The 144,179-nt window shown below is 32.9% G+C and overlaps 1 pseudogene; it reads right to left on the reverse strand.

Annotated features, from left to right (window-relative positions):
- Positions 1-3,649: 3,649 nt before the first annotated feature.
- On the reverse strand, positions 3,650-97,717 carry LOC149542387 (cyclin-dependent kinase B1-2-like; annotated as a pseudogene).
- Between the last annotated feature and the right edge of the window lie 46,462 nt (positions 97,718-144,179).

The following is a 144,179-nucleotide window of genomic DNA, read 5'->3' on the forward strand; positions in this document are numbered from 1 at the left end:
GCTTTTGTAGGAGACCTATTAATTAGGTAAACTATTGTTGCCATAGCCTCTCCCCAAAATTCAGTTGGGAGACCTTTCTCTTTCATCATGCTTCTTGCCATTTTAACAATGGTCTTGTTCTTTCTTTCAACCACTCCATTCTACTATGGTGTATAGCTGGTTGTGAGCTCTTTCTTTATGTCATGTTTCATGAAAAAATTTACAAAAGAATTGGAGGTATACTCCCCTCCTCTATTTGATCTTAGGACCTTGATATAACATCCACATTCTCTTTCAGCCTGGGCTTTAAATTCTACAAATTTATCAAATGCTTCAGATTTATTCTTTAAGAAATAGACCCATGTCCTACGATTGAAATCATCAATAAATTTTATGGAATAAGTACTCCCCTAATGGAAGTGACTTGCATAGGACCGACTAGGTTAGTATGCACTAACTATAATGGATATCTAGCCCTCCTAGAATTTCCAGAATTAAAGGGAAGCCTATGTTTCTTACCCAAAATACAAGCCTCACACTTGTCACATGAATTTCCTATGTGTGGAAAACCTTCTACCATTCTTTTATTTGACAATAAAGTTAAACCAGCATAGCCAAGATGACTATACCTGAGGTGCCATAGCCATGAGGGGTCTTCAATCACACTCCTTAGAGCTGATTGTGTGGGAGGTGCAACACTAACTTGAGATGAGAAACATGTCTCAATCCTCAAGGGAAACATTCTGTTCTTTGTCATTTGAACTGCTGCAAGTAAGTTCTTGCTTCCATCCTTTTTTTAAATGACACACATGTCATTCTCCATCATCACTTTGTATCCATTTTGAATGAGCTGACCAATGCTCATCAAATTGTGCTTCATACCAAGGGCAAAATACAGATTTTGTATTTCCTTCTTCTCACCTTTCTTGGTGCGAACCATAATAGATCCTTTGCCAACAACTTGTAGGGTTCCATTGTTACCCATCTTAATTTCCGATTTGAAACTCTTGTCAATAAATGAAAACAAGGTTTCATTGCCACTCATGTGGTTCCTATATCTACTGTTGAGGTACCAAACCTCAGGGCTTCCTTCTTCACCAAAATTGCACATGATGAAGGCAGTGGCATTGTTTCCACTTCCCATTTTCACATCAGCCACATTTTCTTGTCCTAACTGATCATTTTGCTTCTTCCAGCATTCACTTGCATAATACCCATATTTATGATAGTAGTAGCATTCTACATTACTTCTATTTGAGTTATAGTTTTTCTTACCTCCTCTTGAAGTATTTTGTGAGCTAGTTGCTCCATCTGCTCTTCTTGAGCCTTCTGCTACAGCATTCCTTTGTCCTCCATTACCTTAACCTTTGCCTCTAGAGTTTCTGGCTAAGCCATTTCTTCCTCTCCCCCTACTTCTTGGACTTGACTGAGCCTTGAATGCTTGCTGTTGGGAAGAAGAATATGTAGATCTGTTGATCCTATGCTCATGGGTTTGAAGAGTACCCATCAATTCATCCATTGTCAAAATAGTGAGGTCTTTTGCCTCTTCTATGGTCATGACCAAATTGTCATATTTATGAGGTAAGATCCTCAATATCTTTTCCACTATCCTCTGCTCTTGATAGTCTTCTCCATTTGACTTCAATTGGTTAATCACATTGGAGGTCCTTGAACTAAAATCTGCAACTGATTCATTTTCCTTCATCTGAAGGTTCTCAAACTCCCTCCTTATATTCTATAGCTTTACTATACGGACTTTATTAGTCCCCTTGAAGTTCATCTCAAGGATATCCCATGCTTCCTTTGCATAATTTTCTACTGCAATCTTTGGAAAAATTGCCTCTGTCATTGCTGCTTCAATAAGACTTAATGTCTTTGCATCTTTCCTCCTTGACTCTTTCAAATGAGTCTTCTGTGCATTTGTGAGGGTAGCATAATGAGTTGGATCAGTCACATCATTGAATCCATTAACTACAAACTCTCACAAATGATTTACAACCATTATGTTCTTCATCTTCTTTGCCCATGTATCATAATTTTTTCCATTAAAGGATGGTGGTTGCTGCCATATCTTTCCTGCATCTCCTACCATGTCAAATATCCCAAGAAAAAAAATGCCCTAACTCACTGTGGATTTGGGGCCTCAAAGCTCTAATACCATATGAGAAATATAAATTAAAATCAACACTCACAACCCTAAACCTAAAAAAATTTCTCGGCACTTAAAAACTACTTGGCACATGAAGGTGCCAAGTCACAAATTGCTCGACACTTGAAGGTGTCGAGTGATAGAAAATAGGTGCCAACTGACAAGATGCTTGGCACTTGAAGAAGGATGTGGTAGGTGTTGAGTTAGCTCGACACACAAAGTAAAAGCTTGGCAATAATAGATGCCAAGTGAGCTCAGCTCCAACTGAGAAAGAGGATGTTGAGTGTTTTGTTTCAAACTGAATAAATATAACTTAAAGAATATTTCAACATGAATGCTTTCACCATTAAAACCAGAGAACCAAAACTTTAAGCTTCAAAAAACAAAATTGTCAAATGCAACATTCAAGGGAAGAGTAATGGATTCAAGTATGCCTGCTTGCTTTACTATTCAACTTGATTAAACCATTACAAAATTTGGGAGCATTCGGCTTCAACCAGAAAACCCTAAAATAACCCTAAACTAATAATACTTCAAACTTCAATAAAATTTTAAACTTGTAGCTCTAATGGCTGCATACAAAGGTGCCTAGAGAAATCACTACTTCAACAGGACAAAACAAAACAACAACCAACTCACAGAATGAACAGAGGAGTCACATGCAACTGGAGACACTGAACATACTTCCTTCTGTCTTTGCAACAAGTGGATTTGCTAACCACTTTCTTCTTCTTCCTTTTCTCTACTCTGTTGAACTGAATCTCTAAATAATCTGACTGAATTAAAATGAATGTAGAAACATTCCCTTTTCTCACATTCCATTTTCCCCCTCATTTTTTATTTCAAAAATATCACCCACCATATTTCTGTTTCTATCTATTCTATATGTCAGAGGTGGTAGGTGAGCATTTGGCTCTAGGGAGAAACGGCTATTGCATTTAATTTTCCAACAAATATTATGGAATGTTTAAAATATTTCAGAACATAACTCCAATTATTTGTTTTAAAAACTTTATGTTGCATACCTTTTGTATATATGCACTAATAACACTAAATTTAGATTTCAGCTAACCATAAATTTATTTTCGTTTTATTGTATAATATACTTGTTAAAATGTAAGTGTTTGTAAAAGCTGGAGAAACTAAACAATGGAATCTATGGCTAACTGTACTTATAATTAGAATGCTTGGGAGTTGTTTTTACACTTTCTTGCAACACCCTTTGGCACATTTCAAATCATGCATAGGTGTAAAAGAACATTCTTTGCAATCATAAACTGATAGATAGTTCATAGAAATAGAGATTGCTTGATATTGGCATTTTATAGAATATCAGTTACAAATAGAGAAATTCTCTTTATCCCAAACTCACAATTGGAATACCCATAAAAGAAAAGCATATTGTGGTCAAGAAGCCCTATCTTACAAATTGACATAACCATTTATTGTTGTTAAGAATTAGTAGCAAGAAGTCTCGTAGCCTACAGAACTAGCTTCCCATTAGTGTTGCACTCCAAGAAATTAAAAAGCATGGAAATAGGAGAAATAAGGATGTTGAAGGCACTATTTTTCCATTAATCTTTTTCTAGGATCCACCTCCAACATCTTCAAGAGGAGGTCCATGCCTATTGAGCATCCCATCTTTTCAGCTGTACTTTCAAACTAATTCTACAAACTAGACCTCCAGCCGCCACATCCCAAAATATTGCTCAATAGCTACACATAGATTTCTTTGTAGTTTAGATCTGATAAAACAGCCCAGTATTTGTCCATCATCTCCCAGGCAGAACCTCCCACGTGCTAAAATACAATACTTAGTTGCTCCTCTAGAGACTCGCCACAAAACAGGGGTTCTCCAATCACCATCTCTGGAAAAATGCATCCCAGTGCCCAGATGTCGATTGCAAAGCAATTGTATTCTTTTTGTTGAAGCAATAACTTAGAAGCTCTAGACCACAAAGACACATATTCTTTCCTATTTCTTTCTATCATACCATTCTTTTTATCCTTCACCATCCTTGCCAATCCAAAGTCGACAAGCTTAATTCTGATGCCCCCTGCCATGTTAATGGAGAGGAGACAATTATTGGGCTTGAGATCTCTGTGTGCAATGCCCATGTCATGGCAGTAGGCCACTCCACAACACAACTCCCACATAAGCCCTTTCACCAAGCTAGCCCTATTAATGTTCCTAAAATATAACCAGTTATGCTCATCATGATATGGATATACTAATGATCCTCAATGAATAGTTTTCTTGATGAATGACAGGAGGTCTATATCCATCAACTCCATGGCAATATAAGAAATCTCATTTGCATGAGCAACACCTGAATCATCACCATTATTGTGGATGGTGGTTACACTCAAAAAACAACCGTGCACTATTTCTTCCATACCACGTCCAAGAATCTGCACCATATATGGACTCGAAGATAAAAAAATTAGTATCTCGCTCTCCTCAAAAGTGACATCAACGCACAAAGATGTTTTGATGGCCACGGTATTTCCCTTGTTGAAATCCAGAGCCTTTGCTACAACTCCATAAGCAACATGGCCTAAATAGTTCCCCAACCTGTATCTGGTCCTTAGTAGATAACTAATGCTTCAAAATGCCCCTTCAATTTATTTTCTCCAGCCAATTTGATACATGGTGCTTTTTAACACTTGGTCTAAATCTAAATTAAGATTATTGTTTTTTGGTTTTTTTTTTTCAAAATACTGTGCATGTTCTAATAATAGAATCCTATCTAAATATAATTCAGATGATAAAAATAGAAATTGTAATATTCGAATTTTAATTTTTTTGAAAAGATTAATAAATTATTTTTATTTTTATTTTTATTAAAATTGATGTTATTATAAATTTATTATTATTTTTATTGATAAGCTATTTTTAAAAATATTTATTTCAAATGATTTTAACTAAAGTTATGCAGAGTTGAGTGAGAGCAGCAAGTTAAAAGAGTTAGAATATAGACATGTCTATAGATAATTGTGAACTTTGGTCATGCACTCATGCATGTAAAAATATCTTTTTAGCTAAAAATTAGTCATTTATGTGAAATGATATTTTTTAAGTTAAAATATTTTTTCAATTTAAAATATTTAGTATAAATTAATAATGATTTTGATATAATTAGTTTTACAATTTAATGATTATATTTTTGTTTCAGATATTCCTTTTTATTAACGTTCTCTTTTATTTATTTGTTTATTTGATATTTTATGTTTAAATTTTATAATTGTAAAAGTAATATTTTTAGTTTAATCAATATATCTAAATTATTATTTGTTGTACAATAGAGATAATTGTGTAGCATAAGATTGAATTGGAATAAATTATTATATAATATAAATAATTTTAAGCTATACTCTTTTTTTTCCTATTGAATGGTCATTTTCTATTAATATACTTGTTACAAATTCATAATTCATTTTTTGATGAATAGTCATTTTGTTAAATAATGTCATGAATTCATTTTTCAGATTTAATAAAAGGTTTTGCAGATGTTTGAAGTATCAAATGAATATAGTTTCAAATTTAACGCTAGGTAGCATCTATTCAACCGGCTGAATTTCCTTGAATAAATCATTTTTAATGATTACAATAAAGATAAATCCATCAGTTAGTTAGCAACTGGCCATACCCACATTATCAAATATGGAAGCATTTGTAGTGCATCTATAGTAATAATCGAAATAGACTTGTGGATCAAAATAAATAACATACAGATTGGAATGCCTTATGAAATGGGATGATTGCATTAGGTGGCACCAACAAGCGAAGTATAGATATATGTTGAAATATAATTAATATAGGGGTTATTTGTATTTTTATTTTTATTTAATAATATTTTGTTATAATTATAAATTAATTTTTATTTTCATTGATAAGTTATTTTTAAAATTATTTATTTCATATAATTTTAATTTTAATTAAAGTTTTGAAAAGTTGAATAAGAGGAGCAAGTAAGTTTAAGAATATATCCATGCAAAAAGATAATGGTGAGTTCAAATCATGTACGTAAAATTTAATTTTCTCATGTATGTGAAATAGTCTTTTTTTAAGCTGAAATAGTGACTATAAATTAGTGATGATATTGATATAAATATTTATATAATTTGATCGTCATATTTTGATGTCAAAATATTTCTATTTATTAAAATTATATTTTATTTAGCTATTTATTTTATAATTAGTAAACTCAATTTTTTAGTTTAAACAATGCTTTTAATTATTTAGTATAAAAACTTTAACCATTATCCTATTATTATGTTTCTTTTATTTGGGAACTTTAATTCCTTGAGTGGTTATTGGACAAGTAAATTTGGCTTCTAAGGTCCAGGTCCCCTCCTCAATATTAGCTCCATGTGCTCTCCTAGTATTCCCATGCCTCCATGGTTTTAAGATTTTGAAGGAACAAGATTCTTGAAATTAAGGTCCATGTTCCTAGTTCTTTTGCACCACAATCTCCCATCCTTATTTCATCCCCATTAATCCATGAACTTGCAATTGCGGTTAGATACAACCTTATTCTACCTCAACTCGCATGACCTAGTATTGTTTCCTAATCCTAATTTTCTTTGTATTCATATATTTGTCATGGGTAAATCTGTACCTAACCACATGTGGCCAAAAGGTGGTAATGTGATATTTTTTGTTTTTCATCTTCCTAAAAATGCAAATCTTGTGTTGACTTTTTAGTAAGCCTATGTTTCAGTGCACTTGGAAAAAGGGAAAATACCTAGATACATATGGGATATATGAAAAAGTTTAAACAATAATATATTAGTATATATGGGTAATAATTGTTAGGATTAAACCACGGATAGAAAATAACAATTACATGCAAATATAACCAGTAACAGAAAATAATAGATCACACGGAAAAGAACACAAGGCACCAAGATTTAACATGGTTCACCCAATCCCTAGGCTACATCCACCAAATAACAAGTCCGATATTATTACAATCCAGTGATTATAACCTGATTACAATCTATAACCCCTTATAGCTCAATACTGCCGCAAGAACCAATTTTGCATCACAACTATGAAACAATCCCTAATCCTAAGCTCTTTTATACAAGTATTTTTACCACTTTAGAGTTATAATTAATAATTACACGTCAACCCAAAATATTGATAAAATAGGGCCCCAAATTTTTTTTCAGCCGATGCCCCAAGCCCCAAAGAATTTATGAAGTATGTATAGTATTTTCCTAATCAATCACCACAATCTAACAATCTCCCACTTGGGGACTGATCAAGCTCCACATTAGACAACAATCTCCCACTTGGAGACTAATCTTGTAGCAATACTGCTACCACATGGAGCTCCCACTAGATCAAACCACCCTAGACTCAGTTGTTCTTTTATTCATAGTTAGTCTAGAAGACCAAGCGAAGCTAAAGAGGAGTTCAACTTCTCCCTAGTCACTACCTTTGTAAATATATCGGCTGGATTGTCATCTATATGTATCTTGTCCAGCTTTCATTATCCATCCTCCACTACTGACCGAATGAAATGGTACCGCAACTATATGTGTTTGGTCTTTAAATGCAGAGCTGAATTCTTTGCAAGATGAATGACACTTTGACTATATGTAAACAAATAATTATCCTTTTGCGGGTGTTCCAATTATTCCAAGAAGAATTGAAGCCATATAATCTCCTTGGCTACCTCTGTAGTAGCTACATACTCTACCTTTGTAGTGGATAAAACATTAACCTTCGATAACCTAGAAACCCAACTCATGGCTGCCCCACCAATAGTAAAGACATATCCTGTAGTACTCTAGCTAGTATCAATATCCCCTGCCAAAGCTGAGTCAACATAGCCTTGTAAATCATTAGTAGAGCCCCCAAAGTGTAAACACTTATTAGATGTTCCTCTCAAATATCTAAGAATCCATTTGACGACATTCCAATGCTCAATTCTTGGATGACTCATATACCTGCTAATGACTCCCACTACATGTGCAATATCTAGCTTGATACATACATAACATACATCGAGCTTCCTATAGCTAAAGCATAGGTTACCTTGGACATCTTATCTTCTTCTTGCTATGTCTTAGGACACATCTCCTTAGTCAACTTCAAATGACCAGGTGAAGGTGTGTTGATAGCTTTAACATTCTCCATAGAGAGACATTGCAACACCTTCTCAATATAATCAACTTGAGATAGCATTAATATCTTGTTCTCCCTGTCTTTACAAATCTTCATATCAAGAATTTGTTTTGTTGCCTCCAAATCTTTCATAGCAAATGCATGTGCTAATTGGTGTTTCAACCCCTTAATGTGATCCATGTTAGACACAGCTACAAGCATATCATTAATGTATAAACATAAAATAATGTAGTTTTCATCAACCAACATCTTAAAATAAACACAATGATCTATATGACACATATTGTATCCATGCTCATGCATAAAACTCCCAAATTTCAGATACGGGTATAAGCAGGATCATAGTGTGCCAAAAAGTGGCAATCTAAAAAATCTATAGTTTTGAAATATTTCAAACCATTTCAAAATCTATTCCAACTTTTTTCCACCCACACTGATACTAAATGAAAATAATTAATATCTTTATAAGGTCTACTATATCTTTTGATACAAAACATATATAGTCAACTTTAAAAACATCCTTAAAATGTGCTTTTGGCCTATTTTTATGTGATTTTTACTTCAAACATGTAGCTGATGACTTTTTTTTCACCAAAATTTGATGAAATGAAAAGGGTTTCTTAAGAATTTTCTTATCTTTCCATAAATGTAAAGTTTGTCAAATTATGATTTTAGTAAGTAATTATTACTTATTTTCTAATAGAGTTACGTATAAAGTGTTGATTGACACACTACTTGAAAAACAACTATAACTTTCAAATGGTACAACATTTTTTAAATCCAAAAGATGCATCACATTCTATGTTTCTTCTACTATAAGGAAAAAAATGAAAAATTGAATTTTTAAGAGTTTTGAATTAGTTAAGGTTGTCAAACACGAGAGTTTTTTTATTCCAAATATACTAAAGTCAAAAATTTATTATTTATTATTTATTTAGAACAAAAATACCCAAATATATGTGTTACATCTAGGCATGAGTCTACTACTTATATCTAGAATATTATTAAAAAATATTATCATTTGATTTTGATTAAGGTGGTCAAACATACATCTACTTCTTATTTTTGTTCTAAATTTTTTGTAATATTGCATTGAAATTCAAAATTTTAACCAATCTATTTTTATTTTTTTGAGATAAGTCCTAGTAGTTTAGAAAGTAGATTCAATTTTCTAGAGATTCTTTTCTCTCAAATTTTTGATATAAAGTTAATAATAAGTAGACAATTGCACGTCAAGTTGACATAACCCTAACTTTCTAATTTTTTATTGCCACTTAAGAGAAGAGTTTGGTTGACCATGATCCTGCACATACCCATACCATTGCCGAGGTGCTTACTTCAAGCCATATAAAATTTTCTTCAATTTTTACACTAAGATCTACTTACTTTTGACCGCAAATCCCTATCGTTGAGCCATATATATCTCTTCATCTAAATCACCATGAAGAAAGGTTGTTTTAACATCAAGCTGTTGTAAATGCAAATCTTCAATAGCCAAAAGACTTAAAATAGTATGGATAGAAGTCATCTTAACAATAGGAAAAAATATCTTATCAAAATCAATGCCCTTTTTCTATGCAAATCCTTTCACAACTAACCTGGCTTTAAATCTTTTCTTACCTCCTTCCTCTTCTTTCAACCTATAAACCCACTTATTCTGTAAAGCTCTTACTTGCAAGCAACTTGCATAAATTTTATTTCTTATTCTTCAGCAAAGAGTCCATTTCATCTTTCATTGTAGACTCCCACTGAATCTTAGTATCCACCTACATAGCTTCATCATAACATTCAAGTTCAGCAACATTAGTAAGTAAAATTAATACAAAGAGGGAGAGAATCTTTCTGGAGGTCTAATTTTTCTTGTTGACCGTCTAACATTCATTGATGTGTGTGCTATTTTTTGTTGCAATTGTTGTACATCATGAAGAATGGTTGAAACACCATTTTTTGGAGTATCATCCAGCACTACATAATCATCTTCTTTCTTCTCATGGTGCTACAACAAATCTTTGTACAACACTTTCTCATTGAATATAACATCCCTACTTCTTAAAATTTTATGATTTTCAAAATTCCAAAGCCTATAACCAAATTCATTAATGCCATATCCAAAAAATACACATTTCTTTGACTTAACTTCCAGCTTAGTTCTATTTTCAGAATCTATGTGAGCAAATGCTTCATAGCCAAAGGTTTTCAGAAAATAATAACTCACCTTCTTACTAATCCATGCTTCCTTTGGGATCCCCTAGCCCAAAGGAGTAGAGGGACCTCTATTAATCAAATATATAGTAGTATTGATAGCCTCCACCCACATGTGTAAGGGCAACCCATCATGCAACCTTGTGCTCCTTGCACGCTCCATTATAGTCTTATTCATGCATTCAGCCACTCCATTTTCTTGTGGAGTCCTTGGAATAATTTTTTGTCTATGAATACCATTAGTGGAGCAATAATCTTCAAATTCACAACTAAAATACTCATCACCATTATCAGATCTAAGATATTTTAATTTCTTACCAATCTCATTTTCAACCAAGCATTTCCATTTTATAAAAGTTTGAAATACATTAGATTTTTGTCTAAGGAAATAAACCCATACTTTTCTAGTTGCATCATCAATAAATGTAACATAATAATGAGAGCCACCAAGGAAAGATACTTGAGTCAGTCCCCATACATTTGTATGCACAAGCTCGAATTTCTCCTTTTTTTTTCCTTCCTAGTCTTTACAAAACTCACTCTCTTTTATTTTCCATATACACAACTTTCACAGAATTCCATATTAACACATTTCAGACCTGGTAAAACTTTCTTTGAATGAAGTACTTTCATACTTCTCTCACTCATGTGCCCAAGTCTATTATGCCACAATGTTGTATCAGAATTTACAGTAGCTATTTGTTCTCCATGCTCAATTGTAGCAATTGTTCCCAAACATTCATTTTTCTCTAAAACAAGTAAAGTAGAAGGCACAATATGACCTGTACAAAGATATAAAGTTCATACTTTGACACCTTTTTCTACTACAATGGAACCTTTTGAAACCTTCCAATTTTTATCATTAAAAGTATTTACACAACCCTCATCACCGAGTTGCCCTACTAAAATTAAATTCTTACTTTGTCTTGAAAAATGTCTTAACTCATGTAGTAGCCAATGATTCCCATTCTACAACTTAATCTTGATTTTTCCCTTTCTAATAAGCTAACAGGGTTCATTATCCCCAAAATAAATATGCCCAAAATCCCCTTGGACATAATTAATGAAATAACCTCTATGAGGTGTAGCATGAAATGAGACACTAGAATCTAAAACCCATGACTCATCAACACTATCTAAAGATAGAAGTAAAGCTTCCTCTTTGGATTTGTTACTTACCACATTTGCCTCCTTGTCTCCATCTAGTTTATCTCCTTCATTTTTCTTTTGATTTCAACAATCTTTCCTTTTATGACCTGGTTTCCTATAGTACTAGTAGTCATTCGGTCCTCTCGATTGCTTAACCTCCTCCCGTTTGACTTTCCTCTTGATTTCACATGATTTCTAGAATTACTTCCTCTTTCATTCATTCTGCCCCTACTTTGTGCATTCAAAGAACTTCCTAATGTAGATCCACCTGAAGATTTCCTACCAGTTTCCTCACTCAAAATAACACTAATTACATCATCATATTTTAGGGTACTAGATCTAGGAAAAACATTACTCACAGCCATTACCAAGCCATTCTAGCTTTCAAGAAAAGAACACAAAATCAAGAGAGCCTTAATTTTCTCCTCAAAATTGATACCCACAGAAGATAACTAACTAGGAATAGTATTAAACTCATTTAAATGATCTACAATAGATCCACCTTTTTCCATTTTCATATTAAATAAATGCTTCATGAGAAATACCTTGTTTGAAGCAGAGGGCTTTTCATATAGTTTCACTAGGGGTTGCATCAATTCTTCTATTGTCTTTACTTTTGTAATATTAAATGCCACCAATGGTGCCAGGCATAACTAAATCCTTCCAAGTGCTTTTATTTCTAAAATATCTCATTCATCATTTGACATAGACCCTTGATTCTTGGCTTTATCTTCCAATGGCTTCCATAAATCCTTTTGATAAAGATAGTCTTCCATTTGCATCTTTCATAATTGGAAGTTTAGCCCATTAAACTTATCAACTCTCAGCTTACCCTTTTCTACCATTATTCCCACATAACTGTGAGACTCCCACTCAACTATGAGACTTTCTTGCAGAGGATAACTAAAAAAACAACCCCACTCTGATACCACTTGTTAGGATTAAACCACAGACAAAAAATTACAATTACATGAAAATATAACCAATAATAAAAAATAATAGATCACATAGAAAAGAATACAAGGCACCAAGATTTAATGTGGTTCACCCAACCCCTGGGCTATGTCCACCAAACAAAAAGTCTAATACTATTATGATCCACTGATTATAACCTGATTACAATTTGTAACCCCTTATAACTCAATACCACCACAAGAACCAATTTTGCATCACAACTATGAAAAAATCCCTAACCCTAAGCTCTTTTATACAAGTATTTCTACTACTTTAGGGTTATAATTATTAATTACATGTTTTCCCAAAATCTTGATAAATTAGGGCTCCAAAATTTGATTGTGTTGGGTATCTCATCAGGCCATTTTTCCAAGACCCATTTATGCTTTCAGCATTGTAGTTGCTATTGGAGTTAATGAAAGATCAACCCCATAAGTCCCAAGAATCACCTACATGAAAACACTTGTCACAAAAAGAGAGAAGCAAAGTCTATGGAGGTTGGAATTGCTGGATCCATAGATGAGACATTATTCATGAGAAAAACAAGAAATTGCTATTATCAAAATTGAATCTATCAGTTTAATTACAAAGAGAGATCATCCTTATAAAGGAGATCAAAACCCTAAAAATATCTAACCTAGGTTGCATAATAATAATTAATAAAATAAAATAATTATTACATACCTAAATTTTAGCTTAAGTGAAATAGAGTTATTTAGGAAATATCTAATTACTCTAACACCCAGACCCCTTTAAGATAAACTTAGGGAGTAGCTAAAAACCTAGAAACTACTATAGAAAGTAGATTTGTGTCCCAAAAAAAAAGCCTGATGAGGTACCCAAGCACAACCAAATCTCTAAAAAGAGGAGAAATAAAAAAAACTACATGGGCAAAACCTAGCTACTCCAAAAAGAGATGGAAAACATCTAAAAGAAACTAGTGAAAGGTTGAAGAAGCCTCCAAACTAGTGAATGTTCTAGAAGATAGGAAGAAAAAATGATCATGAAGAACACGTAGAAGCTATAAAGCTCTATCAAAGGTAACTTTTGATCCAAATAACTTTCACTGAAATAGAACCTGACCAGGTAGAGATGAAATGGGCACCCCTGGATGTCCCAAAAAACTAAACCAAATTGTTGTAAGGAATTATGTCAAACAGTTTGCATTCAACTTCTTAAAACCCCTTATAACTCTGGAAATTAAACGTTTATTTGTTTGTTGTGTTTCATGCATGGAATTGGTATCATACAACATAAAAAAGAAAGAAACTACAATAATATGCAAAGTGGAAATGAACGGCTGCTAATAAAATGTTATTTTCAGAATTCATAAAACCAAATACATGGCAGATTTATCAACTCACTAATTACTTCAGCAATATTGTCATAATACTCCAGCCCATGCTTACGAACTTGCTGCTACAATACTTTGTCCTCCAATCGGTCCACTACCTTCATAATACCATTCCCTCCAAGCGGCATAAGCGTCGAACAAGTAGTGAAGAAGATATGAGCAAAATATCAAATCTGCCTGTAGCCGGAAATACAACTAAACTGCCTAATAATGAAGCCAATAAGAAAGAATTCCAAAGGCTAAACCCCAAGGGAATGATGTCTAGAATGTTACAAGAGAGGATAGACATCCTCAAATGCCAAGAACAAAGCTGCAACTCACACACCAATTTCTTCTCTTATTCAACCCTGTCTAATGAAGCCACAAATGCTTCCTTTTATTCTATTCCCACGGGTCCGCTCAACTCATATGGGCAATGTGGGATAAAAGATGTGTAATATAAAACATATATTAAAATACCCTTTATGTCTCCCTTGGGTACACATCACCATAAAATAAATATTAAAGTAACACTTTAATATTTTACAATTAAATTAGATGTTACTTTAATAAAACTTCAGGCATTAAAATGTATTATTAATCGGACTCCGAATAATGCGAGTGATAGCTCATCAAAAAGCTCTCACCGAGGAGTATCGAATCCAATCACCAAAATTGACCTGCACTGTGTCCTGCTGACTTACTAAAAATAGTAAGTATGCCTGAAACTGAGTAAATCAACTTCGTTTTGGCCCAAACTGGAAATGACTAGGCCAAAACACTCCAAGATCCCATTAAACCCTTTGTTAGCCCTCGGGACCATGTAGAACAAGGCTAATGTACACACACTTGGTCAACTGCTAAAATGGGGACATTACAGTCCGCCCCCGTTGAAATTGCTTATCCTCAAGCAATCTCAGTCCAGCCTGCTGAATAGCCTGCTCACTCTCCCATGTAGAATCTTCCTTTGGCAGGCCTTTCCATCTGACCAAATACTCCTTCACTATCCTGTTTCTAAGCTTCCTCTCTCTGGTATCCAGAATAGCCTCAGGTACTAACACAAGCTTCCCCTCCTCATCCAAAGGGGATAAATCTGCAGAAGGCACTACACTCTGACCAATGGATTTCTTAAGCCTAGACACATGAAACACATTGTGCACTCGATTGCCCTCTGGAAGCTCAAGCTCATAGGTGACTTTGCCCACTTTGCGAATCACCCTGTAGGGACCATAAAATCTAGGTTTCAACTTTTCAGCTCCACTCTTCTTGAGCGATGACTTTCTATATGGTTGTAGTCTCAAGTAAACCATATCCCCTACCTCGAAGCTACGCTCTATTCGGTGCTGATCAACATACAATTTCTATTGATTCTGGGCCTGTTGTATATTCTCTTTGAGCACTTTCAGGATGTCCTGACTATCCTGCAATAAGTTTTTGGCTTTGGGCACTCTACTGTCCCCCAAAACTAAATCCATGAACCTAGGTGCTTCATAACCATAGAGTGCCATGAAAGGAGTCATCTTGATGGACATATGATAAGTGGTGTTATAACAATACTCTCCCATATGCAACCATCTGATCCAAGCCTTTTGTTGTGTAGTTACATAGTTCCTCAAATATCCTTCCGCCCATTTATTCACAATCTCTATTTGCCCATTTGTTTGTGGATGATAACTAGTGCTAGATGTAAGATCTGTACCACACAACCTAAACAACTCTTGCCAAAAAACATTCATAAACTTACTATCCTGGTCACTGACAATGAATCTGGGCAGCCCATGTAACTTGAATATCTCTTTAAAGAAAAGATCTGCCACCTATGCTGTTGTGTAAGTGGATGGAATAGCAAAGAAGTGAGCAAACTTCGTCAAGCGGTCCACCACCACATAGATGCAATCCCTTCCCTGCACTCGTGGTAAACCAGTGATGAAGTCCATCGAAATACTTTCCCATTTCCTATTAGGAATGGGAAAGGGCTGTAATAAACCTACAAGAAATGTGTGCTCTCCCTTATTCTGTTGACAAACCACACACTCCCTGACATACCTCTGAACATCATCCTTGAACCCTTTCCATGAAAACCACTCTCGGATCTTCCTGTAGGTCTTGAAGACCCCCTGATGTCTAGCTGTGGGTACATCATGAAATGCCTTCAGTATCACCTCTCTCAAATGTGATGAAGGAATCAAATAAACCTTGTCCTGAACTCTGATCAATCCATCTATCACCTCATAGCGACCATCCTGTATGGTACTTGAAATCAATCCAGAAGCCCAAGCATCTTTGACATACTCTGCTATAATCCGATCTCTCCAATCTCCTGAAATCTCTGCCAGAGCACATAAGTGAGGTCTCTGAGATAAGGCATCAGCCACCACATTTTTCTTACCTTTGAAAAACTCTATGTCAAAGTCATAAGCCTGCAATTTAGTTACCCATTTTTGTTGCCGGTCATTAAGATCACGCTGGCTCATGAAGTATTTAATACTGTTGTGATCAATCTTGATCACAAAATGTCCACTTGCCAGATATGATCAAAATTTGGCCAATGCATGCATTATGGCCAACATCTCCCGGTCATAGATAGAATAACTTTTCTCAACTCCTCAGAGCTTCCTACTCTCGAATGCAATGGGATGCTTCTCCTGCATCAATACTGATCCAGTCCCATCACCTAATGCATCACAATGAAGCTCAAAAGGCTTCGTAAAATCTGGTAGAGCTAGAACTGGACATGAAGACATTACCTGCTTGAAATACTCAAAACACCTCTGTGCTGCCCCTGTCCACACGAAGGCTCCTTTCCAGGTAAGATCTATCAAGGGTGTAGCAATCTGTGAGAATCCCTTAACAAACCTCCTATAAAAACCACATAAACCAAAGAATCCCTTAAGCTGTGTAAGGTTTGTGGGAGTAGGCCACTCTACAATAGCTCTAATATTTTTAGGATCAACCCGAATGCCATCTGCACTAATGATATGCCCCAGGCAAAGGAGCTCAGTTATGCCAAACTCACATTTAGATTCCTTGGCATACAATGACTCTCTCTCCAGAATAGATAACACCTCCTCCAGATGATGTAAGTGTTCCTCCCAGGTCTTACTGAAGACCAAGATGTCATCAAAGAAGATCAAGAAAAATCTCCTCAACTGCTTCCTGAATACCTGGTTCATACAACTTTGAAATGTAGCAGGTGCATTGGTTAGACCAAATGGCATAACCATGAACTCAAAGTGGCCATAGTGACATTGGAAGGCTATTTTTTCAATGTCCTTTGCTCTCATCCTGATCTGATGGTATCTGGATCGCAAATCAATTTTGGTGAAGAAGCATGCCCCATGCAACTCATCAATCCTAGGAATGGGATACCTGTTTTTAATTGTTTTCTTATTCAGTGCCCTGTAATCAATGCACATGCACATCGTCCCATCCTTCTTCTTTACCAATACTACTGCTGAAGCAAAGAGGCTCTTACTAGGCCTGATATGCCCCATCTCCAACAAATCCTTAATCGCCTTCTCTATCTCATCCTTGTGTTTCTTAGGATGATGATAGGGAGTAATCATAACTGGTTTGGCTCCCTCCTCGAGCTCAATAACATGTTCCATCCCTCTATCAAGAGGAACCCCATGAGGAATATCACTAAATACTTTAGCATGTCTATCAAGTATCTTCTGGACATCTAGTGGATGACTCTTTTCTTGTGGCTCTGGTGAAGTTGGCATAATGTGGCACTCTGTCGCCCACTCTATGTCATCATGATGAAAAAGTCTCTGCATTCTCCTCAAGGACACTACTCTGCAACCTCTATTTGAAAGCCCTCTAAGTACCAAAGTTTTTCCCTCATGCTAGAATCTCATCTCCAATTTTGCTAGATTGAGTGTGAACTCAACTAGTGAAGCCATCCATGTCATGCTGAGGATTACATCATAATCTCCCATGTCCACAACATAGAACTCATCCTCCAACTCGTAGCCATCTCCAAACCTGATGCAAAGATTAGATATCTTTCGAGTGTATAATAACTTATCATCGTTAGCCACCATGACTCTAAACCCATCATGCTCCTCTGTCTGTAACCCTCTCCTAGCTACCAACTGTGCATCTATGAAGTTATGTGTAACCCCAGTGTCAATAAGAGATATCACTTTCTACCCCTGGATAGTACCCCTAACCTTAAATGTGATTGCCTTTTGGGCCCCTGTCAAGCGTGCCAATGATCTATCATCCTTAGGAATGTTGCTCTCCTCTATAGTGTTACCCTCATTTAAATCGGAGTGCTGATCCTCCCCTTCTGACTCTGACTCTTCTGCTAAAAAATATTCCATTTGATTTGCCTTAACCTTGAGAGAACATTTATGAGATAAGTCCCAAGGCTCTCTACAATGGAAGCACAACTTCTTCTTTTGAAGTTCATTCAAGGTTTCATTGTCTAGTCCTTTTGATCCTTCTTTGGGTTTGCTATACTCTTTTTGAAACAATTTTTTGTCTTTGTCCTTGCGGTAGGAAGAATCTGTTGAATGGTTTTTTCCTTTGTATACCGAAGGGGCTAAATCTCGTGCCTTTTTAGTTGCTTTAGCTAACATGAGTGGATCATGTCCCTTCACCCAACCTCGTAATGGATCAGCAAGACCATCACAAAATAACACCACCAATCTCCTAGGAGAGATATCAGTAACAAGTACAGACAAGCGCTGAAACTCGACAATGTAAGCATCCACAGAACCTGACTGTTTTAACTATGCTAGCTCCTTGAAATGTAACTCAGGATCCTTAGTGTCAAATCTCCCAATCAATGTTTCAGTGAATTCCTCATAGGATGTAATCTGATTATGCCCCAAAGTCACCATGCCATGATGCCACCATTCATGTGCAATGCCATCCAAGTGCATAGCCGCATACTTGATAGCCTCCTCCTCAGGAATAGGATTTAGCTGCAAGTATGTATCTACCTTCTGCACCCAAGCTCGTGCAGTCATCTTCCCTGAAGCATCATAATGAGGTAAAGAAACTTTTCCAACTTTCTTCCTCAGCTCAGAGTTTTGATTCCTCCCTCCTGCTTTAGGCATGTGTCTCATCCTCAAGTCCATATAATCTCTAAGAGAAATATCTGCCTAAAACTTTGGTCCACTAGCCTCCCAGTCCCTCCTGAATTGATCCTGTAACTCGGTAATCTGCGATTCATTTATTGGTTGAACTGGATCTCTGGGTGGGAAAGTGGGTAGAAGAGGTCTCGAGCTCGCAGTTTGTGCTGGGCATGCAACGTGTCTAAAGTTATCAGCCTCATTCCCATTGTTGCCATGATCATTATTACCATTAATGTTATTCTCAGGACCATTGTTGTTGCCTTGGCCTTCATGGTTATTGTTTCCCCCTATTGTTATTGTTTCCCTCCTTGTTATCGTTTCTGTTGTTGGCATCACCTGGATTAATATTGACACCCATCTGTCTAGCCATGAGCTGCAACATCATGTCCATTCACCTATTCTACTCCTGCTACATATGATGCCCCTGCTCTAATGTATCCAATAACTATCAGAACAGTACCTCCCCCTGATCTGGACCAACATTTTTGCCTTTGCCTAATCCTGTATTCCTATCATCTCGATCACCCATATTATTGTCCTGATCACAGAATATCTCCTCTGTGTCTGTACGATTGGATTCAATGTCCCCCTGTACGGATGTACTAGACTATTTTCTTTGCAAGTCTGAAATCCTATTTTGTCTTGCTCTGGTATCGCGAAAATTATAAGACCCCTGCCGCATGCTCAAGCATAAATGCTTAGCCTGTGTTTTTTATTTATTTCTGATTTTAGTGTTTTGACATTTTGTCAAACACTTTTTCCCTCTATCCATCTGTTCCAAATTCCCTATAAGACCTCCACAGGATGGCAGGACTTATAGCTCTGATACCACTGAAATGGGCACCCCTGGATGTCACAAAAAACTAAACCAAATTGCTGAAAGGAATTATGTCAAACAGTTTTCATTCAACTTCTTAAAACCTCTTATAACTCCGAAAATCAAACGTTTATTTGTCTATTGTGTTTCGTGCATGGAATTGGTATCATACAACATAAACAAGAAAGAAACTACAATAATATGCAAAGTGGAAATGAACGGCTGCTAATAAAATGTTATTTTTAGAATTCATAAAACCAAATACATGGTAGATTTATCAACTTACTAATTACTTCAGCAATATTTTCATAATACTCCAGCCCATGCTTACGAACTTGCTGCTACAATACTTTGTCCTCCAATCAGTCCAAGCGGCATAAGCATCGGACAAGTAGTGAAGAAGATATGAGAAAAATATCAAATCTGCCTGTAGCCGGAAATGCAACTAAATTGCCTGATAATGAAGCCAATAAGAAAGAATTCCAAAGGCCAAACCCCAAGGGAATGACATCTAGAATGTTACAAGAGAGGATAGACATCCTCAAATGCCAAGAACAAAGCTGCAACTCACACACCAATTTCTTCTCTTATTCAACCTTGTCTAATGAAGCCACAAATGCTTCCTTTTATTCTATTCCCACGGGTCTGCTCAACTCATATGGGCAATGTGGGATAAAACATGTGTAATATAAAACATATATTAAAATACCCCTTATGTCTCCCTTGGGTACACATCACCATAAAATAAATATTAAAGTAACACTTTAATATTTTACAATTAAATTAGACGTTACTTTAATAAAACTTCAGGCATTAAAATGTATTATCAATCGGACTCCGAATAATGTGAGTGATAGCTCATCGGAAAGCTCTCACCAAGGAGTATCAAATCCAATCACTAAAATTGACCTGCACTATGTCCTGCCGACTTACTAAAAATAGTAAGTATGCCTGAAACTGAGTAAATCAACTTCATTTTGGCCCAAACTGGAAATGACTAGGCCAAAAAACTCCAAGATCCCATTAAACCCTTCGTTAGCCCTCGGGACCATGTAGAACAAGGCTAATGCACACACACTTGGTCAACTGCTAAACTGGGGACATTACAAGAGAATACTATAACTTGCATTGAATCAAGAGGCACATAAAGGCAAACAACTGAACTCAAAGATACAAATGGTATGAAACACCAAAGCTTGAAGATTTGATCAATCAAACCAAGGAAGCATGAGAAATAATAGAAGAATCCCCCTAATGTAGACAAGGGTGAGGTGATAAGCAACTAGAAAAGTGGGCCAAAAGAATTGCATGTCAAGGAACCATGATCAAGATGCACAAAAGAGTACATATGTGTGTGTTGAGGTGATCAATCTCAAATATGTCATGAGGCTAATTTTATGGAAGGGATACTCTCTGGATGATATTGAAATCAAAGGCAAAAAAAATTTGTACCTAGGTCACTTTAACTGGGCATGCAAATTGAAGCAATGATTGGACTTGAAAATTGAGACTGTAGAAAAGCTTTTTTGATGAAAGATCAACCCCACAACTCCCAAGAATCATCTACATGCAAACACCTATCACAAAAAGAGAGAAGCAAAATGTATGGAGGTTGGAATTTTCAGATCCATAGATGAGACATTCTTGATGAGCAAAAAAAGAAATTGCTATTATCAAAAGTGAATCAATTGGTTTAATTACCAAGAGATATTTGTTGGATACAATTGATTAATTGTATGTTTTTTTTTATCTTATACAAATGTCATATCAGTTGACAATTAGTGCATGCCCAACTCACTTGGTCAGTGAAGATAGTTTTCCTTGTCTACCAAGCTTTCCCGAGTCTGCTCCATACAAAAGGTAGTATCTACCAAGCTCACTTGGGCATCAAAGAAATTTATGCAAAAAAGAGTGTTAACTAAGCTCACTCAATTAATAAAGGAAAATTGAATAGAGCCAGTATTAACCATGTTCACTCAATTACCAAAGGAATTTCATAAGTTCACAGTTTTAATCGAGCTCCTGTTGGTTAACATAGGAAATCACTTCAGAATTAGTTTCTACTGAGCTAGGTCAGCTACCAAATGATTTTCTTATTTTCTGCACATAAAGCTTAATTATTTTACCTAGTGATTCCATATAACTATGGTAATGAATATTGGTTACTCTAATTTACATTTGAGCCAACTTGACAATTTGGAAGGTATAAGTAAAAGGTCAATTTGTGATTTCAAATTATGTAAGTGGAATGATTTAAAAAGAGATAAGAAGAGAGGAAGCAAACTTGAAGGATAAGTAGGTATCCTAGTGAAGTAGAAAAGAGTTATTTGATTAGGAAAGATCACGTATAAGCTTAAATAGAGATTTGTAATCAACAATTTAGTTTCATCTCAGTCATGTCATTTCATTGTTACTCTCTAACCATTGTAGCAGTCATCTAAAATCTCTTAATAGAGTTGGTTTAATAGGCATTTGTAAATCCTCTAACAAGGTAGAAAATTCCATTGAATTGTTTCAAGACCTCTTACAAGGCCACTCCTAATAGGGTGATCAAATACTTTAATAAGGTTGCATTTAACAATGTGTTTTGTAACCTTTAATAGGTTTGGCTCCTAACAGAGCTCACTTCAAAAGAGTAAAAAATAGTAACTAGTTACATTTGGTGTTTTTTCCCAAATTAGGTTTCTACGTTAAATCCTAGTGTCATGTGTGTTTATGTTATTTATTTCATGCTTGCAAGTAAATTATTGACATTATCTTAAGATCTACTAAGTTAAACAGATTCTACATTTATCGAGTTACATCAATTTTTGTATGCTTACCGAGTATCAGTAGTAATCATTTTTTTTAGTCTAAATTTTATATTTAATATCTAAAAGATCTCAGATTTATTTTAGTAGTAACTGATTCACCCCTCCCCTCTTAGTTACTCCTCTTATATTTTCAACAATTGGTGTCAGAGCTTTTGGTGCTTGCAGAGAAGGTTTCAAAGACGTAAGCTAAAGATTAGGATGTCTTACAAAAGAGAGATTCCAAAGTTGAACAAAGACAACTTTGTAGCATGGCAAGGACTTATGAGGCTTCATCTAGATACCATCAATGATTTAGGCTACAAATATCTTGATGAAGAATACTAAACTCCCACTAGAACATTATCAATTGAAGATATTGTTGAGAAAAAGAACCATAATGTCATGATGATTGATATTACATCTGCTCTTAGTTATGCTGAATTTGATGAGGTCAAAAGCTATAAAACTACTTTTGATATGTGGAACAAACTGAAAGAAATCTATGGAGGAGATGACAATATAATAAGAGCTAAAGTAGAAAGCCTTAGATAAAAATTTGATCAAATGAAAATGAGAGAAGATAAAAATATTACAAAATATGTGGAAAGAATTAAGGCCAATGTTAGTGCAATTAGAGCATCTAGAGGAGAAATCAAAGAAGAAATTGTTGTAAGAAAAATACTCAAAAATCTGCTTCCCATCTATGCAATCAAAGTGTCTACTATTCAAGAAAAGAGATGTGATCCAAATAACAAGAAAGGCTTAGATTTTCTAGTAGCAAGATTCACAGCTTTAAAACTAGACAACTTTGACAACTACATTCTTGTTTCCAAAATTATTGAATCTACATTTGATGCTAAATTCTCACTCAAAGAAAAGGGCAAGAAAATAAAAGATAATCAATTAGGAAGTGAAGAAGAAACAAAAGAAAGTTATGATAGTGGTCTTGAAATTTCTGAAGCCCTACTTGCAAAGAAATATTCCAAGAGCTAAGGGAAGTACAAAGGTAAAATTCCCCTAGTTTTTTTTTCTTGTAAAGAAATTGGTCATATTGTTGCTAGGTGTCCAAACAAAGAAAGCAAGGAAGAGAAGAAAAGCCACAAGTACAAAGGCAAGAAGGAATTCAAAGGTCACAAATCTTACAAAGACAAAGGTAAGAAAACTTTTTTTATGGCTAAAGATTCTGATAAAAATGAAGATGTAATAGTGTATATTGTTGTAAAAGATGAATCTAATGAAGAAGAAGATAAGATGGCACTTGTCTTTCACGTTAGTAAAAATGATACTTGGATCATAGATAGTGGATGTTCTCACCATATGAGTAGAGATAAATCTAAGTTTGAACATTTTGAACACTATGATAGAGGTAGTGTAAGGTTTGGAAACAATGAACCTTGTTGCTTAAAAAGAAAATGTCATATCTCATTAACCAATGAACTTGTATGTGATAATGTCTATTGGGTTGAAGGACTAAAACATAATTTACTAAGTGTGGCATAGTTAAACAACATTGGATTCAAGGTAGAGTTCATGAATGGCAAGGAAAATTACTGGATAACAAAAGAAATCTGATTGGATCAGGCAAGCAAAAAAAAGGTAACCTATTTTATCTTGATCTTGGTGATTGCTCATGTTTTATTGCTCAAGTAGAATAAATCTAGTTATGGCATAGAAGACTATGTCATGCAAACTTTGATAGTATGGTCAAGATAAGAAAACTCAGAAAAGTAAGAGGTATCTCTAGTTTGATGAAACTTGATGTTTGATTATGCAAAAATTGCTAAATTGGTAAAATGGGAAAGACTAGTTTTAAGAGAAAAAACTATTAGTCAAAAGATGTCTTAAAAATTGTGCATACTAATTTATGTGGACCCATTGGAATAGAAAATTATAGTGGAGAAAAAAAAATTCATTCTTTTTGTTGATGACTATTCTAGAATGATGACTATTATGTATCTAAAAGAAAAATCATAAGCTTTTGAGAAATTCAAATGGTATCTGGCTAGAGTAGAAAACTAAACTAGAAAAAGATTAAAATGCTTAAGATCAAATAGAGGTGGTGAATTCATCTCAAATGAATTCCACAATTTCTACATTGAAAGAGGAATCAAAAGACAAGTATCAACCCCTAGTACTCTTGAGAAAAATGGAATAGCTAAAAGAAGAAACAAATCCATCAGTTAAAAAAGGACTCAAACAAAACCCCCTTTGAACTATGGTATGGCTACAAACCCAATGTAAGTTACTTGAAATTATTTGGCAGAAAATGTTATATCTTGAAGGAATCTAGAAAAGGAAAATTTGATGTAAAAGGTGATGAAGGTATATTTCTAGGATAATTCTACAGAAGTAAAGTATACAAATGTATGAATTTCTCCACTCACAAAATCATAGAAAGTGCACATGTGAGAATTGATGAGTTTGCAAAAAAGAGTGAAGAAAAAAGCAAAAAGGAGCCAAAATATTATAGAAGATTTGTTTACTTTGAACTTGATACATTACCAAACATATTTGACAAAAAGGAGACTTCATCTCCCGAGCTCTCGAACTCTCCAACAGTTACCAAGTTGCAAGAAGTGCAAACTGAGTCACAAGGACCTAAGTCACATTCAGAGCATGCCGAGTTAGTGCATACCGAGTCTGAAGGACTCGAGCCATAGATAGAAGGACTCAAGCCTAAAGTTGAGATTCAAAATGAAGATAGTACAATTCATTCAAAATTCAAAGAACCTGTATTGGCTAAATATGTCAAAAGGCATCATGCACTTAATTAGATCATTGGAGACAAATCAGATGAAACAATAACAAGAAGTAAACTAAAAGGTACATGTTTACTTGTTGAATTTGAACCTAGAAGTTTTAGGGATGCATTGGAAAATAAAAGTTGGATTGAGGCTATGAATGAAGAAATAGAATAGGTAGAAAAGTATAAAACTTGGACTCTTGTTCCTAGACCCAAAGATAAAAATGTGATTGGTACAAAATGGGTATTCAAAAATAAGCTGAATGAAGATGGAAATTGTTAAGAGACAAAGCAAGGTTGGTATGTAAAGGCTATTCTCAAGAAGAAGGTATTGATTAAAGTGAGACTTTTTCCCCTATTGCAAGATTAGAAAGTGTAAGGAATTTACTGACATATGCAACTCATAGAGGATTCCAAGTATATTAGATGGATGTTAAATCTGCATTCTTGAATGGAATACTTGATGAGAAAGTCTTCATTGAACAACCAAAAGGTTTTGTTGATCCTAACAAATGGGACATAGTCTACAAATTACACAAAGCACTATATGGTCTAAAACAAGCCCCTAGATCCTAGTATGAAAGATTACATAACTATTTGATATAGATTGGTTTTCAAAGAATAAATGATGACAATAGTCTGTATATCAAGGAAGAACCATATAAGAAGATTGTGTTTGCAAAAATATTTGTGGATGATACTCTATTTACAGGAAATGATTACTTATGCAAAGCATTTTCAGAACAAATGAATAAAGAATTTTAGATGTCCATGTTTGGAGAAATAAAATTATGTCTTAGATTGTAGATACAATATAACAAAAATGGTATCTATATCATTCAATCTAAGTATATCAAAGAGATACTCAAGAAATTTGGAATGAAGGATTCAAAACCAGTTGGAACCCCCATGTGTACTAGAATTAAGCTTACCAAAGATGGTGACTCCAAAGAAGTAGATCAGACCTTATATAAATCAATGATTGAAAAATTATAGTATGTAGTACATACAAGGCCTAATATTGCCTTAGTAGTTGGGATAGTAGCAAGATTCTCAGCCAAACCTAGATAAACCACATGATGGCAATAAAAAGAACCTTGAGATATATGAAAGGTATTGAAGACTATGGCTTATGGTACAAACTTGGAGGCAATCTTGACTTAAAAGTATTTAATTATGCTGATTGGGTAGGAAATCTTGATGATAGAAAAAGAATTAGAGGTGGAGAATTCTTTCTTGGTAAAAGGTTGGTATCTTGGACAAGAAAGAAGCAAAACTACACATCTCAATCCATAGTAGAAGTAGAATATGTGGCTGCAATAGTAAATTGCTATAACATTGTTTGGTTCAAACAATTGTTGAAAGGAATGAATGTTGAAATCAAAGAGCCAATAGTCATGTATTGTGGTAACACTAGTGCAATCAACATATCAAAGAATTCAGTGATGTATTCCAAAACAAAGCACATTGCTATAAAATATCACTTTGTAAGAGAATTAGTAAAAGACAAAAAAATTAGATTGGAATATGTACATACAAAAGAACAAATTGTAGATATATTCACCAAGCCATTATCTAAGGATGCTTTTTTGTATCTAAAAGATAATCTAGGGGTCATTCCCCTATCCAAAGCTCACTAAATAAAGTTTAGTGATGCATCAATAGGAACTAAGTTGAAGATGAATCAGTTGATGCAGTATTGACAAGGACATATTGCAGATGAATCTTTACTCAAGATACATTGACACTAATCAAAATTGTCTTTGGCATGTGTTGCCAAAGAGGGAGAAGTTTTCTATCATATCTTTCTAAAATTTTGTAATTCCAAGAAGGAGAAGTTAAGTAATTCCTTTAAAGAGGGAGAATATTATAGAAGAAGTTTTCTATGTAAAATCAAAGAGGGAATTTTTTTTTGACAAAGGGAGTCTTGTTCTCAAAATTTTATTGTGCTATGACATGTTGTGTTGCCATCAATGCCAAAGAGGGAGATTGTTGGATATAATTGATTAATTATGTGTTGTCTTCGATGTTAAAAAAATGTCATATTAGTTGACAGTCAGTGAATGCCAAGCTCACTTGGTTAGCGAAGACATTTTTCCTTGTCTACCAAGTGTTCTTTTGTCTTCTCTATATAGAAGGCAGTATCTACTGAGCTCACTTGGGCATTGAAGGAATTTATGCAGAAAAGAGTCTTAACCGAGCTCACTTAGTTAACAAAGGAAAATTGAATAGAGCTAGTATTAACCAAGTTCACTAGGTTACCATAGGAATTTTGTAGGTTCACAATGTTAACTAATCTCCTATTGGTTAACATAGGAAATCGATTCAAAATTAGTTTACCAAGCTAGGTCAGTTACCAAAAGATTTTCTTATTTTGGCATGTAAAGCTTAATTATTTTACCTAGTGATTCTAGCTGACTATGGTAATGAATATTGGTTACTCTCATTTGTATTTGAGCCCACTTGACAATTTGGAAGGTATAAGTAAAACATTAATTTGTGATTTCAAATTATGCAAGTGGAATGATTTAAAAAGAGATAAGAAGAGAGGAAGTGAACTTGAAGGATAAGTAGGTATCCTTGTGGAGCATAAAAGTGTTGTTCAATAAGAAAGGACCAAGTATAAGCTTAAACAAAGATTTGTAATCAACAATTCAATTGCATCTCAATCAGTTCATTTCATTGTTTCTCTCTAACCATTGTAGTAGTGATCTAAAATCTCTTAATAGAATTGGTTTAATAGCCATTTGTAAATCCTCTAACAAGGTAGCAATTTCATTGAATTGTTTCAAGACCTCTTACATGGCCACTCCTAATAGGGTGATCAAATCCTTTAATAGGGTCACACCTAACAATGTGTTTTGTAACCATTAATAGGGTTGGCTCCTAATAGGGCTCACTTTAGAAGAGTGAAAAATAGTAACTAGTTACATTTGGTGCTTTCTCCCAAATTAGGTTTCCATGATAAATCTTGGTGTCATATGTGTTCATCTTATTTCTTTCATACTTGTAAGTAAATTACTAACATTATCTTAAGATCTACTAAGTTAAACACATTCTACACTTACCAAGTTACAACAATTTTTGTATGCTTATCGAGTATCAGTAGTAATCAGTTTTATCAATCTAAATTTTATATTTGGCATCTAAGGGATCTAAGATTTATTTTAGTAGTAACTAATTCACCCCTCCCCTCTCAATTACTCCTCTTATATTTCCAACAATATCATCCTTATAAAGGAGATCAAAACCCTTAAAAGGTCAAATTTAGGTTGCATAATAATAATTAATAAAATTAATTAATTATTATATGCCTAAAGTTTAGCTTAAGTGAAATAGAGTTAATTAGGAAATATGTAATTACTCTAATAGTTTCCTTGCTTTTTATGCATTGTTTCTCATCTTAAGGGGGTGTTAGAGTAAATGATTAATTTAATTTAATTTATTGAATTACCTCTACTCCCTTCTTATGATTTCACTTTATGCGCATGGATTTTCATTTAATAATTAAATATTAATTATTAAATATCATTTACCTTTTAGGGTTTCCCTATATAGTTTTATGATCTCCTTTATTAGGATTGATCCATTGTACTTTAATTTATTATTTTCAATCTCATAATATATTCTTCCATATTTTCAGAGCCAAAACCTTTCCTCCTCTTTTATTTTTCTCTACAACAGGTTCTTATATGCAAGTGTTCTATTAGATCTGTGGATTTTTTCTCATTAATTCCTTCAAAAAATATATTAAAAAATTATCTTTATAGGTGAATGCACCAAGTTGTGGTGCCAAAAACATGACATCTTTTTTTTCTTCAAAATTTTTATTATTGTGCATGCACTATAGTTCATACGCACTATGGCCTGGGCATAGGCTTGTGGAGCCTAAGCCATAGTACATGCATGCTATGGGATTCTCTATAGTGTGTACATAGTATGGCCTATGCTTAAGCTTGTGGAGCTTAGGCCATAGTGCATGAACATTATGGGATTCTCTATAGCACTATTAGAAATCACATAAAATACTCTTTCTCTCCCCACCCCATCTCTCTCTTTCTCCCTCCCTCCCTCTCTCTCTTTCTCTCTGTCTCTCTCTCCCCCTACCCCATCCTCTCTCTCTTTCTTTACATCCTATGTCATATGCTTCCTATATCCCCCCTCTCTCTCTCTACATCCTATCCCATACTCTTTCCCCAATCCTCTCTTTCTCTCTCCCATTTGCTACTCTATGTCCATCTCTCTTTTTATATGCATCTTATCCCATATACTCTTTGAACCCCCATCCACTACTCCCTATCACTTTCTCCCTCTCTCTCCTATCCCCTACTCTCTCTCTAACCCCTAATCCCTAACCCCTCTTTTTCTATCTCATACCCTCCCTCCCTAACCCCTCTTTCTCTTTATCTCTTCTCATCCCTCCCTAAACCCCCTCTTTCTCTACCTCTTCTTAGGCCTCCCTATTCCCTCCCTATCCTCCCCTTCCACCCTAACCCCCACCCCCCCCCCCCCCTCTCTCTCTCTCTCTCAATTCCCTAACCTACCTCTATGTGTCCTCTCTAACCCCTAACCCCAATCCCTCAGTCTATAACCCCTAATCCCTAACGCCTATCCTCTCTCTCTCTCTCTCTCTCTCTCTCTCTCTCTCTCTCTCTCTCTCTCTCTCTCTCTAATGCCCCATTGAGGAACCCAAGAGAAATTAACCTATAATGTCACTAATTTTTCTCAACATTTTTTTGAAATATTAAAACAATCAAGAGATAACATAGTAGAAGAAATAATTCACATACATACAAAGAAATAAAATAATAGTTACATCTCTAGAGTATTCTATAATGTTGAATCACACAGTAGTTTAATTAATATTATTCTTTATAAGTAAACAAATTCCATGTCATAGAAAAACCATATGTACAAAATCATAGGAAAGAATATACAAGAACATAAGATGCCACATGGTTTAACTAGAATGCATAATCATCCTCTACATAAGTCATAAGATATCAAATGATAACAGAATATACATCATGATAAGATAAAACATTTTGTAACATCTCAAATAACCAAAGTACAAATACCAAAATGTGAACATAGAACATAATCACAAGATAAGAAGGATAGAATAATTGCACAAGGTACATCTAGCTTTGGCATCGAGCTATTAGATCTGAGTGGTATAAGAAACACTACCACTCAACCTCATGGAACCCAAATGGCTTGCTCCCACCATGTTGAGGAGATAATCTCATGTCCCAAATGGATAATAATGCAAAAGTCATAACAATAATCTAGGTCAAGGAATCCTTCTAGCAATCTATCTCAAGGTACCTAGTATATAAGCGACATTTAATTCCAAAGGCATCAAAGACACATAGGAAACATAATATTTATGTGGAAAAGTGTCATCACATAAGTCAAATCTAAGGTTACCATAGCAGTCTCTCTGGACTCTAGCCCCCTAGTGACCCTATGTGGCATCATTATCCTTTATTATACACAATGCATACTAACAAGGAAAGGTTGCAACTAGGTATCCTCTCTACTCCCATCCTAGGCTATACTAGCACTCAAGGCATGGGCAAGGTAATATACTAACTTTTGTTAATTGATTTTAACCCAATTAATGACAATATTATCACATTTTATTAATATAACTTAGAAACGGGTTACCCAAGAAACCTCTTTAGGGCTCTAGCCTCCATTACAAGCCACTTCCCATCATACATATAGATAACCTACCTTAAGCTCATAAAAGTGTATCTCATGAATCACAATAATCACATTAGTCTTATAAAATCAACTGGAAAGCACCAATAGATAGTTGATTGAAACCTCATAGTTTACACCAAGAAAATAACAACACATGAGCTTACAAAGAAGAAATCGATCTCATCATAGAAACACATAAATATATAACATTGGTTGGGAATTAAACAATCATGATAGAACAATATCACATAATAACACTTTTAGAATGTCCACTTCCCAACCCTCTAGTAAACATTCCTAATTGGCCAAACTAATTGGTTTTCCCAAACCTCATCATGAGATAAAACACAACATCTCAACATGCATTTAAAACAAACTTAGTTATTCAGTCATTTTAGTTTTTGATATATTTTCGTAAATCTTGATTTGAGTAAAAGATCAAGTTTCATTTGAAAATGTTTTCCCATCATATGTGTTTTCCATGTTTAGTTCACCATAATATAATTCCTTATTTTTGTAGTTTAAAAGAGCCCATCTCTAGTAAAACCTATGTTTTTATTTAATTCCTATTATGATTATTTAAATAAAAACTAAACTATGTTTTTATTTAACTATCTTTTTAAAAAAGAAGTATTATTCCTAAATAACATTAGTTAATATAAAAATATAAATATAAATAATTTATATAACATATTATATTAATAAATTTTTTTCAAAGAAAAAACTTTAAAAAAATTAATCCCTAAAGAGGGGATGATAGTTGACAACATGTCCAAGGTAGCTACAACATTGCCAAGGTAATTGTTGTTGCCCTTGTGCAGTCTTGGTCTGCAAGCTATGGGGTACAGAGGGAGGCATGCATGTGGTGGCCCCTACCCTCACTTCAAATATAATTTTTATTATTAATTTTTTAAATAATTTTTTTATAATAGGCCCCCCTCTTCTAAACACAAACCCCAAAAACTTTACTTATTACAATAAATAAAATAAGTATATATATATATATATATACATATATATATATATACATATATATATATACATACATATATATATATATATACATACATATATATATATATACATATATATATATATACATATATATATATATATGTATGTATATATATATGTATATATATATATATGTATGTATATATATATATATGTATGTATATATATATATATGTATGTATATATATATATATATATATACATACATATATATACATATATATATATATATATATATATATATATATATATATATATATATATATATATAAGGGTATGTGCAGGATCATGGTGTGCCAAAAAGTGGTGATGTAAAAAAAGTGGACTTTGAAAATGTCTAAAAGCATTTCAAAATTTGCTTTGACTTTTTTTCCACCCATCCTGATACCAAGGCTAAAATGTTTGGACCAAGCCTTTTTAGGTATTTGATCGATAATCAGGTATCCAACTTAATATTGGATACTCGATATTATATCAGGTATCTGATATGAAATTAGATACCTGAAACCTATTACATAGAATTTTAAAAAAAATTGAGAGCTCTTTTTACATTGATTTTTTTCTTTTATTGTTGAGTTCCATTCAGTTATTGGATTTCTGAATGCGTATAAGATAAAGTTAAGTTTTTTTTTTCATTTTTTAATGTTTTGAATAAATATTATTATAAATTAGTTATTTTAAATTGAATTTGTTAAAAAAAAAAAAATTTAATAGAAATTGTTGAAATTTAGGTTATTTTAAATATAAATTTTATGTTTTTCAAATTAATAGGTATGGCTGACCCAAATGATGATACTAACATAGGAAATAATGTTCCTTGTAACCCTCCACCAAACAATCTAGAACCCCCTCAAAATTGTCCACCAAATGATCCCCTACCCGCTCAAAACCCTCCTCAAATTGAAGATTTGATAGTTGAAAATCTCGTCAAACTGAGTGTTTGCGAACCACATATAAAACTATACCCACATTGGCTCCCATGTTATCCATGTTAAACACCATACTAGATAATATTGAAATACTTACCAATGAAAAAAATGTTGCTCTTCACTGGCATGAGAAAATGCATGCCATGTTTGATGATGGGTTGGACTATGATGAGGTTGCAGCCCTAAATATAACTAAAGATGATATAGTTAGCCTTTTTGTGGACCCAAAAACTGGTAAAAAAGTAGAATGCACAAAGCCCAAACTATCAATTAAATGGTGCACAAATGAGGCTATGCATGCAAACTTTTGGGATCATTGGTGGATGATTTTTGACATCCCTCCACACAATATTTAAAGGTGCCATTCCATTTCATTAAAAAATAATATGCCAAATTTGTGTTGCACCTCAAAGTGAACTATTGGAACATGAGGCCCAACATGGGTGGAGGAGGAGCTCCTCATAATAGACCCTTTTTCTAGTGGAAGAAAGTTGGCACTTTTTTCCCCCCTACTAATGTCTCCCCCCTCCTCTAGTACAACATCCTGATATTATTGTAGAGGCTAGCTCTTAGACTACTAGAGTCATCCATAGATTGAGTAGCCTATTGATATCCCAAGATAGGTCAGTGTTGCCTCATATTGATGATGTTGGTACGAGTTCATCATCAGCAAGCTCATCACATGTTTGTGTGCCCCATACTTGCATAATTTGCAAGAATATTGGTCTAGGTCCCATAGGTGATCTTTCTAAATATCAATTTGAATTTTAGGAGGATACACCAGATGCATGTACAGAGGCTACACACCTTGATGTGGGAGAGGAGGGGCATGCAAAGGCATGGAATCCTTCTATGTCAGTATGTGTATACAATTTTTTGTTACAAGATATGCAATTTAAAGCTAATCTTTATAATAGAGTAATTTTAATTTTTAACCCATACTGACCTATACATGTATGTGATCTTCATTTATGTTTAGTTAATGACTGAGGAGGAGCTCAGATAGGTTGGTAATGTCACACTCTCAGCTATTTCATTTGACCTTGAGACATCTATGGTACATTATGTTGTGTTCTCATTATATTTTCTATTTTCTATTGGAACATGAATGATTTCTAATCTTTCTTTTCTCTTACAAGTATCACCTATTAGTGGGGGGTAGAGTGTAGGTGATGAGGCACAACCCATTGACAAGGGATCGGTAATTAGGTGCTTTTGAAGTGGTTAAATATCGATATATTCTTGTAAAATGTTTGTGGAAATAAAATTTAATTATATTCTTTATTGTATAGGATGTGGCTACTGGTGATGAGTCTAGGCAGATTCCATGTCACAGACCCTCTGGTGTTTCCATTTGTAGTGAGAGCCCCATCGTATATATAAGTATCATTTATTTTTATTTCTTCCTTATTTTCATTAATAAATTCAAAACTAATTTCTATGATATTAACAACTAGTATTTTGTATCTCATAGGAAACACCTAATGCATAGGAGGTTGGATGCCTGAGTTTTGTATGTTTGCTAATGAAGCCATTATATCTAGAAGGGGAGTCAAAGAATGTAAGTTATAGTTTGAATTCTTGATTATATGTTATGAATTTAGAACTTTATGAATTATAATGTTATATTTTAAGTTGTAGATTCATTTGACAAACATACTTGAACATACATAGGCCATAATCAATGAGGTTCAAGAATTTTTGAGGACATATGAGAGGACTCCTGACTAATGCAGGAGGTCGATGAGAGAGATATTTATGATGAAATTTTAATACTATAAATCTTCATTAAAAAGGGATCATTATGCATTTGAGTAATTCAATATTAGATACATAGAATCATATAAATTTAATAGTCTAAGTTTGGGTTTTCCATTTTTGTTTATGTAGGAGGCATCTGATCCACCAAATGCAGTGAAGAGGCTACATTTTGATCATCCACCAATAGTATAGGATAGTATAGTTGTCATAGGATGCATCATGAGACATTTTGAGATGGCATATGCCACACTGTATACAGAAACATTGATATTATACACATTTTGATGGCATGTTAGCCATATTTTGTATATGGATCTATGTATTTTGATATATACTTACATAATTTATCTATGGATACATGAAATTTGATATATATCTGTATAATTTATCTATGGATATATGTATTTTGATATATACTTTTGTCATTTATGTGCACAATGATATACATATTAATTTAGTATAGTATTATTCAATTGTGAATCATCTGTATTGTTCATGTTTACGGAATATCACTCATTTTTATCATTTTTTTTATATTCAATTCAAATACAATAATTTGTGAATAACATTTTAACAATCTTTATTATCAAATTTTTGATGCAATGTTTAATTTGAAATGCTATTGTATATGTTTAATTGAAATGATCTCTGCAACCCCTTAAGATGTCACTATGGTTCACCCACCCAAACACACTTAGAGCACCTTGGAAATGAGATAGATTATTGTAGGTTTTAGCATGACCATCCTGTAGCATTTAATATTTCATCAATAGCCCCTGTGAGCTCCACGTTACTATCCTCAGAAGATCAACCTCAAAACCACTTATAGCACCTTGGAGACTCTTCAATACAGGGTGGCTATGAATGATAAAGGCTCTTAGCAACCAGAATGAGAGTGGCACTAGGGTTCACCCACCCATATGGAGCTAATGGTTTTGATGATTTGATTCCAAGATTAATGGTTTTAAAGTTATGTTGTGATGCACCTATGAATTGAGGCACAGTGTGAGTTTTTGCATTGAGCAAGATCATTGTGCCAAATCCAAATAGAATGTGATCTCTAAAAAATGAGATAGGTTATTTTAGGCCTCAACATGATTGTCTTGTAGTATTCAACATTTCATCAATAGCCTCCATGAGCTATGAGTTACGAGCCTTAGAAGTTCAACCTTGAAATGCACTTAGAGCACCTTGGAGAATCTTTAGTATGGGGTGGTTGTGAATGATGGAGGCTCTTTGTAGTAAAAACAAGAGTATCACTATAGTTCACCTACCTATCCAGAGCTAATGGAACTGATGATTTGATGCAAAGATTAGCAGTTTCAAAGTTATGTTGTGATGCACCTATGAATTGAGGTACACTCTTTTGGCATTGAGTGAGATTGTTGTGTTGAATCCAAAGGGAATGTGATATTTCAAAAATGTGATAGGTTTGTAGGCCTCAGCATGAACATCTTATAGCATTTTACATTTCATTAATAGCCTCTATGAGCTTAGTGTTATGACCCTCGAAAGATCAACCTCAAAATGCACTTAGAGCACCTTTGAGACTCTTCAATATGGGGTGGCAGTGAACGATGGAGGCTCTTTGTGACCAAAAAAAGGGTGTCACTATGGTTAACTCACCCATCTAGATATAATTAAACTAATGATTCAATGCCAAAATTAGTGGTTTCAGAGTTGCATTGTGATGCACCTATGAACTGAGGTACACTGTGAGTTTTGGCATCAAGCGAGATCACTGTGCTGAATCCAAATGGAATGTGATATCTCAAAAATGAGATAGGTTATTGTAGGCCTTGGTATAAATTTCCTCTATCATTTGAAATTTCATTGATATCTCCCATGAGCTTTGAGTTATGACCCTTGAAAGATCGACCTTAAAACACACTTAGAGCACCTTGGAGACTCTTTGGTATGGGGTGGCCGCAAATGATAGAGGATATCCATAGTTGGAACAAGGGTTTCATGAGGGTTCACCCACTCATATAGAGCTAATGGCACTAATGATTTGATGCCAAGATCAGCAGTTTTAAAGTTATGCTATGATGCACCTATGAACTGAGGCACACTGCGAGTTTTGGCATTGAGTGAGATCATTGTGCCAAATCCAAAGGGAATGTGATATATTAAAAATGAGATAGGTTATTAAAAAATTTGACATGACCATCCTATAGCATTAAAATTTTCATTGATAGCTCCCATGAGCTTTGAGTTATGACCCTCAGAAGATCAAACTTGAAATGCACTTAGAGAACCTTGGAGATTCTTTGGTACAGGGTGACTGCAAACAATGGATTCTCTCCATGACAAGAAAAAGGGTGTCAATAGAGTTTAGCCACCCATCTAGAGCTAATGGAACTAACAATTTGATGCCAAGATTAGCAGTTTCAAAGTTATATTGTGATGCACCTATGAACTGAGACACACTTTGAGTTTTGGCATTGAGTGATATCACTATGTCAAGTCCAAATGAAATGTGATCTCTCAAAAATGAGATAGGTTATTTTATGCCTTTTCATAACCATCCTATAGAATTTGAAATTTTATTGATTGCCCCCATGATCTTTGAGTTATGACCCTCAAAAGATCGACCGCAAAATGCACTTAGAGCACCTTGGAGGCTCTTTGGTATGAGGTGGACATGAATGATGTAGGATCTCCATGGCTATAATAATGGTGTTAATAGGGTTTACCTACCATCTAAAGCTAAAGTAACTAACGATTTGATACCAAGATCAACGGTTTCAAAGTTATGCTGTGATGCACCTATGAACTGAGGCACCCTACCAGTTTTGGCATTGAGAAAGATCATTGTGTTGAATCCAAATAGAATGTAATCTCTCAAAAATGAGATAGCTTATTTTAGGCCTCAACATGATTGTCCTATAGAATTCAACATTTCACGACAAGCCCCCATGAGCTCTAAGTTATGATCCTCAGAAGATCAACCTTGAAACACACTTAGAGCACCTTGGAGACTTTTTGGTATGGGGTGGCTATGAACAATAGAGGCTCTCAATAGCTAGAACAAGGGAGTCACTAGGATTTACCCATCCATCCATAGCTAATGGCATTAATGGTTCATTTCCAAGATCAATGCTTTCAAAGTTATGTTGTGATGTACCTATGCATTGAGGCACACTACGAGTTTTGGCATCGAGTGAGATCATTGTGTCAAATCCGAATGGAATTTGATCTCTAAAAAATGAGATATATTATTTTAGGCCTTGGAATTATCATAATATAGCATTAAATGTTTCATTGATAGGCCCCATTATCTTTGAGTTACAACCCTTAGAAGATTAATCTCGAAATGCACTTAGAGCACCTTGGAGACTCTTTGGTACGGGGTGGCCACGAATGATGGAAAATCTCTATGGATGGAACAAGGGTGTCACTAAAGTTAGTATTAAGTAAAAAGATTATTTTTAACCTCTCTCAAGTTTTTTTTGTTGGGCACAGTGCAAGTTTGGTGTTAGTATGTATTATAATCATCATTTTTTAGGTCCCTCCACATAAATTGTATTAAGTAAAATCATCTTTGTTTCTTACATTAAATCAAAAAGTTTAAATTTACAATACATCAAGTGTTTCATCATTATTACATCAATACACAACTATCAAAAATCAAAGTGTCAAAAATAGTAGTGTCAAAAATCATAGTGTCGAAACTAGTAGTGTCAAAAATTGTAGTGTCAAAAATAGAATAGATTTTTCTTCATTCTACTACTTATTTAGTTTTTATCTTCATGCATGGCTACTCTTCATGATGTACCTACATTTCAATATCATAAAAAATTTAGTAACTTATTGTATTAAAGAATATAATCATGAGTTCACTGAATCATTGTGAACAAAAGAACATAAGAAGTAAATATACCTAGTCGAGTGTTCCATTAGGGTTCTCTCTCTATTTTAGGGTCTCCAGTATAGATTCATGATCAACATTAGTAATAGTAAAAATTTCTTTTACTTTTGGTCTTCCTTGATGCTTCAAAAACTTCACATTTGTTTCTATAATAAGATGTGAATACATGAGAATTATTTTGTGCTTCTGAAATTGCGACCAAGATCCCTTTCAACCATCATCAAAATTGTGACCAAGGCCCTTTAATTTTCTATGGTGGTACCATACATCTTGGTCAAATAGAAAACTAAACCTATAATCAATCTTTTTTAGTTATTTTTTCATCATAGTAATTAAGCATCAAAATTTTGACTCAAAAAAGGTTGACTTACCAATGTGAGTTTCATCGATTTCCTTAGTTCATCTTGAACTCTTATTTCCTCATTTGTGTCCATTGCTGGTTGAAATTTCAATGTACACCCCTTGAATTTTTTGATAGTAAAGCCAAATGTTTGACAATAAAAAAGACCAATCATCATCAAAATTGCGACCAAGATTCCTTTCAACCATCATCAAAATTGTGACCAAGGCCCTTTAATTTTCTACAGTGGTACCATACATCTGATGACAAAGGGAAGACATTTTGGTCAAAATTGAGACCAATGCTTGGTAGAAATTTAGACAAGCTATGCCAATTATTGGAAAAGCTTTGCTCTTATAGGAGCCTTCGAAATTGCACAAAATTGGATTCTAAAGCATAATTGCTCAGTGTGAGACTCAAGGTATTGTGCACATTTCTACCTCCACACCATTGTTTGATTCATATCACATGGTTTATTTCATACAAAACAATGGGAAAGATGAAGAAATTTGCACAATATTCTGAGTCTCCATCAAGAAATTATGCTTTAGAATCAAATTTTGTGCAGTCTAAAAGGCTCTTGTGAGAGCAAAGCCTTTGCAATAATTGGCATAGCCCATCTAAATTTTGGTTCTTGAGACACCATTTCTTGTGAAGACTGTAGGGAAAAATAAAATTAGGAAATAATTATTTATCAAGAATGTAAGCTAATAACACTAACTAATCTCTATTTTTCAAACAGATAAATGTGACAAAAAAACTTACAATCCCAATCACATCATCATAAGAGCACATATATAACTATAACCCCTTATTTGGCTACTTGTTGATCAATTCCTTGGCAAGAGCATCCAGGACATAATATTAAAACACAATCAATCACTAAGCCTATTTCTAGCAATTGATCTATACTATAGAAACAAAAATTGCCTTAAAATTGACACCTCACCAGTTGTAGTTCATTTGCATTCGTAATGGCTTCACAAAAGTTGAAATCTTACCATTTGTCAAGAACACAAAAGGCACTCGTAGTTTAGCTACATCAATAAAAGTAAAGTTATTTGAATGTTAAAAAAATGTGAAACTTCCACTTAATAGCTAGAAAAGCCATAATTCCTCAGTATACATCATCTTTGATGGAATGTTCATAAGTGAATGATTTTCTCTAAAAGTTGAAACTTATGCACAAAGAAGCACCATGCTCTTGAAGATATATATACAGGTTACAAGACTGATATATCAAAAGGAGGATGTGAAGGCAAGAGACTATCATCAATATTGATTGTGGAGTTGTAGATAGGTAAGTGATAAACATAAAAAGGTAGCACAAGGCACCATTTTCCATGTTCTAATATGATGAACTACCTTGGAGCTAGTTCTAAACCTTGATTTCTTAATGTTGGATTTGATCCAATGGTACCATTATCTTGAGGAGGTCCCACACCCCACTTTCCTACTGATTCTAATGACATAAACTCCTCTGTCAATCATTCCAAGAGTGAACTAATTTGAGTTAAATGGATGTGATGAAATTACTAGAGGATAGACACTACATGAATAATCAAAGGATACATATTGAGTTAAGTCATAAAATACAAGAAGGTTGTCACATGAATATATTACACTTGAAATGGGAGCAAATAGAGAATCATGAGGTGTCTACTGCAGTACAAACAAATGTTATATCAGTTTACATTCATATAGAGAAGGTAGCTACTATCATTATCAATTACTAAATTTGAATTCTAAATTGTTGACAAAGACTTACATAATGCAAAGGGTCAAACTTAGAAGCATCATAAATAGCAAGCTAGCTCTCGTGAACAACCAACAAGTGAACTTGATCATTATGGAACTCTACTCTTGTATCTCCAATCACTGGTGATGATCTTCCTATCTACACTTGTGAAAATTTTGACTTTTTCTTCTCCCATCTATCAATGCTCCAGAAATAGACCTGCCAGAATATTGGCCAAATATTTAGTAATTTGAATCTATAAACATGTGAATGTACAAAATGAGATGAAAAAGGATATATAAAATGAAGAGAAACCTAAGCATTGGCCCTAGAAGATACCAATACATTCAAAGTGTGTGAAAATGCCAAGCCTATAATTTTATTTTAGTGGCCTTTAAGCTTCATTTTTACCTGGTTAGTTTAAACAAGTTTTGAAAAGACACAAGTTAGAATGTCATCATATTTAACAATGTCATCATATTAAACAACCCCAAATACTCTTCCTATAAAATAAACACCCAAAAAAAATGAATAGAATGAGGATACTTCACTTTGACTGTGTATAACATTTTTGCATCAAATTTGCAATTCATATTTTAGAATCTGTAATCTAGACAGTGAATTAGTGAAAAAGAGAACTGCCATGATGTATCATTTAGTATAGTGAGCTTGAAAAGAAAAAAAAATTCATGCTAGATCATAAATATAATTTTGGAGATACCTACAATCAAGTCTACAAGCTTTCCAATTTAAGATACAAATTAAGACTTTTTCATATGAGTGTGGTCAAGTTTATAATGGATTAGACAAGATAATGAGCTAGAAAAGAGAAAAGTTATGATGGTAGATAAAGCTATGATTTCTATTTTCGAGTTTACAAAAATACACAATCAACTCAAAAAATGAAAATTCAGAGCGAATAAAGATTCTATTTATAAGTAGTTTACTTAGTGGACACTATTTTTCTCAGAATTTAATGAATTTCAAAGATTTTGATATGACTTCATAAATCTCTTTCGCATCAATATTTATGAGTTATTAACAAGACATTATGACAATGACACATACTCCATTATCTATCATGATCAAGATAGGAAGTTAGAGAACATGAAAGTTGTGATGGTAGATCATAGAACATGATCTAAAATATTGATAGGAAAAAATGATAAAAATAACTAAATTTGAAAAAAAAATAGGTAGTCTTACTTTCTTGGTCTATAATAAAGATTTTCAAAGAGTTCAAACACCCATCAATATAATGAATTTTTTAAAAAAAAAATCATGATTATGGATTGTAAGAACATGGATCATACTCTATAATGCATTATTGAAACAATGATCTAGAAAAGACAAGGTGATAATGGATCATAGAAAATGTTGACACAGATAAAATATATGCAAACAATTTCAAGAGCATTCAAATTTGAAATAAATTCAGCAATCATACTCTATAGCTCCACATTAAAGACCTTAAATATTTGAATTGTTATCTATTTTGAAGATACTGAGCTAGATAAGAAAAGTTTGATACATAGATCACAGAATTTTGACAGCATACTATGTGATGCATCAAAATAATAAATCACAAAGGAAGAAAGCTATACTGATAGATTGCAAGAATGAAATCTAGAAACCTCCCAAAAAGAAATCAATAATGTACAACTTCATTCATCCAAAATTTGAATCAAATCACTATTTTGTAGATGTGCAAATTGATTGTTCATGAAATAGAGAAACTATTCTACTAGCTTTGCCAAACTAGTTTTTTCAACTTATTTTCAAGTTCTTCCAAACAACTCTCCAAACACATTAGGGTTTTAGATACCCTTTAAAAATTTATACAATATATATCAAATTTAACAACATTTATTTTGAACCAATACCTCAGACCAAACCCTGCTATCCCTTTCAAGAGCTCCAATTAGGCTACTTTTACAAAGAAAGTGTCCTTTCATCTTGCAACCAAGTTCTTAAATTTTGCACAATGTCTCAATTTATTGCCAAACCACATATTCTTGCACTGGTTTACTTAGCCATACTCATTTTATGCATTAACTCCCAAACCCTCACTATTAAGCCTCAAACTAGGGCATCATCAAACTAAGCCTCCACTTACCTTCAAACCCACCTAAAGGACCCCTCACAATGTCCTTAACATAAAAAAATCTATCATAAAACAATAAATCTTTGTGGACAACTTGACCAATCCAATAGTTGCTCACACATTCCATTTACCTTTCTTGAATATTTTCTCTTCTCCCTTGTTGATCATCACTCAACCCCTATTCTTTCTGCACCATGTGAGTATGGCTATATTACATTGATTGTAGGCCTATTCCATAATGGATAGTGGTGACATATAGTGGGATGACCATTATTCCATTCAAAACTTAAAAATGAGGTTGCCCTTCCTATGGTTCCTTAAATCAATCAACACATTACATTCAAAAGGATGAAAAATGAACTTAAATCAATGCAAAGGTATGTAATAACATTGTTTAATTGCAAACAATACAATCCTTAAGAATTTAGAAATAGTTAAACAATACACCATGAATAATCAGTAAAAACATTCATTTTATTCAAAATTGGGATATAATCTGTTAAGGGCAATCTTGAAGTCATTAAATGGTTGCTTCCTCCTAATCCTCTACTATTCATTTTCTATAGTTTATGAGACCTCGTAGAATTTAGAAAATTGACTATAACTACCCATCACATTAACAAATGATTAAAACTTCAATTAGGCCAACTAGACATTGATATTCAAATTCAAACTTGACAATTTCTCTTCAAACACAAACTAAATTTAATGACTTCCAAAGCAACAAAAAGCCTTGTTATTTACCAATTTGACTAAAGGAACCCTATCAAGGACTGATAGAACCAAACAAACACACATTTTTATCATTTGGTCAAAATTGACCATTATTACATATTTTAGGACATTAGGTCATCTAACTTAATTATAAAACTAATTACATCTTTAGGCCATTTAAGGCCTATTTACATCATTTTAGGTTCCTTGGACCTTGGAACACACATTCCTTGCCATTTTTCCTTCTTAGCTCTCTAAGGATCATTAGGTTCTTCTATACCATCCAAGAATATGGCTTGTCATATGACTTCTAGTGCTAATGAAAATTTAAGCAAGTGTGACAAAACTAATCAACCTGTTAACTAATAAAATCACAATCTTTGTTGTAAGCACCCATAACAATGACCTTTCATCTACAACTAACAAGCATGTTACTAGCAACCAATGAGAGAAATACAATTATTCCACATTAGGGACTAATAAGAAAATCATGCTTGATTTTTTGGCATCTTGGAAGTCTATAATAGAAAACATAATCATTTCTTTAATCAAAGTGACCTACGATTTGTTGAGAAAAATGTGTCTTAACCTTGTGACTTTTCTAGATAAACCTAAAAATGTATCGTCACATATTGGTCACTAATTGAGATTTAAGGGTAGATCTTTGAAGAACTATAGAAAAATGGTGATTTATTACACAGGACCCTAGATTAAAGTTCATAATAGCATCTATGGACTTCTACTATATTTCAGCTACCAAGAATAGCTCACAGTTAGAAGCCACAACCAGGTTATGAAAAATACTACATGATATGAAGATTCCCTATCCCTAGTATCTCTATGCTCAAAATATGAAGCCCAAAATGCCACTAAAAATAGACGAGGTACCTAAGTGCCATATTGAATCATTCACATTATTAGTTTGGCTTTAACATTCCATGGTCAATGCTAAATCCATTGTTCCTTTTATGAGATGAAGTACCCATCAACATCTTTCTAACTCTGAAATTTATAAATATTAAAAAACATAGTTAACATGTGTATATCCATATCTTCTCATGAAAGAAGGCATAGTGAATGAAACAACCTGGTTTTTCTTGAAACAATCTTGGCTAGTTTTTGATACAAACTTATAGATCGCATTGTTTAATATGGTTTAGAGCCATTATCTAAATGATTATCTTCAATATAATTTTGAAAAAGTACATTTTTACCTTAAAAAATAAAAAATTTATTCCAAGGCACTATTGAGATCTCTCCTTCTGTAGCGAGGGGTCTATAACAACTTGTGGTCTAAATTCTGGCTTAAGGTAATTTGTGAGTAGCTTTGAATAAATTTCATAATGGGCTATCATTAAAAATCCCCATTTATCCTTCACTTGTCTACAGAGGTTAAGATCCATGTCTAGAATAAGCAATCCATTTTCATAGTCAGAATTACATGGAGTGCAAGAAGCATTTGGTCCTTAAAACACATCTAACATTTCTCCATTCAAGAACTCTTACAACTAATGAGAGATGGTATCAAAATAGGAAAATTTGAGAAAATTATTTGGACTCCAAGATAAGAGAGAATTAAACGTAACTGTAACAAGCCAACCACCAAACCAAGCAACAAAAGACACCAAGCTACCAACATTGCCCTTCATATTTATATGAAATATCTGATCAAACCAAAAATAGATAAATCTATAGATTATGAAATTCATATAAATTGATTATCAATATAAATAAACCATTGATTATTGATATAATTTATTTTAGTATTTAGAAGGTTGGGTTTAGTTTTGACTAATGTGACCTAAAGAATAAAGTTCAATTACCAAAATTTCACTACAGAATTGTCTTTTCAGTCTATATTAGTGGTGTAAAACTTTTGGAGAACACTTGCAAGCTCCAAAACTAATTGGTTTACTAAATTTCTTTATCTATTTCATAGTTAATGATTTGTTTTAAATTAATGTGACCTAGGGATTAAGTTATAACCCATGTTTCAAAGCTTAGCTATTGATAGAGAGATTCTATAGTGGTAGGGTACATGCATCTATAGCTAGGGGCAGGTATTCCTAATGATCCAAGGATTACACTAGGGTGTTCAGAATGATTGAAGTGGGATATAAACATTAAATTCCTTAGAGAATGAAGAGTCTGAATGAAAGAATGATTTAGAAGAAAAGCTCTCTAGATATTTTCAAGGTGGGTGAGGATGAGGGTGTACAGAGGAACTAATCCATAAGACATTGGGTCTTCTCATTAAAGAAAAGTCTCTTTATAATGATCATGAGGTCCATTCTTCTCAAGAGTAATGTCTAGCCTTCGGTAATCAAAAGAGTTGGGTACTAAACTTAGAAGAAATGATAAGGTAGGAAGTTTTGATTCATTAGTGTTTATTGATAGACTAACTTCATCTCTACAATTTCTTCTTAACCTAGTCAATTCACTTTTCTAATAAGAACTAACCTTAGACATTATAACCCATGGAATTTTGCCAACCCCTAATGAAAATGTTGCAATATAGGCCTGTACAACATAAATACAAGAAGATGTTATAAACAATAATTTTTATTAGAAATAGATACTAAATTATTGAGATCTGAATAAATTATTGCTTGGTTAATGATGTAATACTCACCAATAGACCAATCAAAGCTAGCCTACTCCCAATCAACTATAAAATAGATTGTGTAGAGTGTTACTGCAAAACAAGGTAGATTGAAATAATTCAAAATAAACATTATAATTTTGATGTTCTATCTAATTGCCATTTTTTGTAATTTACATACTTGGTAATTATGTTGAAAAATTGGCTACCAACTTGTGGAGTAAAGTAACATTAGAATTCAATTATCAAATAGAAAATATATGCTTGTCAACAATAGTTCCATTTTTAAACACATTGACACAACAATGGCATTCCCTTTATAATCTTAGATGATTTAACAAGAGAAATGGCTACTTTCTTTTGCATGAGCATTAGGTAAATGAAATTAAATCCTATTAAATTGAGTTAGTGGATGTAAAGTGTTATTATGATAGGAAAGTGTAATTACCAGTATGTAGAATGACAATCCAACAATAAGGCAACTGATACTCATTCCTCCTACAACAATCTAAAGAAAGTTTTCTTTATTATTGTTCAAATTAATACACAGTAAATGTCCTTATAATAGTCTATATTTAGGACCTAACTCATACCATTAGAAGTGGTCTCCTACCAAATTTGTCCATCAACAATGCACCTACTATTGCCTTTGGAATCTACCAAGCACCACTTTCTAATTAATAAGTAAGACAAACGTGTTTGATCATTGAGAGGAACTAAATAAGATATTCTTATCTAGAATTGACCATTGTTGGCACTTGAACTATAGAAATTGCAACTAATGTTTTCTAACCCGAAGAATAGCCTACAACAAAGTCCAAATTAATTATATTACATTAAAGTCCAAAAGTCTTTTGACCTCTTATGAATTCCTTCTGCCTATAGTTTTGACTTGATATTACTTTTTATGGTCTTGTTGTTTCTTTATTGTACAAGTTTGAACCCTATCCCACTTTATCTAATCAAAACAATTATATTACATCTAAAATAGAAAAGAACATATTTATATCAGTAGAAATGAAAGAGAAACATCTAATATCGTAATGTAGCTTCTCACTAGCAGCCTCAAAGATTGTACTGGCATAAAATATAACACCATTGATTCCACTAATTTGTTGGCATATCGATAGGCCAACACCAACTTGATACAAAAAATACAATTGTTAAGTTGTAAAGGATGACTAGATAAATAACTAAGAGTCAAAAAAACAAAATTTCATCAAGTACAATACATATTATGAAATTGTAAATGATGAATGAATTATTGGAAGGAACTGTGGATGAGTAGATAAATTATGGAGAACCAAAAAATCATTGAGCATATTGCTTACAATGACAGCAGGAGCATAGTTTCTATGAAACAAATCAAGTATTTTGGTCTTGGGTAGATTTTCCATCTCCTCTATATATTCTTGTATAATATACTCAATAGATTGATAACCTAATATCAGCAACAATCAACTTCTTTTTTTTAACATCTTCATTGGAACTGATTAGCTCCAAAGTTTTACTCAAATTTCAGCTTAAATTGAAATTGGAAGTTGACCTAGTTGATACCAGTGAATGAAATATATATATTTTTTTAGAACAGACAAAGACACACACCAAGATTTCAGTTGCTTGATATGACACATCACATTGTCTTCCCCTAAGATCTTGTAATGCTTCTTTAAAATCTTTATCATGACCAATCTTTGCCTAGAATGCATTGACAACAAATGTATTAGAAAGAGCACCACATTTTGAACATGTAGGGTTTTTTTAATCAGATATTGTACAATTCTTAGATGGTCATTTTAAAACATCTCACATTAATATGAAAATTGAGTGTGGAAAATAAGACAATTTTGACTACTTAATACTTTTAGTTTAGAAAAAAATTCATAAATTATGTTCTTATAGTAAAAGAATACTTTGAATTAAGAACAAACTACACAATATTAAAACATGACATCATTCTTTAAAAACTAAAAAGGTACTTGTAATGAAGAACTTCATTTGGACTTGCTAATTGGTTTTCACTATTAACTATAAGCTTATCTTTGAAGTTTGAGCTTCACTTGGTTTCAAGAATAGTTTAATATTCTCCACTAAACAAGGCCAACCATGTGAAGGTGGAAGCTCATTTGGGCCTTCCTGTCCCCACAAAATCACTCTAAATTCCCCATTAACATTAAATAGCATTCATTCATTCATCCATTTTTAAAATATAACATTCAATCATTATAATCACAAGATGACATTCATTAACACATAAAATTCATTAACATACAAAATTCATGAATAATTCATTAACATGCAACATTCAAGAGTAAGTCATTCATGAATAATTCATTAACACAATATTCATTAACACCCAACATTCATGAATAAGTCATTAACACATAAATTTCATTAACACACAACAATCATTTCTTTTTGGCTTTCTTGCTAAATTTTTTTTTCATGAAATTTCTAAGAGGAATATCAATGTCCTCGTCATCCCCCTCCTCTACTAGTTCTAATGCATGTCTCCTCCTCATCCATTCAAGAACATCATGAGGCCATTGCACCAAAGGGGGGTCTGCTACAATAACAAGTACTTCATGAGTTAAATTCACACCATTTTAAATTAGTGAATTACGATTTTTTATTTAAGTAAAAGAAATATAAATCAAAATTAATTTAAAAGAAAGAAACATAGATTTTCTTTACCTAAATGTGCGACATGAGCCACCTGTTGATTAGTTTGAACATCCTTTGGTAGTCATTCAGCACGACATGATTCTATATCCTCTAAAATAAACATAAAAAGGTTACACCAAGTTCAATTAAAGATGTTAAATTTTATTAATAATTACATAATTAGTTTTAAATAGAAAATGAGCACCTCCATGGATAGTATGATGCACATCAGAGGCTTCATGATGTAGCGTATGATCTGTGTCATGGTTAACAGGCTACATTGCAATGTCATGTACATTATTATCAAATAGATTTTTGCTCAAGTATTAAATTTATAATATATTTTTTATCATATTTACCTATGCACATGATGCAGGAGACTATTCAATTGGGGAAATGGAAGCTTGCTATAGGCATTCAGCCACGACTACATAGCCTTGCTTGAAGGAATTTTTTGTGTTCTTCCATGGCCTTCAAATTAAAATCAGCACCCTACATTTTTTTATTAATTAACAAAAATTGTTTGTATTTTATAAATACTTTTTCTCTGCAATTCATTTACAACTACTTAAAACTTGTGCTTTGAATTTAGAATATCCCCCAGAGCCAAGTTTGTGCTACCCAACCTTTTCTAGCCTAGCCTTTGTTTGCTTTGATGTGTCTTACAACCTATGAAAAGTTTGAAATATGCTAGATGATATAGATATAAAGATCAATACTAATTAGTGCATTATTAAATTAATATACTAGTATTTAATACTATTTCATACCTTCTCACACTTGTTGGTGTAGTTTCTCTTTGATCATCTGCCCCTTTCTCCTTTGCATCAAAAATGAACTCATTCCATTCCCTCACTTTAATAAAGGGAGGATGCTCATACTTTGAGTTTAGGATGAGACTCCTTCTATATGAGTCCCTCACAACCTTAAGATGTTTGCAAGCTTTTTGTAACATTTTCTTATGATAAAACATATTGTTACCAAACTCATGCTCTAACTCTTTGATGAGCTGATCTTTTAATTTTTTATCTTGAAAGTTGTACTGTTTAACAAAAAACACAAAATTATTAGATATAGCTAGTAAAAGAAAAGACCCGAATGAAAGGAAAAATGTTGCACCAATTAATGATATGAAAAAAAATAGTGGGATAAAATTAGTTCACTTATGATGTTCCACCTTGTATGTATGGTGGGTCCGAATACTTGCAATGTGAGGTCATAAAGCTTCCTATAAAATGTATCATTTCCTGCAAAAAATGTCAGGGGATAATCAATCCAAAGCTTCTTATGAATAGGTAAATGCATATTACAATATAAAAAATAATTATTTAAAGTACTTGGAATCTTAGGACATTTTAAAGGCATCGATTCATCATTGTCAATCAAAAATGACATCTACATAGCTCTCGTGCTAGAAACACAGGTAGCTCCAAGAAATGATGGTGAATTATTACCAATACTTGCACTATGATTTGTATCTGGCATAGCAGATGGTTAATCTTCTACCACACAAAAAAAAATCCAATATGTGATGCACCCAAGATAAAAGTACAAATTATTAACTCAAAATCAATACAAAACCAAATACACCAAAATAAGGATTTACCATCTGGATGTCCCCTTGTTGCTGACATTGTAGTTAGCAATCTTGTATGGACATCTGTTGACCTCCTAGGAGTCTCCTACACTTGATGACCTAAACAATACATTGTTAGCAAAGACATTCTAAAATAATAAAATTAAGAGTTAACTTAAGAAGTTTTTGAATGCTTGAAATAAAAAAATCCTTGAAACTTGTCATCTAAAAGATTATTTCACCAATGACAATTGGAGCTCTGCTACTACTGACCTCACCACGTTGTCGTTGACCAGGTTCTAGATCAGTTGCCAAAAGATCCTGTAACAAGAACACATATTACATATTTTACTGCACAACATAAAAGATTATAAAATAAAAATCTTTATTGAACTTTTGTTATAACTAAAGATTCATTACTGCTTGCTTCATAACGATGAGCTTGCATTCTCAAATCAGATAGCCTCTTCATCATCTCCTAAGATGGAATATTTGCTTCATCCAAAGTTCTCATTATTTCTAAATTATTTTTTAAATTTTTTTCTTCAACATTATTGTTACATTGGGATTTTCTACAATATCATCATCAAAAGGGGTAGCTAGTGGCTCTGTACTTATTGTAGGTGCTTTTCCCTTATCTTGAACATCAGATTGTGAGAGGACTATCAGTAAAACTATCATAAAAACTCAAAAACATAAATAAAATAACATAATAATATAACATTTTTTGACTATCTAATTTGTAAAATTTTAATAAGGTTTTCCCTTGTTGAAGAATGGGTGGGAGTAGCATCCTGATGGCCTTTATCATCTGTTGGATCCATATCGTCCTGTCACAAAGATTAAACATAAAAACTTCAGCTAACTGAAAGCAATAGACAAAAAAAAAAAATACTTATTAATAAAATGGTATATAGTACTTAAAACCCTCATGATAGTAACTTTGTTTGTATCTATGTGATTTAAATGGTAATATATTAGCAATTCTTCCCTTACACTTATTGATTTTATTGCATAAACAAAAACTTCATTCCCCTCATGCACCTCAAATATGCAATTGGGTTGCTTACTAGTTGAGGAAGGTTGCGTACTATTTATAAAACCTAAAATATTACCTTTTTCTTTTGGTCTCCCATCAATGTACATAGAAAATCTTTTACTTCGATCATTTTCTTTATGTTGTATATAATTAGCTGATAGTGCATACCTATGGATACTTTTTTTTTTATCGAAAATCTATGTTAATTGGAGGTAGCTCAATGGGTACCCATTCTTTCTTAATGTGTGTACTAAAAGGGCACCTTGATGTCACCTTTGGTGTCATCATCATAAGAACATGACCCTCCATTAGCAAGGAAAAATTGCATGTGTTTATCAAAAATTTTCTTATCTTTTGACCTCTAGTTAGTCTCCCTATTTTAGTCGTACTATATGTAGAGCTTTCATCTACCATTTCCTCATTTCCCTCATTCGATGTAGATAGATCTAATAAGTACCTATTTGGTGACATTTGCAATCCATCAAATAGAAATTTGATAATATTTAAATAATATATATAGAATAATCAAGTCATGACTCATACGTGTAGTTCTTCCTTATCTATACATGAGAGATATAAAATGTAGTAAGTTGAAAGTGATTATACAATTATATTTCTATATGGACCTTCTTTGTCTATATATATATTATATGATTATATAATATATCTATCTATAACATATGTGGTCAGTGATAAACAAGAAGAATATAAGAAAATTATGTCTATATATTGACTTATACCTGCTAATCCATGTCACTGTGCATGATCCATGCCAAAGGGGTCAAATTTATAACATATGTTAATCATTTATCTTAAGTTAGCTAAAAACTACATGATACGTGTATGCTAAAAATAACTTATAAGACAACATGAACAAATTTATCTTATATATGGAATGCAAGATTGCCAATAGAAGGGGTGACGATATCTATAGTCAATTAACTATTTGCAAAAAGGGTGATAATCAAACACAATATAAACAATTGTAATTATAAATAATATAGGTTGTAATCATTAGAATTGAATACAATAAGTATGTAATCATATTTCCTGCATATGTTAATCATTTATCTTAAGTTAGCTAAAATTTACATGATACATGTATGCTACAAATAACTTATAAGACAACATGAACAATATGCAACACCGCAAACATAAACAAATTTACCTTATATATGGAATGCAAGATCTTTAATAGAAGGGGTGACAATGTTTATAGTCAATTTTCTATTTACAAAAAGGGTGATAATCAGACACAATATAAACAATGGTAATTATAAATAACATATGTTGTAATCATTATAATTGAACACAATAAATATGTAATCATATTTCCTATGTATGTTAATTATTTATCTTAAGATAGCTAAAAATTACATGATATGCATATGCTACAAATAATTTAGAACACAACATGAATAATATGCAACATTGTAAACATGAACAAATTTACCTTATATATGCAATGCAAGATCATCAATAGAAGGGGTGACGATGTCTGTAGTCATTAATTATCTTCTTCTTCATCATCCTCATCATCCTCATCCTCATCATCACCATCATCATCACCATCATCACCATCATCATCACCATCATCATCGCCATCATCGCCATCATCATCACCATCATCACCATCACCATCATCATCATCATCACCATCATCATCATCATCATCACTATCATCGTCATCACCATCATCTTGATCTTCATCATCTTCAATATCTTCTCCTTCCATAACATTATACTTTATCGGCCTTCCCCTTGGATCATGTCTAACAAAAAATGACCAATCCTATTTATGTGGAACCTCTCAGTAAAACACTTGCTCACATTGTCTTGGAAGAACATAGGGCTCATCTCTAGCTGGCTCAAATGACCTTGTATTAATCATTGTAAATCCATTATCATGTTGAATAACTATTCTATCTAGATCATTTTGATTTAGTCGTACCCTATACCATTTGATAGTACATAGCTTTGTGGTTCTTGACCTACAATTTTTGAAGCATGTGTAAATTATTTGTATCATGAGTTGATATGAAACAAACATCAAGTTATGATCATTAATAAATTTCTACATGCCTCTCCACCTCTTGAACCCTTTACTAGATCAACTACCATCGGTGTAACATTGGAATCTCTATTACAATGAGCTTCTATAACCAATGAAGCAACACCTTCCCATGTTAATGATCAACCATTTTTTTGACATCATTCAATCCATATCATCATCCAATCAAGATTTTTTGCAATATACAAATGTATTGCATCCCACTCTTGACCACTTGTATCAAAAAAAATACACCAATTATAAATAACTTATATTGAAGATTTAAAAGAATTAATTAACTACATTAAAATCTTAGATTTACCCCTCACTTTCCTCAATCTACATTTTCCCATCAAGTACTCCCCTTCAAATTTGTTAATTGAGTTGGGATCTCAAATATGATCTGCATGGATCTTTGTTGCAAACTTGGAAAGGTATTCAGTAATGTACACCATGGTCTAGTATACCATATATCCCTCCACCATAGAACCCTCAGGATGTTCTCTCTGTCGAACCAAGCCTTTTAAAAATTTCAATTGCCTTTTATCCATCTACATTGACCTAGTTGGTACAGATGCACACAATTCAATCTCCTCAACTTGATGTATGAGGTAGTGTTCTTGTGCATTGAAAAAACTTGGAGGTAGACACTTTTGCATTTCACACCTAAGAGGAATTTTTCTCTTCCAATATTTTATATCATCTTTATTGATTTTTTTAGATGATAACCACCTCATGTATTTTCCAAAATCATATATAACCTATTTGACATTATTGGCAAACTGGTGTGGGAGCAATAGAGGTAGAACATACTGCAATATTTGTAAAATGATCTTGTCAATATTTTATAAAAGAATGTAATTAAAACTACATGTAGTATACAAATATATAGTGAATACAAAATAGCACGAATTACCTTAATAAATGTATGACAATCATGTGTTTTCAACCTTGGCCCAAATTCACTTTTCTTTGATATAAGATTGTTTATGTTCGCAAAAAATCCTGTGGAAAATTGTATTTTTTATGACTACTTTTATAGCATTGCTCTATTGCTCTGATAATAACCAACTAAGGGCACTTGTATCAATCTAGTCTCCATTGTTATTTGATCAAATGCCATTTTTCATTGCATGCTTGGATTCTTCAATGTCACTACAAGTTTTGACAATTTGGTCTTTGTCACACCTTCCATCCAAAATTTTCCATAATATCTCTATTACATTCTTTCCAATATGCATAGGATCAAAAAAATGCACAATTGGGTGTTTTTTGTAGTATAGCGACATAGTAAATTGTGTAGGATAAATTTTAAGTCCTTTTGAAAGTTGGTCATTGATGCCTTGACGACCTTCACAACCATCAATTACATCATCAATAAATAAAACACAATATCAAAATATAAATTTGAAACAAAAACCATCAAATGGAATGACATTAACTCGATGAATTATTTTATTTATGCCAACTTCCATAGGCGAGATGTCATTCTCTATGGCTTTGACATAGTCTCTTCTTTCCCATTGAAAAGATGTTTTTTGGTAATTCGATACTTATGAGTTCTATGCAAAAAGTGTCTATCCTCATTGAACACCTACTTTCTTAAGCTTTTTGAATGACTAGATTTTGTCTTTGGACCACAAACTGGATATGCAAATTTTCCCTTTGTCTGAAGACCTACAAGATCGTGTATAATTGGATTAAATGTGTAACTTTGTTTTGTCACTATAACATACCAAAAAAGAGGTGTTAAGAAGAGAATATACCACAAAAATGTATTAGCCCAAGGGTATCATGTATTGTCCATACAAGCACTGCATGAAATTGAAATTATCTTTGTCCTATTGGTCTACAGGTGTCATACATAGTAACCCCATTCCACAACACCATCAACTCATTGATAAGGGGTTCAATATATACATTGATATCTTTAACTTGGTACTTACCTAGTTGAATGAAGAAAAATATTACATAATTATTATGACCATTTTGATAGATTAGTAGTAATAAACTAATTTAGATGACCATTAAATCCAAAAATACATGGAACAATTAGTGTCAACATTATGTGCTCTCTCTTTATGGACAACCAAGGAGGTATGTTATTGTTGATAACAAAAATAGGCCACACTGAGTAAGTAGATCTCATCTCTCCAAAAGGATTGACACTGTCTATTGCCAATGAAAGCTTAAGATTATGAGGTTCTTCTTTAAAGTGTGGCCATTTTTCCTCTATTTCCTTAAATGATGAACCATCTATAAGAATTTTCATAATGTCATCTTGACTTCTATTGTGTGCATGGTAATCTATAAATTGTGCCAAGCTATTGCCCCTGAATACTCATTGCAGATGTGGAATAATGGTAATATGTTGAACAACCTTGCGAGGCACCTTTTTTGTTAATTGATTTGATTGATATCTACTAGTATGAAAAATAGGGTATTGTGTTGCAAATTCATGTTGTTTATGATATATAATATGATCATTCTGACAAACATATATTGTTTGATACTCCATTCCAATATCTTTCATGATGGCAAATAATTCTCGGTACGAGCAAGGTAGAATGTTTGATGGTGGTAACAAATTCTCACCTATCAACCTACAACCAAAAATATACTTTGTTAATTCAAGAATATTAATTTCTACATGGGCCCAATGTTAATTGTAAGGGAACTATGAATAAAATAATGAAATAAGATGACATACCTTAACATACATGCCATTGCTACGTTGGATAAACCATTCATAAACTTCAAGTTCAGCAACAACAATACAATGACAAGAAGAGTTGTTTCAAAGCCTTCATATAGGGACTCATGTGCCTTCTCAAGTATAGGTACATCAAGCTCTACATCAACATCATCATCATGATCATCTTGATCATCGTGATCTTCATCATCATGGTCTTCTTCTAGGGTATCATTACCTTCTACTTCAATATTCACACCTCCATGTTCCCTCATTTGGAAATCTGCACTCTCTAAATTGTCATGGTCCATAACATGAAACTCAGGGACATTAACCTATATGAAAATGATGACCTTATATTAGCCATGACCATGATGTCATCATCAAATCATGTCTTATCTAATTTATAAATTATTAAAATACATACCAATGGACGATATTCATTTCCCCCTTCAATGTGACCATGTTGCCTACAATGTTCCTTAGTTTTTTTGATTAGATATCTTCAAGTCTTTAAGCCCTTACAATTTTTGTAAGGACAATAACATTTTCCATCACCTTTTCTTTTTAAGTTAGACCACAGTCTAGCAATTGTCTCCCTATTTTTTTGTGCATTGATATTTTCAGACATGGTCTTTCTTGAATGGAATGACTCATTGGTTGAAGAAGGATGATTTGTTTGCAACCTAAAAATGGAGTAGTAAGAGGAAGACACATATAGAAAAGAATACTAAAGTGAGACAGATAGAAAGAGGTATAGATAGAGAGATAGATTGATAGAGAGATAAAGAAATATAAAAAATGAAAAGATCCAAATACTTAGTTGACCTTCCATAACTCTACCTCACATTTGCTACTTACAAGCACTTCCTGAGAAAATGGGTAGCAACAGCCAAGAAGGGAATAGGAGAGTCCATTTGGTTCAAGAGGAGGATGTAGAAAGTGACCAAGGGGTAAGAGGAAATGTTGATCTAGAGAGAGGAGGTTCTCTAATGTTCAATGGAACCCTACTGAATACTATCACAAAGTAAGAACCTCCCCAAAGAAAGACATTATTTAGAACTCTCTATAAAGTAAGAGGTAAGGTCTGTAAAGTTATTGTAGATTCTAGCTCAACTGATAATATAGCCTCAGTAGAAATGGTAGAGAAGCTTGGATTGAAGAAGTTGCCTCATCCTAACCCTTATAAGGTTTCATGGCTAAATAAGGAGCAGTAGGTCATAGTAAATAAACAAGTTCATGTTCAATTTCAAATAGGGGAGTACAAAGACAAGATTGTCTATGATGTTGCAGAAATGGATGCTTGTCACCTATTGCTAGGTAGGCCCTAGCAATTTGATGTCAATTCTAAGCATGATGGAAGGAGAAATGTTTACATCATCTCCAAAAATGGGAAGGAATACACTAGAGACGACTACCAAAAGATAGGAAGGATATCCAGCATGCATCTAGTGTGATGATGGTTAGATAGAATGAGTTTTTGAAGACCCTCAAGGTGAAAAACACCCCTTGCTTTGCCATAGTACTAAAGCCAAAACTTGGAGAAAAAGGAAAGGAGTTAGGTCTATGAACCAAGTAGGAGTTAAGACATGCTGGAGTGGGGTTAGACCAAGATATTTTGGAATCTTCAAGAACTTGGTAATGGGTATTTGGAAAGGTGAAAATAAACAAGTATTTTTACAGCTACAAAGGAGGAGTTGAGAGCATTATAAATAATGAAGAAGAAACTTAAATCCATACAACTTCACCTATATTTATAATTTGACCTTTTTGCATGTGAAATATGAAAATATACAAAATTTCCAATCACATTTTCACTTAAAAAAGAACACCAAATATACCTTTGGTACAATATCTTCTTTAGATTCTTCACTATTAGATTCTTCAGAACTACAAGCTCCTGTGCAAAAAAAAGATGAGATGTACTAAGTAATTTTTGATGGGCAATATTTAAACAAATCAACTATCAAAAAAATAATTTATTAAATTTAGTTGCTTTATTATGTACTAAAGGCTTGCTTAACCATGGAGTGCCTCATTAGAAGACTCGTCCTCACTTGATTCTTCTTTACCATTTTTTAAAGCTACAACTGACCCATTCTTCACAACTAAGTTATTCTTTCACAAAGCACTTGGTTTTTTAAGTGTTTCCGATAATGGATTTTTAATATTATTAAACATAAATTTCTTATCTCTCTTTAAAAAAAATACAAAAAAGAAATTTATAAAATGAAAAATGTCATGATAGTATAGCAATATTTAAAGATAAAAAATAAATATCTATTAATGTTATGCTAGAAAAGTACAATGAATGTCTTCATCATTTAGAGAGCACCAATTTTTTTATTTGATTTTCAATTTGAAATAAGGCATTTCAATTAACCATTTGTTCATGATTGAAAATCAAAATTCCATAAGCTTGTGACTCCACTGAAACATGATTATGTTCTACAAATAATTATCCACAACAAAATGACTAACCTCCTCCTTAGAAGAATCCTCATGCTAGAATCTTTTGTTGGTAGCTTCTTTGCGATGGCAAGATTTTTTCTTGTAAGATGCTTCACCTTTATCTATAGAGAATTAACACAAAAATTAGTACCATAAAGTTAAAACATATGTTATATTATCAATATGATCCCAAAAAGCAACAAAATAATTGGCATTCTTTAGATTGGTAATTTTTTTCAACATAAATTTTCTAGTTCACTCATTTAAAATCTTAGTAGGAGGGATCTCAAAATAGTTAGATATGTTATTGAAACCAAACTTGACCCTTTAAGAGTGATCATGACTTTCCAAGTCATCAAAGTGAAAAAATTTTTAAAATTGTAAAAAAATTATCAATGACAACTTTGATAGCAATATTTGAAAGTCACCAAGAAATGGTTGGGGATCAATGAAGAAAGTTGGTAATTGGAAAATAGAGTTATATAAACTCATTTGAAATCATTTTGAGGGATTGGAGTTCACAGTGTATGAAATATTGACTAATAAAGAAAATTGCTTGATGAATCATTCCAAGTAATTTCTTAGTGCATTAATTAAGTTCCCATTTTATGTTTTGGTAGTTGTAAATAATTTTTTTCTTCTTGGCTAGTTCACTAGCCTAGGTAGAGTAGTTGGTGCAAGAGCCCCACACACAACCAAGCCAATGGTGCAACTTATGAAGACCACAAAGACAATTAGAGTAAATCATGGAATTAATTGGCAAGTTATAAGAATTAGACTAATATGATGATTCAAATCTTTGTAATGTCCTTAATAGGACTAAATGAAATTCTAATGGACTATCATTTTCCAAGCACAAATAACATTGGAGTGTTTAGAGTTTAGGAATGTTAGTGATCATAAAATATCAAAATTTGGTTAATGGTCTTTTTGTTTAAAGGGATTCCATAAAATATATGTCAACATTAGTTTGAGTTTGTTCTATTTTAAAACCAAACCATTCAACTAACCGATGATAGTTGTATTGGTTTTGAGTTAGTTTTAGGCATTTCTATATTTTTGTTTTGAGTCTCTATTATAAGAGAGATAGTCAGGTGTACGGACAAAAGAGAAAGACAACAATAAGAAAATTCTATTCTTTGCAATTAATTTCCATTACTTTGGATCTCCAATCAATTGGTTTGTATTTGAAATAATTTGACAAGGTTTTATGCATGAACTACTATGTTTTATTGATACATTTCATAACATTGTAGGCTTTTTTTCATACCAATCTTGACTTAAAATGGTTACTCTTGATTTCAATTTGCTGTTCCAATAACACCTTATGTAGAATGAGGATCATCCCATCAGCATAGAGGCCTAACCTTCATGGGATGAAATTGTTGACATGTATTATAAATTGCTAACAGTGCATATGCAATTTTTTGGGGTGCAAAAGTGATCACAAGTTGAAGATATATTAGAATTAAAAGTCATATACAATAGGGAATATTTTGAAAAAATGTGGAGTGAATCCTATGTTGGAAAAACATATAAACATATATAGTAGGGAATATTTTGTTGCTTTATGTGAACTCTACTTTGCAGATTCTCAAATATGATAATAAAAGCATTCAAATTCGATATGTGCTTCAATCTTTTAGTGAAGCTTTCAATACTTACCTCATAGTTGTTGGAGGCTTTGGAGGTCTTTGAGCTCCCATTTCTATCTTTTTCTATTTTAAACCTTACGAAGACAATGCAAATGTATACACTTCAAAGAAGTTGATGTAGGTCATCTGAATTATCAAATTCCTATTAAAATGGAGTTCATTTTATTATGATATAAGGTAGTTGACTTCATGTGAAAAATGCATCTATGATGACAATAAAATACTTAAGAAGAATTCATTACAGGCAGTAATGTAAGAAAGACAATAAACTTATAAAGTCTAAATCTCATATCAATTAAAAATTATACTTACTAAATAGTGCAGAGACAATTCTTCTATGAATTATACTTTGAAACAAAGAATCATTGTTTGGCCTACAATATACACCAAGCATCATGCACTCCTTGAATTTAACACAGAGTTTAGTAGAGGAGAAGCACTACAAAGGAAAATAATAATTCCATATTAATTGCATAATACTTACTACCTAGCATAGAGGAAGCTCTTCTAGAAAAGTTCCACAAACCTCAATTAAAACTTTTTGAATGACCCATTTCCTACTGCATAGACTCCTTCAAGTTAAAAGGTAATCAACCAAGTTGATTTGATAAAATGTACCATTGATTATGTACAAATAAATATAAGCTTGAGATTTAATATAGAATATATACAAAAGCCAATGTAACTCTTATTAATTTAATAAATATACTTACCCATTAGTGATCTACTTGTAAAGGGAAATTCCATATAAATCCTAGATCAACCTTCTTTTTAGGGCATTCGTCAAGTTTTATGCTAGTACATTACTATGCACTAGTCTATCAACTAGTTTCTCCTCTCTTAGATTCTTCATGTAATTGCACAAGGATCCATAGTTCATGCATGTTTTACCATATCTATGCAAATATCCTTGATAGAACTGAGATATTCTCTATGGAGATTGAAACACTCAATACAAGCTTAGGGGAGAGTACTAGAATCCCCAATGTGGCATTTAACTATGGGATTAAAATCTGAGGACCTAGTTTTATAAGTTAAGCATTTGTTGGAATATATTATGTAATGGAGTTGGAGAAGGGGCCTATTTGATTCACCTCACAACTTGGTAAACTTGTTGGAAGAAAACTTCTTACTACTTGATGGAGTACACTATTTCTCCCCCCATACAAGTTAATTTATATTAGGGCAGACACCATTGAGGTAGTCATTGAAGAAATTGATAAGCTACTATCCTTTTCTAAGGAACATATTTTTAGAGACCTTTTACTACATTGGGATAAAGAAATTTTTTGTTGATGGGGTTATTCTTCCCATCCATCCCAAGGTTTGGAGTATTGATGTTCAGGGAAATAGGAGAACTATCATTGATTTTGGCACCATCTTGACCTATACTGTAGAGTCTACATACCAAATAATCCTTGTAGCATTCAGAATGACTGTTGTATCTAAGAATAAGACTTGTACACAACTAATTTGATCTATGATTCAATGTCTCAGGTATTGCCAAACTCTAATTACCAAAGCTTACAATTATTTTCAAGGGTGGCACAATATTTAATTCTCCTCATTTAAACTATTTCGTCAATGTTGTTAATGACAAGTGCCTGACATTATAGGGTGTCTCTTCTCTTATTGTTTTCTCTATTCTTGGTAAAATTTTGTAGCAGAACTTTTTTAGCATGTATGATAGGGAATTTTCTAGAGCTCATATTGATTGTCCCACATCTTAGGATGTACATTTTTCCAGAGATTATTACCAATTGAAGTGCTATCATTATAGATAAAAAATCATTTTCCTTTGATTCTGACTATGCTCCTTAATGTACATTTGCTATCCATAGCATTTGTCAGACAAGAAGCTTTTCTATTACACTTTATTTTCTAAGCGATTATATCTATATGCCAAGTTTGATGAAAAAGAAAACTAAGAATAATTTGGAGTATTGGAAAGAAAACCTTCACAGTGACTCAAGGATGATGACAAAGTGTAGCACAAGGTTCTTAAAAATAAGAGGACAAGTTTCAAAAGGCATTGTTTTCTTTTGCTTCAACGAAAAATAGCCCCGCATACACATTTTCTCAACTTAATTTTACCAATTCCAACAAAAGAATTATATATTACCTCTATTCAGATTTCAAAGGACCAATAAATCTCAACATATTTCTTAGTTGAACATTAAAAACTCTTTCTTTATTCCAAGGTTGAAACTAGAAAAAGATTTATTTTATCCTTCTTAGTTTATTAATAGAAGCAAACCTGTTGTACAATGGAGGTGAGCCTAGTTAGAAATTTTGTGAAAATTAATTTGTTGATCATCTAGGTAGGAATTAATGCTTTAACACTCATTTTGGGTGCTTTAATAGCCAATTCGACGTATCTTGGAAAATATTGGTCTAGGGTAAAAGCACAAATCTATGTCACCTTTTATAAAGGAGAAGTGATATCAGAATTTAAAGTCTTCAACTTTAATGATATAAAAGTGCCATTTGTCCTTAGAATTTGAAGATGATGTAAACTAATGAAATGTGTAAAATTAGATGAAGTTTATGTTTTTAATTTTTTTAAAAAAAATTGAGTGGAAATTTTATCTATTTGTTAATTTTTAAAGTCTATTTTTTTTCTTAAATGCTGAAAATATAGATTTTTTTTCACGTCAAACAAATATATGCAAATTTTCATATTTTGGTCTAATTTTTGAATATGTTAGAGTTGACATGTATACCTAGTGCACCAAAAAAGAAAAATTGAAATTTAGCTAATATTTTTCAAGTTATAACTAGTCAAAGTCAAAGTTATCAGAAATTGATAGTTTTTTTCTCCTATCAAATCTACATATTTTTTAAAACAAATTACATATTCTTAAAGAAAACTCTTTCCTCTAATGTAGCATAAAAAAATAATAATTTTTGGACATGATTTACTATTTTTTCCTTGTTTTTGAATAGAGAACTTCTTGAATCTTAAAATACCTATTTGTAATATTTTCAAATTATAACATATTATCCATAATCAAAATTTTAAAAAAAATATGACCATAATCTTGACTTCAAAACCTACAAAACTATATTTTTAGTTTTAAAAGAAACATCAACTTAGTAGGTCAAATTGGCCTTCAAAGTGAGAAGTTTGCAGAAGTTCTTATTTTTTGCTTGTGTGGCTGCCACCTAGGATGCCACATAGGAAGTTCTGGCCGAAACACTTACGACCAAAATAGTTTTGGTTGGACCGATTTTGGTCGAAACCCCTATCAGCCCAACTAACTGCTAGCAGTTAGTTTGACAGTTTCAAGTATAAAATAATTTAATCTCAAATCATTTCATGTAACAAACAACAAACAACATTTGTGTTTTCTTTATTTTAGTAAATATAAAAAATAATGAAAAATAGAAGAGTATTTTCGGAAGATGGCAATTTTGAAGTCATTTTTAGCAATTATTTCATAGAAATCCTCATAATCGCAAAGGCTCGAATATTTGTAAGGTGTTTTTTCCCGTCTAATTTTTTTTATATATATATATTCTAAATTGAAGCATTAACTGGTATTTAGTATTCAAAATCTAATTTTATTTTTTTTCTATAGATAAAAGTATTCAATGGGTAGTAAAAGGAAAAGATCAAAGAAATATGATAGGAAAAGAGATGACAAAATGAAAGGTCATATTAAATGTGACCAAAACCAACCTATTGAAATTCTTGAACAAGATGATATTCATGAAGAGAATGAAAGAAATGAAGAGGGAGAAATTGGTTGTTCTACTGATAGAAAAAAATTAGAATGCATAACAAATTTGATGGATTTGGATGAGGAACTACTTTTTAACCAAATTCCATCTAAAGATTTGATAAATGATAACACTATTAGAAAGCATTGTCAGAACATGTGGGATGAATATTTCAAAGATAAAAGTATATTTGGACAGGCACAATTATTTGTCAAGTTATTTAAGAGAAAAGATATGAGACCTATTTTAGAGTTGTTGGGTATTGATAATAGGAAAAACCAAGTGCATAGTTGAAAACTTGCAAAATGCTTATAACAAAATTGACAACACAACTCGAGGAGGTGATTTGAGTAATGCACATAGAGCATTGATGACTACTATATCTAGTAGAAAATTGACACATAGAAAATAGGTACTGATGTAGGAGCATCTAGAGGTATAAGGGCAATCCTGTGTCACCCAAAATAATGTACTTAGACTTAGTTTTTGTTTCATGTCTTTACATTTTTGGATACCCATTTGACTCAAATAAAGGTTCCAACTCTCATACTTCAACTATCAGTGCGTTTGAAAATCTTGAAAAAATAGGAGCATGTATTTGGGCCATCATTTCGGTAAACTAGAAGGTGTGAATTGGCCAGATGAATGTAATCATGATTTAGAGCATTCCAAAAAAAGAATCAGGTCAATAGGCCCCACGGTTTGAAAGTTATTGCAGTTTTTTGAGTTTCGGAGACCTCCTAAGAATGCTTCAAAGTCAGGTTTGGGGCATTAAATGATCTCGAAAAGGGTCAAAAAATGGGGGATGAGAAAAGGTGGTCCATAGGGCTATAGAGCACTTTGAGAGCTTTCTGAAAATGTAAACAGTTCGTCAATCGGAGCTACGGTTCAAAAGTTATGCCTCCCGAAAGTTCGATTACCGTTTCTAGATTCTTCTAGATTTGCACCAACTTCTAACGCAGCTTTTAGAACCTTCTATTTCATCGGTGGATGCCTACTAGCACTTTCTAGAATGTACTCCTAGTCCTTAACCCTCTGGGGTCTATTTAAGGAGATTTCTGGCATTGTAAAAGGCAGTTCGGAGTGGAGTTTGAGAGGAGGTGCTAAAAGGAGAAATATTCTCCAGATTTATGCTATTGTAAGCCCTTAGGGCATGTTTTGAAGTTTATTTTCTCTGTACTATTTGTACTAGCTTATTTTCTCAGTTAATATAATTTCCCTTTTTTGTTGTGTCCATTCTGTTCTTGGGTTGTGTCTCCATCAGGTACACACAATATTTGATGTACTACATATATCCAGAAGAACTGTTCAAAGATACATCAAGAGGAGAAATGTGCTAGATGATAACATTGAGAATAACTGGGTGAATATTTGTAGAGTTCCTCAAAAAGACAAAAATTTTGAAGATGTGAAAAGACAAGTTATTGAATTTTTGACCACACATTCTCATGTTTCTTCCAATAGGCATGATACTATACAAATTAAAGATCAAGAGACAGGGGCAAAAATTGAACATCCAAAACATTTCATAGATATAACTCAAAGTGAATTATTTCAAACATTCAAGCAAGAATTTTCAAATGTTAAAATATGTCAGAGAATGTTTGAGAGTTTGTGTCCTTCCTTTGTACATATAAATAAGTATGTGTGAAACTTCTTGTTGTCAAAATTATGTTGAATTTGGTCTACACTTGCAATCATATAAAAAAGTTATGCGGTACTTGAACCTAATTTGGTCATCCCTAACAATACAACACAATTTGTGAAGTCCATATTATGTGATAAATTAGAAGATTCAGATGAGTTCAAAGTCCAATGCATCAAAAATCAGTATGAAGATTGTGGAGATTTACACAAATTTTCTGAAATGCAAATTGAGAATATTAATGAATCCACACCAGTCTCATGGATGAGATATGAGTGTGAGACATACCAAAATAAGATAGGGGATGAATCCAGAAAAATTGTATTGAAGGAGAGTGAATTGTGTTATGATGAGTTGATGACCAAATTTTGTCCATTGATATATCCACATATCCAACATTGTCATGGTGCACGATGGCAAGCTAAACAGTTTCGTGATTCCAAAAATTATTTTCCACATGTTTGTATACTTTCAGTTGTCAATTTTTTTGAGAATTATACATTTGTACCTCAAACAAAGCTTCAAGGACAATATTATCATTCTGAACAAGTTGCAATATTTGTACAAGTGATCTATAGACATGCACAATTCGAGGTGGATCAGATAGAAAGCTTGGATGAAAATGAACACATCATCATCAAAGAGGTTCATTTCTATATTAGTGATGATAGAGTACATGATAGAAGTTATGTGGCTCATTGTTTTGCAATGTTCTCTAAAGATCTCATAAATTGTGGAATAAATGTTTCAAAGCACTAAATTTGGTCTGATGGATGTGTAGGTTAGTAGACATGAACTTACACATTTATTTAACTTTATTTTAACCTATATTTATTTGTACACATGTGCCTATTTTGATTTGATACATGTACATAGATAATTGTAGATACTTGTCATGTTTCATGTTCACAGGGCAATTCAAATCTGGAAAAGCATTTAATTGGTTAGCAATGCAACATGCTAGAATCAATGTTAGGTTTTTATGGAATTTCTTTGAAAGTGGACACAGAAAAGGGGAGCATGATGGAGCAAGAGCATGTATAAAGCAGGCGCTTCAACAACATGAACTTGTAGGTAAATATATGCATACTTAATGTGCATGTTTAATACTAGTAGCATATATACTTTTAAATTTTATATATATATATATATATATATATATATATATGCATATTGTATGTGCATACAGGGAATATGATAGAGAGTGAAAATCAAATTGTTGAATGGTGCAAAGTTTATTTTGCTACTCAAGATACTGAATACAATAAGCATTTTGGGAAGTGAAAGGTGAGTTCTAAGTTATGTTTATTTTTAAATCTATTTTTCAAATTGTTCAGTTTTATATTAGATATATTTATATTTTGAAATATGAAAATTATTTTTAATGATTTTGTAATAGATATAGATCGATCTAATCCTTACAATTGTCAAATGATCCCTGGTATCAGAAGTTTGCATCAAGTGATGACTACAAGAAACCATAAACCTCCAGTAATTAAAGTAAGAGAGAAAACATGTTTTTGTGATGACTGCATTAAGGACAATCTAGTGAGTGCATGTGAAAATATTGTGAATGGATATGTTTCACATTGGGATTTGAAAGAGATAGTTAGAAAGCCTCCTTTTGAAGATGTTGACATTGACATTCATGATCCTATATATTCAGATGATTATGAGTGCATTTCTAATTTAGTTATGTCAGGTTTGTGTGTATATATTATAGTACATATATATAAATTAATATACATGCATATTCATTTTAAAATTAATTTTTAGTTATCTATATTTTTATATATATGCAAGAGATATTTTTCAGTTCAAGCCTTACCAGATAATGTGGAAAATGTGGACTATTATCTTTTAAGATGCACAAAAGCAAAACAAAAGTTGCTAGAAGGAACTATAGATGCTAATGGACAATCATATCCAATTGGATCAGTTTTTATTGAATGAAAATATTATCAAAAACAAGGGTAACTAATAGTGGCATTGAATTCATTGAATACAAGCCTAGAGAAAAAGTTTTACATTACAGTAACCATGTTATAGCAACAAAGTTACAATTTGAAGCAATACAAAGAAGAGGATGTCGTGGAAATCAAAAGTGGAAACTGTCTATTGAAGAACATGAAAAACTTCTAGAGATAATAAAAAATAGAGAGGATCCTAACAATGCATTGTTTGTGGAGCTATAGTTTATCTATGTCCTTATTGTGGATCTTTAGTTCAGCTATGTCTATATAGCTAGATTGTACTTTCACATTTAACATTGACAGAATATTTGTTTTATAAATTTGTATATATTGGATCATTTATCTTGGATATGTGAAATTAGACACATGTTTTGGATAGATTTATATACATTGTTTATGTTTTCAAGATACATATGATTGTTAATAATTGTATCTATGTTATATTCTATGTTATACTCTAGATTTATAAATTCTAAGTTATATATTCTTACATGTATATGTTATATTCTATGTTATACTCTTTATATGTTACACATGTACATGTATATTTTGCCTTAGGACATGTCATTACTTAATATAGTTAATTATACTTAGATTGCTTGGCATTAAAAACAATAACATATACATATTTACATAAATATTGAAAACATATATGTCTGTACATTTAACACATGAACATAGTTACATACATCTAGATGGAATAAAATATACATAAATATATTGAATTTATGTAATAAATTTATGTATTAAATTTATTGAAATATATATATATATATCAATCTAAATAACACATATACATAAACATGAATAACACATGTACATAAACATAAAATATTAAGACATTAAAAGATCAATTTAACATGTGTACGTACATAAGACATTAAGTTCTAATAATCTTGAGTTATATTCTTAAATACATGCATTAAATTTATTGATTAAATATTGAAAACATATGTATACATTCAACATGAACATAATATGTACATCTATACATAAAATAACACATCTATGAAATAATGTATACATACATGGGTAAAATGTATCCAAAATGCCATATAAAATGTCTCCAAAATACGACATCAAATATCTCTAAAATACCACATGCATGCATCAAATGTATCTGAAATAACATGTACATCCATAAAAAAGTATCTGAAATAAGACATGTATCTAAAATAACATACATATATCCATATAAAAGTATCTATAAAATAACACATGTATCTGAAATATAACATACATCTCTGGATATAAAAGTATCTAAAATGACATGTACATGTATATATATAAAATATCTTGGCAACATCAATGAAATAGACATGTATGTGTAAACTAACATCAATCACATCCCCCTCTTGATCCTTGACCCCAAAAGGCTCTATGACCCAGATCTGCACCCTGCACGTCAAATGAAAGAAATATATAATAAAAAATACATACATACATACATACATACATACATACATAACATACATACATACATACATACATACATACATACATACATACATACATACATACATACATACATACATATATATATATATATATATATATATATATATATATATCGTATATAATAAAATATATGATAAAAAATACATAACATGTACCTGTGACTCATGTGATGGAGGATCTATCAGGGTTTTGAGATCTCCAAAAGGCAATAGACTATCACTAAGACCCTATAGAACACACATGTACATGTACACAAAAGTTGAATAGAATCACTTAAGAATATGTACATGTGTAAATTTTATAGTAACAAATAAATATAAACATAAATATATTTACAATATTTACCGTAGCATAATGTAATTCTCTGCCAATCTAATTGATATTTGAGTCATGTAGTGATAGAGTGATCTCTGAATCATGAAATCTAGGTGCTCTAAGACTAGGTTGTGCAAAAGCAGGAGCAGGAGTAGGTGCTACAGGATCCTGAGTAGGTGTGGGGAATATTGTGGGGATGGGAGTTGTATGGTCCTCTGTAGGAGCAAGTGTTCTAGAATGTGCAGGGATATCCTACTATCCCTATGAGGGTTGTGGTCCTATTGTGCATGACAAAATATGGTTGATGTGTCCACCAATGTCACAAAGAGGAATCCCTGTGACCATTGATAATGCTTGATATGCTCCAAGAAGATTAGATACTAAATAAGATGACATACGATGCAATGCATCCATATCTGATATGACTGAAACCTCTAGTGGTGATGGTAGATCTTCCATCTCATATAGATCATCAACTCTTGTGCTAGAGGATGCACTTGTCAAAATGGGACCATGAGATTGTAACATGTATCTACCACATCTATCTGAAGATATCTCCTATAATTATGTGACAACTGTGGGAATGCTAGAATATATCTGAGTCATGACTGTATCATCAGGAACACTCAAACTCATAGCAGTCATCTGTGGACCTCTCAGCATGACCAAAAGGTTTGGACCCACCATTGCCCATTTATTAATAGGCATAGGGGTGTTCATAGGTCTAAATCTCTCTAACAATCAGCCTCTACCCTATCCAACATGACCTAGAAAATCTATATAGTCAACATCCTGATATAAATAAAATTTTGCAAACAATTGTTTGCAAAAATAAAGGGGAAACTCATCCTTCTTTGGCCACCTGTGATGCGCGACTAACCACCAAGGATTCATAAATGGAGTGATGAGTGGATTTGTACACTTCATCCCTAAATAACCTCTAACCCTAGGCCTATCTATATAATAGGGAAACATGGTCTTCACCATAGCGGTGTAGACCTGACTATTAATCTCTGAATACTTCACAATGCCAATGACACTGTGAGAAAGGGAAGAGTAAAATTCCTCAATACTAATATTATCAAATGGTTTGTACCCAAAGATCATGTCGATCATCTGGCACAACTCATCTCTAGTAGAAATAACCTTCTCCTTATTAGGGAGAGTGGTAGAAGATAACAATGTACAATCAAGATACTCAAGAGCACAAGATATCTAGCAAGAGTCTCTGTAAATAAGTGATCTCTCCTCAGTAGATGATGTCTATCTATGTGCTATGCCTAACTCAGCACTAGGACCCCCTCCATGAACACTAGCCTCTCCTAAGGACATAGGTGCTCCATAGTACCATATGCCATAATGATATATATGCAAAGATCTAGATATCTATAAATGCAGAGTTAAGATATACATACATAAGTACATATAAAACTAAAAGTTTAATTTAATTTAAAACATGTATGTAGATAAATATGTACAAAGTTAAATGTAACTAAAAATATGCACATCTAGCTCATGTATGTGAATAAAAAATATGCATGTATGTTATTTAGTACATCTAAGTTTACTATGTTAATGTTTTCTAAAATGTAACTAATAGGATAGAAAACCTATTGTTATTTAAAGGACATGTATTGGTTTACTATGTTAATATTTTGTAAAATGTAACTAACAGATTTGCTAAACTAATGTTTACTATGCTAATGTTTTGTAAAATGTAACCAATAGGTTTGTTGTTAATCTATACTATGTTAATGTTTTATAAAATGTAACTAATAGGTTTGTTGAACATTAATGTTTACTATGTTAATGTTTTGTATTTAAATGTACATAACTAATAGGTTTTTTGAACATTAATGTTTTGTAAAATGTAACTAATAGATTTTTTGTTAATGTGTACTATTTTAATATTTTGTAAAATGTTTACTATGTTAATGTTTTATAAAATGTAACTAATGCTTTATTATCAACTACTAAAAAAATATTTAATATATACTTAATTTAATTAATAAAACATTTTAAAAAAATCCATTTAATTAATAGTATCATCTAATAACTACAAAATATTATTAAAAATAAAAAATAAAAAATTCACCTACCTGTTATGGTTGAAACACTCTGATTGCCTTAGTGATCGCTACAGTGAAATGAACAATGAAAATGACTGCCTAAGATAGTTTTTGGGGTATTTATAAAATCACGTTAGTTTTGGCCGAAACCATTTCGGCTAGAACCATTTTAGAAAAAATGTTGGTTGCTACATTGGTGCGTGAAAGCACCATGTATGTCTTGCTGGAACTGTTTCGATTGGAACTGTTCTAGCCAAAATAGTTCCAGCCGAAACCCTTAAGGATATCACAAAGGGTGACATAGGTTTGTGCTTACACCCACCATTGTCTGCTCCTATTTAAAAACTGATATGAATGTCTACTCCTTCATGTTTGTAGTAGCTATGCATATTAGTTTATCCCTTTCAAGCATTAATTATTTAATATGCATATTTATTTATATACTTTTCTATATCCAAATTTGATATTGATTCCTATTTATATAAACCTAAAATATAATGTACAATAGATATATGTTTATATATATTGATAGAATTATTTGTTATCAAACAATTATATTAATATGAATGATAGAAACAATCATGTCTACAATGATCAAGAAGAGAAATCATTAGCAAACTAGTCAAAATGCAATAATAACCATACAAAATTTAGGGATGCAGAGAACAAAAAACTTCAGTAGTTTTAATATTACTAATGAAATCAGTAAAGGGAGGGATATTTATTGAAGATACAACTTATTTATACAATTAATTCAAAACTTTCATCAGAAAAATTTCATATTGCACAAGATATTAATCAATATAGTAAGCATTAACATCTAGAGAAAGATGTGAATTAGACAATTGTATAAAGAGCAACAACTGGTATATTCCAAAAGTTGCTACCACTTACTTGTAAAGGATGCATTATGAGATTTGATATCACATCTAGAAGGGTATAATTGAATATTATTTTTTCTTATTTATCCATACCTAGATGAGGAAAAGTGAGTTGAGACTCCCTTAAGGCAATCAATTAAACATATTAAAACATCAAGAATGACACCAAAAGACATCACCATTTGAATTATTATATCAGACAAGAGATTACCCTAAAGTAAGTGGTTTGATCAAACCAAAACTGTAGAAATCATTGCACATTTCTAAAGGAATATTAGGAATGGTAATTATTGTTATGTCATCATGAGTGATAAGGAAGGGATCAGTTGCTTAATTTACATAGTAATGTCTGAGATAGCCAAATAAAGTCCTTATATATATATATATATATATATATATATATATATATATATATATATATATATATATATATATATATATATATATATATATATATATATATATATATATATATATATATATATATATATATATCAATGTGATATCCTCAACCATAAGATTCTAAATTATTATTTACATAAAATTGCAACAAATCAAACCATCAGCTATGCAGTACCCAGATGTACTTAAAATTGGCACAGAGAAAATAAAATACTTGGATAAAGTACTACTGCCATTCATATATTAACCAAAAATGAAACATTCAGAGACATCTCTTTATAGTATCCATGTGAAAATGATAATCATGGCTCCATATGACAAAATTAAAGAAAAATGTGGCAAAATTCACAAATCTTAAGATTAAAAAGACCAAGACTCAAGCCACTATCTATCTGTGTTAAGCACAAAACAAGTTCACGCAAAATCATCATTGTTGGATACAATTGTTCAATTGTGTGTTGTCTTTTATGTTACACAAATGTCATATCAGTTATCAAATAGAGTCTACCAAGCTTAGATGGTTAGAAAAGTGAATTAAAACGTCTAACGAGTGTTTTTGGAGATTATATTGTGAAGTCAATTTCTACCAAGTTCACTCAGGCACTAAAGGATTTTATGGTAGAAGATAGTTTCGACCAAGCTCACAAGGTTAGTGAAAGAAAGTTAGTTCTTACCGAGTTCACTCGATCTCCAAAGTATTATGTAGAGTTTGCAGTATCTATTGAGCTTCACTTGGTTAACACTAGAAATCATTTTTGGAGCAATATCTACTAAGCAGGGTCGGCCAATGAAGGATTTCATTCTTTTGGGAAATAAATTTTATTTGTTTCATGTAATGTTTGTAGCTGACTGATGTATTTTTTATTGGTAAATGTAACTTTTAAATGAGCCGACTTGAAAATCTATAATGTATAAATAAAATTTCAATTTGTGATTTCAAATGTATGGATGAATGTATGAATGAGCGAGCATGCAAGTGAATTGATTGTGTGAAGATGAAGTGTGAGAAAATTTTGAAGAAGGATCAAATATCCTTGAGAAGCAAAAAATTCATATTCAATTAGAGAGGATCTATTGAAATAGAACAGAGATCTATATTAGCAAAGTTCGCTTGCATCTCATTCAAGTCACTTATTGTTACTTTCTCACCATTGTAGCAATAATTCCTAAATCTCTTAATAGAGTTGGTCTAACAACCATTTTGTAAATCCTCTAACAAGGTGGATAGTTCTATTGAATTTTTCTAAAGTCCTCTAGAAAGGCCACTCCTAATAGGGTGATTAAATCCTCTAACAAGGCCACTCCTAACAGTGTGTTTTGTAACCTTTAACAGGATTGGCTCCTAACATGGCTCACTTCAGAAGAGTGAAAATTGGTAGCTAGTTACTTGGTGGTTTTTCCCATATTAGGTTTCCATTTTAAATCTAGTGTCTCTTGTGTTCATATTATTTTCTTTTGCATGCATGTTTGTTATTGTGAATGCTTAAAGATCAATAATGAGTTAATATACAGTTCACCTACTGAGTTACAACACTTTTCTATGTGGCTACCAAGTGATAGTAGTAATTAAGTTTTAAGACATCTAAGGAATTTGTGGATTTCTTTTTGTGGTAACTGATTCACTCCCCCTCTTAGTTACTCCATCTATATTTCTAACAATTGGTATCAGAGCTTTTGGTGCTTGCAGGAAAGATTTCAAGGATCTAAGCTAAAGATCAAGATGTCTTACAAGAGGGAAATGCTAAGGCTTAATAGGGATAACTTTTCAGCATGGCAAGGTCTCATGAGACTCCATCTAGCTTACATTGGAAACACAAGATCAAAATATTTGGATGAAACATATGTAACTCCTTCTAGTACATTATTTGTGAATGACATTGCTGAGAAGAAGACTCACAACACCATGATGATAGACATTGCATCTACCCTAAGCTATGAAGAATTTGATGATGTCAAGCACTACAAAACTACCTTTGAAATGTGGAACAAACTAAAAGATATCTATGGAGGAGATGATAATGTGAGAAGAGCCAAAGTAGAAAGTTTAAGAGGACAATTTGATCAGATGAGGATGAAAGAGGATGAAAACATTGCAAAATATGTTGAAAGAGTCAAAGCAAGTGTTAGTGTAATCAAAGCTTTTGGAGGAGATATCAAGGAGGAAATAGTTATAAGTAAAGTTCTTAGAATATTACTCCCTATTTATGTAATTATAGTTTCTACAATTCAAGAAAGAAGATGTGAAGAAAATCATAAGATAAATTTAGAGGCCATAGTTGGAAGATTGACTGCATTTGAGTTAGATAACTATGATAACTATGTTCCAGCTACCAAAAACATTGAATCAACTTTTGAAGCCAAGCCTTCACTCAAGGAGAAAGGCAAGAAGATAAAATATTCTCATTCAAAAAGTGAAGAAGAATCATAATAGAGTTCTAACAATGATCTTGAGGTGGTTGAAGCTCTACTAGCTAGGAAATATTTGTAGAGGCAAATGAAAATACAAAGGTAAGGTTCCTCTAATCTATTTTTCATTTGAGAAAATTGGACATATTGCTACTAAGTGCCCAAATTTAAGTAGAACAGGGATGAGAAGAAAGGTCACAAGTGCAGTGGCAAGAAAGACTTCAAATCATTCAAGGACAAAGGTAAGAAAACATCTTTCATGGCTAAGGATTCTAATGATTCTGATGATGAAGAAGAAGATAAAATTGTGTACATTGATGTGAAAGATGAGTCTAACAATGATGAAGAAATGGCACTTATCTCTCATGTGAGAAAAAATGATACATGAATTATAGATAGTGGTTGCTCTCATCATATGCTTGGTGATAAAACAAAGTTTGAACATTTTGAAGACTATGATGGTGGTAGTGTGAGGTTTGGTAATAATGAACCATGTTGCATAAAAGGAAGAGGAAGAACTTCACTAACCAAAGAGCTTGTATGTGATAATGCATATTGGGTAGAAGGACTAAAACCCAATCTGTTGAGTGTGGCACAACTGCTCAATAATGGATTCAAAGTGGAATTCATGCATGAAAAAGAAAGACTATTGGATGACAAAGGAAAGTTGATTGGATTAGGCACACAGACAAAAGGTAACTTGTTCTATCTTGAACTTGGAGAATATTCATGTTTTATTGCTGAAGTTGAAGAAAGTTGGTTATGGCATAGGAGGTTGTGTCATGTGAACTTTGATAATTTGGTGAAAATAAGAAAATTCAGGAAAGTAAGAGGCATTCCTAATATAAAGAAACTTGAGGTTGGTCTATGCAACAATTTTCAGATTGGCAAGATGGGAAAGACTAGCTTTAAAAGTAAGAACTATCAGTTTGAAGAAGTTTTAGAAATTGTGCATACTTATTTGTGTGGACCTATTGGAATTGAAAGCTATACTGGTGAAAAAAAATTCATTCTTTTTGTTGACGATTACTAAAAAATGATGATTGTCATGTACCTGAGAGAGAAAATAGAAGCATTTGAGAAGTTCAAATGGTATTTGGCTTGAGTAGAGAAGAAAATAGGTAAAAGACTGAAATGCTTGAGGTTAGACAGAGGTGGTGAATTCATTTCAAATGAGTTCAATAAATTTTTCATTAAAAGAGGGATCAAAAGAAAGGTATTAGCCCCTAGAACTCCTAAGAAAAATGGAATAGCTAAAAGGAGGAACAGATCTATCATGGATTATGCAAGAACCTTAATGATTGAAAAGAGAATTGCTATCAAATATTGGAAGGAAGCTATCAGCATTACAATTCATACCTTGAACTGAGCACAACTAAAGAAGGATTCATTCAAAACCTCCTATGAGTTACAGTATGACTATAAACCTAATGTAAGTTATCTAAAAGAATTTGGAAGCAAATTTTACATTTTGAAAGAAACTAGAAAAGGTAAATTTGATGTTAAGGGTGATGAAGGAATATTTTTGAGTTATTCTTACAAAAGTAAAGCATATAGATTTTGAACTTGTCTACTCACAAAGTCATAGAAAGTGCACATGTGAAAGTTGATGAATTTGCAAAAAGAACTAAGGAAGAAAGCAAAAGGGAACGAGGAGACTACAAGAGATTTGTTTTTATTGAACCTGATATGGTGCCAAATACACCTATCAATTAGGAATCTTCTACTCTTGAGTCTTCAGTAATTGACTTGCAAGAAGTTCAAACTAAGCTACAGGAACCCGAGTCACATTTTGCTACTGTCAAACCAATGCCTACCGAGTCTAAAAGACCCGAGTAGCAAATAGAATAGCCAAAACTTGAAGTTGAAATGCAAGAGGATGAGAATGCAAAGCATTCAAAAGGCAAGGAACCTATATTAGCCAAGTATGTCAGGAGATATCATGCACCAGATCAAATCATTGGAGACAAATCCGAAGGTACTATGACAAGAAGTAAATTGAAAGGTAATTGTTTACTTGCTGATTTTGAACCTAGAAGTATCAAAGATGCATTAGAAAATGAAAGTCGGATTGAGGCTATGAATGAAGAGATAGAGAAGATAGAGAAAAATAAAACATGGACTCTTGTACCCAAGCCTAAAGATAAAAATTTGATTGGAACTAAGTGGGTATTCAAAAATAAGTTGAATGAAGATGGTAAGGTGTCAAAGAACAAACCTAGACTGGTATGAAAAGGATACTCTCAAGAAGAAGGAATAGACTATGGAAGACTTTTGCTTCTATTGCAAGATTGGAAGGTGTCAAGATCCTACTTTCATATGCTGCATACAAAGGATTTAAGGTTTATCAAATGGATGTTAAGCCAACATTTCTCAATGGTATACTGGATGAAGAAGTCTATATTGAGTAGTCTGAAGGTTTTGTTGATCTAGACAAGAAGGAAATGGTCTAAAAATTACACAAAGCATTGTATGGTCTAAAACAAGCCCCTAGAGCATGGTATGAAAGATTGCATAACTATCTTATTTAGATTGGTTTTCAAAGAACTAATGATAATAGTATCTTGTATATCAAGGAAGGACTAGATAATAAGATTGTTTTGGCAGAAATATTTATGAATGATACTTTGTTCATAGGGAGTGATGATCTTTACAAAGAATTTTCAAAGAAAATGAACAAGGAATTTAGATGTCAATATTTGGTGATATCAAATTCTTTGTTGGTCTTCAAATTTAGTAGAGTAAGAATGGCATCTATATCACTCAATCTAAATATATCAAGGAGATATTGAAAAATTTTGGTATGGAAGACTGCAAACCAGTTGGTACTCCTATGTGTACTGGATTGAAACTTACCAAGGATGATGAATCAAAGGAGGTAGATCATACATTGTATAGATCTATGATTGAAAAGTTACAGTATATAGTACATACAAGGCCAGATATTGCCCTTGTAGTTGGCATTGTAGCAAGATTTTTAGCAAAACCAAGAGAAAATGGCATGATGGCAATCAAAAGGATCATGAAATACTTAAAAGGCATTGAAGAGTATGGATTATGGTACAAATCAGAAGGCATGAAAGAGAAAATCAAAGAACCTATTGTTATGTTTTGTGACAATACAAGTGCAATTAACATATCCAAAAATCTAGTGATGCATTCAAAAACCAAGCAGATTGTAATAAAGTATCACTTTGTTAGAGAATTAGTGTAGGAGAAGGAGATTAGATTCGAATATGTCCATATAAAAGAACAAATTGTTGACATATTCACCAAGCCTTTACCTAAGGATGCCTTTTTGTATCTAAAAGCTAAGTTAGGGGTCATTCCCCTATCTAAAGCTCACTAAAATGAAGTTTTAGTGATACATCAACAGGTATCAAGTTGAAGATATTTTAGTTGATGCAGAATAATCATGGAAATATTGCATATGAATCAATATATAAGGTACACTGCTAATCATTTGGTTTGTGTTGTCTTTGGCATGTGTTGTCAAAGAGGGAGAGTATACTATCATATCTTTCTAAAATTTCAATTTTGATGTTTGTAAAGAAGCTATGTAATTCCTTCATAGACGGAGATTACTATATTTGAGGAGTTTGAGGAATGAAATGTAAGAGGGAAAAACATTTTATCTAAAAAAGACTTGTTTTCAAATTTCATTCTACTATGACATATTGTGTTGCCATCAATGCCAAAGAAGGAGATTGTTGGATACAATTGTTCAATTGTGTGTTGTCTTTGATGTTACAAAAATGTCATATCAGTTATCAGATAGAGTCTACCAAGCTCAGATGGTCAACAAAGTGAATTGCAAAGTCTACTGATCATTTCTAGAGGTTACACTATGAAGTCAGTTTCTATCGAGCTTACTCAGGTGCTGAATGATTTTATGGTAGAAGATAGTTTCTACCGAGCTCATAAGGTCAACGAAGGAAAGTTAGTTGTTATCGAGTTCACTCGGTCTCCAAAGGATTTTGTAGATTTTGCAGTATTTACCGAGCTTCACTTGGTTAACACTGAAAATTATTTTTGGAGTAGTATTTACCAAGCAAGGTCAGCCAATGAAGGATTTCATTTTTTTTGGAAATAAAGTTTATTTGTTTCATGTAATGTTTAACCCCAATGCTATATTATTTATTGGTAAATGTAACTTGTAAATAAGCTGACTTGAAAATCTATAATGTATAAATAAAAGGTCAAGTTGTGATTTCAAATGTATGGATGAATGTATGAATGAGCAAGCATGCAAGTGAATTGATTGTGTGAAGAGGAAGTGTGAGAAAATTTTGAAGAAGGATCAAATATCCTTGAGAAGTAGCGAAGTTGTATTCAATCAGAGAGGATCTATTGAAGTAGAACAAAGATATGTATTAGAAAAGTTTAGTTGCATCTCATTCAGGTCACTTATTGTTAATTTCTCACCATTGTAGTAGTAATTCCTTAATCTCTTAACAGATTTGGTCTAACAGCCATTTTGTAAATCCTCTAACAAGGTGGACAATTCTACTAAATTTTTCTAAAGTCCTCTAGCAAGGCCACTCCTAATAGGGTGATTAAATCCTCTAACAAGGTCACACCTAACAGTTTGTTTTGTAACCTTTAACAGAGTTGGATCCTAATAGGGCTCACTTCAGAAAAGTGAAAATTTGTAGCTAGTTACTTGGTGGTTTTTTCTACATTGGGTTTCCACATTAAATTTGGTGTCTCTTGTGTCCATGTTATTTTCTTTTGCATGCATGTTTATAATTGTGAATGCTTAAAGATTAGTAATGAGTTAATATATAGTTCATCTACTGAGTTGCAACAATTTTCTGTATGGCTATTGAGTGATAGTAGTAATTAAATTTTAAGACATCTAAGGGATCTGTGGATTTCTTTTTGTGGTAATTGATTCAACCCCCTCACAGTTACTCCATCCATATTTCCAATAGTAATGTCTAAGACAGCCAAATAAAGTCCTTTCCTTGATATATATATATATACATATGTACATATAGATATGCACATATGTATATATATCTACATATATATATGTATGTATACATATATGTATGTATGTATAGATATATATATGTATGTATACATATATATATATGTAATGTATACATATATATATATGTAATATATATCTATACATATATATATACATACATATATATATATATATATACATACATACATATATATATGTATACATTTATATATATATATATATATATATATATATATATATATATATATATACATATATACATACATATCTATATCTATACATACACATATATATATACATATATATATATGTATGTATGCATATATATCAATGTGATATCTTCAACCCTAACATTCTAAATTATTATTTATATAAAACTACAACAAATCAAACCATTAGCTATGTAGTACCCAGATGTACCTAAAATTGGCATGGAGAAAATAAAATACCTAGATAAAGTACTACTGCCATTCATATATCAACCTGAAACGAAATGTTTACGAGACATCTCTTTATAGTCTCCATGTGAAAATGATAATCATGGCTCCATATGACCAAATTAAAGCAAAATGTGGCAAAATTCACAAATCTTAAGATAAAAAAAGACCAAGACTCAAGCCACTATCTATCTGAGTTAAGCACAAAACAAGTTCACACAAAATCATCAATCATCCAAGCCTCCATATTTGTTTCAAAATACTCGCCAAAATGCAGAGACAAATTCTTAAATAAAGGGCTAATATACCATAAAATCCCTTACTATGGATGTCACTCTCAGTTTATGTCTCAACTTACAAACCCTTCTATTTAGGCCCTCATAATTAGGGCTTCCTCAAACTATACCTTCCCCTAATCAATCCCCAATCAATGATTTTTTAAACAAGAACGTATCAACTCACCTATCCACCAATTACAACATGAAGCCAGGCAAGTTTGTGTATGCTCAAATGATGACTAGCAATTCTAGTTTAGGGTTGTAGTAGATGGGTTTCCAAATGCTCCAATGAAGTGCTCCAAGGATCAAGAATGTTGGAAATCCTCAAATTATCCGTGAATGATGCTTGACTGGTATGGCACTCAAGATAAATGCTCAGCTAACTTGCTGCTCAAGTGAAATGCTCAACTAACGTGCCACTTTTTTTTTTCTTTGTGTTTCCATGTTGGTCGCAATTGAGACCAACACAAAATAGAAAGCATTGGTCACAATTGCAACCAACACGAGCATGAATTTTTTTTAAAAAAATTTCCTTTATAATGATGACCACCCAAGCCATTTAAATTTATTGGTCAAAATTTTAGGTCAAAATGTAGGGTTAAATGTACTAGTGCTCATTTTGAGGCTACAATGTGTAGTTCTTAGCAAATTCAACAACTGATATAATAGTACCAATGAGAAAAGTCTCCTTACACATTCTAAATTTTTAATCCAACCATTGAGACCTGTTGGTGTTTTATTTTGATGTTAACAGTACTAAAACTACTAGGCGACAAAAGGCTTAGTACCTAGATATCAGTACATACACAACCTAAAGAATAGCCAATTCTCATTATCACTTGCATATGCAAAGTACTAGGGCCCAACTTCAACAAAACCTTAGATGGTTTTCTACTCTTTTGGCTCTGTAAAACCAGGGCGGGTGCACCCGGGGATGGTTCAAAGATGGAATAATTGTATGAGAATTATCCTTAGTTTCATTTTGATTCTCATCTCTAAATCCTCAAACATATAGGTAAATAACTGATAAACACATCCCTTGAACAGATATGGCCAAGAAATCTTCTATAGCCCTGCAGATTTTTCTAACAACAATGGCTAAATGAAGCTAAAACAATCCATGTAGGCAAGTGCTGGCCAACTTTGAAAATCTTACAGGAAAGATAATTGAAAATTGATTTTATGATGTATTTTGAAAAAATCTAGTTATAATATACTTCTCTTTTGGCTGAAATACTTTCGATCAGTGCCTAATCCATTGGGAATTCAGAGTCAAGTAAATTCTTAGATCTAATTTGTTGCCTTGCAACGAATTTTCATCAGCAATTCTTACCAGAATTTATCATTCAAAAATCCTTATTAACACCCAAGCAACCTCATCACATTCATCAAAGCCTTTACTTAATCCATTGAATTAATAGCAATAACAAATGGATGTACAGTCTTACTAAATTGCAATCAATTGCATAAGCTCTTACTCACACAACATCAAGGTAGCTAAGTATTAAAAAAGGAGACAAAATTCAGAGAAGAATAGATATGGGGACAGTTCATAATTTGTATTCATTTCCTTTGAAAATGGTATATCCTTTACAAAAGACCCAGAAAAACCTTCAGAGAAGAAGCACAGTTCTTTCTACATTCATCCATATCTCAGAAATTTTGACAGAAAAAGTATACTATAAATTTCTTTCCCAAAATGTTTGGACCAAAAACAGAACTAAGCACAATACTTAGTGAAAACCAAATTCGGACCCATCTTTAGCCTTGGGATCTCACTTAAATAATGTGAGATGCAACAAGCTTCAGGCTACAGAAGGTGACAGGTGTCCTTCTTTTGAAAAAACAAAAACAAGAATAACAGAAAGGTTGATTACAACAGCACTTCTTGGCGGGTCCCTTTCTGTTATGCTTCTTGGTTGTTATGATCTGCTCTCGCAATCATTCCTCATCTTTAGAGTACATACCCATAAGGTCTGTAAGTGATGTATCATCTTCTATTACATGCAAAATCACTTTAACCTGGGGATTTTCTATGTCATCATTGCTGACTACAAGAGTAACTATTACTCTTACATCTTCCTCGTCATCTTCTCCTGACATCTGTTCACTAAACTGATCTTTCCATCTGTTGAAAGTATCATCATCTGGCCAATCAAAACTTAGGGTTTCTCTTTGTATCTTTATTAAAGAATTGGCATTTTCTTCTAAATCATCAAATTCCTTTCTTATATCAGCATAATACAATTGTATTTTTACCAGCTCTTCATTTGTCTTTGCCCAAAACCAATAGCCAGTCTCACTGATGATGTTTGTTATTCTGTTATCGAATAATTCATCCATTTCCTTTTTCCATTTGTCTTTTTCCTTTACTGTATCAACAGATTCTAAGGCACAAGGAAATAGGGTGAATTTTTTAGCAAGATATCTTGAAAAATAGAGTATCAATTTCCTCTGTAAAGAATCTCTTTTATTTTCAAAATTATCTAATTGATTCAATAAATCAAAAATCCTCTCAACCTGATGATAAGGCATTTGAACTGTAGATATACAAATAATTGTAACATCATTATTTCTATGTCTCCACTTCTGTGCAAGAGAATCTAGTCCATTCTTTTCTTTATTTAACTCATCTATGAGGGTTACAATCCTTGTCAACTGGTCATAAAAATTTGACCATTGTATTTTATCCCTCAAGTATGTCACACCCTGCCTCCATTTCTCTTCCTGCTGATTTCTAAATTCTATCTGCCACTCATGTAATTTGGTTTTTTCTGCTTCAAATTCCTCTGCAGTATAGAATTGGGGTCTTTTAGGGGTGTCAGGTATCTCAATAATAGGGGTTTATCCCACAGATGACTGTGGGGGATATGCAATTCTTAATGTACTGGATTCTCCCACTTTTCTCTTTCCAAGTACCTTTTCTAATTGAGATACCCTGTTTTCTAACTCAATTCTCCTTTTTACCTCTTGATTATAGGCTTCCACCACTACTTCATATTTATTATGCATATCAATCATTTCCCTCTCTTCTCTCTCCGCAGTAGCCAGGGCAAATTTAGAATAATCCACATTCATGTGGGCTGCCTGTACATTTGAAGTGTCAGCAACTCTTCTTACAATGATATTCCCTGTTAATCCTGAATCATCAGGCTGTGATGAAGTAACTCTGGATCCTCTTCTCAGGGACCACATAACAAGGGCATCTTGATCATTGCTGAATGTTGTACCCAAGAATTCCTCTTTATTTGGATCCTAGAGCCCTAAATTATTTGAAACAGAATTAAAAATTAATGCGTCAACAATGTCCCAATTGGGAAATAATAAAACATTAGCATTTTTTACCATATGTCTTCCCTCATCAGGGGTTATATTTTGGAACTCTTGAACCATTTTTTCCTTTATTAGATTTTGAATGGAGGTCTCATCCATTTCTGGATGTTCTGCTCTCATATTATTGCACCTTTGCTCAAAAATGTGCATGTTTACTCTCCACGCAAACTGATGGAAAGCCCTAGATCTTACAAAATTGTTATCAGACAAAAAATGCTGACTGGCTTGTTCCAAAATAGGGTCCAATTCCCTTCCTCTGAAATCTGTTGTAGTTAATTCAAAACTTGGTACAGGGGGTTCCTGAGGGTTCCCTTCATCAATCTCTGCTTGTGTAACAAAAATTTCTCCTTGTGACCCCATTTGTTCGAATTGCTCATTGGTGAGCTGTTCTTCCTCAATTCTTATTGGGGTTTGAGAAGGTGAGCCACTTTCATCAGGAGATTCTTCCTCCCTTATTATTCTCCTTCTTTTGGGGGAAGGTTCAGGGGGTCTTTCTTCTAGGACAGTGCTGGAGGATCCAACAATCTGTTTTTCTTTATGCACAACGGGCACCTGCTGTCGGACAATAGTATATCCTGTTTTCTTCCGTACCACCAGTGGACCTATTCCAATGTTGGGGGTGAAACCCAATTTTCTCATAATTTCTTTGGCTTTATCTGGAAAAGAATTAATAAAATTTTGTTTCTTCTCATTCATTACTTCCATTATCTCAGAGAAATTACTCATGAGCTTATGTATTTTATCTGCATTGTTTGCAGCATTACTAAGAGGACTGAAATCTTTATCAAAACAATTAATGAATTCCAAAACTTTTGAATAGACTCTCCATTTTTCTTTCTTTATTTCTTTCTCATGGAGAGAATATTCATTTCTTATTATATCTTCAGGAAAATAGAATTCATGCTGAACTGGACGAAGCTTGATTCTCAATCTAAGGGCAGAGTTAAAGAAACCTTCTGTATCACAAAAACGAGAGTGAGACACTGCCATTTTGTATTGATCCAAAAATTTATGGAGAAAGACCCACCCTTCTTTAGTTATCACAAACTGGTGGGCTATAGTACAAGTAGGAAAAATTGATCCTGTCCCCCTTTTGTGCAAAAAGGCCTCCTCCACTCCTCCCAACTGCCACAAAAATTCAGCTATCCCTACCTTTAAAGGTACCTGATAGGGTAACACATGGGGTGTTCCTTTGAAACCATAGACCCTGATGACCGTTGAGACTGAATATGGGATAATATCTCCCCAATTATGTGAAACTTTTAGATTATGGGTTTTGTCCATAGGCCTGACAAGGTGCATTAATGCCTTAGGGATTCTGGGATTATCACTCAATAAGAGGCACCTTAGTTTGGAGGCAAAGTGCCTATCAAATCTAACGAAGCTAGCATTTTCTGCTTCCCAGGTCATGTCTGCACTCCATAATTGGACTGGTAGTGCTTCCCCTTCTTGGTCTCTATTTAAAACCATTTCTTTACTAAAATAAGTGACCCCTTTAAAAAGAAACATATGCATCAGTAAGGAATACTGACCCCAAACCTTTTCCACCTTGCCCTGTGCAATCCCCACCAATCCATGATGGATCTCATTTGCCAAGTAAGATGCAAAATCAAAAATTATTTCCACACCAAAAGAAGAGATTTGGGTGATCATATACATGAAGCTCACCGGAATAAAATCTTCTTCACCCTCTCCGAAGACTCTGCACAGGGTCCTATATATCTCCACTGCCCTGGCATTAAAACATGATTTCTTGAAGGGCTCTTTAGAAGATGATGTTATGGTTGGGAGGCCTCCAATTCAGCCTATGTGGGCTTTCAATGCACCCTGTCTACCTACATCCCTCTTGGATATATATTCTTTTTCTAAATCTATCAGATTAATGGGCACATGATACATGGTGAGGGGTCCCAGATTGAAAACCTTCCTAATCTCCTCGGGACTGATGGTAACTAAAGCCTCACCATCTATTCTTCTCACTACCTTAGTGGCTTGGTCATAGTTTTTTGCTATGGCTTCAAGCAGGTCAAAATCCATAAACACGCTGGGGACAACAAGCTTCCCAAGATCAAAATTCCAAATGTTGGCATGAGGGGCATATAACTTTCTCTCTGCAAACCATTTCTTGAATAAACTCAAACCATTTTGAGCAGTTTGAGCATCCCGGACCCAATTACCCTTATCATACAATCCATCAGCTACCCTAAGCCTAGGGTCGAGTGAGGTTAACCTCTTAACTTGCACCGTTTCTACAGTAGATTCAGGAAGTAACTCAAGCAAATCATCATGCACATTTCTATCCAGGTAGTTTACTGCTCCTGTAAATCCCTTCTTAGGAGGCATCTTGGGCTATCCTTTTTAAAACTTAAAAGCTCACAAAGATGATGGCAGTTTTACTTACTTGAATTCTGTCTCAATTCTCTTTTGTATTCCTGCAAAATTTCAGCGAACAGATAACTTGACAATTTTTTATCAACCTTGGCACGCTTTTCTTTCAGTAATAGCTTCTGCACAAGAATGGCTTCAAATGTTTTCTCGCGTGAAATGAAACTGATGCAATCTCTCTGTATTATACTCTGTTTTTCCTCACGGACGAAGCTTTCTTGTCTAATTAATACAGAGAGTGGCACTACATTTTTTATTTAAAACTGCGTCGTTGATCTTCAAAGATCCTACGATCATGCGGTACAAAGAGAACAACTAGGAGTTATATTTTCCATGTCAGTTATTTTACCCAATGAGAGCTTGCCACGTACATAATTCTTTCTTTTGATGGCGCTTACCTTTAGACCCACTGACGACGGAGAACACGTGTCAGCATGTCGCTATTTCGTTATGCATAAAGAACTAGCACCTTGTCATAACGAGGCGGCGACAACCGTTGATCGGATCAAGAAATGATTGAAAGATACGCTACAGGACTTCTTAAGAAAGAAGGTGGTGGGCCCAACTCGCTATGTCGCTGTAATTATCTTCCTTGCAACTCTTCATAGTGAGGTAGCAAGCTCCATTGATTCACTTCAAGCTGACGTTCCAGATTTATTGTACATTTAGTCAGGTAGGTATTAATGAGAATCGGATCTCTGCATAGCTGGCACATGTCAAAATTTATCACAGTCATCTGTCATTACACGTCATCAAAGATCTTGCCGATCTTTTGCCATTTTACGGGGCCTCGCTAACTCGCTAACGGTGAAGCACCTCAATTTTCCGATAGCGAGGTAGCGAGCTTCGGCACTTAAAAGGATTCCGTGCCGGAAAAAAGCAAGGGGTACCCAGTAATTACTTCTGTTAATTAAAACTGATTCTGACAATGGTATTTATGACTGGTCATGCCACCTGGTGTAATTATGATACAAGCAAGATGCAATGTCATCATTTTTATATTTTCATGTGGCCTCGCTACTTCGCTAATGGTGAAGTGCTTGAATTTTTCGATAGCGAGGTGGCATAACTTTCAGAAAGATCAACATTCTAGCTCCGATGTCAAATATTCTTGTGGGTCCCTCTCCCCCTTTTTTATGGCGAATTGCAAAGTGTACCTGCACAATAAAGCATTTAATAAGCAAATCTCTGATCGCCGCACCTTCACTTCATGGTCCCACCGCTTAAAAACTCAACACTCGCTATCTCGCTATACTTAATGAGCATGCAACTCTCAATAGCGAGGTAACGCCAGCGGTAGATCTAATCGGATCTGACGGTTGGGACAAATAGGAAGAAAGGTAACCCGGGAGAAAGGAAAAGGAATACGAAAGCATATTCGCTTCTTTTGAAATTTGAAAATTTCGCGCCCGACCATTTATGAATAGGGATGAATATAGGGCTTATATGGCGATTATTTCTTATAGATGTTTTATCCAAAACCCTATGCTTCACTTAGACATAGAACATCTGACTTTTCTATGGTTTAACTAAAAAAAAATTTTACTGCAGAAAAAGTCAGACCAACAAGACCTATGACTATGTCTTGCATACTTGTAGAAAAGATTTGTCTTGAAATCTTAAATAAAACTAGCCACCCTGATTTCTTTTACAAGAAATTCACATCTAGAGCCCTCACCCCCACTCTTCAATGTGTATTTCACCATTTCATATACCATTTTTTTTACTATTGTCTTCCCAAGATCTTGTTCACACCCCTCATGGAATCATGTGTGAAACTTGGATAAGCTACCACATTTTGAACACTTTTTATTTAAGAAAGTATTTCTATAAAAGAAACAACCATCAACAACGCAACATAAAAATTGATTTAGTGAGTCTCTTCATGATTTTGGAAGCCCACTAGCACCACAATTCTCCAACATTTCTTTACTATGCAAAGTAGATTAGATGGAATGTAATAGTTTATGGTGCATAGAAAACTCGACATGATATTTACAAAAACATTTATTTTGAATTTTAAGTGGCACACAATAAAATGGCTTCAAAAATTTGAAATCCCTTTTTGATGTACGTAATCTTGGATGACTCTCTCTAAATTTTTTGAACAACATAGTTTGACTTACCTCCAAATAATGTTTAGGATGTGTCATACAGTCTTTGATGCCAATTCTCAACTTGAACATCTTTAGCATTTGGCGATACTCTAGAGCTAGAGTGCCAAAATTGTGTAATTTTTTCCTTCACATCATCGGATAGATTCTTATCAAAATGTGGAAGTCTCCCACCAAAATCCCATATTTCATTTTGAAGAGGATCATCAATTCTCCCTTGTCTACTAAGTGCTCTTCTCAAAGTAGTATGATTTGGGTTCAAGTCAATACAAGTTTGTCTCATATATCTACCCTTTCTCAAATGATGACTTACCAAAGAGGTTGTAATAACCCTTCAAGAAGCTCGCTTATCCTTCTCCCTACTATTTTTCTCAGTGCTATTGAGAGCACTAAAAAGATTCTTCACAATAATGGCATTTCTTTCCAATTTTTTATTGTCACGAACCTTCAAATTGGGAAGCATAGGTCTCATCTTTTGCATCTTTAATAAGTGCATAAAAATTTGACATTGCTCCACCATTGTCTTATTGTTGAAAAACATCTTATATAGTCTTAAAGCCCATAACTGAATGGTTCTTTGTATTATTTTTCTTCCAAATTGGTAATCATTGTTTTATCAATTTCAATTATCCATTTTGGTGTTCTAGGACTTTCATGTCAATTATAAATAGGAGATATATAACATTCATGTGTATTGTCACTTTTGACATGGTCAATCATGCAATTTACATTATGAATTGGTAAAATTTCATTATTTAAATTCTCAATCCCAACACTATCATTATCAATTGGTACATTTACATTCCCCAATTTTACATATTCATTATCTAACTCTATGATCTCATCCTTAATCAATACATCGTCAACTTGACTCGCATTTAACATACCTCGTCTCTTCCTTCGGTGATTTATCTTGTCCCTTTCCCTGTATGTTGCAATGCCTTCATTCAATACTTTCCTTTCGTGTTTAACCTTTCGATAACTGCTGCTCCCCATTCATAAAACAATATCAATTACCTAATCATACATTATAGAACCTTTTTTGATCGTATGGCCCCCAAGAAATCATTTTTCTACAAATACATGAAAATGGCCCTTGAAAAATGTGATTGTCAAGTCTGCAATGAAAGAGAATCTTTTGGAAAAAGAATGTCAATATTTCAGGAACCCAATCCCATATTGGGTATCCGATCCCAAATTCGATATCAGATACTCAATATGATATCGGGTACCGAAAATGGATGCCCAAATTTTGGAGGGAAGTCAAAATTTGGCAAGTGTGGGCAATGTGAACAAATTTGTACATTATTATATATTAGTATTTTATTAAATATAATATTTCTATATAATAATAATTATTAATATTATTATTATGATTATTATTAATATTATTATTAGTATTATGATTTTTACTATTATTATTATTATTATATTTGATATTATTATTATTACTATTATTATTAATATTATTATTATTACCTATAAATATAATATATTAATATATATATATATGATTATTATTATTATATTTAATAGGATATTATATATGATTCGACTGAATGGGTCAAAAGGGGTCATAGGATAACTTATGACCCCTTTTGATACATTTCATGACAACATATATCCCTGGGGGTCCTAAGACCATTAGGGACCTATTTGGTTGGTTTGAATGTGTCAAAAGGTGTCATAAAATAACTGATGACCCCTTTTGATGCATTTCATGACAACATATGTCCCTAGGGGCCTTAGGACCCCTAGGGACCTATTTGGTTGGTTCGAAAGTGTTTAAAGGGATCATAGGTTATCCTATGACCCCTTTCAACACATTTGATGACAGCATATGTCCCTAAGGGCCTTAGGACCCTAGGGACCTATTTGGTTGCTTCGAACGCATTGAAAGGGGTCATAGGATAACCTATGACCCCTTTTGATGCATTTCATGACAAAATATGTCCCTAGGGGCCCTAGGACCCCTAGGATACCTATTTGGTTGGTTCAAATGCATCGAAAGGGTTTGATGCATTTCATGATAACATATGCCCCTAGAGGCCATAAGATCCTTAGGGACCTATTTGGTTAGTTTGAATGCATCAAAAAGGGTTATAGGTTGACCTCTTTTGATGCATTTCATGACAACATATGTCCCCAGGGGCCCTAGGACCCCTAGGGGTCTATTTGGTTGGTTCAAATGCATCAAAAGGGGTCGCATTTCATGACAACATATGTCCCTAGGGGTCCTAGAACCCATAGGGACCTATTTTATTGGTTTGAATGCATCAAAAGGGGTCATAGGATATCCTATGACCCATTTCGATGCATTTCACGACAACATATGTCCCTAGGGGTCCTAGGGACCTTAGGGACCAATTTGGTTCATTTAAATGCATTGAAAGGGGTCATGGGTTATTCGACACATTTCATGACAACATATGTCCTTAGGGGCCTTGGGCCACTAGGGACTTATTTGGTTTGTTCATGTGCATCGAAAGGGGTCATAGTTTATCCTATGACCCCTTTCGATGCATTTCATGACAACATATGTCCTTAGCAGCCCTAGGACCCTTAGGGGCCTATTTGGTAAGTTTAAATGTGTCAAAAAGGGTCATAGGATATCATATGACCTCTTTTGATAAATTTCATGAAAGCATATGTCTCTAGAGGCCCTATGACCCTTAGGGACCTATTCGGTTTGTTTGAATGCATTGAAAGGGGTGATAGGATATCCTATGACCCCTTTCGATGCATTTCATGATAACATGTCCCTAGGGGCCCTAGGATCCCTAGGGACTTATTTGGTTAGTTCAAATGTGTTGAAAGGGGTTATAGGATAACCTATGACCCCTTTTGATGCATTTCATGACAATATATGTCCCTAGGGCCATAGGAACCCTAGGGACCTATTTGGTTGGTTCAAATGTGTCGAATATCCTATGACCCCTTTCAACACATTTCATGACAACAAATGTCCTTAGAGGCCCTAGGACCCCTAGGGACATATTTGGTTGGTTTGAATGCATCAAAAGGGGTCATAGGATAACCTATGACCCTTTTTGATGTATTTCATGACAACATATGTCCCTAGCAACCATAGAAAACCTAGGGACCTATTTGGTTTGTTCAAATGTGTCAAAAGAGGGAATAGGTTATCATATCACCCCTTTCAATGCATTTCATGCCAACATATGTCCCTAGAAGCCTTAGGACCCCTAGGGGCCTATTTGGTTGGGTAAAATACATCGAAATGGGTCGTAAGTTATCCTATGACCTCTTTTAATGCATTTCATGACAACATATGTCCCTAAGGGCCCTAGGACTCCTAGGGACATATTTGGTTGGTTTGAATGTATTGAAAGTGGTCATAGGTTTTGATGAAATGAGTCAAAATGTTTCATAGGTTATCCTCTAACCCCTTTCAATGCATTTCATGACAACATATGTCCCTAGGGGCCTTACAACCCCTGGGCACCTATTTGGTTGGTTTGAATGTGTCAAAACCTATGACCAATTTTGATGCATTTCATAACATCATATGTCCCTAGGGGCCCTAGGAACCCTAAGTTCCTATTTGGTTGGTTCAAATGTGTCAACCCCTTTTGATGCATTTCATGAAAACATATGTCCCTAGAGGCCCTAGGATCTCTAGGGATCTATTTGGTTGGTTTGAATGCATCCCTTTCGATGCATTTCATGACAATATTATATTTAATAATAATAATCATATAATATTACTATATTATATTTACTAATAATAATATTTATTACTACATTATGTTTGATAATAATAATCATAATAATTATTATATATTAATTACTATATTATATTTAATAATAATAATCATAGTAATCATATATATTACTATACATAATAATAATTTAATATTACTATATATAATAATAATAATCATATATAATAATAGTTAATAATAATAATGCTCACACTTCTCAAATTTGGTTTCCCTCCAAAATTTCTAAAATTTCCAAAATTTGGGTTGAGCTAGGAATGTTTGAAAGAATCTTGGCTGTAACTTTTTGGGTACCCAATTTCATATCGAGTACTCAACTAGGCTTGGTATTTAAAAAACCTATTTGGTCAACTCAAAAAATGTGTTTGAGAAAGGTTTCACTGACATTCAGACTTTGCGTAGCCATTTGACAATATTAGTTTCATCAAAATTCTATGAAACGAAAAGGGTTTTTTTTATAACACTCTCAAGATTCCATCAATATAATTATTGTCAAATTATGAGTTCGATAAGTATTTATTAGCTAATTTTTAATGAAGATGTCTATAAAGTGTTGATTGACATACTAATTAAATATAACTTTCAAATGGTATAAGATTTTTTGAATCCATAAGTTGTGTCACATTCTATGCTTCTCCTAGTATAAGTAAAAAAATAAAATTAATTTGGTAAAGTATTCAATTAGTTAAAGTGGTCAAACAAGAGAGTTTTTTATTTTGGAAAAGTTATAATAGAAAATTCATATTTAATTATTTATCTGGAATAAAAATGTCCAAAAATATGTGTCACATCCGATCATGACGCTACTTTTTTTTATTTATAATTATACTAAAAAATATTATCATTTGATTTTGATTAAGGTGCTCAGACATACACCACTAGTAAATCTAGCCCTAAATTCTGATGAGAAAAGGTCAAAATTTTAACCACAATTGGCCGAGTAGATGACTAAAACTATCGTTAATCTTTTTTAGTCAATTTTTCATCACAGTCATTATTTGTCAAATTTTTTACTTTAAAAAGGTTGACTTATCGACGAGAGGTTCATCAATTTTCTTAGTCTAGCCTGAACTCTTATTTCCTCATTTGCGTCCATTGTTGGTCAAAATTTTGACCAACACCCCTTGAATTTTTTGATGGTGAAGCTAAACCTTTGACGAAAAAAATGACCAATTGTCATCAAAATTTGTGACCATTTTTGGTCAAAATTGTGACCAAGACCCCTTCAATCTTCTACGTTGGTGTGATACCATGGACGGTACAATCAACCAACTCTCATTGAAATGTGTGACCTTTGTTGGTCAAAATTTTGACCAACACCCCTTAATTTTCTATGGTGGTACCATACATTCGATGGCAAAGGGAAGACATGTTCATCTAAATTAAGACCAACACTTGGTAGAAATTTAGACGGGCTATGCCAATTATTGCAAAAGCTTTGCACTCATAAGAGCCTTCTAAACTGCACAAAATTTGATTCTAAAGAATAATTGCTCAGTGTGAGACTTAGGGTATCATGCACATTTCTACCTCCACACCATTGTTTCATACATCACATGATTTATTTCATACAAAATAATGGGAAGGAGGAAGAAATGTGCACGGTATCCTAAGTCTCCACTGAGCAATTATGATTTACAATCAAATTTTTTGTAATTTAAAAGGCTCCTGCAAATTGATAATTTTTTGCATAATTTATGTTCTTTCGTTATTATGGATATTCTCTATTTTTAGTTGTCAATTAAAGAAGTATCATATAGATTCTTATTCTATAGCAGATAGTAAAACACACTAATTATATAAAATCCACATTAAAGAAACATTAGCAAAAGAAAAGGAGTGCTCTAAGTCATCAGTTCTCACTGCTACAAAGACAACATCTCTAGCAATGAGTGCCAAAATTTCAGCACAAGAGACCACCCTAGGGCAATGCTGCTCCAGTAGAGCCTTGGCCTTATCTATCAAACCAAATCCTCTCACAGACTGATTTGTAATTGTGATAAAAGAAGTTGAGTTTAGACATGTCAAGCACATTTCAAATCTTTTTCTTGCGAATATAATTGATGGATACTATCATCGATCAATTATCTTCACAAGAAAAATATTTGAAATGAGTTTGCACGTGTCTAAACTCAACTTCTTGTATGTTTATGGTTCATATGCAATTGTTTGGACTAGTTTGTTGAGATTTTCCTTGAGTAAACAAAAACATACTCAAGGAAACTCTCACCAAACTAGTCCAAACATTTTCTTATGAAATTTAAATGTACAAGAAGTTGAGTTTAGACACGTGCAAGCTCATTCCAAATCTTTTTCTTGGGAAGATAATTGACCAACTTTGCATTAAATTTGTGCATTATAATGGCCCTAGTGACCAAACTTGGTTCAAGACTTTATTTTGTGATTCCTAATGGATCTAAACATGAAAAATAATCGTGCTAACACCTATTCCTAAGTTATGGGATCATTTATGACCAATAGCTAGCTAGGGGTGTATAAACTGCCAATCCTAGAACTATGGTCTTACAATGTGATCCAAAGACAAAACTAATGTTCCTAAGCATGATTAGAGGTCCTAATGACCTTAGTGAACTCCTTGATTACATGATGGTGGAGTGGGTGCTCCTGCACCAAGGAGTTTTTGCTATCATGATATCATAGCCAAATATCTACTTCAAATTGGCATCAGTTTAGAGTATAGCTCATATAAATCCTTCTTCAAATTTTACATGTCTACTCACACAAGGTCCACATGGAGAAAGTAAGCTCTAGAAGTCCATGAACCTTGTTCTTACTTATCTCCATACTCTCAATAGAAGATGGAAGACAAATTGATAGCAAAGATGTAGCAACATTTGGAGAAACATTATCAATGGATATAGGCTATAAGCATGAATCTAGATTAGAATGTCACATAATATCATATAAACAACAAAAACACCATAAAATTGTAATCATAGCATCATGATCATACCATCACATCATCATATGCTTCAAGTTCAACATCAAAATAATAAAATGCCAAATGATAAATCATAACATCAAGTTCAAGTAAAGGAAATAGAGCCTATATAACCATATTTATTTGTCATACCCTTTTTGCAAGGAACTCAAAAATTATTCAAATTAAACAAGTATGAACTATAAGAGACTAAGAAAAAAGGAAAAGGTGTTATCTCACTAGGATGATAGTAATAATGAGACAAAGAACCATGAAGACTAAATCCAAGGAGACTAGATCTGAACATCCAAGTTCATTGAAATTCAAAATTTGGTTTGCCTTCATAGCACTATCAAGTCAACAACATGACCATTATTTTGTGTCTAGAGTGTCATTGATGTTTTTAAATGTAGAATGAAATGGTTGTAAGTATGCATTTCTACCACATGCAAATGATTTTGAGATACAGACCTATTCAATCCAATCTCCCAAGGAATAGACAACACCACTTGTCGCCATCTTTGTCAAAATAGGATTTGTCATAAAGAAATGTTAGAATAGTTACTAAAATGGTCATAAATTATGTTCTTATAGTAAAAGAATACTTTGGCTTAAGAAAAAAACTACACAATATTAAAACATGACATTGTTCTTTAAAAACTAAAAATGTACCTATAACAAAGAACTTCATTTGGACTTACTAATTGGTTGTCACTATTAACTATAAGCTTATCTTTAAAGTTTGAGCTTCACTTGGTTTTGAGTATAGTTTAATATTCTCTACTAAACAAGGCCAACCACATGAAGGTGGAAGCTCAGATAGCCCCTCTCCCCCCCCCCCCAAAAAAAATCACTCTAAATTCCCCATCAACATTTAATAACATTCATTCATTCATCCATTTTTGGAATATAAAATTCAATCATTATAATCACATGATAACATTCATTAACACATAAAATTCATTAACACAAAATTTATTAACACACAACATTCATGAATAATTCATTAACACATAAAATTCATTAACACAAAATTTATTAACACACAACATTCATGAATAATTCATTAACACATAAAATTCATTAACACACAAAAGTCATTTCTTTTTGGGTTTCTTGCTTTTTTTTTCATGAAATTTATAAGAGGTATATAAATGCCCTTGTCATCCCCCTCCTCTACTGGTTCTAATTACAATGCATGTGTCCTCCTCATCAGTTTAGGAACATGAGGCTACTACACCAAAGGGGGGTTCATTGCAATAACAAGTACTTCATGAGTTAAGTTCACACCATTTTATATTAGTGAATTACGAGATTTTATTTAAGTAAAAGAACTATAAATCAAAAAATTAATTTAAAAGAACAAAACATAGATTTTCTTTACCTGAATGTGTGACATGATCTACCTGTTGATCAGTCTGAACATCCTCCAACACTCGTTCAACACGACATGATTCTATATCCTCTAAAATATACACAAAAAGGTTACACCAAGTTCAATTAAAGATGTTAAATTGTATTAATAATTACATAATTAGTTTTATATAGAAAATAATCACCTCCATGGATAGTACGATGCACATTAGGGGCTTCATGATGCAATGTATGATCTATGTCATGATTAATAGGTTGCATTGCAATATCATGCACATTATTATTAAATACTTTTTTTTTTAAAGAGGGGTAAATTCTTTGACCTAGAGCTATGAACCAGTGAGGTCACAAATGAGGGACCTCATCCCCATTAGATTTGAACCTTGATAGCAAGGATAACAACTCAACAAATTAACCATCACAACATGCCAGTATTGGCATCAAATAGATTGTTGCTCACGTATTCAATAACTAATATATTTTTTGGCATATTTACTTGTGCACATGATGTAGGAGACTATTTGGTTGGGTCATTGGAAGCTTGTTGTAGGCATTCAGCCACAATTGCATAGCCTTGCTTGAAGGGAATTCTTTTGTGTTCTTTCATGGTCTCTAGATTAAAATCAGAGCCCTGTATTTGTTTATTAATTAACAAAATTATTTGCATTTTATAAATAATTTTTCTCTGCAATTCATTTACTACTACTTACAACTCTTGCTTTGATTTTAGAATATCCCCCAGAGCCAAGTCTATGCTACCCAATCTTTTCTAGCTTGGCTTTTGTTGCCTTTGATGTGGCCTGCAACCTATGAAAATTTTAAAATATGTTAGATGATATAGATATAAAGATCAATACTAATTAGTGCATTATTACATTAATGTACTAGTAGTTAATACTATTGCATACCTTCTCACATTTGATGGTGTAATTCCTCTTTGAGCATCCCCTTTCTCCTTTGTATCCAAAATGAACTCATTCCATTCCCTCATTGCAATAAAGGGAGAATGACCGCACTTTGAGTTTTGGATGAAACTCTTTCTATATGAGTCCCTCGCAATCTTAAGATGTTTGCAAGCTTTTTCTAAAATTTTCTTCTCATCAAAAATATTATTACCAAACTCATGCTCTAAATCTTTGATGAGCTGATATTTCAAATTTTTTTCTTGCAATTTCCACCTTTTAAGAGAAAACACAAAATTGTTAGATATAGCTAGTAAAAGAAAAGACCCGAATGAAAGGAAAAATGTCACACCAATAAATGATATGAAAAAAAATAGTGGGATAAAATTAGTTCACTTATGATGTTCCACCTTGTATGCATGGTGGGCTTGAATATTTTTAGTGTGAGGTAATAAAGCTTCTTATAAAATGTATCGTTTCCTGCAAAAAATGTCATGGGATAATCAATCCAAAGCTTCTTATGAATAGGTAAATGCATATTACAATATAAAAAATAATTATTTAAGTAACTAGAATCTTAGGACATTTTAAAGGCATCAATTCATCATCGTTAATAAACAACGATGTCTGCATAGCTCCCATGCTAGAAACATGGGTAGCTCTAGGAAATGATGGTGAATTATCACCAATACATGCACTACGATCTATATCTAGTGTAGCAGACGGTGCATCTCCTACCAAAAAAAAAATAATCCACTATGTGATGCACCCAAGATTAAAGTACAAATTATCAACTCATAATTAACACAAAACCAAATATAGCAAAACAAAGATTTACCAGCTAGATGTCCCCTTGTTGCTAACATTGCACTCAAAAATCTTGTATGGACATCTGCCAACCTCCTAGGAATCTCCTACACTTGATGACCTGAACAATACATTGTTAGTCAACACATTCTAAAATAATAAAAGTGAGAGTTAACTTAAGAAGTTTTTGAATGTTTGAAATAAAAAAATTCTTTTTAACTTGTCAACTAAAAAATTATTTTACCAATGGCAGTCAAAGCTCTACTAGTACTGGCCTCACTGCATTGTCCTTGACCAAGTTCTAGATCAGTTGCCAAAAAATCCTATAACAAGAACACATATTACATATTTTACTTCACAACATAAAAGATTATAAAATATAAATCTTTATTGAACTTTTGTTATAACTAAAGATTCATTACTACTTCATAACGACAAGCTTGTGCTCTCAAATTAGATAGCCTCTTCATCATCTCCTTTGATGGAATATTTGCTTCATCCAAAAGTCTAATTATTTCTAAATTTATTTTTTTATTTTTTTAATCAACATAATTGTTACATTAGGTGTTTCTACAATATCATCATTAGAAAGGGTAGCTATTGGCTCCGTACTTACTGTAGGTGCTTTTCCCCTATCCTGAACATCAAATAGTGAGAAGAATATTAGTAAAACTATCATAGAAACTCAAAAACTATAAATAAAATAACATAATAATATAAAAATTTTCAACTATCTAATTTGTACAATTTCAATAAGCTTTAACCTTGCTAAAGAATGGGCGGGAGTAGCATCCTCACGGCCTCTATCATGTGTGGGATCCATATCATCCTATCAAAAAGATTAAACATAAAAACTTCCACTAACTAAAAGCAATAGATAGCAAAAAAAAATTATTAATAAAATGGTATATAGTACTTACAACCCTCATGATAGTAACTTTTTTTGTATCTATATGATTTAAATGGTAATCTATTAGTAGTTCTTCCCCTACACTTATTGATTTTATTGCACAAACAAACACTTCATTCCCCTCACGCTTCTCAAATATGCAATTGTGTTATTTACTAGTTGAGGAAGGTCACGTACTAATTATAAAACTTGCAATATTACCTATTTCTTTTGGTCTCCCATCAATGTACGTAGAAAATCTTTTACTTTGATAATTTTCTTTCCATTGTATATAATTAGCTGATAGTGCATACCTACGCATACTTTTTTTTTCTCAAACAATCTGCATCCAATCATTGTAATTGTAACATGGATCGACATACTTGAACAATTTGACAACTTTTTTGTAACATACCTTTATCCCATCCATGGAAAATAGGCCTAAACCATGTAATGAGGATGGAGCAATGTGATATATCCTTTCATTAATATAGAAATCAATGTTAATTGGAGGTAGCTCATTGGGTACCCATTCTTTCTCAATGTGTGTGTACCGAAAGGGCACTTGGATGTCACCTTTGGTCTCATCATCATAAGAACATGACCACCCATTAGCAAAGAAAAATTACATATGTTTATCAATTTTTTTTCTAATCTTTTGACCTCTAGTTGATCTCTCTATTTTAGTTGTATTACATGTAGAGCTTTCATCTACCATTTCCTTATTTTCCTCATTCGGTGTAGATAGATCTAACAAGTACCTATTTGGTGGGTCTTGCAATCCATCAAATAAAAATTTGATAATATTTAAATAATATATATAGAATAATCAAGTCGTGACTCATATGTGCAGTTCTTATTTGTCTATATGTGAGAGATATAAAATGTAGTAAGTTGAAAGTGATTATACAATTATATTTCTATACGGACCTTCTTTGTCTATATATACATTATATGATTATATAATTTTTCTATTTATAACATACGTGCTCAATGATAAACAAGTAGAACATAAGAAAATTATGTCTATTTATTGACTTATACCTAATAATCCATGTCACTGTGCACGATCCACACCAAAGAGGTCAAATTTCCTAAATATGTTAATCATTTATCTTAAGTTAGCTAAAAATTGCATGATACATGTATGCTAGAAATAACTTAGAAGCCAACATGAGTAATATGCAACATTGTAAACATGAAAAAATTTACCTTATATATGGAATGCAAGATCATCAATAGAAGGGGTGACAATGTCTATAATCAATTGCCTATTTGCAAAAAGGGCGATAATCAGACACAATATAAACATTGGTAATTATAAATAACATATGTTGTAATCATTAGAATTAAACACAATAAATATGTAATCAAATTTCTTGCATATGTTAACCATTTATCTTAAGTTAGCTAAAAATTACATGATATGTGTATGCTACAAATAACTTAGAAGACAACATGAACATATGCAACATCGTAAACATGAACAAATTTACCTTTTATATGGAATGCAAGATCATCAACAGAAAGGGTGACGATGTCTATAGTCAATTGCCTATTTTCAAAAAGGGTGATAATCAGACACAATATAAACATTGATGGTAATTATAAATAACATATGTTGTAATCATTGAAATTGAACAGAATAAATATGTAATCAAATTTCTTACATATGTTAATAATTTATCTTATGTTAGCTAAAAATTACATGATACCCGTATGCTACAAATAACTTAGAAGACAACATGAACAATATGTAACATTGTAAACATTAACAAATTTACCTTATATATGGAATGCAAGATCATCAACAGAAGGGGTGAAAATGTCTATAGTCAATTGCCTAATTGCAAAAAGGGTGATAATCAGACACAATATAAACATTCATGGTAATTATAAATAACATACATTCTAATCATTAGAATTCAACACAATGAATATGTGATCATTACAATTGAAAGCAATAAATCATGTCAATCATTTCATTGATCATTTCAATTATGTCATTGATTATTTTATTCTTCATCATCCTCATCCTCATCATCATCATCGTCATCATCATCATCATCATCATTGCCATCATCACCATCATCATCATCATTGCCATCATCACCATAATCATCACCATCATCATCACCTTCATCATTGCCATCATCACCATCATCATCGCCATCATCACCATCACCATCATCATCATCTCACCATCATCATCATCATCGCCATCATTGTCATCACCATCATCTTGATCTTCATCATCTGCTTCTTCATCATCTTCAATATCTTCTTCTTCCATAACATTATACTTTATTAACCTTCCTCTTGGATCATGCTTAACAACAAACAATCAACCCTTTTTAAGTGGAACCTTTGAGTAAAACACTTGCTCACATTGGCTTGGAAGAACATAAGGCTCATCTCCAATTGGCTCAAATGACCTTGTATTAATCATTGTAAATTCATTATCATGTTGAATAACCATTCTATCTGGACCATTTTGATTTAATTATAACCTATATCATTTGATGACGAATAGAACTACTTTGAAGGAGTTAAAGTTGCACTCAATTATATCATCCAAGATGCCATAGTATTGATTTTTAGATTTTTGAGGATGTATGTCATTTTTAGATGATATATTGGTGACCTCAAAAACTACAGTTATCCCAGAATCACAAGTTTTCTTTTGTCATCCAACTTTTTTATGCAAAATTTATGTCCATGATAGTACATAGCTTTGTGGTGCTTGAATTGAAATTTTTGAAGCATGTGCAAATTATTTGCATCATGAGTTGATACAAGACATACATCAAGTTATGATCATTAATAAATTTGTATGTACCTCTCCACCTCTTAAACCCTTTACTAGATCAACCACGATTGGCGTAACATTAGAATCTCCATTACGATGAGCTTCTATAACCAATGAAGCAACACCTTCCCATGCTAGTGAGCAACCATTTTGTTGACATTGTTCAATCCATACTATCGTCCAATCAAGATTGTTCGCAATATACAAATGTATTCCATCCCACTCTCAACCACCTATATATAAAAAATACATCAATTATAAATAACTTATATTAAATATTTATAAGAATTAATTAACTACAATAACATATTAGATTTACCTCTCACTTTCCTAAATCTACCTTTGCCCATCAAGTACTACCCTTCAAATTTGTTAATTGAGTTGGGGGCCCAAATATGATCTACATGGATCTTTTCTGTAAAATTAAGAAGATATTGAGTAATGTACACCATGGTCCAGTATACCATATATCCCTCCACCATAGAACCTTCAAGATGTTCTCTTTGTCGAACAAAGCCTTTCAAAAATTTCAAGTGCCTCTTAACCATCCACATTAACCTGGTTGCTACAGGTCCACACAATTCAATCTCCTCAACTTGATGTATGAGGTAGTGTTCTTGTGCATTGAAAAAACATGGAGGTAGACACTTTTGCATTTCACATATAAGAAGAGAAATTTTTCTCTTCCAATATTTTATATCTTCTCTATTGATTTCTTTAGATGGCAACCACCTCATGTATTTTTCAAGAGCATATATAACCTATTTGACATTGTTGGCGAAGTGGTGTGGGAGAGATAGAGGTAGAACATATTGCAATATTTGTAAAATGATCTTGTCAATATTTTATAAAAGAATGCAATTAAAACTACATGTAATATACAAATATGTAGTGAATACAGAATAACATGAATTACCTTAATAAATGTATCCCAGACGTGTGTGTAATATCCTCCCCTGATTTGAACTTTGACTTGTAGAAATTTAACTTAAAGAATATTGTCAAACACTTTGTATGCAAACTCATAAAGCTAATTTCCTCAACAAATTGCTTTTCAATGAGTAGATTTACGAACAACTATGAAGTGACATTAAAATGCATAATACACATCATAACATTTTCACAAACACTTGGCACACATTCAATAGTATATGAAAAATCTAGAAACTCTTTCAATCTGCTGATAAAAGGGTGATTTTTAAATGTAGATGTGTACTTACAGAAGGCTGCAACAACCATTCAGACTTGTGTTCAACAATTATTATGCAAAGTATCAAAATTTGACAGAAGAAACCTAGAATTAGTTGCCGTAGTATTTTGCAAATGTAGTTGGCAGCCCTCCAAACTTCTAATTAGTCAGAAAAACAAGTAAACTTGATACCAACACTGTTCATGCCGTACTGTAGAAAAATACTGTTCATGCTGACTGTAGCAAAATACTGTTCATGCGGCACTATAGCAATAACTAACTTCAGATCTACACCTCAAACCCTTGTAAATTTCTTTATGCGAACGCCCCAAATGAAACCCAGTGTATTTCCTGAAGTGAAAACACCCTTGATCCTCCTGACTGTGTCTTCCAATAGTGAAGAGAATGTTAGCAAAGAGGGATTCCATCCTCCAAGCCCGATAATCAGATATCCAGCAACATAACATTAATCTTCATCCAAGCATACAAAAAAAGCTCTTCCATTTCTTTTATAGTGTTCTCACAAGAGCTCAATCCTTCGTTTTCTCAATGTGGGATAAAACATAACTCCCTTTATGTACCTTATGTCTCCAATGTGTTATTAAAATAAAGGGAACTCTTTTAATTTAAATATTTCCCACAAACTATAGTCTATGCATTAATAAAGTTAAATATTTAAATTTAACTTTATAAAATGGCTTTATCAATGCATAACAAATCTTATCAATGATAAATAAGTTTTCCTGTCGATTTTAAACAATTACCATCGACATACCACTGTGACTGAATGTTCGTCCATGTCCAAGATGACTTACTATAAATAGTAAGTATGCCCAAAGTTGCCCCAGAACCCCTCAGAAAGACCTGCAACTAAAACTATCTAGGCCAATGGCCTCTAAGCCCCTTTAATGTTCTAGTTAGCCTACAAGACTGTGGGGAAATAGGCTAATGACAACATCATGCTATGAATGCTAGAAAGGGGACATTACAGTGTGTTTTCAACCCTAGCCCAAATTCACTTGTCTTTGATATGAGATTGTTTATGTTCAGAGAAAATCCTATGGGAAATCTTTTTTTTTTATGACTTATTTTATAGTATTGCTCTGTTGTTCTGGTGATAACCAACTAAGGACACTTGTATCAATCTGGTCTCCATTGTTATTTGATCAAATGCCATTTTTTATTGCATGGTTGGATTCTTCAATGTCACTAAATTTTTTGCCAATTTGGTCTTTGTCACACCTTCCATCCAAGATTTTCCATAATGTCTCTATTACATTCTTTCCAATATGCATAGGATCAAACAAATGCACAATTGGGAGTTGCTTGTAGTATGGCAACCTAGTAAATTGTTTAGGATAAATTTTTAGTCCTTTTGGAAGTTGGTCATTGATGCCTTGGAGACCTTCACAAGAATCAATTACATCATTATTAAACAAAACACAATATCAAAATATAAATTTGAAATAAAAACCATCAGATGGAATAACATTACCTTGACGATTTATTTTATTGTATGTGAACTTTCATAGGTGAGGTGTCATTCTCTGTGGCTTTGACATAGTCTCTTCTTTCCCATTAAAAAGATGTTTTTCAGTAATTTAATACTTATGATTCCTGTGGAGAAAGTGTCTATTCTCATCAAACACCTTCTTTCTTAAACTTTTTGAATGATGAGATTTCATCTTTAGACCATAAACTGGACATGCAAATTTTCCCTTTGTTTGAAGACCTACAAGATCATGTATAATTGGATTAAATGTGTTAACTTTGTGTTATCACTATAATATACCAAAAAAGAGGTGTTAAGAAGAGAACATATCACAAAAATGTGTTAGCCCAAGGGTATCATGTATTGTATATACAAGCATTTTATGAAATTGAAATTGTCTTTGTCTTATTGGTCTAGAGATGTCATACATAGTAACCCCATTCTATAACACCATCAACTCATTGATAAGGGGTTCAATATATACATCAATATCTTTAACTTGGTACTTACCTAGTTGAATAAACAAAAACATTACATAATTATTATGACCATTTTGATGGATTAGTAATAATAAATTAATTTAGATGACCATTAAATCAAAAAATACATGGAATAATCAGTGTCAACATTATGTGCTCTCTCTTTATGGACAACCAAGGAGGTATGTTATTGTTGATAACAAAAATAGGCCACATCGATTAAGTAGATCTCATCTCTCCAAAAGAATTGACACGGTTTGCTGCCAATGAAAGCTTGAGATTACGAGGTTCTTCTTTAAAGTGTGTCCATTGTTTCTCTATTTCCTTAAATGTCAAACCATCTACAAGCATTCACATTATTTCATCTTGACTTCTATTGTGTGCATGGTAATCCATAAATTGTGCCAAGCTATTGCACCTGAATAATCATTGCAGACGTGGAATAATGGGAATATGTTGAAGAACTTTGTGAGGCTCTCTTTTTGTTAATCAATCTAATTAATATCTACTCATATGACAAATAAGACATTGTGTTGCAAATTCATGTTGTTTATGATATATAATATGATCATTTAGACATGCATGTATTGTTTGATACTCCATTCCAATATCTTTCATGATGGCATATAATTCTTGGTACAAGCAAGGTAGAATGTTTGATGGTGGTAACAAACACTCACCTATCAACCTATGAACAAAAGTATAATTTGTTAATTTAAAGAATATTAATTGCTACACGAAACCAATGTTAATTGTAAGGGGACTACAATTAAAATATTGAAAGAAGATGGCATACCTTAACATACATGTCATTGCTACATTGGATAAACCATTCATAACCTTCAAGTTCACCAACAATAATACAGTGGCAAGAAGAGTTTTTTTGGAGCCTTCATATAGGGGCTCGTGTGCCTTCTCATGTATAGGTAGATCAAGTTCTACATCAACAACATCATCATCATCATCTTGATCATCATGATCTTCATCATCATGGTCTTCTTCCATGGTATCATTACCTTCTAATTCAATATTCACACCTCCATGTTCCCTCATTTGGAAATCCACATTCTCCAAATTGTCATGGTCCATAATATGAAATTTAGGGACATTGACCTATATGGAAATGATGACCTTATATTAACCATGACCTTGATGTCATCATCAAATCATGTCTTATGTAATTTATAAATTATTAAAATACATACCAATGGACAATATTCATTTCCCCCTTCAATGTGACCATGTTGCCTACAATGTTCCTTTTTTGTTTTGATTAGATATCTTCAAGTTTTCAAGCTCTTACAAATTTTGCAAGGATGATAACATTTTTTGTCACCTTTACTTTTTAAGTTAGACCATAGTCTAGCAATTGTCTCCCTATTTTTTTGTGCATTGATATTGTTAGACATGGTCTTTCTTGAATGGAATGACTCATTGGTGGAAGAAGGATGATTTTTTTGCAACCTATAGATGGAGTAGTAAGAGGAGGAAACATATAGAAATGAATACTAAAGTGAGATAGATAGAAAGAGGTATAGATAGAGAGATAGATTGATAAAGAGATAAAGAAATATAAAAAATAAAAAGAAACAAACACTTATTTGACCTTCCATAACTCTACCTCTACATATTGCACTTGCTACATACAAGCACTTCCTAAGAAAATGGGCAACAATAGCCAAGAAGGGAATAGGAGAGTCCATTTGGCTCAAGAGGAGGATGCACAAAGTGACCAAGGGGAAATATAAATCGTTGATCCAAAGAGATGAGAGTCTCTACTATTCAATAGAACCTTGTTGAAGACTATCACAGAGCAAGAACCTCCCCAAAGAAAGAAATTATTCAGAACTCTCTGCAAGGTAAGAGGTAAGATCTACAAAGTTATTATAGATTCTAGTTCAACTAATAATATAGTCTCAGTATAAATGGTTGAGAAGCTTGGATTGAAGAAGTTGACTCATCCTAACCCTTATAAGGTTTCATGGCTAAATAAGGAGCAGCTGGTCATACTAAATGAACAAGTTCATGTTCTATTTCAAATAGGGGAGTACAAAGACAAGATTGTTTGTGATGTTGCAGAAATGGATTCTTGTCACCTATTGTTAGGTAGGCCCTAGAAATTTGATGTCAATTATAAGCATGATGGAAGGAGAAATGTTTACATCATCTCCAAAAATGGGAAGGAATACACCATGAGACCACTGCCAGAAGATAGGAAGGAGATCCAACATGCATCTAGTGTGATGATGGTTGGAGAGAGGAGTTTTTGAAGACCCTCAAGGTGGAAAACACCCCTTGCTTTGCCATAGTAGTAAAGCCAAAACATGGAGAAAAAGGAAAGGAAGGCAGATCCATTGAAAGGATTGTGGGACCCAAGGAAGTAAGGCAGCTATTGGACAAGTACAAAGAAGTAATTTCAGATTGTACCAAGGGAAAATACACAAAACTCATGATGAGGAAGATGAGACCCTTTAAAATTTTGCAAAAATATGGCACAAATGCATATAAACTTGAACTCCCTACTAACATTGGTTTATCTAACATTTTTAATGTTTGTGATTTGTATCCCTATAAGGGAACTATTGACTATGATATAGGTCAAATGGATGGAGTAGAGGTACCTACAAAACTACCCAAGTAGCCACCACAAGAGGTTGAATTCCTCTTAGAAACAAAAGTGCTAAAAGAGACTAGGAGGAATACATATTACAAGTACCTTGTCAAGTGGAAGAACAAGCCTGTGAAGGATGCAACTTGGTTGACTAAAACTAATTTGATCAAGATGGGCCTTAAAGTGAAAGATTTTCCAAATCAAGAGACTTGAGTTTTGTTGGCCTAAGGAGTATGGTGCAAGGGACTAAGGAAATTTGATAGGTTAAGGAGTAGGATAGGTCCATAGGGTAGTCAACTCAATGTGGTTTATGTATTAGGACCAATTGTAAGGTCAAGTGGATCCTTGGTGTCATTATAAACTAGGATGCCACATTGAATCAAATGGTCACATTTTGAAAAATGAGTTATTTTAATGAGTAATAGGGTTTTTTTAAGTCCTTAGAGGGATTTAGATATGGTTTGAACCATTAAGCAGGTGTTTAAGTGGTCAAAAATGCAAAATTGTCAAAGTTGCCAAGCAAAATTGCAAATGTGCTAACAACATTGCAAAATAGTTGCAAAATTTAGTTGTACATTGGTATAACCATTTGAATAGTGGTTATAACCATTTAGACAAAAGCATATAAGCTTGTAATGATCATACATGACCAGAGGGTGATGGATATACGGATTGGAGAATATTTACAGCAATAAAAACTTGATTTTTTGCCAATTTGATTGTGTTTTTGTGTTGTATGGATGTGTATAGATCAAAACATGTGATCAACTACCATGGTTACCTAGATATATGAAGCAGCTTCGATTTTCATTTGGTATGGATTTTTGATCTATTCATTTAATCAAGTTATAACAGTTTTAGTGAAGGTAGCCAGATTTGGCCTGAATTCAAAGGTATAGGCAAACATGTGCCTCTAACTTGCAACCCTATGGTGGGATTCTGATGCCTCTTGGGGGGAAGAAAGTTAGGGGTAGGTACTTTCACATGGTAGATTTTTAGGCCTAGAGGAGAAGTTTTCATATTTTTACTAGCCGGCCCTAGGCTGAACATCTCTATGTGTTCAACCCAGATTTGTAGGAGAAGTGGTGATTAGATTTCCAAAAAAATGGATCTAACCAAGGTAAAGGGTGAAATGGAGATGTGGAATGGAGAGGAAGAGTTACATGTAGTTGTGCTAGTTCTATGAACCCATTTCCTAGCACTTGCCTTGGAAACCTAGCCTAATTAGGCCTATTAGGTCTGTGAACCAAGTAGGAATTAGGACATGCTAGAGTGGGGTCAGCCCAAGATATTTTGGAATCTTCAAGGACCTGGTAAAGGGTATCTGGAAAGGTGAATTTTTACAACTACAAAGGAGGAATCAAGAACATTATAAATAATGAAGAAGAAACTTAAATCCATACAGCTTCACCTCTATTTACAATTTGACCTTTCTGCATGTGAAATATGACAATATATAAAATTTCCAATCATATTTTCACTTAAAAAAGAACAAAAAATATACCTTATCTACAATATCTTCTTCAGATTCTTCACTATTAGATTCTTCAGAACTGCAACCTCCTGTGCAAAAAAAAGATTAGATGTACTAAGTAATTTTTGATGGGCAATATTTAAACAAATCAACTATCAAATTTTTTTTTTATGAAATTCAATTGCTTTATTATGTACTGAAGACTTAGCTTAACCATGGAGTGCCTCATCAAAAGACTCGTCCTCACTTGATTCTTCTTTACCATTTTTTAAAGTTGCAACTGACCCATTCTTCACTACAATTAAGTTATTATTTCCCAAAGCACTTGGTTTTTTATGTTTTTCCTATAATGCACTTTGAATAGTATTAAACACAAATTTTTTATCTCTCTTTCAAAAAGTACAAAAAATTTGATAAAATGAAAAATGTCATGATAGTATAGCAATATTTAAAGATAAAAAACAAATATCTATTAATGTTATGCTAGAGAAGTACAATGAATGTCTTCATCATTTAGAGAGCACCAATGTTTTTGTTTGATTTTCAATTTGAAATAAGGCATTTCAATTAACCATTTGTTCGCTATTGAACATCAAAATTCCATAAGCTTGTGATTCCACTAAAACATGATTCTGTTCTACAGATAATCATCCACAACAAAATGACTAACCTCCTTAGAAGAAGAATCCTCACTGCTAAAATCTTTTGTTGGCAGCTTCTTTATGATGGCAAGATTTTTTCTTACAAGATGCTTCACCTTTATCTATAGAGAATTAACACAAAAATGAGTACCATAAAGTCATAACATATATTATATTATCAATGTGATCCTAAAAAGAAACAAAGTAACTGGCATTCTTCAGATTTGGTATTTTTTTCAACATAAATTTTCTAGTTAGCTAATTTAAAATCTCAATTTTGCAAGTACGCACCAATCAAAAAAATATTGATATAGCAAGAAATTTTAAGCGTTGACAATTTTGTAATGACCTAAACATTTGATGTTTCAATTATGGTTACCTACATATAGCCTTTGTTTGAAGTCTTGAAAGCATTTTGCCTAATTTTCCATATTTGGCCTAGTTGAGGGCAAGTGTCCCTAAAGCCAAATTGTGATCTAAGTTTTCCAAGTGTCTTAGGAGAAGATAAAGACCCTAGTAGAGTGGGTTCCACTTGGGAAGGTAGAGAGCCACATGTGGTAGGGCTCGGTGAACTTTGTTTCCATCTTGCGGTGGGTTTGGGTGCTTCAGTTTTTTTTTATTTTGGGGTTTGTTAATAGAAATTTTTGTTTAGGGCTTGGAACTTTTCTTAATTTTTTCAAAACTTTGTTCATAGGGTTTTTCTTTTTTCTTTGTGTTCTTGCTCGAATCTCAAAGCTATCTAACATATCTAGTAATCTTTGAGAAGTGTTGCACATGCTTTTATATATGTCTTCAGCTTGGCTTTTTTATTAGTGAGACAGTGCATGCATAACTCCTATGAGAGAAGAAAAGTGTTGCTAATATATGAAAATGATTTTCACAATCAATGATAAATAAGAGTTGTAATAGTTGTTAAACAAGAAAGGAGATCTTCATATATTTTTCTAAAAATCTCTGGGTTTATGGGCTAAGTATTAGTTGTTAATAATCCTATTTTTAATTTAGGTGCTAGATGAGGTATATAGTGTTCTCTAATAAACTAGATATTAAATTAGCTTTATAGAAGTTAGCATTGATTAGAAAATGAGATAATGTGCTAGAGATTGTTGCCAGTGTGCAAAGGTCTATTTGAAAAAGTGTGTTCTGATTTGGGATGCAAAGGGTATGGGTTGGAAACAAGAGAATGTTCCTATCTAATTGTAAAAGTTGTGTCAATGTGAAAAGTGGTATTGTGATATCCCTTAACAAAGTGATGACAATTTATTTAGAGAAATGTATTGTATTTGAGCTATTATAAGGTTGTGCCTGACACCCCAAAAACAATTGTTTGGCATATTGATGAACTATGTATCTAAAAAGGATTCCTATAATTAGTTTGATGTAGGTACAAGGAGAAAAGCCCAAAGTGATTATAGTTTCTCCATAGTGATGTTTTATGCACAATATGTTTTTGGTTTTTGGTAATCCAAAACCACTTGAGTGCTTGAAGTTTATGGTGATTTTAAAAATGAATGTGAGTGAGGCTTGTGATGAGCCAAAACTACTTTATTGTGAAGTTTGTGGTGATCTTGAAACCACTTGTGTGATGTTTGTGGTGAGCTTGAAACCATTCAAAGCATCAATTATGGGTAATTCATAAAAACCTCAAGTGATTATGATTTGGAGGAAACAATATAAATGATGATATTTGATAAGTGATTGTAAATGGGTATCTAACAAGGCTTTGGGTTAGGACCTATCTTTTCTAGATTAAAGGGGGATTTCTAAAAGAATCTAATAATTAATTTATCGAGGAGTGTGAATAAAATAAATTATTTATCATGACCAACCCTCCAGTGGAAGATGAAGCACATGCAGTCGTCCAATAGACCAATGTTAATCACCATGCATATCAAATGCTCATCATAAATAGAACTAACTCAATGCTACAATCAACATAACATTTAATGTATATCTATATATAAATTAATCAATTGGAACTATGTTTAGTAAAACCCATTTTTGGGTTTCTCTTCTATTGTTTCTCCTCTGTACTAATTCTCAACTTGCATAAATAAACATTATTGCATTATGACAAACAAAATGAAAAAAAAAGTTTGATTCTAGAGAAACCCTCAAATAGAAAGAAAACTCTTGAAGAGTAATTACTATTCTTAATGCCACTAGATTACGGTCTAACAAGAGTAAAGGTGGAGTCTCTTATACCATAGAGGCATGGCATTATTTCCTAAGAAGTTGCTAGTGCAAAGGTGGAGTCTCTTATACCACGAAGGCCTAGTGTGAATGCCTAAGAAGCTGCTAGTGAAACTGATGTCATCATGGTAGCCATAAAATATGTTTCTACTTCTTGGGAAGCTCATGATGATGACAATGATTATCACCATGAAGACCAATCTAGGGCTAGAAAAGTTGAACAGGTACTTGTCATAATCAATGATGTCGATTGTTAAACTTTTGAACATTGTAAAATTGTATTCATCATAAATGTTTCAAATCATATGTCATGATCTAAAATTTAAGTTCTTTGATATTGATAACAATCATGATCTAAAATTTAAGTGTGATGAGAAATTGACTAAAAAAGATTGATGAGAAGTTGTCAATGTTGGCATGTTATTGTAATAGTTTCTTAGGTTTGTCACACTAGGTCAAATTTTGTGTTTGACTAAAAAATGAGTAGGAGGGGTCTCAAAATAGTTAGATATGTTATTGAAACCAAACTCAACCCTTTAGGAGTGATCTTGACTTTCCAAGTCATCAAAGTGAAAAAATTACAAAGATTGTCAATGACAACTTTGATAGCAATATTAGAAAGTCACCAAGAAATTGTTGGGGATCAATGAAGAAAGTTAGTACTTGGAAAATAGAGTTATATAAGCTCATTTGAAATCATTTTTATGGGTTGGAGTTCCCAATGTATGAAACATTGACTAATAAAGCAAATTATTACATTAAAAAACCATCACAATGATCTTGCAACTCAGAACTCTATATTCTAATGGATTTAAATGAGTGGTTTGATTACATGGTTTGATGAATCATTCCAAGTAACTTATTATTACATTAATTAAGTTCCCATTTATGTTTTGGTAGTTGTAAATAAAAAAATTCTTCTTGGCTAGTTCACTAGCCTAGGTAGAGTAGTTATCATTAAAATTGCTCTAATTTTATTTCTAATTGTTGGAACACAAAAAACTTTAGGAATCTATTAGGTAACTATAAATAACTTGGGGTCAATATGAATTTGTCTTCTATTTTTGGAATCAATCCCTAGGTGGATTCAAGCATACCTGACAAGGTGACTTGATGGTTATAGGGTTTGGATAGAGGAGTAGTTTGATTGGTTTGTGCCAATCAAGGATTGGAGTATGTATAGAAATATATAAAGGTATAGTTTCCAAGAACTAAGAAGGATTTGAATCTTTTTGTGTTCCTTTTGAATCTTTGTAAGGCACGTCAACAAGTAAAGTCTTAAAACCCTTGTAAGTAGGTTGTTTTATAGGAATGAGTTGTATGGAGGGGTTGAAGAACTAAAACCTTGAAAATATTCAAGCTCTCTAAAACCATAACTTAATTTGTATCTTCTTGAGTTTTTTGAAATATTTTCAAAATGGAAAATTTGGAGGCCTAATTAGGGCAAAAGGCTACTAGCCCTAAAATAAGGGTTTGAGGAGACCGGTAAGAAACCATGAAATTTTGTGAGAAAGAACACTTTGAACCTAATAAAATAGACTTGTATGGGATCCCTCCATACTACTACAACATTAGTGAATTCTTTTCTAAGTTGAATGAATCTTGATGCTTTGATTCTTGCATCTTGTTAAAGTGGAATATTGAAGTAGGAAATTGGTAGAGATATCCTTGGAAAGAATACGAGGATTAAGTAAAGAATTATACTAGTGTGAGGTCTTGGAGTAAACCCTAAGAAGGATTATTAATGAGCCTTGTGAGATCCTAGTAGAGGTTAATTATTATCTACTTACCATTATGACAATTTGACAGCTATAAACTTTTGACAACATTCCATACATTTTTTTGGCCCTAATTCATAGTTGTCAAATTATTTTTGTAAAAAGAGAAGCAGTCAGTCTATTTAGCAAGAGAAGAGAGTTAACAAATTTATTTCATTTCTTTACATTATTTATAAAGGTTGTAACTTCCAAATATATATGAGATTGTTAATTTCTTAAGCTTTAATTTTGTTGCTTTACGTGAACTCTACTTTGCAGATTCTCAAATATGATAATAAAAGCATTTAAATTCAATATGTGTAATTATTTTTCTTCCAAACCATGGATTTTGGTATTATTTTGGTCAACTGATCTCATTTTATGTCTCAACGTACAAATCCTTCTATTTAGACCCTCATAACTAGGGCTTCCTCAAACTATGCCTTCCCAACACTTCTAGAATCAAACATGAGTTATTTCATTTTGTACTCACCAAATGCAAACACATTCTAACACAACCTTTCCCTTATCAAGAAAAATATCCAAGTTTTTTACCTTATTCTCTATGGGCATGCATCTCCAACATTTAATCTTTCCTCCAAACTTGGTCATTGCCAACTCCAACTTCATCCCTAAATTCTTGTCAATATTTTAGGTTATAATATAATGTTAGAGACTCATTCCTCAAGAAACAATGACAACATAAAGAGGAATGAGCCCTAAACCCTCATTTTGACTACCAAACTAATATGGAATAATCATCTACAACATTGTGTATGAACAACCAGAATATAAGAACCAAAACAAGAAGGTATCATTAGAGAAGTCTTCCCCCAATCAAAGATGAAAAGAACAATGTAAATAGTCAAATTATTTTTCAAATTTTGTTTCTTATCAAACTACCCATTCCCATCCTTGCAAAATAGAAAAAAAATTTCTATTTTTCAACTCACCTCTTTACCTTCCTATGAAATAGTGGAAGAAAGTTTTCACTATTTCACAGAAAGGTAAATAGGTGAGTTGCAAAATAGTGAAACTTTTGCTATTTTGTAGGGATTGGAATGGATAGTTTTCAAGATAGTGAAGGCCATTTGAATGTACCTAATTGGTTATATATATATATATATATATATATATATATATATATATATATATATATATATATATATATATATAAACATATATATAGTTCTTGTTAGAAATGTGATGTATTGTATGTCGCACTTCCAATGAACATTGGTTAAAGCATCCAACAAGGATGCTAGAGTGGCAACAATCTCTTTCATCATAGGTTAGCATCCTTATCTAATGCTTTGATGAATACCTTTGTCACAATTCCAACACATGTTTAAACTCATTATCACTTTTAGCGTCAAGCGATTTTGACATGGTTTTAATTGAAATTGTAACATCTAGCTCTTTGTCAAAACTTTAATGAAAAAATTGTGAAAAGCAACATTTCCATTGTTCATCGAGACTACGATGAAGGTTTGTCACAATTTTAATGACCAACTATCAAAAATAGACCTCAAACCTACTAGTACCACTTTAGAACATGACCAACTCACACTTAATACAATTTACAAGATACTCTAGAAGGTCACAAATGGTCCCTAAAATGTCCAAACATGATATATTTCCCCACTAGAAGATAGGAAAACAATGTGAAAAATTTCAAACACCACCTAAGAAGTCTCTAACATGCTCTAGATTCATTTTAACCCCAAATTAAGGCTACTACATGCATTTAACTTAACCAAACAAAAGCAACTTGATCAAATAGCAACAATTATGTTGGACTCCAATTCCCAAGAACAAAAATCTATCCATCTACTATGTATAAAGGTCAAATATACATGATTACAATGCCTAGCATAGAACTCAAATGTCTTTGAATTATAAATTTTCATCAATCATAAGAAAGCATGAAGCACAAGTGAAAGAAGAAACAAATATGCACGCTCAATATACTATCCATTGAACCCAAGAAATAGTTGACACACCACGCAACCACATAGAACCAAAAAAATTCACTCCCTCCATGATAGGAGATAATCATAAAGTATTGTTAAGAGACACTACTCTTGAGGACTGATATGTTGTAATTTGTGGAAACTATATGCATTCCATATGTTAGCTATATATATCTTGATCATACTAAAGGATTGAATAAAAAAATGGCTAAGTATGTCAAAGACAAAGCTATTGGCTATGTTAAGGAAATATTTTAGTGTGGACACCTAGTATTGAATCTTGTGGTGTGAACATAAATGGACCATGATAGAGTATAATTTATTTATTCTAACATCGTAGAACTCAATCTTTTCATTCAAGAAAGTTATGAGGTTCATGTTATTTTTTTCTAAGGGATTTGGTTAGTTTATCACACACTACTTAATATTCTCTTAAGGCCAACCCATTGGTTATCTTAATTTTTATTATTAGTATATGAGATCGAGTTTTTTAGGTGTTTTGAAAAAATGACCAATGTTATGATTGTTATGTATCTGCAAGTTATGTGGTTAGAGGTTCAATTGACTAAAAAGGAGGGATAAGGTTTGAAGTGCAAGAAATCAATTTGAGCACCCAATTAGAAATACTAGTAACTCCAGTTCATCACTTGTGGTTTGTAGTCCACATATTTTGTAAAGGAAGTAAGTCTCCCTTTTATATTTGAGTAGTGAGATTTAGTTGGTGTGCTTGAATGCATGACATTACCCCTTTTGTACTTAAATATTTGACAAGGTTAGTACTTCTAAGAATATTCATTTGCAGATTCCATCCCCATCATGGCTTTTCCCTTAACAGGGTTTCCATGATAAAAACCATTATGCTATAGTGTTGTGGATTCTTGTATTTTGTTTCAATAATTTACTTTTCATTGATTTGAGCACTAATTCACCCCTCCCCCCTCAATGTTCCTTAATATTGACATAAAGGTCATAGACCTACATGTGTACAGAAATGATGAGAGATATAACACTCATTCAAAAATGTAGAATACAAAACAATAGAACATGGAAATACATGATATCTAATTACAATGTATCACACAACATACAAGGCCTATGATACTTGGAAATAACATAAACATTATTATCCCAACACCAAGAAAGAAGGCATGAACATCTTCTAGGTGCTACTCAACTACAAGCCTAGATGTTTAATAATGAGAGAGGGTAATTTTATTGTACATGTACATCCTTGGGTTATAGGATCACAACATATCATGATAGAAAACATATTGAAATCACAAAGGAATTTGGATTGTGCACAAGCATACACCACAATCACTAGTATCACATAACTAAACATTCTGAAGTAGTAATCCTAGACTATTTTAAAATTTACATTTAATAGTGAAATAACCATTACAAAGCTCTTAAAAAATTAGAATATTACAACATTCATCAAGTACTTATTACATTTATACCAATGTGTGGCAAAAGGAAACCCTAAGCTAGAGTTCTCCAAAATATTCAAAAATAAAACCATGTACTCATTTAGCTAGAGGTGTCATTTGCAATATGATGATATATTGTATTTAAAAAAATATGTTGTTCTAATAGCAACTAGATTTGCAAGAGTTGAAACCCATGAAGCATCTTGGCATTTAGAATGATAGAATGAAAATAGCTTTCCCTTGACTAGAAACAAATTGGCATTATATATATAAATAACACTTTTTTTGTTGCCCCATCACTTCAAGAATCTAAGAACTATAATTTATGAATGTGACATGTAAGGTGAGCTTAGATGCCATGAAATACTGAGATCATAACTTTGAGGTGACTGAGATTTTCTACTTTAAGATTGTAACCATCTCATCAATAATGGCATAGTATTATCTTCTGTTATTCAAATATTCTAATCTATCCATCAATGACTCACTCACTCCTAGAAAATGAGGGTTTAAACGAGGGTCATAAACTTTTGGTGAAAACTCTTTATCAAATCTTCAAACGAGGGTTTAAATTTTTCTTAAATAAAGGTAATTTTGTTTTGTTCAAGTCCAAATTTCATTTATACTTTAGCAAGTATCAAATTAGGGCTTCCCTGATGATTGACTACATTTAATAGTGGGAGTGTTGCAACTGATTGCAACACGAAGCCAGGCAAGTTCATGTCATAGATGCAATGAAATGCTGCAATGTATGCTCAAATGATAGCCAACAATTCGAGTTTGGGGCTCTAGTAGATGCTCAAAAGGTTTCCAAATGCTCTAATGAAATGCTCGAAGGATGTAGTAGATGCAATGAAATGTTGGAAATTTTCAAATGAAATCTGTGAATGATGTAGTAGACACAAAGAAATGTTTGAAATGCTCAAATCAAATGCTCAAGTGAAATGCTCAACTAACATTTGCCACTTTTTTTTAAATCTTTATGTTCCCGTGTTAGTCACAATTGAGACCAACACAAAATATAAAGAATTTGTCACAATTGAGACCAATGTGAACATGTATTAAAACAAAAACAAAAGTTTCATTTATAATGATGACCAACCAAGCAATTTATATTTGATGGTCGAAATTTAAGGTTAAAATTTAGGGTTAAATGTACTAGTGTGCCTACTTTTTATTTTTGCCTTCAATTTTTGTATTACTACATTAAAATTCAAAATTTTGACAAATCAAATTATTTTTTCTCTAGATAAGGTCTTCTAGTTTGGAAATTAAATTCAATTTCCTACAAATTGTTTTCTTACAACCTTTTGATATAAAGCCCATAACTACTTAAAAATTGTGTGTCAAGTTAAAATAACCCAGATTTGTTAGTTTTTCATTACCACTTAAGGCCACAGTTTGGTTGACCATGATCCTCCACATACCTATAAAACATTTATCAAATAGCCTGATAGGGTAAATAATTTCAAGAAATCAAATATGTACAATTCAATTTTGGTTTTCATTTTCAAAGCTTGTTTTTTTTTCTAGATTAAAATATTCTAATGAGATTTTCCCAATTTTATAATTTCCATGGTTATTTACAAATCAAGAACAATCCATTTACCTACAAGAGTTTTCATATTCCTATACAAATTTTATGAAAATAAAACAATGTAAAGCTTCATAGATTTGACATAGTCATCTTTCTCATTCTTGCATGCACAAAGAAGACAGAGGATTCTTAAGGAATTTTCAAAAGAACTTGCTCTAAATTCTTGCCTTGGTCCAATGCTAAAAAAACCAAGTGAATCCTTGTGACCTCGAATTTCTTGTCTCCAAAAGCCCACATAGAAAGTCTTGCCTGCTAATTTTCTAGTTGCTCCTCCAAACTTGTGTGTGTAATCTAAATGAGCTCGAATTTCTTGATAAAGAGTCTAACCCTACCTAGGGTTTTTAGTTCACGAACATGCAAAGGCCTCTCATGAAAATAAACTTTTATTATTTTAATTTATTTAACTCCTTTGTGCATGCTTTATGCCTTTAATTAGAATAAACTTTATTTAATTTATTCTCACTTTTTTTTAATAAGACATTTTTAGAAAACATATATATTAAATTGAACTAATAATAGTATTTAAAGTCCATTATTTAAATGCAACTTCTAAATTTATTATTGTTAAATTAAATAAATATAATTGCACCAAATTTAGTCTTAACATATTTAATTGCTTTAATTTCTAAGATTAGCCTTTTATTTAAATATTTTGAATTTTAACTCTATTATTTAATTAATTTCTCTATTAATTAAATATAATAAAATTGATTAATTTTTTCTATTTAATTAAATAATTTTAATAAACTCTTTAGTTGATTTTAATTAAACTTGAAAAATCACAATAGACCCACAAACTCAAATAAGAAAACTTGACTAAAAGTACAAATCAAACTCAAAGGTCAAGATTTTGAATTCACATCATTTTGACAAATTTAGAAAGGTAAGGAGTTTAGATACTTATCCTTTATCTTAGGAAAATTAGGCTAGGGTTTAGGATTTGGAATTGAGATTTATCTCCCCTCTTTTACCACTCAGATACTACAATAGGGCATGCTCATCCTAGCAATTCAAGAAAGTTTATGGTAGGTAATTGCAATTTGCATAAAAGTTGAACATGTACATATGCATATATTTCTAAACTAAATAGGCAATGGTATCGAGTGGTACATCATGTAGATCTTGACTAGTAGGTGACTACAATTCCCTCACTCAACCACATCAGATATGTCAAACATTAAGTAAACATACATATACACCATATAAATGTAAGTATGGGGTGAATAACCATGAATCCACATATAAATCATCCATATAACTGCCATTATGAAAAAACTAAAATCACTATAGGAAGTATACAAAGAATCATCATCAAATGAATCATTGTGAACCCATAAAATATCTAAGTATAAAGTAGCTCATCAATTATAAAATCCAAATATATAAATAGTATTGACCAAATTAGGTAACCAAGTTGATGAAGGGCGCTCCCCTTAATACCATAAACACATAACAGAAATAAAGAAACAACATCAGTTTACAAGAACAAAACATGGGCTTCTTCTTACTGTCACAGGAATTACATAATTAAGAATTACAATATGCTAACCCACATGCATGCCTTAATTACAATAATTTGCAAGAAAAAATTGTGAATGATCACCTAGAGTTGTCCTAGACAATGTTTGAGCCTTCTTAAATAGGCAATTTATGTCACCTCGGAAGGTTCTAGACACTCAAATTTAATACCTAGGGCCAATAGAACCTAATAATACATGCAGAGTCAACAAAATACACTTTTGACATTTATTTAAGAATTTTGGGTAGCCCAAATTTGGAATACCATAACTCTCAAACCATTTCTCTAATTGGCTATTATAACCACTTTTATGGAACTTCAACTCCTAATCTACAAACTCATATTGGTACAAGCATCCATCCATTGAGTTTTTGGGCCTCTAAGGCCTTCAAAACTAAGATTAAAGTTTTTATACCAAAAGGACACACTAGAAATATGTAGTAACTTCATAGATACATATAATCTAGCCATGAAACTCCACTAACAAATTGATATTACTAAAATGAACCTTCACCTCTGAAATTAGAACATTTTGAGCTCGTATGATTGACTTACTAAGTTACAAGCCTCCATAGACAAAAACTCTACATTAATCCAACCTTCATTGAAACAAATACAAGGAAATATTTTTGGGTGATGCAAGATTTCTCTTACACCCAGGGTACTCCTACATTAGACACCTAGGATAATTTAAGAATTAACCCCATCACATCTCAAGTATTAAGAGGAAAACCAAGACAACTAACCTCCTCCTTTTCTAGCCATGATAAATCTTCTATTGGCCTCACTTTCCATTTGAGCAAGTATTCTTCATAAGTTTTGTCCCTTGTAATCTTTCCAACATGACTATCTAATATCTCCTTAAATCTCTTTCATAGTTGAACTAGCTACTGGAATACTCCATTGCACTTTTGCAGATTCATCCCCACCACCTCCTTCATGGTACTCAGTCAAATCTAAAAATTTAAGTACCAGTGAAATATTCAATTTAGTAGGAAACTCCACTTCATAGGCATTTCCAAAATCATACCTTTTCACTATCTTGCACCATCCAAACTTTTTCATTTTTAGCTTATTATATGTACACACTAGAAAATGCTCCTTTCACAAACAAACCATGATGTCATCTCCAATATGAAATTCCTTATACCTCCTTTTCATGTCTCCCTTAGCCTTATACTATCTATTCATCTTGATAATGTGTTTCCTTACCTCCTCATGGATATTCTTCAAATGTTCAACATATTTTTCTACTTCAATACTCCTTATCTCTCCTTTATCCATCTACCTCAGCTTAGAAGCATTTATGGAACTACTCCCATATACAATCCAGAATAGTGTTTTACCAGTACTCTTGTTGATAGAATTATTATATGAAAATTATGTCTATGGTAAAATTAGATCCCAACCTTTTGGCCTGTCTCCAACAAAATATCTCAACAAATTTCCCAAACTGCAATTCACAACTTCTACTTGCCCATCAATCTATGGATGATGTGATGAAATGAACTTCATATCTATCTTCAATTTCTTCCATAGTGTATGCTAGAAATACCCAACAAACTTGGTGTCTTGATCTAAAACTATACTCTTTAGCAGACCATGTAGTCTCTCTAAAAAATAACTCTACCATATGAACAACATCACTAGTCTTCTTGAAAGGAATGAAATTTTTCATCTTTAAAAACCTATCAACCACCAAAAAAATAGAATCATGCCCTTGTTGAGTCCTTGCTAATCCAAGAACAAAATCTATGCTAACATCCTCCCATGGCTTCTCTGGTATAGGTAATGGTTGATACAACCTTGTATTTTTCTTCACTCCTCTCACCATCTAACATACTTTGTAACTCTATAAAAACTTCTTCACATCTTTCTATAGTTGTGGCCAATAATAATTCTTAGCAACCAAAGAAATGGTCTTATCTCTCCCAAAGTGTCTAGCTAATCCTCCACTATGCTTCTCTTTGATGACATTCTCTCTCATTGAACTTCAAGGAATGCACAACTAGCTTCCTTTGAACAATATACCATCTTGGATTATGAAATCCAACCATTTCATCTTGTCAGGTTTAATAGGTTCTGTACGAACCTTCAATGCTCACCAAAATTAGGATCCTTTAGATATAAATGCTTGAGTTCCTTGAACCCAACCACCTCAATCTACATCTCTGTTAGAAAAAGTTGTCTTCTACTAAGAGAATTTGCAACTATATTAGACTTCTCACTCCTATGTTTCAAAACAAATGTATAACTCTACAAAAACTCAACCCACTTCAAATGTCTTTGGTTAAATTCTCCTTTACTATTCAAATATTGCAAAGCTTGATGATCAGTAAATGAAAAAAGCTCCTTAGGAAGAAGATAGTGTCTTCACTTCTTCCATGCCTAAACTATAAAAAAAAAATTTATTGATCATAAACAAAATATTTTCTTTTGGCATCATTCAATTTATCACTGAAATAAGCAATAGGTCTACCTTCTTGGCTCAAAATAGCTCCTATTGCAATACCAATAGCATCACAATCTACTTGAAACACCTTGTTAAAATATGGAACTACTAAAATGGGTTTCTCTATAACTTTTTATTTCAACAAATTAAAACTCTTATCTTCTCCTATAGTCCACTTAAATTCTTTCCTATCCCCTCTCATTATTTCTGTCAAGGGTCCACAAATATTGCTAAAACCTCTTATGAACTTTCTATAAAAACTACCTAGTCCATGAAAAGATCTTACCTTTGTAGCAGTCTTTGGAGTAGGCTATTTAAGGATAGCCTTCACTTTCTCTAGGTCCATTTTTAAACCTTCTACTAAGACTACAAATCCTAAGTACAATAACTTCTTCACAAAACTATACTTCTTCAGGTTTATCTACAACTTTTCTTCCCTCAACTTATCAAAAACTTTTTGGATATGCATAAAATGATCCTCAAATGTCTTACTAAAGATCAAAATATCATGTAGGTAAACAATGAAATACTTACCTAGAAAATATTTTAGTACTTCATCGTGAGCCACATGAAAGTGCTCGGTGCATTGGTTAACCCAAAAGGTATGAATAACCACTCATACAGTCCTTCCCTTGTCTTCAAAGTAGTCTTCCACTCATCACCTTCTTTGATGTGAATCTAATGGTGTCCAATCTTCAAATCTATCTTTCTAAAATACTCAACTCCACTCAAGAAGCCCATAATATCATCCATCCTTGGTAATGGAAATATATAGTTGATTGTGATCTTGTTAATAGCATGAGAATCTTTTTACATCCTCCATTCTTCATTCTTCTTTGGTGCTAATAGTACTATTACAGCACATAGACTCAAACTCTCCTTAATCAATCCCTTATGCAACAAATCATGAATTGGTATGCTTAACTCTTCACTTTCTTCTAGTGTCATTCTGTGTGTTTCCTTGTTTGGAAAATTGGCTCCTAGAATCAAATCCATTTGGTGATTGGTCTTCCTCACTGGAGGTAATCTATCAGGTACATTATCTCACAAAATATCATAAAACTCTCCCAATATATCTGTAACTTTTTGTAAGTACCTTATCTACTTCTTCTTTACCATCTTTTGGAATTATAGAAAAACACATATGCTCACATTTCATATCTTTGAGAAACTCTTTTCAATCAACAAAATATATTTTGGTGGTAATACATATATTTTCTTCTTTCTCCTTCAATGGCTTTAACTTATGCTTCACTCCAACCTTTGTCAAGGTGTAAGTATTTGTTTGGTCATCATGTACAACATGCTTATCAAACTGCCATGGCCTACCCAATAGTATATGACATATGTCTATTAGTATGATATCGCAAAGCACCTCATCCTAATAGCTTCCAATTTTGAACTTCACTAAGCATTGCTTACTGACATGACCTTGCAGTCATCTTGAACCCAAGCAATATGATATGGATGATGGTATTTCTATCTCTTCAACTTCAACTTTTTGACCATCGTTTCTGACATAGATTACCAGTACTTCCACTTTCAATGATCACATTACAACACTTATCTTCACATTTTCACCTTGTGCAAAACAATTTCCTTCTTTGATTAGGTTCATTCTCACTACTCAATAGGACTCTTTTGTTAACTAGGACTTCTCCTCTTTCAACATCTTTTGAATGTGATGATCCAACATTTTCATAAACATGTGAAACTCTAGTCTTGCCTTCTACTCTTTGATCTATCCTTCCTTGGCACTAGGAATATTCAAATGCTCTATGCCTTTCTTCTCTACAATGAAAAACTTTCCCAAGGAAGCCTCCTCTTCTAGATCCTTTTCCTCTACCTCTTCCTCTCTAATCTCTACTAGTTTGATCATAGAAATGATTGGAATGGTTCTAAATGCTACTTCTAGCCTCATCATTATTCTTTTGATCATTCTTTCAACCTCCATAAGACTGTTCACTAGATCTTCCACCATGACCTCTAACATTATTTTTGTTATCATACTTTTTGCTTAGATTCTCCTCAACTCTTAGGGAAACCTAGTATGCCTCCTCAACACTAATCACTCAAACAAGACTTAGCTCCTCTTGAATTAAGGTATCAGGCCACTTTCTCCTTATTAGCTTATGTTTAGCTGGTTCTAATGAGAACTCAATAGAACTCCTTGATATACTCTTCAACAAATTTTCTTGCTTGCTTAGACCCTTGCATTTTATTCAATAGATCAAGCTCATAATCCATGATAATGAACTACCACTTCAGTTTAGCTACCATCCAATCCCATTTGGTGATTTTGTCCTTTCCTCTTTTATTTTAGTCTAACCAGATGTCTTGCCACCAAATCCTTGCATGACCCTTTAGTTTGGCATTCACAAACTTGACCCTATCTAGATATTCAATATCTTTATATTCAAAGTACTCTTCCAATTCATTGATCCATTCAATCAATTCCTCTAGGTTGAGGTTTCTCAAAAATGTGAGAACATCAAACTTAGGTCTTTTCTAGTACTAGAAATGGCCTTAACAAAATTTTCTTCTTTGGGTTAAGTACTTTCATTACTATGGCTTCATCTAGATTTCCTTCTTCTTATCTTTCATCCTTACTTTCATCATCTCCTATAGCAAGATTCATTGCTCTACACATATATTCTAGCAATGCTTGCAATTTCCTCTAGAGGGTTCTAAAATCCTTAGGTGTAACACCTTCAACTCTTCCACCATGCTCTCTTTGTGGAGGTATTTTTGCACTTCTATTGATACCCTAGTGCAAACTACCTCAAAATCAGTGATCTATCTACATGCACAACCCAACCCATAGTCATGGTGTGAACTACCTCATAGTCAAAAATCTATCTACAGAATGAGGAACTCCAGCTTTGATACCACTTGATGAAGGGTGCTCCCCTTAATACCATAAACACATAACAAAAACAAAGAAATAATAACAATTTGTGAGAACCAAATATGGGATTTTATTATCATTGCAAATACATAATTATAGAATTCTAAATTATAATATGCTAACCCACATGGGTGCCTTCATTACAATAATCTGCAAGAAAAACCTATGAACTATGACCTAGAGTTATCCTAGACAATTTTCAAGCCTTTCTTAAATAGGAAAGTTTATGTTGCTCAGGAAGGATCTAGACACTTAAACTTAATACCTAGGGTAGAAAAACCCTAACAATACATATAAAGTCAACCAAATAAACTTTTGACATTTATTTTAGAAATTTTGAGTAGCTCAACTTTAGATGACCATAACTCTCAAACCATTACTCTGATTGGTTATTATAACCACTTTTCAGAAACCTTGACTCCTGATCTACAAGCTTTGATTGGTGTAAGCACCCATCCATGAAGTTTTTGGGCCCCATCCGAGGCCTCTAAGACCTTCAAACCTGATCCTAGAAGTTTTATACCAAAAGCATGCACCAAAAATCTACAATAACTTTATAGATATATATAAGCTATCCATGAAACTCCATTAACAATTTGATATAACTAAAATGAGCGTTCACCTCTAAAATTAGAATATTTTGAGCTTGTATGATTGACTTACTAATTATCAAGACTCCATAGACAACAACTCTGTATTAAGACAATCCTTATTGAAACAACTAAAAGGAAATTTTTTGGTTGATGCAAGATTTCTCTTGCACTAAGGATGCTCTTACATCACAAGTACCAATAATCAAATCGAATAATCATGAAAGCTAGCATAAAAGAATTCAAAAATAGAACATAAAAGCAAACTAGTGGTAGGCACTACATCTTCCCCCTAGACTTAGGCTTACTCCTGCAAGCCTACAAGAAAGATAATACTCAAGAACTCAATGTATGGGTCCCATTGGACCCTTCCCCACTGTAGGAGGATGAGAATCCACTACAAAGACCCTCTAAGACCTACCCATATCTCTAACCATGGGCTTTGAAATTATTTTTTAATATTAAAATAATCAAGAGATAACATAGAAAAAGTAATAACTCACACACATAAAAAGTAATACAATAACATTTACATCTCTCAAGGGTTCCATAATGTTGAATTTCACACATAAGTTTTATTAAAATTAAGGTTGATAAGTAAACAAAGTTAATGTCATAGAACTGTTGGTCTTAGATTGGTTTTGACAACTGAGTGTCAACACACTTAAGAAAAATTCTAAGGTTGATGTCGAGTATAATATAGATGTTGAGCTATAGTATGTGTCAAGAAAGTTTCAAGTGTTGAGTGAAAATAGATGCCAAGCTAGTATAAGTACCAAGTAAAGTATACGTGTCAAGTGACACAGAGTTACTATAGGAGTTGACCAAGATAGAAATACTATATGTGTCGAGCATTAATAATCAGGAAGTGTCAAGTAACATAGAATCAGCATGTGAGTTTGTGCTTTCACAAACTCAGATGTAAACCATTTTTGAGCTTACTCAAGATGAATTTCAAAGGATATAAAAGATAAGATCAAATCTATTACATTTCTATGTAATAAACATGCAACCAATCAAAAAAATGGAGAAAGGATGCAACAAATTAGGAAATATTGAAAGAATTAAGTGAGAAAGATGGATGAATCTCAATTGTAGATTCATACCTAACCCTAAGTCTTGAAGCCTTTATAAGGAGGTTGAAACCCCATAATTTAGTGTTGAGTGTAAGTGAGTAAGAGGTCATGTGGGAATGTATGAAAGAATGCTAGCAAAGTTTTGAAGGAAGCAAAAGGGGTGTAAGGACTTAGAGGAAGAGCATCACTGCAAAATAAATTTGATCAAAATAGAGTATCAACACTATGAACATAGTTATATCAAATTAGGAAGGATCAGATCAGATTGGATAGAATAGGGATCTAGAATCAGCAATTGAAGATTGTAAGTCATCAAGTCAAGACATTCTACTATACTTTCTAATCATTGTATTAGGAGAATGAAAATCCTATGATGATAGTTTGGTTTAGTAGCCATATTATAAATCCTTAATAGGGTTGTAAATCTTTTAATAGGGTAACATTCCAAGTGAATGTTTGTAAATCCTCTAACTAGGTCACTTTTAATAGGGTATAAAGCCTTTAATAGGGTAGGCCTTTCATACGGAATACCATTGATGGTAGTCAAACTTTGTAACCTTAACCAAATACATATTGTTGTAGTGATAATTTGTGGGTGTCATCCTCACCCTAGTTTTACCTTCTCATTTTGGAGGGTTTCTGGGTGACCAAAATTTTGTGTTATCTATTTTCATGCATGTCTTTACTTTCATGTTTATTAGAGATAATAGATGCATGTTATTGATCATAGTCAAAAGTTTTTAGAGGCTAAATTTTTTTACTTCTAATTCAACCCCCTCTTAGAAGTAAATCTTTTCACTTGTAAATTCCAACAATTGGTATCAGAGCTAAGTTCTCACAAGGAGAAGCCTTACAACTTGAAGAAAAAATCTAGAAATGGAAGTCTAAAAACTTGGGAAGATCATAGAGAACCAAAAAATTGAGATACACCTCAGTCTACATTCTTTGGAAGAAGCTAGGGAAGAATTGAGGAAATCCTTAAAGAGAAGAAGAGAGATTGCCATAGGTGAGAATGATGCATAATACAAGGAGATTGACACCTCAAAAGTGTTTGCAAATGGAGATTCCAAGGAATTTTATGCAACAATAGTAGACTTGATGGAAAATAATAGAGCCCAAGTAGAAGAGATTAGAACTCTCAAGATTGAATAAGAACCTCAAGCCATGATGTTTTGTGAAGTGACTGAACAGAAGAAAAGAGCCATTGAAGATAAGGCTATGATAGAATATGACAAGAGAAACCTTGCCAATAGATTGGAGGAAAATTCAATTGAGCTTGCAAGAATTTCTAACATGCATCTAGACACCCTAAGCCAAATGATGAATACACATCATGAGTTGAATATCAAGGACATTGAGATCTCCACACTGAAGATGCAAAATGAAAAACTGCAAAATAACTTGAAAAGAGAGAAGATTTCAAAAAGCTTCAAAAAACCCAATAAAGCCATCAAGTACTTTGAATAGCTATTGGAATCACCAAGAGCCAGAAATGATACTTTAGGACTAGGATACACTAGCATTGAAAAAGAAGAGTCATCCAAGACTGCAAAAGAAAGAAGTGACAAAGTTAACAACATTAAACCTACTTATAATTTTTGTGGTAAAAAAGGACATACCTCTAATTTGTGTAGGAGCAAGAATACCCATCAGCATGACAAACCTAAGAACATGGGTCATTGTCACAAGTCTAACAAGCAAGGACATCAAGCACATGACTATAAGACTAGAACCATTAGAACACCAAGATTTGAAGGTCACTACTACAATTGTAAGAAGTATTGAAATAGAGCTTTTGAATGTAGATTGAATCCTATGTGGACACCAAACCAATCAAAAAAGACCAAAAATCATGTATATCACTACAATTAGGACTACAAAACTAGGCATAGTTGTCACTACTGTCAAGAATATGGACACATCCCTAAAAATTGCATAAGAACACATTTCAGTGGAAATTACAATAGATGGTTGAGTGAAACTACATGCTTCAATTATTTGAAGACTGGTCAGATAAGCAAGAACTACTAAACAAGGTCAAAGGCACCAAACTTAGAGTTCAACAAAGGAAAAGAGAAGGTAGATGTTGAACACATTAGAGGAGAGATGAATAAAACATGGAAGAAGATCAAAGATGGAACTAACACATCTAATGGAGGGATCACTTCACCTAAAAGGTCACGTGGTCACACTTCATCCAACTAATAAAATGAAGGTATGTGTAACTGATATACAAAGTTTTATCATACATCAATTCATAGATAAGTAAGTATTGACAAGGAGCGATCAACATGAATAGAGATGAAAAGTTAAAATTTCAAGTGTTGCCGAGTTGTGTTCAGATGCCAAGTAAAAATCATAGTACATGCTAAGTTATCTATCAAAGTCAGTAGAAGCCAAGTGGTTAGTTGCAACTGAGTTAGTAGTAGATGTTGAGTGAAGGGAAACTCCAATATATGTTGAGTGTTGGAAATACAATGGAAGCTAAGTAAAGCAAAATTGCTTAAAGAGCCAAGTGGATAACTATAAATGCATTAAGCATTAAATGCTATGAAACAAGGGTATATGTTCAAATTTTGAATCATTTTTCCCCATCATGAGCAAAGAGCAAAAGATGAGAAGAGATCTGAATGATTTCCAAGTAGTGTTCCAAGCATTTGAGTAGATTTCTACATAGATTCAACATAGTTTCATAGATTTCAAGGTATTTATACTTGTGTTGAGCTATGTAGTTTCAAAATTTCTTCATGTTTAAACCCTAGATTGCACAAATGGCCTCTAGTTCTAGAAAACCCTGGGAAGAAGAATTGTTTGAAGTTTAGTTAGTGTCAAATGAAGTTAAGTAACCTAATTTTTGACCTATCCTTGAAGTTTCCTATAAGAATGACCTAGTTAGACCCCTATCTGTAATTCCTCCTAAAGTAGTAATGGTACAAGACGTTAGGAGACATGGAAATTAGGGAGGCATATACTAGATTGTGTGAGAATGGAGTCTTGAAGGAAGAATTTTAAATCATTGAGAAGAAGGGCTTAACCCATGCCCTAGAGTTCCCTACTATTTTTAAGACCGAATGGATTAGAATTATACTCAGTAAGATTCATGATGGAAATTTTTGGTTAGAAGATGGGCTAGTTAAGATATCAAAAAGGATTGTTCATAGGGTAATAGGGTATCCAAGCCTAGATCGGCTTAAGACCGTAAGGAGTGACTCCAAGGAAGCTATTGAGAAAAATACTGGAGCCAAATGGAACAAGAGAGGCATGACCATAGATACCATTAAGGATCCTCTTGTTGATTTTCTGATTAGAGTCATTTTCCACAAATTTTACCAATTTAGCAGACTCAACAATGTTCCATGCCTTGCAATAGATGTTGGCTGCAAACTTGTTAAAAAGGATCACACTTATGATCTTGCAGAACTACAATTACAACAAATTAATGAAAATCTGGTAGCTATAAGAAGAAAAAGGGAACCCAATGTAAATTTGAAGCAATTTTGATATGTATATTCTTTTATGTACAGAATGAATTCCCATCTTTTAGAAAGGTTAGTTAGAAAATAAACAGGTCCATAGTAGCCCAGGTGAATGAATACATTGAACAAATGGGGGCAAATTTTGAGACATTAATGACTAGTTATTTTGAAGGTTTCAAGAATTCAATAAAGTGAAGACTTAGGATTCCAGTCTCACTTGTGGAGAATCAAACAAATGATATTTGTTTTCTTGTTGACATTGATTACACCTACATTCAAGCAGCCATACCAAAGGTAAGGTGGCTTAGACCACTTGGGTATGAGATAAATATTGATGAAGTATCTACAACAATAACAACACTACTTGCAGAGAAAGTAGATAAAGATGCCCAGCATTTTGGCACATATGATGTAGTGAGATCCAAGGTGGATATGGAGCTAAAGGAAACTTCTACACTTAAGAAAAAGGATAAATTAGTAAAGAAGCTCAAGGCCAAGTTTGGCAAAGACACAACAGAGGTAGAAGAAGAATATGATGATGATAAAGATAAAGAGGAATAGGGGCAAGGGCCATTAGCACTAACCCAAGGCATGGGTGAAGATTTTGAAGAAGAAGAAGGTGTCGAGAAAGAAGAAGAAGCACCTAAGGTAGAGCCCAAAAAGAGGACAGCACAAAAGAAGCCTACTACATAGCCTAAAGACAAGAATAAAACAACCAAGCCAAGCCTAGAAAAATGCACCACAAGGGCAGATACAAGGGCTACAACAAAGGTAGCCGAGGAATAGGAAAAGAAGAAAGTTATAGTGCAAGGAGGGCCAGTAGAGAAAAAGAGAAGAAAATATGTGGCACCTCCAGAATCAAATGAAGAGAGGATAGAATTTGATAATAATGAACAATTTAGAGTGGTAAGTCACGCCACTAAATCAGATGTGGAAAATATTTGTAACAATATTAGAGACAATGAAAACTTGTCAAGGCTTAAAGGCATTGATTTTAATAAGCTAACAAGAGAAGAGAAAAACATGGTGGAAGAATCAATTTACACTATGATGGCCAAATTCAAGAATACTCCACTTGAACTAGATAATACTATGCCTAAGGAGTTATATACAATTGTGGAAAATAAATGGCATTATTGCCTAAATATGGAGAAGGAAATAAGAGAGTCAACATTGGCTCATGTAAAGCCTAACCTCACAAAAGGTCAAATAAGCAAGGCAAGTAAGAAACATGGGAACAAATTTGCACCCAAATACAAAGCCTTTAGCATATTGCAAAATAAAATAGAAGATGTTGTTAAAAAGTCCACACAAGTGTGGAAATTGATTTATGGGCTGACTACAATGAAATAAGGACAAGAAGATCCCTTTGAGGGAAGGAATAATGATGAGGAAGAAGAGGAAAATGAAAAGGAGGAAGAAGGAGAGAAATAAAAGGAAGAAGTTATAGTGGAGAAGGAAACACAAAAAGGTGATATGGAAACAACTAAAGAGTAGCAATAGGAATAGAGTATGCAAGACACACAACTACCACCACCTAGTCCTCCACATACAACACCCACACCTATAGAGACAATAATTGTGAAGGATTTTCTTGACACCTTTGGTTAGAACATCAACCCATTGACTACAGAGGATCTTAAAAAGATCCTTCACTAGACTACATTGCAAGCACAATTGTGTACTAATCTAGTCTTGGTGAGTGTAGAGGAACTATAGAAAGTAGTAGCTGAGATAACCAAGGAGAAGGTGAATCCACAAGAACCACCTTCACAAACTCCAATAGCTACAAGTGGACAACCACAAGGGAAACCAACACAAGATGCATTTGCTAAGGTTGATTCCACAGTCATAGTAACTTCAATTTTCAAGGAGCAAATAGGATAGAAGGATACCTCTGCTCCTATAGCACAAAGTCAAGGTGCACCTCCTCTAATCACTATAATTGATCAAGGAAAAATTGAATAAGACAAGGAAGAGGAGAAGACCCCTAGGGAGAAAGAACAAGAGGCACTAAAAACATTGGTTAATTTTCCTACTACAAGGACTCTCACTAGAACAACGTAGCAGTCGAGAACTGATGCAGTACCATGTTGAATATCAGCACTGGGCTTGATCTCTACCAAGATAGCAAGGGTACTTTACTATGGAGACCTTGCACTTGATGAGGAGATAGTCATACCCAGCTATGACTATAAAACAATGAACATAGAAAAAATCAGTGAAGTGCAAGGGGCACTAGGGAAGAAGAAAAAGTAAGAGATACTCAAGAATGAGTATAGGCAAAGGAAAGCATTGACTGAAATCAAAGAAATCTTTCTTGATGCATTCAACTTGCAAGTACCTAATGAGACAAAGCCCATCATGGAGAAATTATCCAACATAGTGAACAGGTATAGAATGAAGACCTAGATACCAATGTTAAATTGCTTGAATGGTCTAAGAAGGTAAATGAGAAAATATCTAGTGAAATAGCACTTTCTCAAGTAGAACTGGCTAAAAAGGTTGAAAAGGTGAAAGAAGTACTTGAAAACATATTCTCATTTTACTCCAAATTGTGTGATTCCTCATACTTCACACAAGAAACAAGCTAGAGGATATTGAGCTTGGAAAGAAACCTCAAGGTATCTAACACATAGCTACCAAAGGATCCAGCTCAAAATGAGAAGCATTTTCTACAATGCTTCACACACAAAAGGAATTAGTTGTACTCATAGTAGATGAGGCTAACATCAAGGCCAAGTTGATATAAAGAGATGGCCTATAACCCCTCACATGGAAGTTTTTCACAAAGAGATGGCCTATGTAGAGAATGTCTTGAAGAAAGATCCCAATCTTTCTATGTTGGAAGGCCTAGTACACCTTGCAGCAGACATAGTCATCCAACTTAAACCACCAAAAATTGCATTAGACAATTGGGATGTTACTCTGAAAATAATTATGGAGGTAAATAAATTCTTTTTGGCTAAATATTCAATTCATTCATAGAACCCTTTGACATAAGTGTCAAAAAGAGGGAGATTTAATAAATTGGGGGAGATAATAACCCAAAGGGGGAGATAATAAAATTTTGAAGTTTTGAGGAGAAAAAGGCAAAAGGATACAAAAACTGCAAGGGAAGATGTGTGAAAGGGAGAGTAAAAATAGAGCAAATAAGGGAAGCAATGACAAGGAAGAGATAAAGAGTATCAGAATAATCATCATGAGGAAAATTCAACATAAGGAGTTTTGGATATAGAAATGACACATTAGCTCAGGGGGACTTACATGTTTTTCAGGTATATAGTCTTTTAAAAAAAATTGAACAGGTTTTTGAAGTTTTGTATATATGTCGAACAAGATGTGTATTATACTCATAAAGATCAAATTCATAATGTTTAGTTAGGTGTTTTTAACACTCATGTAAAAGGGGGAGATTGGTTGTCTCAGACTAGTTTTGACAATTGAGTGTCAACACACTTAAGAAAAATTCTAAGGTTGATGCCAAGTATAATATAGATGTCGAGCTACAGAATGTGTTGAGCCAGAACTTCAATAGGCACTAAGTTATTCAAGTGTCAAGCAAGTTTCAAGTTTTGAGCAAGTTTCATCCCCAATATTGAAAGAATTAAGTGGGAAAGATTGATGAATCTTAATCATAGATTCATACCTAACCCTAAGTCTCAAAGCCTTAATAAAGAGATCAAAACCCCATAATTTATTATTGAGTGAAAGTGAGTAAGAGGTCATCTGGGAATGTATGAAAGAATGCTAGCAAAGTTTTGAAGGAAGAAAAATGGGTGTAAGGACTTAAAGGAAGAGCAACATTGCATAATCAAGTTGATTAGAGTAGAGTATCAACACTACGAACAGAGTTATATGAAATCAGGAAGGATTAGATCTGATTGGACAAAATAGGGATCTAGAATTAGCAATTGAAGATTGTAAGTCATCAAGTCAAGAAATTCTACTATACTTTCTAATCATTTTATTAGGAGAATGAAAATCCTATGATGATAGGTTGGTTTAGCAGCCATATTGTAAATCCTTAACAATGTTGTGAATCCTTTAATAGGGTAACATTCCAAGTGAATGTTTGTAAATCCTCTAACTAGGTCACGTTTAATAGGGTGTAAAGCTCTTAACAAGGTAGGACTTTCATAGGGAAGACCATTCATGGTGGTCAAACTTTGTAACCTTAACTAGTTACATATTGCTACAGTGATAATTTGTGGGTGTCATCCCCACCCCAGTTTTACCTTCTCATTTTGGAGGGCTTTTGGGTGACCAAAATCTTGTGTTATCTATTTTCATGCATATCTTTACTTTCATGTTTATTAGAGAGTTAGATGCATGTTATTGATCTTAGTTAAAAGTTTTTAGAGGTTAAAGTTTGTTACTTCTGATTGAACCCCCTCTCAAAAGTAAATCTTTCCGCTTATAAATTCCAACAAGAACAACCATATGTATGAAATCACATGAAAGAATATACAAGTACATAAGATGTCACATGGCATAAAACTAAATTTAACTACCTTTTTAAAAAAAAAGAAACTATTATTATTAAATAATATTAATTAATATAAATAAATTTTAAAAAATAATTTAAATAACATATTTGAATTTTTTAAAGAAAATTTAAAAAATTTAAAAACTTTTTTTTAAAATGACCCCTAAAAAGGGGACGATAGTCAATGTCATGCTTGAGGTAGTCACTGCAATACCAAGGCAATTGTTGTTAACCTTGTGCAACTGTGACCTATGAGCCATGACGTATATAGGGGGGTGCAGATATGGTAGCACACCCCCACTTCAAATATATATATATACATATATATATATATATATATATATATATATATATACATATATATATATATATACATATATATATATATATATACATATATATATATATATATATACATATATATATGTATATATATATATATATACAGAGATATATATATATATACATATATATATATATACATATATATATATATAGATATATATATATATATACATATATATATATATATAGATATATATATATATATATGTATATATATATGTATATATGTATATGTATATGTATATGTATATGTATATGTATATGTATATGTATATGTATATGTATATGTATATGTATATGTATATAATAGCCCCCCTCCCTGACACGAATTCAAAAACAATACTTATCATAGTAAATTTATTTACTATGATAAGTATTGTTTATATATATGTGTGTGTGTATACACACACACACATATGTAAATGTATATGTATGTATATAGATGGATTTTCTAGTTTCAACCAAATTGAAGTAATCCCTTGAGGAATGTCCACATATAATAGGATGCCTTTGGGCTCATCAATGCTAGAGCCACCTTTCAAAGGGCTATGAATCCATCATTTTTTGATCTTAAAGATAAAATCATCATTTACTTGGATGATCTTATAATCTTCTCCAATAAAAGAGAAAATCACCAAAGGGACTTGGAGAAAGTGTTGAAAAGATGCAGGGAGCATGAGATTTCACTTAATCCCAAGAAATTAGTCTTTTGTGTTATAGAAGGAAAACTACTAGGTTACATAGTCTCCTAGGAAGGTATCACGATTGACCCAAAATGTGTTAAAGTCATCCAATAGTTGAATTTCCGAAGAAGAAAATTTGGAGTCAAATCATTCTTTAGATAGGTGAACTTTTTGAGATGTTTAATCCCTAATTTTTTTAAAATCACCAAATGCATTGTCAATATGATAAAAGGAAGTCAAAGCTTCAAATGGAATGATTCTAGAAGAAAGGATTTCAATCAAATTAATAATTCCATAGCCAAGGCACCCATATTGGTACATCTAGATTACACTAAGGAGTTCATATTGTACTATTATGCCTTAGGCCATACAATATCTACAATACTCCTGCAAGAAAGCCTGGAAGGTATCCAAGCACCAATTCCTTTCATGAGTACTCCCCTTAAAGAACATGAGTTGAGATACCCTCAAATGGAAAAGCATGCCTATGCAATGGTAAGAGTACTCAAAAAAATTAGATTCTATGTATTAAACTCTCATTCTATTGTATTTATACCTAATTCGACTATCAAAGGTATATTGACCCAACAAGAGATAGGTTGCAAGACTAGAGGTGCATGGATAGAAAAATTTTAAGAGTATGACATTGACCTAAAGCCAATAAAATTAGTGGGAGGGAATGTCTTGTGCAAGATAATTGTATAAAATTAGGACTTGAGCCAAATAGATGAATCTTAAAGGGCACTACTAGTCATTCTTCAAGATCCTTGATTCTCAAACATTGCCTATTTTCCTAACTTACAGGGACCTCCCTAATGGACTAACATACAAGTAGAAAATAGACCTCAAAATTAAATTAGCTAAGTATTTCATATATGGAAACTAGATATAAAAGACAGCAATAGATGGAACCTTCTTGAGAGGTGTGGATAAGTCTCATAAAGAAATATTTCTTCATAGTTTCCACAACGAGGCATGTAGTGGTCATTTTTCATCAATAGTTATAGCATACAATATTTTGAGGCAATTTTATTAATGGCCTGGCATGTTCAAGGATGCTTATAAGTGGGTGGCCAAGTATGACAAGTGTAGGTGTTCTCTAATAAGCCTTAATTAGTCACTTTGCCTCTAAAGCTAGTTGTAGTAGAAGGTCACTTTAGCAGTGCGGAATTGACTTTATTGGACCAATCAATTTTCCCTATTTTGTTGGTCATTTCTATGTCATCAATACTATGAACTACTTCACCAAATGGGAGGAAGCCAAGCCTACTAACAAAACTACTTTTAAAGTCATTTGCAAGTTCATCAAAGAGAACATTTTGATAAGGTTTGGAGTGCCAATGATGTTAGCATGAATTTTGATGATACTACATTGGGGGAGTATCCTAAGTATTGAAGAGTATTGATACATTGCAATCATGACTATATTAATCATTGATGTCAACATAGCAATAATTATGTAAAGAATGGAAGAATAGGAGTCAATAATATTATGATGCCCAGATGCTACAAAAGTTTTAGATGATATGCAATGAAGGACATATTCCTAAGGTTGTCTTGATGATGTAGTTAAGAAGACTAAGTCTAAGTTGATGGTGTATGGAAATTACACTTGATTTACTGGAAGTAATGCATAAATAGAGTACTAAAAAATAGAGTTGTGGTGATCTATCACTATCATTCATCTAAGATGTAATGAAGAGATGTGAAATTACACAATGATTGAGGATAGTCATGTGATGATGCAACCATGTGCACAAGACATATTTTCACATGTATGAAGTTTTGTATAGACTGTGAGTCAATAGTGCTATTGTAATTGAGAATTATTTAATTATCTTATTTTAATTAATTAGAAATGCCTCAAGGTTGACTCAAGGAATTAATATAAAGATAAGGTATAAAGTAATTTTTCTTCCTTATTTGTAAGATATATAGAAGAAGAAGAATGAGTGGAACGCAAATTATTAGTGCACAGTACAAGGAGCAGAATGCTTACTGAATGTATGTAAGTGATCCAAGGGATCATTGGATGTGTAATATGATATTTGGTTACAAGATCTAAAAGAGAAAAAGTCTGGTTGATAGGATAGAGATAGAAAAAGGAAGTACATTTTAGTTCTATTATTCTACAAGGAATAATACAAAGATCATTTCGACAGTGGGTTCTTTGATATTCATCCTAAAGTTATTTGGACAATGGGTCCAACCATCTTCCACAACTCCTAATAGGGTTGGTATAACTCCTAACAGGGATTCAAAGAATACTAAATGTTGTAAAAAACTCTTAACAGGGTCTATCCTCTAACAAGAAATATTTATATTAGTACATCATCTCATGGGTACCATCCCCACTAGGGTTTTCCCTCTACTCAAGGGTTTCCCTAGTTAACATATGTGGTGTTAATTGTGTATGAGTATCTTGTTGTGGTTTTAGTTAACATTACTCATATGGTTAAGATTGTTTAAAGTTAATGATTTCTATGATATTTGTATAATTGATTCACACACCCCCCCCACCCCCCAAGTTATATCAGTGGACTATATATTCTAACAATTAGTATCAGAGCATTAGGTCCTTGAAGATAAGGCTTAACAGCTTTTGAAGATCAATGATGAATATGTTCAGGAAGGATAGTCCAAGATTTGATGGGGTCAACCATGATAGTTGGAGGGAAAATATGAAAACTCATATGCTATGCATGGGTCTATGATATTGGTTGTTGATGAAACTTAAGAAGGCAATCATTGAAGAATCAAAGTTAGAGGAATGTAGTGAGGGAGAAATAGATATGTTCATATTTAACATGAGAGCCAGAGAAGCCCTACTGTCAGCTCTTCCAGAGAATGAATAAAGTCAGGTAAAGACATTTCAAACTTCTCATTAAATTTGAAAAGCATTAGAACTTAATTTTTAAGGTGATGATCATACAAAAAGAATGAGATTACAAAATTGGATTTGTGCATTTCAAGATGCTAAGATGATGGAAGATGAATCTATAGGAAGTTATGTTGGTAGAATATCAGAAATTGTTGCATGCATTTAGTCTCTTGGTAGAACTAAATAAGATGATGAGGTTATATGGAAGATCTTGAAAAGCTTAACACTACCATTCGAGAAGATAGCTCAGATGATTTAGCCAATAATGCTTGGCACCCAAGATTTCACAAAGGAAACATTTCTTGGAAGGTTAGAGTCTATAGAAGTAGAATTGAGACAATTTGGAGAACTACACGAAGTTGAGACAGATTTTAGTGCTTTGAACATTCAACCTAATCTATCAAAAGTGCAAGTGCAAGAGGAGACTTTTCCAATAGTAGCAAATCTAAAGAAGGTAAAAAAATTGAAGAAGGAATAGCCCTTCTAGTAAGAAGAGAGAAAAATGGTAAGAAAATATTTAAATGTTGGACTTGTGATTAATATGGTCATTATGCATCTAAATGTCATAAAAGAGAGAAATAGTTTAAAGGAAAATTTAAGCCTAGAAGAGATAAGCATAGAAAATTTTTATATGCTAATGAGGATGAAGAATCTGATGAAAAAGATTAGAGTGAAAGTGATGATGAATTAGTATTTGTGGCTATTAAGGAAGATGAACTTGATAGAGAAAGTACAGAATAGAGAGCTCTAGTTACCCAAGTTGAGAAGAAATTAGATTGGATAATTGATAGTGGATGTTCACATCACATGACTAGTGATATGAAAAAAATTGTCAAGTTCTGAAATCATGATGGAGGTATTGTTAGATTTGGTAACAATGCAACCTATCATATTACATGGATTACATCTATTATTCTTGATGATAAAACTAATATTGATGATGTTTACTTTGCTGATGGTTTGAAACATAATTAGTTAAGGGTTGGACAGTTGGTAGACAAGGGATATTTGTTGTAGTTCATGGAGAAGACTTGCATTATCAAAGAAAAAGATGGTAAGCTGATTGGTACTAGAACTAGATCTAAAGGTAATGTATTTTAGTTGAATCCTACTAAAATAACATGTTTGGTTGCAAAGGTTGACAATAGTCGGTTATGACATAGGAGGTTTTGTCATATAAACTTTGATAATATTGTCAAAGTTAGTAGTACATTTATAGTGAGATATTTTCCTAAGATTATTAAGCCTACTAATGTTATTTGCAAGGAATGTATTTTGGCTAAGTAGAGGAAAGCTTCTTTTCTTAGCAAGAAGTTCACTACTATAGAGAAATTGGAGATTGTTCACACATATTTGAGTGGTCCTCCAAGAACTAGAAGATTATATCATGAAAGGTACTTTATGATTTTTGTTGATAATTTCACTAGAATGATGTGGGTAGCATTTCTTAAAGAGAAATCTAAAGCTTTTGAGACATTTAAGATATTTAAGAATAGAGTTGAAAATGAATCTGGTGTCAAGATTAAATGTTTGAGATCAAATAGAGGAGGAGAGTTCACCTCAAGAGAGTTCAACATGTTATGTGAAGAGAATGGAATCAAAAGCTAGTTCTCTTCACCTAGAACACCTGAACAAAATGGGATTGTTGAAAGAAGGAACAAGTTAGTAGAAGAAATAGCAAGAGTGATGTTATTTAAGAATGATGTCTCAAAGACATTTTGGAGAGAAGTAGTTAACACTGCAATATATACTCTGAACAGAGTATAGATCAAAAAAGGTATGAGCAAGACACCATATGAGTTATGGTTTGAATTCACCATCAGTCAAGTATTTTAGATTATTTGGAAGTAAGTGCTACATAAAGAGAGATGATGATAGTGGTAAGTTTGATCCTAGAAGTGATGAAGGTATGTTTCTTGTTTACTAATTGAAAATTAAAGCATATAGATGCTTCAACTATAGAACTAAGACAATAGTTGAGTGTGCAATTGTAAGGATTGATGAAATGATTGGTACTAAAGAGAAGATGGTAGATTATAATTATAATGAAGAAGAGGATAATTCTAGAATAGTTAGATAGAATGATGAAGTCCCTTTTGAGACTAACAATGACTTGTAGAATTGTGTATTTATTGAGCATAGAAAAGAACAAAGATTTGAACATAGAGAAGAGATGAGAATTGAGATATCAACTCCTACTTCCAGCATAAACATGATAAAGAATCAACCTCCAGAGTAGATAATTGGGAGCAAGGATAAGGGTGTGATGACAAGGGATAGCGTGAATGAGGAATTATGTCTAATTTACTAGGTAGAACATTAGAGCATAGATGAGGCATGTAAGGATGATCAATGGATGCAAGTAATTAAAGAAGAATTGGATCGGATAAATAAGAATGATACATGAGAATTGGTCATTAGACCAAAAGATAAGAATGTGATAGGAACTAAATGGGTTTTCAGGAATAAGATGAATGAGCAAGGAGAAGTTGTGAGAAACAAGGCCAGACTTGTTTGTAAGGTTATTCACAACAAGACAACATAGATTATGAGGAGATATATGCACCTATGGAAAGAATGGAAGCATTAAGGATGTTCTTGGCTTATGCAACAAGCAAGAATTTCAAGGCTTATCAAATGGATGTCAAGTCAGCTTTTCTAAATGGAGAACTTAAAGAAGAAGTCTATATTGAGCAACTTGATGGATTCCATCTAACAGAAGATAAATAATTTTTATGCAGACTAAAGAAAGCTCTAAATGTTCTAAAGCAAACACCTAGAACCTAGTATGCAAGGTTGGATAGGTTTTTTTCTAAGCTTGGATTTATCAAAGGAACAACAAATGGTAATTTGTATTTGAGAAAAATTGATGACAATTTATTTATCATTGTAATATTTGTTGATGGCATAATATTTGGAGGTAATGATAAAGAAAGTGATAAAAAATTTCAAGAGATGAAAAATGAATTTGAAATGAGTATGATAGGAGAAATGAAGTTTTTCCTAGGATTGCAGATTGCACAGAGTAGAGATGGAATATTTATTTCACAAAAAAAGTATCTGAATGTCTTGTTGAAAAGATTTTGATTATAATGTTGCAAACTTATTGGTACACCCATAATAACTAGTCATAGGTTATCTCGTAAAGATGAAACACCTATAGTTGAAGAGAAAAAGTATCGATGTATGATTGGAGGATTGTAATATCTAACTCATGTCAGACTAGATATAGAAAATGCAGTTGGTATTGTAGCAAGATTTCAAGTTAATCCTAAAGAGTATCATTATGCAATAGTAAAGAGGATATTTAGATATTTGAAGGGGACATTTGATTATGGAATTTGGTATGATAGATCAAATGATTTCACCTTGTGTGCATACACTGATGCATATTAGGTAGGTAGTATGGATGATAGAAAGAACACCAGTGGTGGATCATTCTTTCTTGGAGGAAGATTGGTTTCTTGGTTGAGTAAGAAATATTATTGAATATCTTAGAGTAGAGATGTAGTAGAGTATGTTGCAATAGCAAATAATTATAATAAAGTTATGTGGATGAAACAAATGCTAAAAGATATTGGGATTGAGTTGATAGAACCTATTATCATTTACTCTAATAAGATAAGTATAGTATGTATGTCTAAGAATCTAGTATTGCATCCTAAGACAAAGCACATATCTATTAAGTATCATGTTTTGAGAGAAAAGGTAGTTGAAAAGAAAATAAGGTTGGAGTATGTAAGTACTAAAGATCAAATTGTAGATACCTTTATGAAACTATTTCCTAAAGACAATTTGGGTACCTAAGAGGTATGCTAGGGTTTATGCCCCTACCTACTTCAGAGTAGATGATGCAAGAAGTGCATCAGTCCAATGGTACAGAGCATTATGGTTAGACTAGACTAAATTTTGATGCTCCCTATATAGGGGAGTATCTGGTATATATTGAGTCATTGAGGACTCTTGGTGTTTTGGTATTTTGTATTAAATAGTGTCTTTGGACACTTGAACTTATTGAAAGAGTTGGAAGAAGTATGATTGTGTACTTGTACCGATACCTTTAATATTGATGTCAATGGGGGAGAGAATGTTTACATGAAAAACATCTCCTAGGAAATAGGGAGAGTAAATATGTAAGAGGCACTCGTTCAGATGTCAATGGGGGAGTGTTATCTCTTTAGGAAGATTTAGAAAGCTACATGTAAGTGTGCATTAGAATATGTAAGTGTGTAGAAGAATATATTAGTGCACAAAAGGATATCCCTATGGGAAAGATATGCAGCCATAAAAGTGTTGGAAGTTATTTACCATAAAAAACTCATGACAATAGCAAGAAGATTTCAAATTGATGAAGAGGATTTGAGAAGATGATAACAGCAATAGTAGTAGAGCATAGTTTGGTAGTCTTAGATATTTTTCATCTATGTTGCCATCAATGCCAAAGGGGGAGATTTTTACCATGAATGTTGATGATACTACATTGGGGGAGTATCCTAAGCATTGAAGAGTATTGATATGTTGCATTCATGACTATATTTATCACATAGAAGTAATTCTATAAAGACTAGAAGAATAGCAGTCAATAGTCTTATGATGTGTAGAAGCTAAGGAAGTTTTTGATGATGCAAAGTGGAGGACATGTTCTTAAGGTTGTCCTCATGATATAGTTAAGAGGAATAAGTTTGATTCAATGGTGTATGAAAGTTACACTTGATTTACTAGAAGCAATGAAAAAATAGATTACTGGAAAATAGAGTTTTGATGATCTATTGCTATCTTTCATCTAAGATG

The sequence above is a fragment of the Cupressus sempervirens genome, chromosome 8 (assembly GCF_028749045.1).
Source record: "Cupressus sempervirens isolate cs-2001-9-10 chromosome 8, ASM2874904v1, whole genome shotgun sequence".
Classification (NCBI taxonomy): domain Eukaryota; kingdom Viridiplantae; phylum Streptophyta; class Pinopsida; order Cupressales; family Cupressaceae; genus Cupressus; species Cupressus sempervirens.